Source organism: Thunnus albacares, chromosome 5 (genome assembly GCF_914725855.1).
Source record: "Thunnus albacares chromosome 5, fThuAlb1.1, whole genome shotgun sequence".
Classification (NCBI taxonomy): Eukaryota; Metazoa; Chordata; class Actinopteri; order Scombriformes; family Scombridae; genus Thunnus; species Thunnus albacares.
This window is the reverse complement of record NC_058110.1, coordinates 4,050,990-4,195,168: the sequence shown is the minus strand read 5'-3', so window position 1 is coordinate 4,195,168 and position 144,179 is coordinate 4,050,990. Positions and strand designations below refer to the sequence as shown.

At 40.0% G+C, this 144,179-nt stretch overlaps 4 protein-coding genes and 2 long non-coding RNA genes across 7 annotated transcripts in view; 2 read left to right on the top strand and 4 right to left on the bottom strand.

Annotated features, from left to right (window-relative positions):
* The first annotated feature begins 59,386 nt into the window (after positions 1 to 59,386).
* On the top strand, positions 59,387 to 97,766 carry snphb (syntaphilin b). Of its 2 annotated transcripts, XM_044351013.1 has the most exons (6): positions 59,387 to 59,496; positions 81,355 to 81,487; positions 89,407 to 89,586; positions 90,237 to 90,344; positions 91,203 to 91,352; positions 91,522 to 97,766. In XM_044351013.1, the coding sequence occupies exons 2-6, from the start codon at positions 81,438 to 81,440 to the stop codon at positions 93,542 to 93,544; spliced, it is 2,511 nt and encodes an 836-aa protein (XP_044206948.1). In that variant the 5' UTR covers positions 59,387 to 59,496; positions 81,355 to 81,437; the 3' UTR covers positions 93,545 to 97,766. The 2 variants fall into 2 exon arrangements, with proteins under 2 accessions (XP_044206948.1, XP_044206949.1); XM_044351014.1 differs by lacking the exon at positions 89,407 to 89,586.
* On the bottom strand, positions 75,373 to 89,519 carry LOC122982044. Its single transcript, XR_006403383.1, has 3 exons — positions 89,508 to 89,519; positions 88,413 to 88,419; positions 75,373 to 75,451 (listed from the first exon to the last, which is right to left on the bottom strand). It is a non-coding gene; the product is annotated as an uncharacterized LOC122982044 (long non-coding RNA).
* Positions 97,767 to 98,954: 1,188 nt separating the features above from the next.
* Positions 98,955 to 119,612, bottom strand: sdcbp2 (syndecan binding protein (syntenin) 2). Its single transcript, XM_044351016.1, has 9 exons — positions 119,441 to 119,612; positions 114,817 to 114,868; positions 112,607 to 112,703; positions 108,790 to 108,890; positions 107,898 to 108,062; positions 104,578 to 104,753; positions 103,797 to 103,968; positions 102,211 to 102,302; positions 98,955 to 100,679 (listed from the first exon to the last, which is right to left on the bottom strand). Exons 2-9 carry the CDS (start codon positions 114,865 to 114,867, stop codon positions 100,625 to 100,627), a joined length of 909 nt encoding a protein of 302 aa, XP_044206951.1. The 5' UTR covers position 114,868; positions 119,441 to 119,612; the 3' UTR covers positions 98,955 to 100,624.
* Positions 119,613 to 123,241: 3,629 nt separating this feature from the next.
* Positions 123,242 to 134,653, bottom strand: fkbp1ab (FKBP prolyl isomerase 1Ab). Its single transcript, XM_044352613.1, has 5 exons — positions 134,483 to 134,653; positions 134,297 to 134,344; positions 130,524 to 130,636; positions 129,607 to 129,763; positions 123,242 to 124,681 (listed from the first exon to the last, which is right to left on the bottom strand). Exons 1-4 carry the CDS (start codon positions 134,517 to 134,519, stop codon positions 129,635 to 129,637), a joined length of 327 nt encoding a protein of 108 aa, XP_044208548.1. The 5' UTR covers positions 134,520 to 134,653; the 3' UTR covers positions 123,242 to 124,681; positions 129,607 to 129,634.
* On the top strand, positions 124,689 to 126,487 carry LOC122982965. The gene is made up of 2 exons (XR_006403571.1): positions 124,689 to 125,893; positions 126,341 to 126,487. It is a non-coding gene; the product is annotated as an uncharacterized LOC122982965 (long non-coding RNA).
* Positions 134,654 to 141,026: 6,373 nt separating the features above from the next.
* The window catches only part of nsfl1c (NSFL1 (p97) cofactor (p47)), a 9,009-nt gene continuing 5,856 nt past the window's right edge, over positions 141,027 to 144,179 (bottom strand). Inside the window, exons 6-9 of the mRNA XM_044352840.1 lie at positions 143,528 to 143,637; positions 143,195 to 143,332; positions 142,504 to 142,674; positions 141,027 to 142,245 (exon numbers count right to left, since the gene is read on the bottom strand). Of these exons, the coding sequence (XP_044208775.1) occupies positions 142,083 to 142,245; positions 142,504 to 142,674; positions 143,195 to 143,332; positions 143,528 to 143,637 (582 nt within the window). The 3' untranslated portion in view covers positions 141,027 to 142,082. The remainder of the gene's footprint in view (positions 142,246 to 142,503; positions 142,675 to 143,194; positions 143,333 to 143,527; positions 143,638 to 144,179) is intronic.

Sequence of the window (144,179 nt, the reverse complement as noted above, 5' to 3'; positions counted from 1 at the left end):
GCCAAAAGTACTACTACTCCTGGCTCACGGACCCTCGCACACCTCTGACGTCTTCAGATGACTATTTTATCTCATGGATATGTTAATAATCGCTGTTCTAACTCTCTATTTCTCATCCACTCCGACCGCTGCTGTTTTACCCGCACTGCAACTCACTGACTTCTGCGTAAACAGAGGGTGGGACTTAACTCCCTCTAACCAATCATAAGTTTGCTCTACTTGATATGACAAATAAGGACTGTGTGTGTAAAATAAGTCATTGACAGATTGATTAACAAATGAAAATGAGAGAAATAAGGAAACTATAGAAAAATAAAGATAGAATTGGACCCAATTCTCTACTGGCTTACAAGTACTTTAACACCTACACTGTTTGCCTGTTACAACTTGTCCTGGATTTAGTCCTGTTCGGGACATGTCTGCAGGCAGTCATCTCAGTCAAATGCGCCCCGCGCAGCGCAGATGTACATAAACGTACATAAATATATATTCACGTATATAAATATACATGGACGTACATAAATATACATAAATGTACATTCACGTACATAAATATACATAAATGTAGATAAATGTATGCATGCAGTGAAGAAAGAAAGCAAGAGGATAGAAAAGAAAAGAAAAGAAAGAAAAAAAGAAGCAGCAATATATACAGGCTCTGAAGCAACCAGGCTGCCTGAGCCTCCCATACCAGCACGACAGACTAGGCCAGATCTATGCACTGGCAGGGCCCCCCGGTGTCATGCATCGCGAGCTTGAGCTCAGCTGTGCACCGCGAGCTCGAGCTAAGCGGTGGACCGCGAGCTCGAGCTCAGCCATGCATGACACCTGGCGGCTATCGAGGACTCCCCTCGGCTGCGGACCGAGGCGACGGCTGCCGCATGCTGCTTGCGGTGCATCAGAGCCTCCACGTCTCCTGTGAGGGAGTGTGGAATGGAGATTGATGGCAGGACGGGGTCCTATTTATAAACTCGGTTCCAAGCCTTGACGCTGTCATTGATGACGTCAAATAAGCACTGCTGTCAACTGACAACTGATGACACATCAATATGGACATCCTCTGTGATGTCACATAGCCGTCACGACGAACATAAGATGAAATGAAAGAGTAAAATAAACATCTCAAACTCAAATTCATTGATAAATAGAATATTTCTCACAACAACAGGTGGAGTTAAGGGAAGCTTGATTGATGCCAATCACAACAGCTCCTCTCATAAGCAGCAGGCAGTTTAATGAGCCAAGAGCTCCGGAGAAAACTCTTCTTCCCAAGATAAAAAAATATATACACTTCCCTAAATATGACTATACAGCCCGAGCACACCGAATATTAACAGACAGCACCCACATTTATACAGTATGCCAAATATGCTTTGGAGGTAAGATTTGAATTTCGGTCGCAGGAGACACTGAAATTCCTGTCACCACGTGCAGTGTGCACATTGTTAGCAGACAATTAGCATATAATGTACAAAATATTACATGAAACCAGCAGGTTCTTGTAAATATTCCTTTTACACAAGTAATCAACTTTAAATCATTCCCAAATTGTGTCAGTAATGTTACTAGGCTGTATGATCTGTAAACGGTGTGACTTGGGGAAAAAATTGTCATAGAGTTAATATTGGATCATGAGGATGTCTTGTCATACTATGGGAAAACTGATGTCCTCCTGAGTGATGTATATCTCAGCAAAGGAGCAATTATGTGTTCTGATGTCAATTGTGATGGACATTTCTCACCCCAAAGCCCTCTGTGTTATGTGTGATGGTATTGTGGGAGCTGTGTATGAGGCCGGAAGATAATACTTTGCTTACTTCTTCCACCAGCGTAAAAACTTGTCTTATAGTATACAACAAAATAGTTATAACACAATATAGGCTAGTTTTAGTGTTATAGTGATGTGTGTCTGTGGTGCTGCATTGATTAGTGCGATTGATAGTAAGTGCTCCTCTTCTCCAGATGGAGGCAGTGTGGGCCAGACTAAGCAGCATTGCTTTCTGAGGTTTCTTCCTGGAACATGAAGCTGTCACAGCTGTTTGTTGTAAAGTGTGCAGAGTGCAAAAAGACTGGGTCCCGCTGTATCGCTCAGGCTGCACTACGGCGTCTATTCACAGGCGCCACCCAACTACTGAGCGGCACGGGGGCTTTGACCTGCTCTGTTTCCCACCTGGGCCGGTGCACCCCTCCTCAGACCACCTGGTGGTCCCGAGCTCCCCCAGGAGCACCATATCCATACCCAACTTAGTGCCGACACCCGATCCACATAGTCCGCTGCAGTTCAGAGCTCCTGAGCTCAAGCCATCCTCCAGCCTCAGCCTCCTGGTAACTTGGATTACAGGCGCGCGCCACCGCACCCGGCCAGAGACACCTGATTCATCCCAGTTTTGGGATTTAACAAAAGTCATGTCGCCAACAAGCACCTTCCAGCGCCATCTAGCTTCCAAAATGCCAACTACAGTGTTGAAGGTTCATCAAACAGGTCAACACTTTCCCAAAGATCACTCACTGATAATGTCTCATGTTTTGAATAAAGATACATACTTGTATAACATATGGCCAATTGCTCTTTTAATCTATGCCCATTATCAATTTATTCATATCATCCTATATACATACAGACGCTTGACAATTTCAAGGAAAAGCTGGTCCAGGTCTGAATGCTTGACCCCTACAGTGAGGGGATCTGGTGGCTCTGTTATGCTGTGGGGGGCATTTTGCTGGCATGGTTTGGGTCCACCTGTCCACTCAGAGGGAAGAGTCACTGCAAATCAACACAAAGTTGTTCTGAGTCATCACCTTTATCCTATGATGAAACATTTCTATCCTGATGTGAGTGGTCTCTTTCAGGATGACAATGCCCCAATTTATATGTTCAAAAGGGTTCACTGAATGTTTTGATGAGTATGAAAATGATGTGAGTCATAGTCTATACTATGGCCCTCGCAGTGACCAGATCTCAACCCAAATTCAACACCTATGAGAACTTTTGGACTGACGTGTTAGACAGCGCTCTCCACCACCATCAAAACAACAAATGAGGGAGTATCGTTTTGAAGAATGGTATAACTGACTTTTATAAAAAATAAACAAATAAATAAAAGTTGCGATTTTTTTCTTTTCATTTGAATGTATGTGATGTACATTGTTTGTATTGTATATTTTTTCCAATGGACTGAGTTTGACAAGAAAGTTGACATAACATAATATAAACGTGGTCAGGACATGGATAACTGATGCAGATGAGAACAGAAGCCACCTTAATGCAGAAATGACAGAGGTTGTCAGTCCGACACAGACCATCAGAAACCTGGATAATGTAAGACTCATACGGGCATATCCTGAACAGGACTAAAAGCAGAACACGTTGTAAGAGGCAAACAGTGGACATGTAAAAGTACTTCATAGCAGTCTGTGTGTTGTTGACACGTTACAGACCAGTGATGTGAATCCAGTGATGTGGCGAAAATGTCAGTCAAGTGCGCCCCGCGCAGTGCCTCAAATGTACACAAACATACATAAACGTACATAAATATACATAAACGTACATAAATATACATTCTCGTATATAAATATACATAAACACACATTAATGTATATAAATATACATAAACATACATAAATGTATGCATGCAGTGAAGAAATAAAATTTAACAAAAAGAAGCGGCATATTCTCCCCGAAGTGACGTGCTGACGTGCTACGGTAAGCGTATTGTACCATTTCCGGTTGCCGACTGTGTCTACTGATAGCATTGTTGCTGCTCTCATCTCAGTTGATTTTCCTATATATATCACATTACTGTGGATTAATATCTGCTGTATATTTAAACTTTCGCTAGTTTTACACAAGCACTCTCAGCGCTTTTCTCGCTAATCGCACAAGTTGTTAGTCACTTTAGCTCTGCAGCTAGCACTAGCAGCTAACTTAAACTAAGCAGTTAGCGATGGCTTCTCTCTCTCTCTCTCGTTCTCCTGCTCTCTCTTGCTCGGTGTGTCAAATGTTTAGTTATTCCTCTGCCTCCTTTAGCGATAGTGGTAAGTGTAATAAATGTAGTTTATTTGCAGCACTGGAGGCAAGGCTTAGTGAATTGGAAGCGCGGTTCCGCACCATGGAAAAACAATCAGCTGCTAATATAGTTAGCCAGCCCCTAGTATCCGGTGCGGGCCGACCTAGCGTAGCTCCCACTCCCACGGTAGCTCCCGAGCAGCCGGGAAGCCAGGGCGGCTGGGTGACTGTCCGAAGAAAGCATAGCCCTAAGCAGAAGCCCACGGTTCACCACCAACCAGTTCATGTTTCTAACAGGTTCTCCCCACTCAGCAACACACCCGCTGAGAAACAAACTCTGATTATTGGCAGCTCCATAGTCAGAAACGTGAAGTTAGCGACACCAGCAGCCATAGTTAAATGTATTCCTGGGGCCAGAGCGGGCGACATTGAGTCAAATTTAAAACTGCTGGCTAAGAATAAACGTAAATATGGTACTATTGTCATCCATGTCGGCGGCAACGACTCCCGATTACGCCAATCGGAGATCACCAAAATTAATGTTGAGTCGGTGTGTACATTTGCAAAAACTATGTCGGACTTCGTAATTTTCTCTGGACCGCTCCCTAATCTGACCAGTGATGACATGTATAGCCGCATGTCACAATTCAACCGCTGGTTGTCGAGGTGGTGTCCAGCAAACGATGTGGGCTTCATAGATAATTGGCAGAATTTCTGGGGAAGAGCTGGTCTGATTAGGAGAGACAGCATACAACCATATGCTGAAAACGCATATCTAGAAATATGGCCAAGTTTATTAGTAGACCAAAACCATGACAACCCAGAGTTGAGACCAGGAAGCAAAGCTGCAGTCCTACACGCTTCTCTGCGCTTCCATTAGAGCAGTTACCCACCCAAAACCACATAGAGACTGTGTCTGTCCCCCGACCACATAAATCAATTAAATCCAAAGTAAACAAAAGAAGAGTCATTCATGAAAATCTAGTAAAAATTAAAACCACTACTGTAATAGTACAACAAAATAAGATAATTAAATGTGGACTCTTGAACATTAGATCTCTTTCATCTAAAGCTGTTTTAGTAAACGATTTAATTTCAGATCATCATATTGATTTATTTTGTCTCACTGAAACCTGGCTGTGTCATGAAGAATATGTCAGCCTTAATGAATCCACTCCCCCCAGTCATATTAATACTCATATTCCTTGAGACACTGGCCGAGGAGGAGGAGTTGCAGCCATTTTCAACTCAAGCCTAATCATCAACCCTAGACCTAAATTTAATTATAACTCATTCGAAAGCCTTGTTCTTAGTCTCTCTCAGCCAACCTGGAAAACTTTACAGCCAGTTCTATTTGTTATAGTGTACCGTCCTCCTGGCCCGTACTCTGAATTCCTATCTGAATTCTCAGAGTTTTTGTCATATTTAGTCCTTAGTACAGATAAAGTAATTATAGTAGGTGTTTTAATATTCATGTGGACGTTGATAGTGACAGTCTCAGCACTGCATTTATCTCATTATTAGACTCAATTGGCTTCTCTCAGTGTGTAAATAATCCCACTCACCGTCTTAACCACACCCTAGACCTTGTTCTGGTTTATGGGATTGAAATTGAACATTTAATAATTTTTCCACAAAATCTTATTGTATCAGATCATTTTTTAATAACTTTTGAATTCCTATTACTGGATTATACACCATTAGACAAAAATGTCCTCACTAGATGTCTCTCTGATAGTGTTGTAGATAAATTTAAGGAAGCAATGCCGTCAGTACTGAATTCACTGCCATGTCTCAATACTACAGAGGACTCTTATGTTAACTTTAGTCCCTCCCAAATTGATAATCTTATTGATAGTGCTGCAGGCTCACTAAGACAAACACTCGACTCCATCACCCCCTTAAAAAAGAAGATAATAAAACATAAGAGGTTAGCTCCATGGTATAACTCCCAAATCTGCAAATTAAAGCAAACTTCGCGAAAATTGGAAAGGATTTGGCATTCCACCAAAGTAGAAGAATCTCGCTTAGTCTGGCAAGATAGTCTTAAAACATATAGGAAGGCCCTCTGTAATGCCAGAGCCGCCTATTACTCAGCATTAATAGAAAAAATTAAAATCTGCCCTAGGTTCCTTTTCAACACTTTGGCCAGGCTGACAAAGAGTCATAACTCTACTGATCCATGTGTTCCTATAGCTCTCAGTAGTAACGACTTTATGAGCTTCTTTAATGATAAAATTCTAACTATTAGAGACAAAATTAACCACCTCCTGCCCTCAACAGGCACCGTTCTCTCCCCAAACACAGGAACCTTGGTAACGGCAGTAAATCCTGACATATATTTGGACTGTTTTTCTCCAGTAGACTTGTCTGAACTAACTTCAATGATTTGTTCAGCTAAACCATCAACCTGTCTCTTAGATCATCCCAACTAGGCTGCTTAAGGAAGCCTTACCCTTAGTGAGCACTTCTTTACTAGATATGATCAATCTGCCTTTAGTAACAGGCTTTGTACCACAGTCCTTTAAAGTAGCTGTAATTAAACCTCTTCTTAAGAAGCCTACTCTTGATTCAGGCATTTTAGCCAATTATAGACCTATATCTAACCTTCCATTTCTATCCAAGATCCTTGAGAAAGCAGTCTCTAATCAGTTATGTGACTTTCCACATAACAATAGTTTATTTGAGGATTTTCAGTCAGGATTTAGAGCGCATCATAGCACAGAGACAGCACTGGTGAAAGTCACAAATGACCTCCTAACTGCATCAGACAAAGGATTTGTCTCTATACTTGTCCTGTTAGATCTTAGTGCTGCATTCGACACAATTGACCATCAAATCCTTTTGCAGAGACTGGAACATTTAATTGGCATTAAAGGAACTGCATTAAGCTGGTTTAAGTCCTATTTATCAGACCGATTTCAGTTTGTACATGTTAATGATGAATCCTCCGTGAAGGCAAAAGTTAGACACGGAGTTCCACAAGGTTCTGTACTTGGACCAATTCTTTTCACCTTATATATGCTTCCTTTAGGTAATATTATTAGGAAACACTCTATAAATTTTCATTGTTACGCAGATGACACCCAATTATATTTATCAGTGAAGCAAGATGAACCCAATCAGTTAAACAAACTCCAAACATGCCTTAACGACATAAAGACCTGGATGACCTGCAATTTTCTACTACTAAATTCAGATAAAACTGAAGTTATTGTGCTTGGCCCTAAACACCTTAGAAACACATTATCTAATGATAAAGCTACTCTGGATGGCATTACCCTGGCCTCCAGCATCACCGTAAGGAATCTGGGAGTTATCTTTGATCAGGATATGTCCTTTAACTCCCACATAAATCAAATCTCAAGGACTGCCTTTTTTCACTTACGTAATATCACAAAAATCAGGCACATCCTGTCCCTAAAAGATGCAGAAAAACTAGTTCACGCATTTGTTACTTCTAGGCTGGATTATTGCAATTCCTTATTATCAGGCTGCCCTAACAAGTCTCTAAAGACTCTTCAGCTGGTCCAGAATGCAGCTGCACGTGTATTGACTAAAACTAGAAAAAGAGACCACATTTCTCCCATTTTAGCTTCGCTACATTGGCTTCCTGTAAAATCTAGAATAGAATTTAAAATCCTTCTCCTAACTTACAAAGCCCTTAATGGTCAGGCACCATCATATCTTGAAGAGCTCATAATACCGTATTATCCCACTAGAACACTGCGCTCCCAGTATGCAGGCTTACTGGTGGTCCCTACAGTCTTTAAAAGTAGAATGGGAGGCAGAGCCTTCAGCTATAAGGCTCCTCTTCTATGGAACCATCTTCCAGATTGGGTCCGGGGTGCAGACACCCTCTCTATGTTTAAGAGTAGGCTTAAAACTTTCCTTTTTGATAAAGCTTATAGTTAGGGTCGACCAGGCTCGCCTTGGATCAGCCCTTAGTTATGCTGCTATAGGCCTAGACTGCTGGGGGACTTCCCATGATGCACTGAGCTCCTCTCTCCTCCTCTCCATCTGTATGCATTCATGTAACATCAATGCATGTCACTAACTTTGCTTCTTCCCTGGAGTTTTTTTTTGTGCTTTCTCACCTAAGTCCCGGGCCGAACCTTTGCGGTCCTTCACAGTCCTGATGGCATCCTTCCCTGGCTGTTGCTGCTTGTGCTTGTTGTTGTTGTTGATGTTGTGATTGTTTTTCTTCTGTCCCCCCTCCCCCTTTCCCTCTATCTTTCTCTCTCTCAACCCAACCGGTCATAGCAGATGGCCGCCCACCAAGAGCCGGGGTCTGCTTGAGGTTTCTACCCGTTAAAGGGGAGTTTTTCCTTACCGCTGTCGCCAAGTGCTTGCTCATGGGGGAATTGTTGGGTCTCTGTAAATTAAAGAGTACAGTCTTGACCTGCTCTATGTGAAAAGTGCCTTGAGATGACTTCTGTTGTGATATGGCGCTATATAAATAAAGATTGATTGATTGATCGATGGTTTATATTATGTTATGTCAACTTCCTTGTCAAACTCAGTCCATTCGAAAAAATATACAATACAAACAATGTACATCACATACATTCAAATGAAAAGAAAAAAATCGCAACTTTTATTTATTTGTTTATTTTTTATAAAAGTCAGTTATACCATTCTTCAAAACGATACTCCCTCATTTGTTGTTTTGATGGTGGTGGAGAGCGCTGTCTAACACGTCAGTCCAAAAGTTCTCATAGGTGTTGAATTTGGGTTGAGATCTGGTCACTGCGAGGGCCATAGTATAGACTATGACTCACATCATTTTCATACTCATCAAAACATTCAGTGAACCCTTTTGAACATATAAATTGGGGCATTGTCATCCTGAAAGAGACCACTCACATCAGGATAGAAATGTTTCATCATAGGATAAAGGTGATGACTCAGAGCAACTTTGTGTTGATTTGCAGTGACTCTTCCCTCTGAGTGGACAAGTGGACCCAAACCATGCCAGCAAAATGCCCCCCACAGCATAACAGAGCCACCAGATCCCCTCACTGTAGAGGTCAAGCATTCAGACCTGGAGCAGCTTTTCCTTGAATTTGTCAAGCGTCTGTATGTATATAGGATGATATGAATAAATTGATAATGAGCATAGATTAAAAGAGCAATTGGCCATATGTTATACAACTATGTATCTTTATTGAAAACATGAGACATTATCAGTGAGTGATCTTTGGGAAAGTGTTGACCTGTTTGATGAACCTTCAACACTGTAGTTGGCATTTTGGAAGCTAGATGGCGCTGGAAGGTGCTTGTTGGCGATATGACTTTTGTTAAATCCCAAAACTGGGATGAATCAGGTGACTCTGGCCGGGTGCGGTGGCGCGCGCCTGTAATCCAAGTTACCGGGAGGCTGAGGCTGGAGGATGGCTTGAGCTCAGGAGCTCTGAACTGCAGCGGACTATGTGGATCGGGTGTCGGCACTAAGTTGGGTATGGATATGGTGCTCCTGGGGGAGCTCGGGATCACCAGGTGGTCTGAGGAGGGGTGCACCGGCCCAGGTGGGAAACGGAGCAGGTCAAAGCCCCCGTGCCGCTCAGTAGTTGGATGGCGCCTGTGAATAGACGCTGTAGTGCAGCCTGAGCGATACAGCGGGACCCAGTCTTTTTACACTCTGCACACTTTACAACAAACAGCTGTGACAGCTTCATGTTCCAGGAAGAAACCTCAGAAAGCAATGCTGCTTAGTCTGGCCCACACTGCCTCCATCTGGAGAAGAGGAGCACTTACTATCAATGGCACCAATCAATGCAGCACCACAGACACACATCACTATAACACTAAAACTAGCCTATATTGTGTTATAACTATTTTGTTGTATACTATAACACTAGTTTTTACGGTGGTGGAAGAAGTAAGCAAAGTATTATCTTCCGGCCTCATACACAGCTCCCACAATACCATCACACATAACACAGAGGGCTTTGGGGTGAGAAATGTCCATTACAATTTACATCAGAACACATAATTGCTCCTTTGCTGAGATATACATCACTCAGGAGGACATCAGTTTTCCCATAGTATGACAAGACATCCTCATGATCCAATATTAACTCTATGACAATTTTTTCCTAAGTTACACCGTTTACAGATCATACAGCCTAGTAACATTACTGACACAATTTGGGAATGATTTCAAGTTGATTACTTGTGTAAAAGGAATATTTACAAGAACCTGCTGGTTTCATGTAATATTTTGTACATTATATGCTAATTGTCTGCTAACAATGTGCACACTGCACATGGTGACAGGAATTTCAGTGTCTCCTGCAACCGAAATTCAAATCTTACCTCCAAAGCATATTTGGCATACTGTATAAATGTGGGTGCTGTCTGTTAATATTCGGTGTGCTCGGGCTGTATAGTCATATTTAGGGAAGTGTATATATTTTTTTATCTTGGGAAGAAGAGTTTTCTCCGGAGCTCTTGGCTCATTAAACTGCCTGCTGCTTATGAGAGGAGCTGTTGTGATTGGCATCAATCAAGCTTCCCTTAACTCCACCTGTTGTTGTGAGAAATATTCTATTTATCAATGAATTTGAGTTTGAGATGTTTATTTTACTCTTTCATTTCATCTTATGTTCGTCGTGACGGCTATGTGACATCACAGAGGATGTCCATATTGATGTGTCATCAGTTGACAGCAGTGCTTATTTGACGTCATCAATGACAGCGTCAAGGCTTGGAACCGAGTTTATAAATAGGACCCCGTCCTGCCATCAATCTCCATTCCACACTCCCTCACAGGAGACGTGGAGGCTCTGATGCACCGCAAGCAGCATGCGGCAGCCGTCGCCTCGGTCCGCAGCCGAGGGGAGTCCTCGATAGCCGCCAGGTGTCATGCATGGCTGAGCTCGAGCTCGCGGTCCACCGCTTAGCTCGAGCTCGCGGTGCACAGCTGAGCTCAAGCTCGCGATGCATGACACCGGGGGGCCCTGCCAGTGCATAGATCTGGCCTAGTCTGTCGTGCTGGTATGGGAGGCTCAGGCAGCCTGGTTGCTTCAGAGCCTGTATATATTGCTGCTTCTTTTTTTCTTTCTGTTCTTTTCTTTTCTTTTCTTTTCTATCCTCTTGCTTTCTTTCTTCACTGCATGCATACATTTATCTACATTTATGTATATTTATGTACGTGAATGTACATTTATGTATATTTATGTACTTTTATGTATATGTATATACGTGAATATATATTTATGTACGTTTATGTACATCTGCGCTGCGCGGGGCGCAATTGACTGAGATGACTGCCTGCACACATGTCCCGAACAGGACTAAATCCAGGACAAGTTGTAACAGGCAAACAGTGTAGGTGTTAAAGTACTTGTAAGCCAGTAGAGAATTGGGTCCAATTCTATCTTTATTTTTCTATAGTTTCCTTATTTATCTCATTTTCATTTGTTAATCAATCTGTCAATGACTTATTTTCCACACACAGTCCTTATTTGTCATATCAAGTAGAGCAAACTTATGATTGGTTAGAGGGAGTTAAGTCCCACCCTCTGTTTACGCAGAAGTCAGTGAGTTGCAGTGCGGGTAAAACAGCAGCGGTCGGAGTGGATGAGAAATAGAGAGTTAGAACAGCGATTATTAACATATCCATGAGATAAAATACTCTTGTGAAGACGTCAGAGGTGTGCGAGGGTCCGTGAGCCAGGAGTAGTAGTACTTTTGGCATTATCGTCTTGGTGAGTTGCCGAGCTAATTAGCGCCAGCGCATGCTAAGTGCATTAGCCACACTGTGAGTTGATGTGTGAGGTGGCAGAAAACGTGTCTGTGCTCCATAAACGCTTGAACTTGGCTTATCACTGCTGCTCACTGTTTCTGTTAACTATCTTAAGAGTTAAAAACTGAATATTATTGCTCTGATCATTTAGAAGAAGTAAGGTATGATGTTTATTTTGATAGTGTGTGTGTAGTTATATTGAGATACCTTGTATGATGAAACTGATGGATAAGTTCATTTATAACTAAAAGTTAAAACATCATAATTCATGGGTTAACAGCTAAAATTCATGTTGATTAAACTCATGTTTAAAAGGTTGATTAAAAATGTATAAAAAGGTTGAAAAAAATGTATAAAATGTGGGAAATACTTACATTGAGATAACAAAACAACAACAACTGTACAGTTAAAAGAGAGAATTCATTTAATCATTATTGTGCTACAGTAATGTGTGGAGAATTATTATATTACTATGGCCATTAGAGAAAAGTAGTGACGTCATGAAAATAACAGTCCTGTCTTCATGCAGGCTGGGTTTTTTGAGAACAAGAGAACTGGATCTGGATTCTCCCTGTGGATGGGAGATGGCGAGCCCCCAGTGAGATCTCTTCTTAACCTAAGGAGTGAGGAACCGAGACCTGAGAAGAGGACCTGGTATCTTTTTTTGCTTCCACTCAAGTATCAGTGTGGTAGGATCACCACACATGGGACTACTTGAATTTTTCCCCCTGACTTGACATAAAACATTGACTTGAGCGCGCTGACTGATATGGCAAAGACATTAAAGGGACATTACACTCTAAGTTGTGCTGAAAGACTGTGAAATCTTGAGATATTGATGATAATTGCACTGCATTTTATGTTCATGTTTTATAATTTGGTACAGTAAACTTACCTGAAACGTTCCTGGTGGTTCCATTTACCTGTTTTTTCTGCCATTCCCTTTTCAACCCTCCCATTACGAAGCTAGCCCCTGGTCCATATATTCTTTATTCTTTACCCTGTAGCACCTGTGAGGATCACAGAGGATGTCCATATTGATGTGTCATCAGTTCTCAGTTGACAGCAGTGGTCATTTGACATCATCCATAACGCCATCAAGGCTCAGACCTTAGGTTGTGAACAGGAACTCCTCCAGTCATCTGGCTGCTAACGAGGAGTCTCCTCCATGCTTCTCGTTACCTCCAGGTGAAACTGCTGAGTTTAATCTGTCGGTGACACCTGGGGGCCCTACCAGCGCGCAGACCTGCCAACTCTGTTTAATCGCTGCTGGTACGGGAGGCTCTGGCTCCATGGGAGTTTCAGAGCCTGAATATTTGCTATTTCCTTCTTTCATCCGCTTCTTTTTTCCTCCACAGGTTGTCCAGTTGTCCAGTTGTCCAGATTTCCATGAATCCACTAAAGTGCGCTGGGCACGTCCCGACGCACTGCGCAGGGCGCACTTTTTTAAAAAAAAATTATTTATTTTTTTTTATTGGTGATATTGTTGACAAGACATAGTGGGAAGGAAAAGTAAATAAATAAAAGACAAATCAAGCAAATAGACAAACAAACAAAAATAATGACAAACAACAGCAATGACAACATCATATTACAATGAAAAACATAGTAAAATGTAGAAAGCAACTAAGCAATATGGGTTGATTGTGGGAAAGGGGAAGGGGGGGTGAGCGAATGAAAGTGAGAGAAGAAGAGAGAGAGGAGGGGGAGAAAGAAAAAGTGAGAGCGTCAATAATTATTATAATAATAACGATAATAATAATAATACAGCAATATAATGTAATAATGATAATAGTCTTGTTTGATAGTGTACTGTGACGGCGGTAGCGGCAGAGGCAGCCACAATAACAGTGAAAAGGGTTAAATAATTAGCTATTTATATTAATTTATATCAATTTATTTCTATTTGAGTGTATATTAATTAAATTAATTTAATATGGCTATGGGGGGTGGAGCCAAACATGCAGAGCCCAAGGAGGGGAGGCCACCATCACCCTCCCACACGACAGCCAGCCCCCCCAGCAACACAGCCACAGCCCAGGGACCAGACCAGCTGAGACCAGCTAAGGGGTATTCCTCTTGTAGTATTTGTTTGTTTTGCTTCTTTCCCCTTTTCCCCTTCTCTGTCTCCTGTTGTTTGTTTGTTTGCCGTTCTGTTTTGGAGATGGTCCAAACCTAGTCCAGCTGGACCACTCTCAGACCCTTTGGGAGAGAGTTTGTCCAGTGGAAGGTGACCATAGATTTTTTTTTTTTGCTATAAGAGAGGTATGGGTAGAGGTCCCACAGCCAGTCACCTCCCGCCGTTCTCGCCAAGGACCGCGGCCATACCACCGGAGGCGAAGGAGTCGGGAGAGGTAGGCGCCCCCCCCGCCCTACGCCCTGCATGGCTCCACCCCCCACCGCCCTGCAAATAAGACTTTACCCGGACTTACGACTGCCTCTACCTCCACCGCCACCACACTCAAGGACTAGAACAACAGCAGTAATAATAATAATAATGATTATAAAATAATAATGAATATGATAATAATGATAACATCAACAGCAACAACCATAATAATAATAGTGTAGTTGATCATATCTGGAATAACAATAGTAGTGATAATAATAATTGTATAATTCATAGTATGTGGCATAAATGACTATATTAGTGATAGCAATATAGAGATAGAGCCAGGTCCTTTTCCCATTTTGAGGTTGGGAGTGTTATGGAGGTGTCTGTCAATGAAAGAAGTTTGTAAATTTTTGAAATTATTCTTTTGGGGTTTGTAATTTTGAGGATGTCTTCGCTTAATTTGGAAGGTTGTAATGTGTTATTGGATATGTTGATTTTGGATTTAATAATAGATTTTAGTTGTTGATATTGGAGGAATTGGTCTCTCCCAACCCCATACCTCTGGATAAGTGTATTGAATGATATGAACTGGTTATTTTCAAATAAGTGGTGGAGGTGAGTGATTCCTTTTTGGTGCCATGATGGAAAGTGAACAGAAGTGTTGTACAGTTGGAAATCCGGATTGTACCAAATCGGGGTGAACCTACATGGTGCCAGTGATGATTTGGTGATTTTGTGGGCTTTCCACCAGGCTGTCAGAGTTGAGGAGATTGTGATGTTCTTGTAGTAGTCTTGTTTCTTGATTGATTGTGGTAGGAATGGGATGTCTGTGAGTGAGGTGGTTTTACATTGATTTTGTTCTATCTGTAACCATGGTGTACTGTAATTATCTTTATGGATCCATTTGAATAAATATTGTAGTCGATTTGATAAGAAGTAATGAAGGAAGTTTGGTGCTTCTAGGCCGCCCTGTGATTTTGTGCTCTGTAAGGTTGAAAGTGAGATTCTTGGTTCCAGTAGAATTGAGTTGTTAAAGAATTTAAAGTTTGAAACCAGTTGTCAGTGGGGGTAATGGGAAGTAATGAAAATAGGTAGTTGATTTGTGGAAGGGTTTTCATTTTAACTGTTGCAATGCGTCCAATAAGAGTAAGTGGTAACTTGGTCCAGCGTTTAAAATCATCTTCTATGTTTTTCAGCAGAGGGGTGTAGTTGAGGTTAAACAACTCTGACAGCCTGGAGGAAATATTAATGCCTAAGTATTTGATATTACCAGTGTGGAGTGGGAGAGAGGGATCTTGGGCTGCAGAATCCCAGGCATTTGCGGTTAAAGGTAGAATAGTGGATTTGTTCCAGTTTATTTTATAGTGTGAGATTGAGGAGAAGTTGTTGATTATTTTGAATGTTTCTTGTAATGATGTGAAAGGATCTTGTAGGTGTAGTAATAAATCATCTGCATATAAGCTAAGCTTATGTTCTGAATTAGTATATTGTATTCCTTTGATTTTATTGTTTTGTCGTATGGCTGTGGCGAGTGGTTCAATGAAAACTGCAAATAGAGATGGAGAGAGTGGACATCCTTGTCTGGTTCCCTGGTGGAGTGTGAAGCTTGGTGAAGTGATCCCGTTTGTGGTAACTGTGGCCCTTGGTGAAGCATATAGTGTTTTAATCCAGTGGATGAATGACTCTCCGAAGCCAAACCTGTGGAGGGTGGAAAATAGAAAAGTCCAGTTTACTCTGTCGAATGCTTTTTCTGCGTCCAGTGATACAATTACGGTTTTGTTGTGTTTTTGCTGTGATGTATTGATCAAATTAAAAAGTCGACGGATATTGTCTGAAGCGTGTCTATTCTTGATGAAGCCTGGTTGGTCGGGATGGATTATAAGTGGAATGACCGTTTCTATTCTGGTTGCCAATGTTTTTGTAATGATTTTGAGGTCTGTGTTAATTAGTGATAGGGGGCGATAACTGGAGGGGTGGGTTGGGTCCTTATTGGGTTTTAAGAGTAATGTCATTACGGCGGTGTTCATGTGGGTGGGTATAATGGAGGTAGTTTTAATTTCTGTAGTTACTCTGAAGAATAGCGGTGATAATATATTCCAGAAATGTTTGTAGAATTCTGCAGGAAAACCGTCTGGTCCAGGTGATTTATTGTTTGGCATTTTGAGTAGAGCTTTATGTAATTCTTCGAGGCTGAGTGGTGAATCTAAAAGGTGGGCTAAATCTGATGGTATGGTTGGTAGGTCCAGATTACTTAAAAAAGTGTCTATTTCTGATTGACTGGGTTTGTGATTTGAGGAGTAGAGGTTGCTATAAAATTTATGAAATATGTCATTGATTTCTTGCGGATTATGTGTGACTGTATCTGTGGAATTGAGTATGGATGGGATTATTGCTTTTTCTTTTTTGAGTTGTAATAGATTAGCCAAATATTTACTTGATTCATTATTGTACTGAAAGTTTTCATATTTGAGCTGTTGGATAATGAATTGTGTTTTCTTGTATATTATGCTTTCCAATTGGGTTTTAAGTTGAGCTAATTCATTTTGTTTTTGTTCACAGGGATTGCTGGTTAGTTGGTGTGTTAGGTGTTTGATTTTTGTCTAGTTTAAGCTAGTTTCTTGTTCCTGTTGCTGTCGTTTCTTATGTGATGAATATGAAATGATTATTCCTCTGATGACTGTTTTTCCTGTTTCCCATAAGAGTGATGCTGAGATCTCTGGAGAGTCATTCATCTCCAGAAAGGATGCCCACTCTTTCTGAATTAATGTGATGAAATCTGGATCCTCCAAGAGTGATGTATTGAAACGCCATCTTGTGGGAGACTTGATATGTGTTTGAGTTTTTATTGATAAGGAAACTGGAGCGTGATCACTGATTATGATTGGATGGATTTTGTTTCCTTGGATGTGCTGGGAGAGTGAATTACTTACAAGAAAGAAGTCAATTCTGGAGGAAGACTGATGGAGAGAGGAAAAATATGAATATTGTCTGGATGATGGGTTTTTCATTCTCCAACTATCGCCAAGTCCAAGTTCCTTCATGTATTGTTTAATAACTTCAGTTGAATGCCAGGTTCTTGTGTTACCGGGTGTGCTAGAGCGGTCGGTTGTAGGATTGATAACAGTGTTGAAATCTCCGGCTATTATGATGTTTGCTGAGTTGTATAGTGAGGAGAAAAAATTATGGAAAAAGGATGGGTCATCATTGTTAGGGCCGTAAATGTTTGCGAATGTGTATGTTGTCTGATTAATAGATGCATTAACAATGATGAATCTTCCTTGTGGGTCAGTGATGGATGAGTTATGGATGAATGGGATGTTTTTATTGACTAAGATCGAAACTCCTCTTTGTTTTGTGTTGAGTGTGGATGAGAATATTTTATCATATTGTTTGAGTCTAATATATTGTAATTCAGAGTTTGTAAGGTGGGTTTCTTGCATAAAGCATATATCAGCCTTTAATTTTATGAGATGATTGATGATTTTGATTCTTTTAGTCCGTGTACGAAAGCCACGTACATTCCACGTTACCAGGTTGAGTGTCTGCATTGTTATGTGTTTGGTTTATCTTGTTTTGAGTGAAGCATAAAGAAGAAGCCAGTGAAAGGGGAGAGGAGGACGGTGGGGGGAGTCGAGTTTCGAGCTGGTTGCTATAACTGCTTTAGACTGTCTAGACATAACGGTGAATGGTGACAATAACATAACATGAGAACACACATGCAGGGCGCACTTGATTGAGATTTTCGCCACATCACTCTTTAACTTGTCAATGGCACACCACCTGTTATTGAGTATGTAACCCACTAGGTGCTACAGGGTAAAGAATTAAGAATATATGGACCAGGGGCTAGGTTTGTAATGGGAGGGTTGAAAAGGGAATGGCAGACAAAACAGGTAAATGGAGCCACCAGGAACGTTTCAGGTAAGTTTACTGTACCAAGTTATAAAACATGAACATAAAATGCAGTGCAATTATCATCAATATCCCAAGATTTCACAGTCTTTCAGCAGAACTTGAATTGAAAGTGTCCATGAGTGCAATGTCCCTTTAATGTCTTTGCCATATCAGTCAGCGCGCTCAAGTCAATGTTTTATGTCAAGTCAGGGGGAAAAATTCAAGTAGTCGGATGTGTGGTGGTCCTACCACACTGATACTTGAGTGGAAGCAAAAAAAGATACCAGGTCCTCTTCTCAGGTCTCGGTTCCTCACTCCTTAGGTTAAGAAGAGATCTCACTGGGGGCTCGCCATCTCCCATCCACAGGGAGAATCCAGATCCAGTTCTCTAGTTCTCAAAAAAACCCAGCCTGCATGAAGACAGGACTGTTATTTTCATGACATCACTACTTTTCTCTAATGGCCATAGTAATATAATAATTCTCCACACATTACTGTAGCACAATAATGATTAAATGAATTCTCTCTTTTAACTGTACAGTTGTTGTTGTTGTTGTTTTTTTAATCTAAATGTAAGTATTTCCCACATTTTATACATTTTTAATCAACCTTTTAAACATGAATTTAATCAACATGAATTTTAGCTGTTAACCCATGAATTATGATGTTTTAACTTTTAGTTATAAATGAACTTATCCATCAGTTTCATCATACAAGGTATCTCAATATAACTACACACACAGTATCAAAATAAACATCATACCTTACTTCTTCTAAATTATCAGAGCAATAATATTCAGTTTTTAACTCTTAAGATAGTTAACAGAAACAGTGAGCAGCAGTGATAAGCCAAGTTCAAGCGTTTATGGAGCACAGACACGTTTTCTGCCACCTCACACATCAACTCACACTGTGGCTAATACACTTAGCATGCGCTGGCGCTAATTAGCTCGGCAACTCACCAAGACGATAATGCCAAAAGTACTACTACTCCTGGCTCACGGACCCTCGCACACCTCTGACGTCTTCAGATGACTATTTTATCTCATGGGTATGTTAATAATCGCTGTTCTAACTCTCTATTTCTCATCTACTCCGACCGCTGCTGTTTTACCCGCACTGCAACTCACTGACTTCTGCGTAAAGAGAGGGTGGGACTTAACTCCCTCTAACCAATCATAAGTTTGCTCTACTTGATATGACAAATAAGGACTGTGTGTGTAAAATAAGTCATTGACAGATTGATTAACAAATGAAAATGAGCTAAATAAGGAAACTATAGAAAAATAAAGATAGAATTGGACCCAATTCTCTACTGGCTTACAAGTACTTTAACACCTACACTGTTTGCCTGTTACAACTTGTCCTGGATTTAGTCCTGTTCGGGACATGTGTGCAGGCAGTCATCTCAGTCAATTGCGCCCCGCGCAGCGCACATGTACATAAACGTACATAAATATATATTCACGTATATAAATATACATAAAAGTACATAAATATACATAAATGTACATTCACGTACATAAATATACATAAATGTAGATAAATGTATGCATGCAGTGAAGAAAGAAAGCAAGAGGATAGAAAAGAAAAGAAAAGAAAAGAAAAGAAAAGAAAAGAAAGAAAAAAAGAAGCAGCAATATATACAGGCTCTGAAGCAACCAGGCTGCCTGAGCCTCCCATACCAGCACGACAGACTAGGCCAGATCTATGCACTGGCAGGGCCCCCCGGTGTCATGCATCGCGAGCTTGAGCTCAGCTGTGCACCGCGAGCTCGAGCTAAGCGGTGGACCGCGAGCTCGAGCTCAGCCATGCATGACACCTGGCGGCTGTCGAGGACTCCCCTCGGCTGCGGACCGAGGCGACGGCTGCCGCATGCTGCTTGCGGTGCATCAGAGCCTCCACGTCTCCTGTGAGGGAGTGTGGAATGGAGATTGATGGCAGGACGGGGTCCTATTTATAAACTCGGTTCCAAGCCTTGACGCTGTCATTGATGACGTCAAATAAGCACTGCTGTCAACTGATGACACATCAATATGGACATCCTCTGTGATGTCACATAGCCGTCACGACGAACATAAGATGAAATGAAAGAGTAAAATAAACATCTCAAACTCAAATTCATTGATAAATAGAATATTTCTCACAACAACAGGTGGAGTTAAGGGAAGCTTGATTGATGCCAATCACAACAGCTCCTCTCATAAGCAGCAGGCAGTTTAATGAGCCAAGAGCTCCGGAGAAAACTCTTCTTCCCAAGATAAAAAAATATATACACTTCCCTAAATATGACTATACAGCCCGAGCACACCGAATATTAACAGACAGCACCCACATTTATACAGTATGCCAAATATGCTTTGGAGGTAAGATTTGAATTTCGGTCGCAGGAGACACTGAAATTCCTGTCACCACGTGCAGTGTGCACATTGTTAGCAGACAATTAGCATATAATGTACAAAATATTACATGAAACCAGCAGGTTCTTGTAAATATTCCTTTTACACAAGTAATCAACTTTAAATCATTCCCAAATTGTGTCAGTAATGTTACTAGGCTGTATGATCTGTAAACGGTGTAACTTAGGAAAAAATTGTCATAGAGTTAATATTGGATCATGAGGATGTCTTGTCATACTATGGGAAAACTGATGTCCTCCTGAGTGATGTATATCTCAGCAAAGGAGCAATTATGTGTTCTGATGTCAATTGTAATGGACATTTCTCACCCCAAAGCCCTCTGTGCTATGTGTGATGGTATTGTGGGAGCTGTGTATGAGGCCGGAAGATAATACTTTGCTTACTTCTTCCACCACCGTAAAAACTAGTGTTATAGTATACAACAAAATAGTTATAACACAATATAGGCTAGTTTTAGTGTTATAGTGATGTGTGTCTGTGGTGCTGCATTGATTGGTGCCATTGATAGTAAGTGCTCCTCTTCTCCAGATGGAGGCAGTGTGGGCCAGACTAAGCAGCATTGCTTTCTGAGGTTTCTTCCTGGAACATGAAGCTGTCACAGCTGTTTGTTGTAAAGTGTGCAGAGTGTAAAAAGACTGGGTCGCGCTGTATCGCTCAGGCTGCACTACAGCGTCTATTCACAGGCGCCATCCAACTACTGAGCGGCACGGGGGCTTTGACCTGCTCCGTTTCCCACCTGGGCCGGTGCACCCCTCCTCAGACCACCTGGTGGTCCCGAGCTCCCCCAGGAGCACCATATCCATACCCAACTTAGTGCCGACACCCCATCCACATAGTCCGCTGCAGTTCAGAGCTCCTGAGCTCAAGCCATCCTCCAGCCTCAGCCTCCCGGTAACTTGGATTACAGGCGCGCGCCACCGCACCCGGCCAGAGACACCTGATTCATCCCAGTTTTGGGATTTAACAAAAGTCATGTCGCCAACAAGCACCTTCCAGCGCCATCTAGCTTCCAAAATGCCAACTACAGTGTTGAAGCTTCATCAAACAGGTCAACACTTTCCCAAAGATCACTCACTGATAATGTCTCATGTTTTCAATAAAGATACATACTTGTATAACATATGGCCAATTGCTCTTTTAATCTATGCTCATTATCAATTTATTCATATCATCCTATATACATACAGACGCTTGACAAATTCAAGGAAAAGCTGCTCCAGGTCTGAATGCTTGACCCCTACAGTGAGGGGATCTGGTGGCTCTGTTATGCTGTGGGGGGCATTTTGCTGGCATGGTTTGGGTCCACTTGTCCCCTCAGAGGGAAGAGTCACTGCAAATCAACACAAAGTTGTTCTGAGTCATCACCTTTATCCTATGATGAAACATTTCGTAATGGGAGGGTTGAAAAGGGAATGGCAGACAAAACAGGTGAATGGAGCCACCAGGAACGTTTCAGGTAAGTTTACTGTACCAAGTTATAAAACATGAACATAAAATGCAGTGCAATTATCATCAATATCTCAAGATTTCACAGTCTTTCAGCACAACTTAGAGTGTAATGTCCCTTTAATGTCTTTGCCATATCAGTCAGCGCGCTCAAGTCAATGTTTTATGTCAAGTCAGGGGGAAAAATTCAAGTAGTCCCATGTGTGGTGGTCCTACCACACTGATACTTGAGTGGAAGCAAAAAAAGATACCAGGTCCTCTTCTCAGGTCTCGGTTCCTCACTCCTTAGGTTAAGAAGAGACCTCACTGGGGGCTCGCCATCTCCCATCCACAGGGAGAATCCAGATCCAGTCCTCTTGTTCTCAAAAAAACCCAGCCTGCATGAAGACAGGACTGTTATTTTCATGACGTCACTACTTTTCTCTAATGGCCATAGTAATATAATAATTCTCCACACATTACTGTAGCACAATAATGATTAAATGAATTCTCTCTTTTAACTGTACAGTTGTTGTTGTTTTTTTAATCTAAATGTAAGTATTTCCCACATTTTATACATTTTTAATCAACCTTTTAAACATGAATTTAATCAACATGAATTTTAGCTGTTAACCCATGAATTATGATGTTTTAACTTTTAGTTATAAATGAACTTATCCATCAGTTTCATCATACAAGTTATCTCAATATAACTACACACACACTATCAAAATAAACATCATACCTTACTTCTTCTAAATTATCAGAGCAATAATATTCAGTTTTTAACTCTTAAGATAGTTAACAGAAACAGTGAGCAGCAGTGATAAGCCAAGTTCGAGCGTTTATGGAGCACAGACACGTTTTCTGCCACCTCACACATCAACTCACACTGTGGCTAATACACTTAGCATGCGCTGGCGCTAATTAGCTCGGCAACTCACCAAGACGATAATGCCAAAAGTACTACTACTCCTGGCTCACGGACCCTCGCACACCTCTGACGTCTTCAGATGACTATTTTATCTCATGGATATGTTAATAATCGCTGTTCTAACTCTCTATTTCTCATCTACTCCGACCGCTGCTGTTTTACCTGCACTGCAACTCACTGACTTCTGCGTAAAGAGAGGGTGGGACTTAACTCCCTCTAACCAATCATAAGTTTGCTCTACTTGATATGACAAATAAGGACTGTGTGTGGAAAATAAGTCATTGACAGATTGATTAACAAATGAAAATGAGATAAATAAGGAAACTATAGAAAAATAAAGATAGAATTGGACCCAATTCTCTACTGGCTTACAAGTACTTTAACACCTACACTGTTTGCCTGTTACAACTTGTCCTGGATTTAGTCCTGTTCGGGACATGTGTGCAGGCAGTCATCTCAGTCAATTGCGCCCCGCGCAGCGCAGATGTACATAAACGTACATAAATATATATTCACGTATATACATATACATAAAAGTACATAAATATACATAAATGTACATTCACGTACATAAATATACATAAATGTAGATAAATGTATGCATGCAGTGAAGAAAGAAAGCAAGAGGATAGAAAAGAAAAGAAAAGAAAAGAAAAGAAAAGAAAAGAAAAGAAAGAAAAAAAGAAGCAGCAATATATACAGGCTCTGAAGCAACCAGGCTGCCTGAGCCTCCCATACCAGCACGACAGACTAGGCCAGATCTATGCACTGGCAGGGCCCCCCGGTGTCATGCATCGCGAGCTTGAGCTCAGCTGTGCACCGCGAGCTCGAGCTAAGCGGTGGACCGCGAGCTCGAGCTCAGCCATGCATGACACCTGGCGGCTATCGAGGACTCCCCTCGGCTGCGGACCGAGGCGACGGCTGCCGCATGCTGCTTGCGGTGCATCAGAGCCTCCACGTCTCCTGTGAGGGAGTGTGGAATGGAGATTGATGGCAGGACGGGGTCCTATTTATAAACTCGGTTCCAAGCCTTGACGCTGTCATTGATGACGTCAAATAAGCACTGCTGTCAACTGACAACTGATGACACATCAATATGGACATCCTCTGTGATGTCACATAGCCGAACATAAGATGAAATGAAAGAGTAAAATAAACATCTCAAACTCAAATTCATTGATAAATAGAATATTTCTCACAACAACAGGTGGAGTTAAGGGAAGCTTGATTGATGCCAATCACAACAGCTCCTCTCATAAGCAGCAGGCAGTTTAATGAGCCAAGAGCTCCGGAGAAAACTCTTCTTCCCAAGATAAAAAAATATATACACTTCCCTAAATATGACTATACAGCCCGAGCACACCGAATATTAACAGACAGCACCCACATTTATACAGTATGCCAAATATGCTTTGGAGGTAAGATTTGAATTTCGGTCGCAGGAGACACTGAAATTCCTGTCACCACGTGCAGTGTGCACATTGTTAGCAGACAATTAGCATATAATGTACAAAATATTACATGAAACCAGCAGGTTCTTGTAAATATTCCTTTTACACAAGTAATCAACTTGAAATCATTCCCAAATTGTGTCAGTAATGTTACTAGGCTGTATGATCTGTAAACGGTGTAACTTAGGAAAAAATTGTCATAGAGTTAATATTGGATCATGAGGATGTCTTGTCATACTATGGGAAAACTCATGTCCTCCTGAGTGATGTATATCTCAGCAAAGGAGCAATTATGTGTTCTGATGTCAATTGTGATGGACATTTCTCACCCCAAAGCCCTCTGTGCTATGTGTGATGGTATTGTGGGAGCTGTGTATGAGGCCGGAAGATAATACTTTGCTTACTTCTTCCACCACCGTAAAAACTAGTGTTATAGTATACAACAAAATAGTTATAACACAATATAGGCTAGTTTTAGTGTTATAGTGATGTGTGTCTGTGGTGCTGCATTGATTGGTGCCATTGATAGTAAGTGCTCCTCTTCTCCAGACGGAGGCAGTGTGGGCCAGACTAAGCAGCATTGCTTTCGGAGGTTTCTTCCTGGAACATGAAGCTGTCACAGCTGTTTGTTGTAAAGTGTGCAGAGTGTAAAAAGACTGGGTCCCGCTGTATCGCTCAGGCTGCACTACAGCGTCTATTGACAGGCGCCATCCAACTACTGAGCGGCACGGGGGCTTTGACCTGCTCCGTTTCCCACCTGGGCCGGTGCACCCCTCCTCAGACCACCTGGTGGTCCCGAGCTCCCCCAGGAGCACCATATCCATACCCAACTTAGTGCCGACACCCCATCCACATAGTCCGCTGCAGTTCAGAGCTCCTGAGCTCAAGCCATCCTCCAGCCTCAGCCTCCCGGTAACTTGGATTACAGGCGCGCGCCACCGCACCCGGCCAGAGACACCTGATTCATCCCAGTTTTGGGATTTAACAAAAGTCATGTCGCCAACAAGCACCTTCCAGCGCCATCTAGCTTCCAAAATGCCAACTACAGTGTTGAAGCTTCATCAAACAGGTCAACACTTTCCCAAAGATCACTCACTGATAATGTCTCATGTTTTCAATAAAGATACATAGTTGTATAACATATGGCCAATTGCTCTTTTAATCTATGCTCATTATCAATTTATTCATATCATCCTATATACATACAGGCGCTTGACAAATTCAAGGAAAAGCTGCTCCAGGTCTGAATGCTTGACCCCTACAGTGAGGGGATCTGGTGGCTCTGTTATGCTGTGGGGGGCATTTTGCTGGCATGGTTTGGGTCCACTTGTCCACTCAGAGGGAAGAGTCACTGCAAATCAACACAAAGTTGTTCTGAGTCATCACCTTTATCCTATGATGAAACATTTCTATCCTGATGTGAGTGGTCTCTTTCAGGATGACAATGCCCCAATTTATATGTTCAAAAGGGTTCACTGAATGTTTTGATGAGTATGAAAATGATGTGAGTCATAGTCTATACTATGGCCCTCGCAGTGACCAGATCTCAACCCAAATTCAACACCTATGAGAACTTTTGGACTGACGTGTTAGACAGCGCTGCAAATCAACACAAAGTTGTTCTGAGTCATCACCTTTATCCTATGATGAAACATTTCGTAATGGGAGGGTTGAAAAGGGAATGGCAGACAAAACAGGTAAATGGAGCCACCAGGAATGTTTCAGGTAAGTTTACTGTACCAAGTTATAAAACATGAACATAAAATGCAGTGCAATTATCATCAATATCTCAAGATTTCAGTCTTTCAGCACAACTTAGAGTGTAATGTCCCTTTAATGTCTTTGCCATATCAGTCAGCGCGCTCAAGTCAATGTTTTATGTCAAGTCAGGGGGAAAAATTCAAGTAGTCGGATGTGTGGTGGTCCTACCACACTGATACTTGAGTGGAAGCAAAAAAAGATACCAGGTCCTCTTCTCAGGTCTCGGTTCCTCACTCCTTAGGTTAAGAAGAGATCTCACTGGGGGCTCGCCATCTCCCATCCACAGGGAGAATCCAGATCCAGTCCTCTTGTTCTCAAAAAAACCCAGCCTGCATGAAGACAGGACTGTTATTTTCATGACGTCACTACTTTTCTCTAATGGCCATAGTAATATAATAATTCTCCACACATTACTGTAGCACAATAATGATTAAATGAATTCTCTCTTTTAACTGTACAGTTGTTGTTGTTGGTTTTTTTTTATCTAAATGTAAGTATTTCCCACATTTTATACATTTTTAATCAGCCTTTTAAACATGAATTTAATCAACATGAATTTTAGCTGTTAACCCATGAATTATGATGTTTTAACTTTTAGTTATAAATGAACTTATCCATCAGTTTCATCATACAAGGTATCTCAATATAACTACACACACACTATCAAAATAAACATCATACCTTACTTCTTCTAAATTATCAGAGCAATAATATTCAGTTTTTAACTCTTAAGATAGTTAACAGAAACAGTGAGCAGCAGTGATAAGCCAAGTTCAAGCGTTTATGGAGCACAGACACGTTTTCTGCCACCTCACACATCAACTCACACTGTGGCTAATACACTTAGCATGCGCTGGCGCTAATTAGCTCGGCAACTCACCAAGACGATAATGCCAAAAGTACTACTACTCCTGGCTCACGGACCCTCGCACACCTCTGACGTCTTCAGATGACTATTTTATCTCATGGATATGTTAATAATCGCTGTTCTAACTCTCTATTTCTCATCTACTCCGACCGCTGCTGTTTTACCCGCACTGCAACTCAGTGACTTCTGCGTAAAGAGAGGGTGGGACTTAACTCCCTCTAACCAATCATAAGTTTGCTCTACTTGATATGACAAATAAGGACTGTGTGTGGAAAATAAGTCATTGACAGATTGATTAACAAATGAAAATGAGATAAATAAGGAAACTATAGAAAAATAAAGATAGAATTGGACCCAATTCTCTACTGGCTTACAAGTACTTTAACACCTACACTGTTTGCCTGTTACAACTTGTCCTGGATTTAGTCCTGTTCGGGACATGTGTGCAGGCAGTCATCTCAGTCAATTGCGCCCCGCGCAGCGCTGATGTACATAAACGTACATAAATATATATTCACGTATATAAATATACATAAAAGTACATAAATATACATAAATGTACATTCACGTACATAAATATACATAAATGTAGATAAATGTATGCATGCAGTGAAGAAAGAAAGCAAGAGGATAGAAAAGAAAAGAAAAGAAAAGAAAAGAAAAGAAAAGAAAAGAAAAGAAAAGAAAAGAAAAGAAAAGAAAAGAAAGAAAAAAAGAAGCAGCAATATATACAGGCTCTGAAGCAACCAGGCTGCCTGAGCCTCCCATACCAGCACGACAGACTAGGCCAGATCTATGCACTGGCAGGGCCCCCCGGTGTCATGCATCGCGAGCTTGAGCTCAGCTGTGCACCGCGAGCTCGAGCTAAGCGGTGGACCGCGAGCTCGAGCTCAGCCATGCATGACACCTGGCGGCTATCGAGGACTCCCCTCGGCTGCGGACCGAGGCGACGGCTGCCGCATGCTGCTTGCGGTGCATCAGAGCCTCCACGTCTCCTGTGAGGGAGTGTGGAATGGAGATTGATGGCAGGACGGGGTCCTATTTATAAACTCGGTTCCAAGCCTTGACGCTGTCATTGATGACGTCAAATAAGCACTGCTGTCAACTGACAACTGATGACACATTAATATGGACATCCTCTGTGATGTCACATAGCCGTCACGACCAACATAAGATGAAATGAAAGAGTAAAATAAACATCTCAAACTCAAATTCATTGATAAATAGAATATTTCTCACAACAACAGGTGGAGTTAAGGGAAGTTTGATTGATGCCAATCACAACAGCTCCTCTCATAAGCAGCAGGCAGTTTAATGAGCCAAGAGCTCCGGAGAAAACTCTTCTTCCCAAGATAAAAAAATATATACACTTCCCTAAATATGACTATACAGCCCGAGCACACCGAAATTTAACAGACAGCACCCACATTTATACAGTATGCCAAATATGCTTTGGAGGTAAGATTTGAATTTCAGTTGCAGGAGACACTGAAATTCCTGTCATCACGTGCAGTGTGCACATTGTTAGCAGACAATTAGCATATAATGTACAAAATATTACATGAAACCAGCAGGTTCTTGTAAATATTCCTTTTACACAAGTAATCAACTTTAAATCATTCCCAAATTGTGTCAGTAATGTTACTAGGCTGTATGATCTGTAAACGGTGTGACTTGGGAAAAAATTGTCATAGAGTTAATATTGGATCATGAGGATGTCTTGTCATACTATGGGAAAACTCATGTCCTCCTGAGTGATGTATATCTCAGCAAAGGAGCAATTATGTGTTCTGATGTCAATTGTAATGGACATTTCTCACCCCAAAGCCCTCTGTGCTATGTGTGATGGTATTGTGGGAGCTGTGTATAAGGCCGGAAGATAATACTTTGCTTACTTCTTCCACCACCGTAAAAACTTGTCTTATAGTATACAACAAAATAGTTATAACACAATATAGGCTAGTTTTAGTGTTATAGTGATGTGTGTCTGTGGTGCTGCATTGATTGGTGCGATTGATAGTAAGTGCTCCTCTTCTCCAGATGGAGGCAGTGTGGGCCAGACTAAGCAGCATTGCTTTCTGAGGTTTCTTCCTGGAACATGAAGCTGTCACAGCTGTTTGTTGTAAAGTGTGCAGAGTGTAAAAAGACTGGGTCCCGCTGTATCGCTCAGGCTGCACTACAGCGTCTATTCACAGGTGCCATCCAACTACTGAGCGGCACGGGGGCTTTGACCTGCTCCGTTTCCCACCTGGGCCGGTGCACCCCTCCTCAGACCACCTGGTGGTCCCGAGCTCCCCCAGGAGCACCATATCCATACCCAACTTAGTGCCGACACCCCATCCACATAGTCCGCTGCAGTTCAGAGCTCCTGAGCTCAAGCCATCCTCCAGCCTCAGCCTCCCGGTAACTTGGATTACAGGCGCGCGCCACCGCACCCGGCCAGAGACACCTGATTCATCCCAGTTTTGGGATTTAACAAAAGTCATGTCGCCAACAAGCACCTTCCAGTGCCATCTAGCTTCCAAAATGCCAACTACAGTGTTGAAGGTTCATCAAACAGGTCAACACTTTCCCAAAGATCACTCACTGATAATGTCTCATGTTTTGAATAAAGTTACATAGTTGTATAACATATGGCCAATTGCTCTTTTAATCTATGCTCATTATCAATTTATTCATATCATCCTATATACATACAGACGCTTGACAAATTCAAGGAAAAGCTGGTCCAGGTCTGAATGCTTGACCCCTACAGTGAGGGGATCTGGTGGCTCTGTTATGCTGTGGGGGGCATTTTGCTGGCATGGTTTGGGTCCACTTGTCCACTCAGAGGGAAGAGTCACTGCAAATCAACACAAAGTTGTTCTGAGTCATCACCTTTATCCTATGATGAAACATTTCTATCCTGATGTGAGTGGTCTCTTTCAGGATTACAATGCACCAATTTATATGTTCAAAAGGGTTCACTGAATGTTTTGATGAGTATGAAAATGATGTGAGTCATAGTCTATACTATGGCCCTCGCAGTGACCAGATCTCAACCCAAATTGATTGAATTGAATCATTGATGACGTCAAATAAGCACTGCTGTCAACTGACAACTGATGACACATCAATATGGACATCCTCTGTGATGTCACATAGCACATGTTTTGTCTGCCATTCCCTTTTCAACCCTCCCATTACGAACCTAGCCCCTGGTCCATATATTCTTTATTCTTCACCCTGTAGCACCTAGTGGGTTACATATTCAATAACAGGTGGTGTGCCATTGACAAGTTAAAGAGTGATGTGGCGAAAATCTCAATCAAGTGCGCCCTGCGCAGTGCGTCGGGACGTGCCCAGCGCACTTTAGTGGATTGATGGAAATCTGGCCGGGCGCACCTGAACCACAACTGGACAACTGGACAACCTGTGGAGAAAAAAAGAAGCGGATGAAAGAAGGAAATAGCAAATATTCAGGCTCTGAAACTCCCATGGAGCCAGAGCCTCCTGTACCAGCAGCGATTAAACAGAGTTGGCCAGGTCTGCGCGCTGGTAGGGCCCCCAGGTGTCACCGACAGATTAAACTCAGCGGCTTCACCTGGAGGTAACGAGAAGCATGGAGGAGACTCCTCGTTAGCAGCCAGATGACTGGAGGAGTTCCTGTTCACAACCTAAGGTCTGAGCCTTGATGGCGTTATGGATGACGTCAAATGACCACTGCTGTCAACTGAGAACTGATGACACATCAATATGGACATCCTTTGTGTTTGTTTTATTGAATGTTTGTGGTGACGTCATCTATCATGCCAGGGCTATGTGACACCACAGAGGATGTCCATAATGATGTCCCATCAGTTCTCAGTTGACAGCAGTGCTTATTTGACGTCATCAAGGACAGCTTGAAGGCTTTGACCCGAGTTTGTAAATAGGACCCCCTCCTGCCATCAATCTCCATTCCACACACCCTGACAGGAGACGTGGAGGCTCTGATGCACTGCAACACCATGGCAGCCCACGCCTCGGCCCACGTCTGCAGCTGAGGGGAGTCCTGGATAGCCACCAGGTGTCATGCATGGCTGAGCTCAAGCTGGCGGTGCACCGCTGAACTCAAGCTGGCGGTGCATGACGCTTTGGGGCCCTGCCAGTGCATAGACCTGGCCCAGTCTGTAGTGCTGGTATGGGAGGCCCTGGGTGCTTCAGAGCCTGTATATCAATCAATCAATCAATCAATTTTTTTTATATAGCGCCATATCACAACAGAAGTCATTTCAAGGCACTTTTCACATAGAGCAGGTCAAGACCATACTCTTTAATATACAGAGACCCAACTATTCCCCCATGAGCAAGCACTTGGCGACAGCGGTAAGGAAAAACTCCCCTTTAACGGGTAGAAACCTCAAGCAGACTCCGGCTCTTGGTGGGCGGCCATCTGCTTTGACCGGTTGGGTTGAGAGAGAGAAAGAGAGAGGGAAAGGGGGAGGGGGGACAGAAGAAAAACAATCACAACAACTACAACAAGCACAAGCAGCAATAGCCAGGGAAGGATGCCATCAGGACTGTGAAGGACCGCAAAGGTTCGGCCCGGGACTCAGGTTTTCCTGTGAGATGAGAAAGCACAAAAAACTCCGGGGAAGAAGCAAAGTTAGTGACATGCATTGATGTTACATGAATGCATACAGATGGAGAGGAGGAGAGAGGAGCTCAGTGCATCATGGGAAGTCCCCCAGCAGCCTAGGCCTATAGCAGCATAACTAAGGGCTGATCCAAGGCGAGCCTGGCCGGCCCTAACTATAAGCTTTATCAAAAAGGAAAGTTTTAAGCCTACTCTTAAACATAGAGAGGGTGTCTGCACCCCAGACTGAATCCGGTAGATGGTTCCATAGAAGAGGAGCCTGATAGCTGAAGGCTCTGCCTCCCATTCTACTTTTAAAGACTGTAGGGACCACCAGTAAGCCTGCATACTGGGAGCGCAGTGTTCTAGTGGGATAATACGGTATTATGAGCTCTTCAAGATATGATGGTGCCTGACCATTAAGGGCTTTGTAAGTTAGGAGAAGGATTTTAAATTCTATTCTAGATTTTACAGGAAGCCAATGTAGCGAAGCTAAAATGGGAGAAATGTGATCTCTTTTTCTAGTTTTAGTCAGAACACGTGCAGCTGCATTCTGGACCAGCTGAAGAGTCTTTAGAGACTTGTTAGGGCAGCGTGATAATAAGGAATTGCAATAATCCAGCCTAGAAGTAACAAATGCGTGAACTAGTTTTTCTGCATCTTTTAGGGACAGGATGTGCCTGATTTTTGTGATATTATGTAAGTGAAAAAAGGCAGTCCTTGAGATTTGATTTATGTGGGAGTTAAAGGACATATCCTGATCAAAGATAACTCCCAGATTCCTTACGGTGATGCTGGAGGCCAGGGTAATGCCATCCAGAGTAGCTTTATCATTAGATAATGTGTTTCTAAGGTGTTTAGGGCCAAGCACAATAACTTCAGTTTTATCTGAGTTTAGTAGTAGAAAATTGCAGGTCATCCAGGTCTTTATGTCGTTAAGGCATGTTTGGAGTTTGTTTAACTGATTGGGTTCATCTTGCTTCACTGATAAATATAATTGGGTGTCATCTGCGTAACAATGAAAATTTATGGAGTGTTTCCTAATAATATTACCTAAAGGAAGCATATATAAGGTGAAAAGAATTGGTCCAAGTACAGAACCTTGTGGAACTCCGTGTCTAACTTTTGCCTTCACGGAGGATTCATCATTAACATGTACAAACTGAAATCGGTCTGATAAATAGGACTTAAACCAGCTTAATGCAGTTCCTTTAATGCCAATTAAATGTTCCAGTCTCTGCAAAAGGATTTGATGGTCAATTGTGTCGAATGTGGCACTAAGATCTAACAGGACAAGTATGGAGACAAATCCTTTGTCTGATGCAGTTAGGAGGTCATTTGTGACTTTCACCAGTGCTGTCTCTGTGCCATGATGCGCTCTAAATCCTGACTGAAAATCCTCAAATAAACTATTGTTATGTGGAAAGTCACATAACTGATTAGAGACTGCTTTCTCAAGGATCTTGGATAGAAATGGAAGGTTAGATATAGGTCTATAATTGGCTAAAATGCCTGAATCAAGAGTAGGCTTCTTAAGAAGAGGTTTAATTACAGCTACTTTAAAGGACTGTGGTACATAGCCTGTTACTAAAGGCAGATTGATCATATCTAGTAAAGAAGTGCTCACTAAGGGTAAGGCTTCCTTAAGCAGCCTAGTTGGGATGATCTAAGAGACAGGTTGATGGTTTAGCTGAACAAATCATTGAAGTTAGTTCAGACAAGTCTACTGGAGAAAAACAGTCCAAATATATTTCAGGATTTACTGCCGTTACCAAGGTTCCTGTGTTTGGGGAGAGAACGGTGCCTGTTGAGGGCAGGAGGTGGTTAATTTTGTCTCTAATAGTTAGAATTTTATCATTAAAGAAGCTCATAAAGTCGTTACTACTGAGAGCTATAGGAACACATGGATCAGTAGAGTTATGACTCTTTGTCAGCCTGGCCAAAGTGTTGAAAAGGAACCTAGGGCAGTTTTTATTCTCTTCTATTAATGCTGAGTAATAGGCGGCTCTGGCATTACAGAGGGCCTTCCTATATGTTTTAAGACTATCTTGCCAGACTAAGCGAGATTCTTCTACTTTGGTGGAACGCCAAATCCTTTCCAATTTTCGCGATGTTTGCTTTAATTTGCGGGTTTGGGAGTTATACCATGGAGCTAACCTCTTATGTTTTATTATCTTCTTTTTTAAGGGGGTGATGGAGTCGAGTGTTTGTCTTAGTGAGCCTGCAACACTATCAATAAGATTGTCAATTTGGGAGGGACTAAAGTTAACATAAGAGTCCTCTGTAGTATTGAGACATGGCAGTGAATTCAGTACTGACGGCATTGCTTCCTTAAATTTATCTACAACACTATCAGAGAGACATCTAGTGAGGACATTTTTGTCTAATGGTGTATAATCCAGTAATAGGAATTCAAAAGTTATTAAAAAATGATCTGATACAATAGGATTTTGTGGAAAAATTATTAAATGTTCAATTTCAATCCCATAAGCCAGAACAAGGTCTAGGGTGTGGTTAAGACGGTGAGTGGGATTATTTACACACTGAGAGAAGCCAATTGAGTCTAATAATGAGATAAATGCAGTGCTGAGACTGTCATTATCAACGTCCACATGAATATTAAAATCACCTACTATAATTACTTTATCTGTACTAAGGACTAAATATGACAAAAACTCTGAGAATTAAGATAGGAATTCAGAGTACGGGCCAGGAGGACGATACACTATAACAAATAGAACTGGCTGTAAAGTTTTCCAGGTTGGCTGAGAGAGACTAAGAACAAGGCTTTCGAATGAGTTATGATTAAATTTAGGTCTAGGGTTGATGATTAGGCTTGAGTTGAAAATGGCTGCAACTCCTCCTCCTCGGCCAGTGTCTCAAGGAATATGAGTATTAATATGACTGGGGGGAGTGGATTCATTAAGGCTGACATATTCTTCATGACACAGCCAGGTTTCAGTGAGACAAAATAAATCAATATGATGATCTGAAATTAAATCGTTTACTAAAACAGCTTTAGATGAAAGAGATCTAATGTTCAAGAGTCCACATTTAATTATCTTATTTTGTTGTACTATTGCAGTAGTGGTTTTAATTTTTACTAGATTTTCATGAATGACTCTTCTTTTGTTTACTTTGAATTTAATTGATTTATGTGGTCGGGGGACAGACACAGTCTCTATGTGGTTTTGGGTGGGTAACTGCTCTAATGGAAGCGCAGAGAAGCGTGTAGGACTGCAGCTTTGCTTCCTGGTCTCAACTCTGGGTTGTCATGGTTTTGGTCTACTAATAAACTTGGCCATATTTCTAGATATGCGTTTTCAGCATATGGTTGTATGCTGTCTCTCCTAATCAGACCAGCTCTTCCCCAGAAATTCTGCCAATTATCTATGAAGCCCACATCGTTTGCTGGACACCACCTCGACAACCAGCGGTTGAATTGTGACATGCGGCTATACATGTCATCACTGGTCAGATTAGGGAGCGGTCCAGAGAAAATTACGAAGTCCGACATAGTTTTTGCAAATGTACACACCGACTCAACATTAATTTTGGTGATCTCCGATTGGCGTAATCGGGAGTCGTTGCCGCCGACATGGATGACAATAGTACCATATTTACGTTTATTCTTAGCCAGCAGTTTTAAATTTGACTCAATGTCGCCCGCTCTGGCCCAGGAATACATTTAACTATGGCTGCTGGTGTCGCTAACTTCACGTTTCTGACTATGGAGCTGCCAATAATCAGAGTTTGTTTCTCAGCGGGTGTGTTGCTGAGTGGGGAGAACCTGTTAGAAACATGAACTGGTTGGTGGTGAACCGTGGGCTTCTGCTTAGGGCTATGCTTTCTTCGGACAGTCACCCAGCCGCCCTGGCTTCCCGGCTGCTCGGGAGCTACCGTGGGAGTGGGAGCTACGCTAGGTCGGCCCGCACCGGATACTAGGGGCTGGCTAACTATATTAGCAGCTGATTGTTTTTCCATGGTGCGGAACCGCGCTTCCAATTCACTAAGCCTTGCCTCCAGTGCTGCAAATAAACTACACTTATTACACTTACCACTATCGCTAAAGGAGGCAGAGGAATAACTAAACATTTGACACACCGAGCAAGAGAGAGCAGGAGAACGAGAGGGAGAGAGAGAAGCCATCGCTAACTGCTTAGTTTAAGTTAGCTGCTAGTGCTAGCTGCAGAGCTAAAGTGACTAACAACTTGTGCGATTAGCGAGAAAAGCGCTGAGAGTGCTTGTGTAAAACTAGCGAAAGTTTAAATATACAGCAGATATTAATCCACAGTAATATGATATATATAGGAAAATCAACTGAGATGAGAGCAGCAACAACGCTATCAGTAGACACAGTCGGCAACCGGAAATGGTACAATACGCTTACCGTAGCACGTCAGCACGTCACTTCGGGGAGAATATGCCGCTTCTTTTTGTTAAATTTTATTTCTTCACTGCATGCATACATTTATGTACGTTTATGTATATTTATATACATTAATGTATATTTATGTGTGTTTATGTATATTTATATACGAGAATGTATATTTATGTACGTTTATGTATATTTATGTACGTTTATGTATGTTTGTGTACATTTGAGGCACTGCGCGGGGCGCACTTGACTGACATTTTCGCCACATCACTGGGTTCACATCACTGGTCTGTAACGTGTCAACAACACACAGACTGCTATGAAGTACTTTTACATGTCCACTGTTTGCCTCTTACAACGTGTTCTGCTTTTAGTCCTGTTCAGGATATGCCCGTATGAGTCTTACATTATCCAGGTTTCTGATGGTCTGTGTCGGAGTGACAACCTCTGTCATTTCTGCATTAAGGTGGCTTCTGTTCTCATCTGCATCAGTTATCCATGTCCTGACCACGTTTATATTATGTTATGTCAACTTTCTTGTCAAACTCAGTCCATTGGAAAAAATATACAATACAAACAATGTACATCACATACATTCAAATGAAAAGAAAAAAATCGCAACTTTTATTTATTTGTTTATTTTTTATAAAAGTCAGTTATACCATTCTTCAAAACGATACTCCCTCATTTCTTGTTTTGATGGTGGTGGAGAGCGCTGTCTAACACGTCAGTCCAAAAGTTCTCATAGGTGTTGAATTTGGGTTGAGATCTGGTCACTGCGAGGGCCATAGTATAGACTATGACTCACATCATTTTCATACTCATCAAAACATTCAGTGAACCCTTTTGAACATATAAATTGGTGCATTGTAATCCTGAAAGAGACCACTCACATCAGGATAGAAATGTTTCATCATAGGATAAAGGTGATGACTCAGAACAACTTTGTGTTGATTTGCAGTGACTCTTCCCTCTGAGTGGACAAGTGGACCCAAACCATGCCAGCAAAATGCCCCCCACAGCATAACAGAGCCACCAGATCCCCTCACTGTAGGGGTCAAGCATTCAGACCTGGACCAGCTTTTCCTTGAATTTGTCAAGCGTCTGTATGTATATAGGATGATATGAATAAATTGATAATGAGCATAGATTAAAAGAGCAATTGGCCATATGTTATACAACTATGTATCTTTATTGAAAACATGAGACATTATCAGTGAGTGATCTTTGGGAAAGTGTTGACCTGTTTGATGAACCTTCAACACTGTAGTTGGCATTTTGGAAGCTAGATGGCGCTGGAAGGTGCTTGTTGGCGACATGACTTTTGTTAAATCCCAAAACTGGGATGAATCAGGTGTCTCTGGCCGGGTGCGGTGGCGCGCGCCTGTAATCCAAGTTACCGGGAGGCTGAGGCTGGAGGATGGCTTGAGCTCAGGAGCTCTGAACTGCAGCGGACTATGTGGATGGGGTGTCGGCACTAAGTTGGGTATGGATATGGTGCTCCTGGGGGAGCTCGGGACCACCAGGTGGTCTGAGGAGGGGTGCACCGGCCCAGGTGGGAAACGGAGCAGGTCAAAGCCCCCGTGCCGCTCAGTAGTTGGATGGCGCCTGTGAATAGACGCTGTAGTGCAGCCTGAGCGATACAGCGGGACCCAGTCTTTTTACACTCTGCACACTTTACAACAAACAGCTGTGACAGCTTCATGTTCCAGGAAGAAACCTCAGAAAGCAATGCTGCTTAGTCTGGCCCACACTGCCTCCATCTGGAGAAGAGGAGCACTTACTATCAATCGCACCAATCAATGCAGCACCACAGACACACATCACTATAACACTAAAACTAGCCTATATTGTGTTATAACTATTTTGTTGTATACTATAACACTAGTTTTTACGGTGGTGGAAGAAGTAAGCAAAGTATTATCTTCCGGCCTCATACACAGCTCCCACAATACCATCACACATAGCACAGAGGGCTTTGGGGTGAGAAATGTCCATCACAATTGACATCAGAACACATAATTGCTCCTTTGCTGAGATATACATCACTCAGGAGGACATGAGTTTTCCCATAGTATGACAAGACATCCTCATGATCCAATATTAACTCTATGACAATTTTTTCCTAAGTTAAACCGTTTACAGATCATACAGCCTAGTAACATTACTGACACAATTTGGGAATGATTTCAAGTTGATTACTTGTGTAAAAGGAATATTTACAAGAACCTGCTGGTTTCATGTAATATTTTGTACATTATATGCTAATTGTCTGCTAACAATGTGCACACTGCACGTGGTGACAGGAATTTCAGTGTCTCCTGCGACCGAAATTCAAATCTTACCTCCAAAGCATATTTGGCATACTGTATAAATGTGGGTGCTGTCTGTTAATATTCGGTGTGCTCGGGCTGTATAGTCATATTTAGGGAAGTGTATATATTTTTTTATCTTGGGAAGAAGAGTTTTCTCCGGAGCTCTTGGCTCATTAAACTGCCTGCTGCTTATGAGAGGAGCTGTTGTGATTGGCATCAATCAAGCTTCCCTTAACTCCACCTGTTGTTGTGAGAAATATTCTATTTATCAATGAATTTGAGTTTGAGATGTTTATTTTACTCTTTCATTTCATCTTATGTTCGTCGTCACGGCTATGTGACATCACAGAGGATGTCCATATTGATGTGTCATCAGTTGTCAGTTGACAGCAGTGCTTATTTGACGTCATCAATGACAGCGTCAAGGCTTGGAACCGAGTTTATAAATAGGACCCCGTCCTGCCATCAATCTCCAGTCCACACTCCCTCACAGGAGACGTGGAGGCTCTGATGCACCGCAAGCAGCATGCGGCAGCCGTCGCCTCGGTCCGCAGCCGAGGGGAGTCCTCGATAGCCGCCAGGTGTCATGCATGGCTGAGCTCGAGCTCGCGGTCCACCGCTTAGCTCGAGCTCGCGGTGCACAGCTGAGCTCAAGCTCGCGATGCATGACACCGGGGGGCCCTGCCAGTGCATAGATCTGGCCTAGTCTGTCGTGCTGGTATGGGAGGCTCAGGCAGCCTGGTTGCTTCAGAGCCTGTATATATTGCTGCTTCTTTTTTTCTTTCTTTTCTTTTCTTTTCTTTTCTATCCTCTTGCTTTCTTTCTTCACTGCATGCATACATTTATCTACATTTATGTATATTTATGTACGTGAATGTACATTTATGTATATTTATGTACTTTTATGTATATTTATATACGTGAATATATATTTATGTACGTTTATGTACATCTGCGCTGCGCGGGGCGCAATTGACTGAGATGACTGCCTGCAGACATGTCCCGAACAGGACTAAATCCAGGACAAGTTGTAACAGGCAAACAGTGTAGGTGTTAAAGTACTTGTAAGCCAGTAGAGAATTGGGTCCAATTCTATCTTTATTTTTCTATAGTTTCCTTATTTATCTCATTTTCATTTGTTAATCAATCTGTCAATGACTTCTTTTCCACACACAGTCCTTATTTGTCATATCAAGTAGAGCAAACTTATGATTGGTTAGAGGGAGTTAAGTCCCACCCTCTGTTTACGCAGAAGTCAGTGAGTTGCAGTGCGGGTAAAACAGCAGCGGTCGGAGTGGATGAGAAATAGAGAGTTAGAACAGCGATTATTAACATATCCATGAGATAAAATAGTCATCTGAAGACGTCAGAGGTGTGCGACGGTCCGTGAGCCAGGAGTAGTAGTACTTTTGGCATTATCGTCTTGGTGAGTTGCCGAGCTAATTAGCGCCAGCGCATGCTAAGTGTATTAGCCACAGTGTGAGTTGATGTGTGAGGTGGCAGAAAACGTGTCTGTGCTCCATAAACGCTTGAACTTGGCTTATCACTGCTGCTCACTGTTTCTGTTAACTATCTTAAGAGTTAAAAACTGAATATTATTGCTCTGATAATTTAGAAGAAGTAAGGTATGATGTTTATTTTGATAGTGTGTGTGTAGTTATATTGAGATACCTTGTATGATGAAACTGATGGATAAGTTCATTTATAACTAAAAGTTAAAACATCATAATTCCTGGGTTAACAGCTAAAATTCATGTTGATTAAATTCATGTTTAAAAGGTTGATTAAAAATGTATAAAATGTGGGAAATACTTACATTTAGATTAAAAAAACAACAACAACAACAACTGTACAGTTAAAAGAGAGAATTCATTTAATCATTATTGTGCTACAGTAATGTGTGGAGAATTATTATATTACTATGGCCATTAGAGAAAAGTAGTGACGTCATGAAAATAACAGTCCTGTCTTCATGCAGGCTGGGTTTTTTTGAGAACAAGAGGACTGGATCTGGATTCTCCCTGTGGATGGGAGATGGCGAGCCCCCAGTGAGGTCTCTTCTTAACCTAAGGAGTGAGGAACCGAGACCTGAGAAGAGGACCTGGTATCTTTTTTTGCTTCCACTCAAGTATCAGTGTGGTAGGACCACCACACATCCGACTACTTGAATTTTTCCCCCTGACTTGACATAAAACATTGACTTGAGCGCGCTGACTGATATGGCAAAGACATTAAAGGGACATTACACTCTAAGTTGTGCTGAAAGACTGTGAAATCTTGAGATATTGATGATAATTGCACTGCATTTTATGTTCATGTTTTATAACTTGGTACAGTAAACTTACCTGAAACGTTCCTGGTGGCTCCATTTACCTGTTTTGTCTGCCATTCCCTTTTCAACCCTCCCATTACGAAATGTTTCATCATAGGATAAAGGTGATGACTCAGAACAACTTTGTGTTGATTTGCAGTGACTCTTCCCTCTGAGTGGACAAGTGGACCCAAACCATGCCAGCAAAATGCCCCCCACAGCATAACAGAGCCACCAGATCCCCTCACTGTAGGGGTCAAGCATTCAGACCTGGACCAGCTTTTCCTTGAATTTGTCAAGCGTCTGTATGTATATAGGATGATATGAATAAATTGATAATGAGCATAGATTAAAAGAGCAATTGGCCATATGTTATACAACTATGTATCTTTATTGAAAACATGAGACATTATCAGTGAGTGATCTTTGGGAAAGTGTTGACCTGTTTGATGAACCTTCAACACTGTAGTTGGCATTTTGGAAGCTAGATGGCGCTGGAAGGTGCTTGTTGGCGACATGACTTTTGTTAAATCCCAAAACTGGGATGAATCAGGTGTCTCTGGCCGGGTGCGGTGGCGCGCGCCTGTAATCCAAGTTACCGGGAGGCTGAGGCTGGAGGATGGCTTGAGCTCAGGAGCTCTGAACTGCAGCGGACTATGTGGATGGGGTGTCGGCACTAAGTTGGGTATGGATATGGTGCTCCTGGGGGAGCTCGGGACCACCAGGTGGTCTGAGGAGGGGTGCACCGGCCCAGGTGGGAAACGGAGCAGGTCAAAGCCCCCGTGCCGCTCAGTAGTTGGATGGCGCCTGTGAATAGACGCTGTAGTGCAGCCTGAGCGATACAGCGGGACCCAGTCTTTTTACACTCTGCACACTTTACAACAAACAGCTGTGACAGCTTCATGTTCCAGGAAGAAACCTCAGAAAGCAATGCTGCTTAGTCTGGCCCACACTGCCTCCATCTGGAGAAGAGGAGCACTTACTATCAATCGCACCAATCAATGCAGCACCACAGACACACATCACTATAACACTAAAACTAGCCTATATTGTGTTATAACTATTTTGTTGTATACTATAACACTAGTTTTTACGGTGGTGGAAGAAGTAAGCAAAGTATTATCTTCCGGCCTCATACACAGCTCCCACAATACCGTCACACATAGCACAGAGGGCTTTGGGGTGAGAAATGTCCATCACAATTGACATCAGAACACATAATTGCTCCTTTGCTGAGATATACATCACTCAGGAGGACATGAGTTTTCCCATAGTATGACAAGACATCCTCATGATCCAATATTAACTCTATGACAATTTTTTCCTAAGTTAAACCGTTTACAGATCATACAGCCTAGTAACATTACTGACACAATTTGGGAATGATTTCAAGTTGATTACTTGTGTAAAAGGAATATTTACAAGAACCTGCTGGTTTCATGTAATATTTTGTACATTATATGCTAATTGTCTGCTAACAATGTGCACACTGCACGTGGTGACAGGAATTTCAGTGTCTCCTGCGACCGAAATTCAAATCTTACCTCCAAAGCATATTTGGCATACTGTATAAATGTGGGTGCTGTCTGTTAATATTCGGTGTGCTCGGGCTGTATAGTCATATTTAGGGAAGTGTATATATTTTTTTATCTTGGGAAGAAGAGTTTTCTCCGGAGCTCTTGGCTCATTAAACTGCCTGCTGCTTATGAGAGGAGCTGTTGTGATTGGCATCAATCAAGCTTCCCTTAACTCCACCTGTTGTTGTGAGAAATATTCTATTTATCAATGAATTTGAGTTTGAGATGTTTATTTTACTCTTTCATTTCATCTTATGTTCGTCGTGACGGCTATGTGACATCACAGAGGATGTCCATATTGATGTGTCATCAGTTGTCAGTTGACAGCAGTGCTTATTTGACGTCATCAATGACAGCGTCAAGGCTTGGAACCGAGTTTATAAATAGGACCCCGTCCTGCCATCAATCTCCATTCCACACTCCCTCACAGGAGACGTGGAGGCTCTGATGCACCGCAAGCAGCATGCGGCAGCCGTCGCCTCGGTCCGCAGCCGAGGGGAGTCCTCGATAGCCGCCAGGTGTCATGCATGGCTGAGCTCGAGCTCGCGGTCCACCGCTTAGCTCGAGCTCGCGGTGCACAGCTGAGCTCAAGCTCGCGATGCATGACACCGGGGGGCCCTGCCAGTGCATAGATCTGGCCTAGTCTGTCGTGCTGGTATGGGAGGCTCAGGCAGCCTGGTTGCTTCAGAGCCTGTATATATTGCTGCTTCTTTTTTTCTTTCTTTTCTTTTCTTTTCTTTTCTTTTCTTTTCTTTTCTTTTCTTTTCTTTTCTTTTCTTTTCTTTTCTATCCTCTTGCTTTCTTCACTGCATGCATACATTTATCTACATTTATGTACATTTATGTACGTGAATGTAGATTTATGTATATTTATGTACTTTTATGTACATCTGCGCTGCGCGGGGCGCAATTGACTGAGATGACTGCCTGCACACATGTCCCGAACAGGACTAAATCCAGGACAAGTTGTGACAGGCAAACAGTGTACGTGTTAAAGTACTTGTAAGCCAGTAGAGAATTGGGTCCAATTCTATCTTTATTTTTCTATAGTTTCCTTATTTATCTCATTTTCATTTGTTAATCAATCTGTCAATGACTTATTTTCCACACACAGTCCTTATTTGTCATATCAAGTAGAGCAAACTTATGATTGGTTAGAGGGAGTTAAGTCCCACCCTCTGTTTACGCAGAAGTCAGTGAGTTGCAGTGCGGGTAAAACAGCAGCGGTCGGAGTGGATGAGAAATAGAGAGTTAGAACAGCGATTATTAACATATCCATGAGATAAAATACTCTTGTGAAGACGTCAGAGGTGTGCGAGGGTCCGTGAGCCAGGAGTAGTAGTACTTTTGGCATTATCGTCTTGGTGAGTTGCCGAGCTAATTAGCGCCAGCGCATGCTAAGTGTATTAGCCACAGTGTGAGTTGATGTGTGAGGTGGCAGAAAACGTGTCTGTGCTCCATAAACGCTTGAACTTGGCTTATCACTGCTGCTCACTGTTTCTGTTAACTATCTTAAGAGTTAAAAACTGAATATTATTGCTCTGATAATTTAGAAGAAGTAAGGTATGATGTTTATTTTGATAGTGTGTGTGTAGTTATATTGAGATACCTTGTATGATGAAACTGATGGATAAGTTCATTTATAACTAAAAGTTAAAACATCATAATTCATGGGTTAACAGCTAAAATTCATGTTGATTAAATTCATGTTTAAAAGGTTGATTAAAAATGTATAAAAAGGTTGAAAAAAATGTATAAAATGTGGGAAATACTTACATTGAGATAAAAAAAACAACAACAACTGTACAGTTAAAAGAGAGAATTCGTTTAATCATTATTGTGCTACAGTAATGTGTGGAGAATTATTATATTACTATGGCCATTAGAGAAAAGTAGTGACATAATGAAAATAACAGTCCTGTCTTCATGCAGGCTGGGTTTTTTTGAGAACAAGAGAACTGGATCTGGATTCTCCCTGTGGATGGGAGATGGCGAGCCCCCAGTGAGATCTCTTCTTAACCTAAGGAGTGAGGAACCGAGACCTGAGAAGAGGACCTGGTATCTTTTTTTGCTTCCACTCAAGTATCAGTGTGGTAGGACCACCACACATCCGACTACTTGAATTTTTCCCCCTGACTTGACATAAAACATTGACTTGAGCGCGCTGACTGATATCGCAAAGACATTAAAGGGACATTACACTCATGGACACTTTCAATTCAAGTTCTGCTGAAAGACTGTGAAATCTTGGGATATTGATGATAATTGCACTGCATTTTATGTTCATGTTTTATAACTTGGTACAGTAAACTTACCTGAAACGTTCCTGGTGGCTCCATTTACCTGTTTTGTCTGCCATTCCCTTTTCAACCCTCCCATTACGAACCTAGCCCCTGGTCCATATATTCTTTATTCTTCACCCTGTAGCACCTAGTGGGTTACATATTCAATAACAGGTGGTGTGCCATTGACAAGTTAAAGAGTGATGTGGCGAAAATCTCAATCAAGTGCGCCCTGCGCAGTGCGTCGGGACGTGCCCAGCGCACTTTATTGGATTCATGGAAATCTCGCCGGGCGCACCTGAACCACAACTGGACAACCTGTGGAGAAAAAAAGAAGCGGGTGAAAGAAGGAAATAGCAAATATTCAGGCTCTGAAACTCCCATGGAGCCAGAGCCTCCCGTACCAGCAGCGATTAAACAGAGTTGGCCAGGTCTGCGCGCTGGTAGGGCCCCCAGGTGTCACCGACAGATTAAACTCAGCGGCTTCACCTGGAGGTAACGAGAAGCATGGAGGAGACTCCTCGTTAGCAGCCAGATGACTGGAGGAGTTCCTGTTCACAACCTAAGGTGCATTTATGGACATAAATACAAAAAAACTACTTAAAACCAAGTCAGCACTTTCTTTCAGTCATTATTTCATTTAAAATCAAATATGCCGGAGTCAAAACAACCTCAATGTGTCACTGTCTGAATGATGGACTTTACACTGCTGCTAGTTTTCCCCTGGCTGTTTCCAGGTTATCCTGGTGCAGTCATAGGGGGAGTTTATGCATCGGCCTACCAGTGGAGGTCTCACACCCATCAAATAGGACACATGACATTTATTATATTATTTACAATATTTCTTTAGTTTGTAGTCTGTATATATAAACACATTGCTGGTAATGTAAACATTTGTGAGCTTAAAATGCATGTCAAAACACCCCTTATCCTTACATATATGACTGAAGAGGGTCCAGTTAACTCACTTCTCCCATATATGTAGACATTCACACAGCAATAATCCAAATGATGTGCAAAACAGCTGATAATAATAATGGAGTAACATTAACATACAACAGCAGTTTGTTAGCTACAACAGGTAGCTAGTTTACTTACAAATCAATTAGCATTGCTAGCTTTGGTTATCACCTGAAGCTAACAGTTAGCGACAGTGGTGGGCAGGTAAATAATTTAAACTGTGTTTGGTTGGAGCATTGACTGTATATAAAGATGGATGTCATGACAGCTCTCCAAAAGTGAAGCCAAAACATCTTGAGTGCCCCTTGGTGGCTGGCTGCAGTATAGGTCATAAGTCCTGTCCTCTCCATGTTAGTGGATGGGACATGAGCCAAACTAAAAAATCAAAGTACATGTCAAACAAACTTTTCCCAAAGATGGGGGTCCGACATCATGACTGACAGCTGTGACAGCCGCTCTGAAACTTCAGTCAGGCAGTGGAATGACTGAGGGGGCATGTTCTGCGGGCCATCATCCTGTCTCCTGACTATACTGTGCAGACTCTGGCTCCAAATGACATAACACAAGCAAGATGGCCGCTCCCAGAAAGGACATATTTTGGCTCCACTTTTGCATAGCAGTAAGAAGTGGAGACGCATTGTCCATATTTATATACAGTCTATGGGTTGGAGAGGTTAACTCGATAAACTCATGCACACAACAAGACCACAAACATAAAGTTGGACTCACCTGTATGTAACGTTAATGTCTGCAGCAGCTCAGTGCGTCTCTGTAAAACACACTGCATTTACTTTGAAAATCCCCAGACTGGTTCCGCTGCCTCTGCTTCTTTTTTAGATAGTTTTATCCTCAAAGTGTTTAAAAGAAGTTATGAATTATGTTCATTATTTAGGCTATTTCTTTATTTACTTTAGCTCTCCTTAAATTGAGCTGCAGCCAACACACTTCAAAACGCGCAACTTTTACTTTGAAGGTGAACTGTCTCCGTTTCTAGCTCCCTATTTTCTTAAGAAAAAGAAAAAGTTACAAAAGAAAATTCTACATTAGTAAATAGTTAAATAGTCATTTCATATCTCTGATCTGTTATTCCCTAATCTGTTATGACAGCCAGTGGCGAGTGCACGCACGTAATTTAACGTACTTCAACTGTTCATTCTTCCCTGGCCTAGTGGGTGGCTGTTAGGTTTTCATATATGGGAAACTCAGTTTTGTTTCATCAATTACCACCTTGGGGGGGGGGGGGGGGGGGGGGGATCTTTAAGGACTTTAACAAGGTAACTGAACTTTTTCTCTTTTTTTGAGGGAAAAAACCATTCAACACAAATTATTATTCAAAGCGGGGTATTCTTATATATCCTAAAACATGCCTAGAAGTTATCTTTAAACAGCATCAATGTCAACAAGATATGAAATATCAGCATTTACCACACAAACACAGAGTCATATGTTTTAATTATTTTTAATCCCTGCTGTCTCACATTCCTTAGAATGAACAGATACCACTGACCTCAAAGCAACAGCAACAAATTTTGTGGGACACTCCCAGGATAATGTAGTGGGAGGACCCCCCCTTTGATTAAAACTTTTACATGATTTTTCATAAATGTACTGTAGATAACAAAGTAAATAAAAGACCCATGGAAATCCCAGTCCCAAAGTATGACCTTGTATGTCATCTTGCTCCCTTGAAAAGAGACACACAAGCCATGCCTACTATGCTAGCTTGTTCTGCATCATGAAGAGCATGCGGTGCTGACATGAAGTCAAATAAACGAACCAAATGGTTATTACAGTTATATGATTTAATCAGCTTAATTTAGATTAAATTAATGTTGCAGCTGGTTGACAGGTGGAGTTTATTTTAACTACTTGTTGTGTTGTTTATTCAAGAACATCACATCATTTAAACTGGTCACATGCTATGTAAGTGAAATCATAATCTATAAGTAAAGCAGGTTTAACTGTATGACTCACTGATTAAAACAGACAAGAGGGTGTAGGGGTTACTACACATGGAAATTAATATCTTGCACTTGTGAAATAAACAGGGGCGCCACCTCCATTAATTAATGAATTAATTCAAAATAAATAAATCAAATGAATCAGTCTTATGTCTGAAAGTCATGAATATAGGGATCTTCATCTCTGTTGTAAAGGAATACACAAATACAATGACTTGGCTTTAAATCAATTTATTTATTGAACTACCAAGGGATAGGGATGAATAGGCAATAACTAAGCATATACATATACAAATAGAATTAATGATGTAGAGTTATCTATTGTGTGATTGGTATGATAGACCTGATAAACAGACGAGATGACTGTTACCTGAGAAACAGCAAGTCAAATCAGCGGTACAACAGCATAGTTCTGAATTGCCAATTGAGGTCATCCAGTCCGGATTTCAAAAGCTCCCATTGGAAGGGAGCTCCTGGTTTCAGCTTTTCTAGTTTTGATTCTTAACTCACTACTCTAGATTTTGAGGTTTCACCTCCTATTGTTCCAAATCACATCTTCAGACTAGCAAAGAGAAAACTTCCAACCAGCATGGCAAAAGGGCTGGAAGACAAAGATAAAAGCAAGAAGGGAGCAAAAAGCAGAAGCCTGGTTTCTCAGATAAGAGATTATTTCAAAGTTTCGGTCTGCCCAACCAGAAGATGCATCTTTGCCAATCACACGGATTGCCGAGGTCTGGGGGGCAGCATCAGTCCCCTCCTGTCCATGGACAGGTTTGTTCAACTCCTGAATGCTGTTACTCTTTTAATCAAAATTGTGAGTCTTATAACAAATGCATGATTTCTAATTTTGCATTTTTGATAATAGCTTCATTATTTTGAGAGTGAAACAAGCAGAGCGGTAATAAATATGACATTAGTGTTATCAAAGGTAATGGAACTATGTTAGTGATAGACTTCCTAGCTTAAAGGCAGTCTAATAAAGTCTAACTAACTAACACACACATACTAATACATTTTATTAATTGTCCTTAGACAAAATGTTCATGGGTTGTCAGTCCTTTTTTCACTTAGGTCTGACTGTAAATGGCATCAGAGTTCACAGTAGGATTAAAGTTGGTGCCACCTAGTTTCTGTGGGTGACTGGCTCTTGGAGGTCTTGTAGGGTCAAAGGTGGTTGGGTCAGTAGTCTGGTTCAGTGGCCATGTAGGAGAAAAGGGGTCTCTTTATCTGATCATTGCTGTTTGCAGGATTTTAAATCTCACTGATGTCTTTTTGGCTACATTCCTAGGGGGCTGAAGAAAGAGCTGGTCCTTTTGTTGGTACCATCTGTATTCAAAGCAATGAGGGGACTTTTCTCCTACAAGGGTGATGCCATAGTTTTTTTCATTTGAGCTACATGGCAGTATTTTTCCTTTCATCCATAGTTTATTGCATAGAAAACTTAATTTCAGGGATGAAGGGACGATGTTGTGAATCATTTTATTTTGCAAAAGACATCCACTGGGTTACTTTTTCCTTTTTACAGTCATGAAGGGCTCCAAATTACTGATAAAGACAGAAAATCTTATCTGAACCCAGGTGTAAAGTACAATTCCTTTAAAACTCAAATCCAGAAATTAACATGTTTCCATTCGTCCCTCCTCAAATAAATGCAATTAATTTTTCATTCAAAAATTCTTTTCTTACAGTATGAAGACATTTTGTGGCCCATTGATACAAGATTTTGCTCAGTGCAGGACAGGGTACATCCTGATCTCTGGAAATAAATGTCTGTAAAGATGAAGAAGACTTGTCTTTTAAAAAAATAAATGGCCTCATGGCATTTTGAAGTAATTTCAGCAACAATAAAGTCAACGGGAAGTTGAAAAAGAAAGGAGTAAACAATAGAGAGAGGTGAAAGTAGTGCAGTTCCCTTATGTAGCCCCTTAAGGCCTCTTAGGATTACCTAAGGGGGTTGAATGAGAAAGTTAATAGACACTCGGTACAAGAGAGCCTGTGTCCACCTGTTGTAATGCTTTTGCTACTTCCATCACGCCTTTGATAGCCCCTCATACGCAGTTCACAGAAGTACTGTCACAGAACTGTTCCCTGGACTCTTATCCAACACACATCAGCCATGAAATTGAATCCAGACATCACATGGTGGGATGCATCCAAAAGGTGTGCAAAATGAAAAGGAACCTAGGGTGCTGTTGTCGGACATGCCGGCTTGAATGCACACCCACACAGTGATGCAACATCATATCAAACCCCTAAAAGATGAAACAGGAAGGGCAATTATGCTGCAACAAAGATATGACTGAAAAACAGATGCTCAGATGAAATTTAGGATTTTATTGCCCAATATTATTATCCAGCTGAATTTCCTTTTTATTTAATATCTCTCCCAACTACCTCACACAGACTACTACTAGACATACAATGAAAGTCTTCATGGTTGACCTTGTGTGGAAAAAAATCACTCTAAAATAAAGTACTGTAGCAGTTGCACATTTGAAAGTGTCATTTGCTTAGCTAGTGGACCGTGAGGAATGCTTAGCTATGTACCGGAATGATACATAATAAAGATTTCACCTCACTAATCCAGGGATTTTCATGCAAAATGTCCCAGTTAAAGATCTCTCTAGTGGCTTGCTGTTCAGGCATATTCACAAGTCTGTTCCATTGTCAAATCATCTCATTTACATTTACAGTAAGTCTGATGTTTGGAGCCTCCCATTCCATATCACCAATGATGGCCAAAACTAGTGTCAACTTATGTATTTTGTGAACGATCACAAAGCTTTCTTACCCAATGTTGCATTAAAGGATAAGTCTGTTGATTATTGTGAACAAATACAATGAAGAGACTGAAACCAACAATTAATTGATCTACTATCAAGTATTGTGTGCATACAACCTGATATATTCCTGTGTGTCATAGAGCTCCATTGTTGTCCAAAAACTATTAAAAGACATCAATGCTCTGGGTGACATGTTTCTTCACTACCATGAACACACACACTGTAGTTTGTTTTGACTCAATCCCAAACACACTGTCCTGCTGACTCACAAGCATACCAAACATGTATTAATCCCCTACTGAAAGTAGTCCCCAACAAAAGCACTTTTCACTCCTATATGAGTAGCAAGTATTGCTAAAAACTACAATGCCCAGCTGTTTTGGGAAATTATTTAGCCTTTTTAAAAAATGAAACTATATATTCACAATGTGTTTTTAAAGATTCAATAGGGATGAAAGTGCTTGGAACTGAATGCCACACACAGGGAAGTCTGAAAGTATTTAGATACGGACTAACACTGTTGTTGTCTTTTCATGGGATTCGTTAACAATAACAAAAACTTAGAATATCACCAGTCTTATCCTTTAACGTTTTCTCAGAAATATTATAATTTTGAGCTGTGCATGTATGATGGCAGCTAATGGTAAAATTATTATATTTTACATGTCTTAGTTCACTGCCACGCATAAACAAATGTGGTACTGTTCTACTGTCATCTTTTCTTACCTATTGGCAGATCTTATACAATATTTATTCCATCCCTTTTCTTTGTTTTAGTTTGTCACTGTAGCACAATTGTGTCTGTGCTGAATGAGATAAAAATAAATAAAACAACATCCACAAAAATCCTTTGAGAGGATAAATGGGTATGTATTTTTATTTGAGGGAATAGGCTGGGCTCCTCCGGGTCTTCCCCAGTAATCCAAGCAGCAGTGCATACGGTGTGTATGTGAGAATAGTATCCCCCACCACCCCCTCCTCCCAAAAGGCTGCAGAACAGAATCCAACAAAGACAAAGATGCACAACACAACACAACACAACACACAAAAACAAAGCATAACCAGGCAGCATAATGAGTGAGAGTGAAAGCTTGTTACATTACAAAGACCACCTCCTTGTCTTTATTGAACATGACTGGAGACTTGTTAGCTGAAATGTGACTGATCTGCCACAATGAACACAATGCCTCAGAGTTAATGAGTACATTCTTTTGTATTATTTCCAATTATAAGCTTTTGAATGCAGGAGTAAGAAATAAAAGCTTATTAGTACATTTTCATTTTAGTGACTGTTTACTGATTTGCCAGAGAGAAGACAGTCATCTATGAAAATACATTTTTTTTGTTAAATAACAATGTCACAGTTTAATCATGAAAACAATATATCTCAGCAGGAGATATTAGATATAGATCTCAAAGAATAGCTTGATCTCTTGGGACAGGCTATTTCAGAAGGACACTCAGTATAGTAGCTGCTTTTGTCCCCCAGTTTTAACTTAATCTTGAATGTAACCTTAAATAAGAATCATATCACTGTTTTGCTTAAAAAGCTGTCAATATTAGTTGCGTGGATCAACTATTGATGAATTAATTAATTCTTGGAAATCTAATTTGTTAATTTGTTTGTGTACAATTCAAGATCATCCTGTATTACAAGAGGTCATTTGAAGAAAGTAATCATTTAGTGACCTCTGCTGGTGAAGGTGTAGTATTACAGTCTGTGCAATTGAAGAAGTATTTATTGATATGATTGATTACATGAATAGTTTCTTGATGTATTGCACATGTTATCTCTATACTGTGAAGTAGATTATAACAAAGGTACCCCAAACCCACACAAGTTTCTGGATGCAGAATCCAGAGACACACAGACATCATTTCTTACTCATCACAACTACTATTATTATATACTAACATTACATTCACCCATTATTTATGTATTATGTTTTGCATATAGTTCATCACATACACTGTATATACATGACTCTTACTTTCCACTAGATAGCAGCATTGAGAAGAAAAAGAAGACATGTCACAGAGCAGACTTGTAACTGCACTTGTAAAATGCATCACTGGAAACGCCTCTTTAAAGTGTTTTACAGAAATGTTTCTTACGGTTTAATTTTCTGAATTACTGACCAGGCTTGTTCTACCATGGACAAGTGGAAAAGTGTTGCTGCCCAACAAAGCAAAATTACTTTGGGTTGAGAGCTCAAAGGATTCTAATAGACAAGAGCTACCCCAACCACAGTCTGTACACCCTATCTTATACCACACCAACAGACAACTGGCTTCATTCCTCTGGCTGTGAGGCTTCTGAACTCCACCACATCCTCTGCATCCCTTATATTTATTGCACAATGAAATTTACATTGAAATATTCTGTTGCACTATAACTTGTATATTACATTTATTTTGCACATATTGTAAAAACTGGGTATTTACAGTCTATAAATATTATTTTTCCTTTTTAATTTCTTCTTGAGTGCTACTTTTTTTTTAGTTTGTTCTATTTTGTGGCTAAATGTATTGTTTTTTTCTATTCTAATTTAAAATGTTTTAATATTTGTCAATACATGTGTAGTATGGAGGGGGCTACAACAGAATTTCATTGTGCAATTCTGCACTGTATAATGACAGTTAAAATGAACCTTGCACCTTTTTGACATCTGTTTTACCATTAAGTTAGTATGTCATAGCAAAGTATCATTTCTGTCAAAACAGCACATAAAATTTGCTTCAACTACAAAAAGGAGCTAAAAACCAGTAACCACCATCATACCTACTGCACTGTGCCACAGCCAACTACACAGCTAAAACAAGAGAACTATATAAATTCAAAACTAGCTGATGAGATAGCCAGAGGTTAGTCTTAAACTGAGGCAGCAGCATCAAAACATGATGAAGAAAAAGAACAGTTAACTAGTTCTGCTAAAATGTAACATTGGCTTAGCTCAGCAGAGTATCAGTAACTGTCCTCTCCACAGGACTTTGACTCCACAGGAATTCATGCATTTTGAATCCTTAAATTGCCTAATTAAATCACATATTAAAATATATAAAATTGTAGATTCATTTTTCTATTCATTTCAGTATAAATTTTAAAAGTAGAAATGTGAAAAACAACAATGGAAGAATCTTTATTTTACCGATGTGTTTCGATGCAGGGCCTTCATAAGGCTTAGTTACAGAATATGGCTAAATTTTGTTTTTATCCAATGAGAGCAACTTGAAAATAAAAGTACACAACAAAATGAAAGGTGAAAAGCAGAAAACAGCTAATACAGTTAAACACTACAAAATTACGAAAACTCTGATGCTAAAATTAGCTTTTTAAGATTGTAAAATCAGAAAGCTTTTTTACATTTCCTAAGGAAGTTCATGTCACTCCCTCTGGGCCCCATATTGACCTTATTAAGACTAATAAAGGAACACACCAATGAATGTTTGTCCTTTGAAAAATGTCTGGCTTCTGGGTGTTTTATGTTTCCCCTTTTCTGTGAGTGTGATAACATTTTTGCTCTACAGGTGATTCAGCCTTCTTGAAGAGTATATTATTTTTTACACATTCTGTATATCAGCCAGGTACATCAGTGTATAGTGTATATCAGTACACTAGTTGCTGTCCACCAGTGTTAGTATTTTTCTTGATATTTGGTCACATTATGCACCCAAACATTTTCCAAATAATGACACTTAGTCTTGTGACACATGATCTTTTCTTTTCATATCACACAATAAAATTGTATGTATTTTGTAAATTGTATGTAAATTTCCCCCGTGTCAGTCTTAGGCTAGTCTATGGCTGCCACTTAGATACTTCTGGGTCACTTCACTCAATTAGGAAACTTCCTAAGCAAAAAAGACTATGGACACGTCTCAAGTCTCTTATTTTATGTCTCCTCGCTCCTTGCTCCTCACTCCTCCTCTGAACCAGAAGTTCACATGGGCACTGTGATAAACTAATAAAGGTGCACAGTTATCACCGCTAGAGCAGCTGTTTCCTCTCTGCAGCCTGTTACCTGTTTAACAAACACCTAAATAAACCTGCATTCTGTATTTATACTGTGTCCTGCTCAGAGGCACAGGAACCATTTCTACTCGCAGAATTCGTTTATACTATTTATTTATTTATTTATATTGATTATTCGCATCTGTATTTTTTGATAATCCTGACCGTGAATTCATTATTCGGTAACTCAGAATATAATCAGGGTGTCTTCTGAACACTGGAAAATATGTATTTGGCTTAATGTTTCAGGGAAAATGGAAATTATGTAACTCATATCAAACCCGACGCTCAGGAATTTTCAGCCTCACATGTGACTGAATGGAAATGACAATAAAGGATGTAAAATATGAATGTGTTTAACTGTTATTATGGATAAAATTAAAGTCAGGAAGAGTCTGTCTGTCAGCAAGAAACAGTTTGATGGAGGAAATAACATCATGAAAAGAAAAATCTTTCTAATCAATGAAGAAAGTTGTTTATGGTTCTTTTGTTGATCAGACCGACAATTAACAGATTTTTAACTATATGATGAATCAGAAAACAAAACATAAATTTGGGAATGATACACTTAAATTTAATCTGTAATCTGTCTCCACTTGGGTATGAAACTGCAGTGATGTATCAGATCAGTCTGAGCAGCTGCAGCATCCAGTCAATAACTGATATCCAATAAAGGGGCATGTCGGCCGGTAAAAGACTTCCATGAAGGCTGCTCTCGTGTTTCCTCGCTCTTCAGAGATCCCTCAGAGATCCCTCCTCGCTCCTCGCTCCTCGGAGCAGAATAAGAGACTTGGGACGCCTGTCAAAATGGGGCATCAAGAACAACTTCTGGTTCAGGCGAGGAGCGAGGAGACATAAAATAAGAGACTTGAGATGTGCCCATAGTCTTTTTTGCTTAGGAAGTTTCCTTATTGAGTGAAGTGAACCGGAAGTATCTATGTGGTAGCCATGATAAGAGCTGGTCGAATTCTCTAACTGCTAAGGAAAGGTGCTTCAATGCTTCCTTTCTAATCTCCTTTAGCACATTGTACACTTGACTATCCTCTACGAAAGGAAAGGAGATAATTCCGTCCCACGATTCTTTGCGGCAGCAACACTTAAAGTGACCAAGCGATGCACCATTCATAAACTCAAACAATTAAACCCACATTACACATCCACAGCAGTCCGTGTACCCTCCGTCCAAAGCTGTGTTCAACTTATTTGATACACAAATATACAATGCATTATTTTGTTATTCTGTTTTTCGTGTAAATTAAATTAAATGGAAAGTCGGATTCTCTTAGCATCGCGATTGTCTTTCCTAAGTCCCTATGACTTCTCCTTCACATCTTTCTTGATCTTGTGACGTTTTCCATCAAGGTCAAGGGAAAGTGGTTAGGAAAAGACAATAGGAGGTACTTTTCGACCGCAGCCTATGTGTATATACCTCCTTGTGTGTCATTTTGTCTGGTCGGTATGAATGAAACTTGGGGCATGAATGGGAGGAAATAGTCACAACTGGCCTGAGGATAGGACACACAGGACAAACACTTTACAAATAGGCAAGCACCCAACCGGACTATTCACTCAATGTAATGAACCACAAACACTTAAACATGTACTACATGACTGTAACAGTTACAATGGGCAACAAAGGGATCTAATAGCAGCATTAAAGGGAGCAAAACTTGATTTGAGGGAATCTGTTAGGAAGAGCTCATATCAGACAACTAAATACACCCCTTCTGACGCATGTGCCAAGTTTTGTGAGTTTTCGAGCGCCCCTAGCCCCTGCCCATGGCAACAGCTTTTGATGAAAATTCAAAAGCTTCACCATTTAGCATCATTAACGTTTTACAACTTAGCTGACCAAATTTTAGGTGGATCTGTTTAGCCTGCTAGGAGTAGTTAGTAAAAGTATGGCGCCTATAGCTTCCTGTTGCCAGTAGGTGGCACTGTTACTATGATTCAATATGGGCCTGTACATGTCTTCAGACCGGGACTCTTTTCAAATATGTGAAATTTGGGAAAGATCTGACCATGTGGAGTCAAGTTACAACAGTTTGTTATGCAACAGCAAAACATTGGAATTCGCCACATTGCTACGGCAACAGCATTCAATGAAAACTCACAATCTTCACAATATAACATCATCAAGGTCTTAAGGCTTTTCTGACCAAATTTGAAGGCGATGTGTAAAACTTTCTAGGTTGAGGTCGTAAAAGTACAGCACCTGTAACTTCCTGTTGCCAGTAGGTGGCGCTATGACTGTGATTCAATATTGACACACAGATGTGTTCACAAGGGCACCCTCATGAAACATGAGAAATTTGGGGCAGATTGGATGATGTACGTTAAAGTTACAACTTCCTGTTTCATGGCGAAACATCGAAGTTTGCTGCGTCACCACGACAAGGTTGTTCAGTGAAAACTCAAGATTTTGATAACTGTTCATCAGAAAGGTCTTTAGATGACACTGAACAAATTTGAAGTTGGCGGAGTTAAAGCTCTAGGAGGAGTTTGTTGAAATACAACCTATGGAAATGGCAAAAACTGCATCAAAATTGCACATTAAAGTCAAAATGGCTGACTTCCTGCTCGACTTGGGGCATGGCTCTAAGAGGCTTTTTTGTGCATCTGGACATGATACATGTGCCCCATGCGCCCATGCCCATGACTCATAAAATATCAAATTTTTCACCACTTCTGACGAATGTGCAAAGTTTGATACGTTTTCGAGCATGTTTAGGCCCTCAAAAATGCATTTCTTTTGGAAGAAGAAGAAGAAGAAGAAGAAGAAGAAGAAGAAGAAGAAGAAGAAGAAGAAGGAGAAGAAGAAGAAGAAGAAGAAGAAGAGGAAGAGGAAGAAAAAGAAAAAAAAAAGAAGAAGAGGAATTCCTTCAGTTTCAATAGGGCCTCTGCACCACGAGGTGCTGGGGCCCTAATAATATATAATTACTTAATTAGTAAAGCACCTTTCAAAAAGAAAGTTACAGGTAAAACAAGGAATAAAAAGGTAAATAAAATCCAAAACCTAAACGATACAATGAGATAAAATTATAATTAAATTAATTAAAACCACTGGTTAAGAAAAAACTGGTAACCTTTAATGACAGGGTCAGATTTTGTGATCTGTGACTCAAATTATAAAGCTTTATGCCTTACAATAACTGTGGGTAAACTATCTGCAAGCAAGGAAAGGTAACAAAACTGTTTTGGTTGGTCCACCGCTTTGGTCCAAACTGAAATATCTGAACAACTATTGGATGGATTGCCATTAGATTATGTATATACATTCATGTCCCCCTCAGGATGAATTGTAACAACTCTGGTGATTCCTTAACTTTTCATCTAGCGCCATCATCAGGTCAAAATTACATGATGATGCTGATGACATTTCTATCAGCTGTAATTTATGTTTAGTGCTAATTTGAAAATATTAGCATGCTAACACGCTAAAATAAGATTATCATCCTGACATTAGCATTTAGTTCAAAGCACTGCTTTCTGGTTAGACAAAATAATAACCAGCCCATGGACTTTAACTCTGAAGTTCCACAATCACAGTTACAACCACTGATACATGTGGGTGGGTGGATCCCCCACATCAGTCAGAAAGGTAGATCCAAAATTTAAACAATCGTTATGCAAGATTGGCTCATTTCACAATATATTATTGGATTATAATTATTGATGATTCATGTGTAAGCATCACTTTGTTGTTTCCCCTCTGAAATGTAGTGAAGTAGAAGTATAAAGTAGCATACTCAAGTAAGGTACAAGTACCTCAAAACTGGATTTAAGTACAGTACTTGAGTAAATGTACTCAGTTTGTCACGATTCCTGCTAAGGCCTTGTGTGTGTTGCCCTTGCCCTTTCTTTCTCTGTCCCTGCCTTCAGCCCTTTAGCAGTGTCTGCTCCAGTCTTTGCCATTTCTCCACCTATCCATCACATGCCCCTGGATTTTGCCTCCTGTTTACCACACCCACCTGCTCACCTGTTCCCACTCAATAATTGTCTGCACCTACTGCCCATTCGTTCATCAGTTCCTCAGTACAAATACCAGTCTCTCTAATTCATTCCCTGCCAGTTTGTCATAGTTTCTTCCATAGACTCTTTCGTTTTCACCACCCTGACCCTGACACTAACTGTAACCCTGATTCTGATTCTGATTCTGCCTGTTCCCATCTGTTCCTGTTCCTTTTACTACCTGTTCCTGCACCTGTTCCTGCCTGATCCTGTGGTTTAGACCTTCAGCCTGTTTTTGACCTGCTTGCCTGCCTTTTCCCCTTTTGGACTTTGTTTGCCTGACTTTTGACTCATTCCCTGTTGACTAAATGTAAGCCTGTCTGTCTGTAGAGTCTGCATTTGGGTCCTCCACCTGTCTGCCCGTTCTCATTCGTAACAGTTACCTTCCGGCACTGGTTTTCAAAGCCACATAGAATATCTAATATAATTTAAACAGGCCAAATCACCTGTATGAGATACAGTTGCATTGATCAAAAACAAAATACTGCCAGCCAGTCATCAATCATGAAAACAAATGCAACACACAAACCACATCATGAAGGTGAAACAGTGATCAAAGACAACAGAGATATGATGTCCACTGTCAGTGTGAAATGTAACTAAGGATTTTACAGTACAGTACATTTAAGTACTGTACTTATATACAATTTTGAACTACTTGTTCTTAACAATCTATTTTATACTCCAGCTCCACAACATTTCAGAGCTAAACATTGGGTTTTTTTCTACATTTATCTGACAGCTGAAGGTCATTTTTCAGATTGATTTTAGATATAAATTACTGTATATGCTCTCAGTTTAATTTATAATGTAGTGCATTAAAGATTAAAGTCCAACAGTATATAAATTTGATTTTAAAAATAAGTTCCCTCTGGATGTATGCAGTATGATCCAATAATATAATAATATATATCACTAACAGGGACCATTCTGCATAATAAGTACTTTTACTTTTGATACATAAAGTACATTTTGTTGATAATGTTTATTTACTTTTACAAGTTTGAATTTGTAACTTGTAATGGCGTATTTTTATTTAGTGTTGCTACTTTTAATGAAGTGAATGAAAACTTCTTCCACCACTGGAGGATATTAACATTATAGAGGCTTGTAGTCTACGCTGATCTGTTTAGTTATCATTTGAAGGCCAAATGAGTCTTCTTCAACGCTTTTAGTGGTGTTTCCCTTTAAAATAAATCCGACGTAACGTGACGCAGATGCTTCCATCCATATACCCTTGTGTGCCTCTCCTCACGCGGCAGCCATCCAGCGCACCTCCTGCATCCCCCTGGCCCAGCCCCCGTCTCCTGTCCTCTCCTCCCCCCCACCCCCACCCCCCCTCCACCTCCCCGGCGTGTGAGCCAGGATCACCGCTGCGGAGCTCTTGGTGAAGAACCGCAGGGAAACAATGAAAATCGAGGCGATGGAGCCGTGAAACAGCGCTATACGGGAAACGGGGGCGCAGGTAAGCATTACCGGGTCTTGTCATTGAACTCTGAGTGCCATTGGCCGCGGCAGATCTGTCATTTTGTGGTGCACGCGCTTGTGGAGCGGAGAGAGTGGAGTGTGCATCAGGGACTAGAAATAATACATGGGTACGTGGATAATGGAGTAACCGTGCAGGAAGCTTAGCGTTTATGTGAAGGCGGTCATCCATACATCACAAGGCGCCGGCTATTTCCTGCTGTCTGTTTATTTTGGTGCAGCTGATGGAGGGATGCTGCGCAGTGCACTCCGACAGATGTTTGCGCGTCTTGTCATCCTGTGCGCCCATGTTTGAGCGTAAGTCCGCGGGGCCTTTGGGCGTCTGATACATGATGTCTACGAGTGTCAGCGTCGCACCAAGACAGATATATAATCTTACTTTTCTTGGTGAATAGAAACGTCCATTGGGAGCCCGCTGCTTCTGCATGGAGAAACAGTGTGTCTTGCATTCAATGTAAATGCCATCTGTGTTTGTAGGCAGCAAAGTCGTGACAGGTTGCCTGGCGCAGCAGTTTGACCTTGCAGTATTTCTGTTTTTCAGTAAAGCCCGTCCCATCTGACAGATAATAACAGAGCATAGTTCTCTCTTTTTGTGTGGCTTTCTAAATGTTGCAAGTGAATTACTATAATCATATCAAAGCTTCGTCCAGTTTCCAAGAGGCTGTATGGTGTTAGCTTAGTGTTATAATTGACTTCACTGCAATTTTTCTTCCACATCTTTGATATAAAAGCCTAGAAGACTATTTCTTAATGTAACAACACAAAGCACAGTCAGGAATGAGTGCATACAGTGTAGAAATTGAGATTCTGTTGCAAAGATTTTAAGGGGTTACCTTCGTACAAAAACACATGATGTATTTTGACAATTTATACTGACTAATAATTTAATAATCTATGTCTCCTGTACCCAAAAGATGCTTACTTGTTGTCAAATTAAGTGTTTAGACAGAGTGAACAGAACCAAAAACTAAGCAGGCACCCTTGCATGCATACATATCAACCTTTATTTGTTTATGAGCTCAAATACAGTCTTTATAGTGTCTGACTATTGCAGGAGCCAAATGCGACAGTGAGGGGAACAGAAACACAACATGCCCTGACTACAGAGACACATCTCTGTATTATTTACTGTCCTCTGATGCAGGTCACTTTTGTCCTTTGCAGCATGGCCATCTTGTCAGCAGCAGGCTTCGCCATCCTGTTCCTCAACATTCTCAGCCAATGGCAGCTCCCCTTCTGCTCACGTTCCACACAAGTGGCGGACTGACCATCACCATGGTGACTTGGCAGTCATTTTCACAGCGTGGTGTTTGCTCAGATGTGATGTCCCCCCAGATGTCCCCCTACCCCCACTCTGTGATAATTATAAGCAAAATCAGCAGTGCTTTCACAGCACTGGAGCAACAGCTCATTTCAATTCTTTATTTATGCAAAATCACTCCAAAGGCTCCTGATTGTTGTCTTTCATCCTTCTTGCCTGGAGAGAGCATGTAGCCATCATCTTCCTCTTGACTGTTGGTTGTAGCACTAATTACACCATTTAAAGGTGCAGTGTGTAGGATTTAGTGATCTCTAGCGGTGAGGTTGCAAATTGCAACAAACAGAATACCACCCCCCACCCCGCCACCCTCCAAGCATGAAGGAGAACCTACGGTGGCTGAGAAACTCGCAAAAAGCACCAAAGCTCTCTCTAGACCCAATGTTTGGTTTGTCCATTCTGGGCTACTGTAGAAACATGGCAGTGCAACATGGCAGGCTCTGTGAAAGGGGATCTGCTCTCTATGTAAGTATAAAGGGCTCATTCTAAGGTAACAAAAACACAATGCTGTGTATGGGTGCACCATATATTTGAAAATAGCAGTGAGCTTAATGAGATAGTATAGTTATCCCTGTGGTCTGAGACTGTTGTCAGAGGTTGTATAATGTCTATAAGTTGTGAGTCAAAGAGTGTTGCCCTTGTTCACTTCTCAGACTGTTTCTTTTTTTTTCAAGTTTTTAGAGGTCAAAATTTAGAATTTACAATAAAAAGCAAAGATTGGAGAAAGTTTTTTTTTTTAAATTACATAATTTGTGATTGTGACCGATATTTAATTTCAGGTAAACTCATTGTGCTTTACATTTAGTATAGTATAAAGCAACAAGTGGGATAGGATACCAATTCCAAAACTCAGGGTACCTGCTGCTACAAGTGATCTCCTATGATTTCTGATCTCCAATGATTTCTGAACTTAAACATGGTAATAAAAACAATTTTGTTAAGACTATGTTTCAGAACACCTCACCATCAAAAAATGCCAAAATTGACCAATGTCACTGTGAGCACTTCCAGGTTTACAGTAAATGTTTACCATTGCCTTCACATTAAAATGCATTTCTTGTGAAACACAGTGATATTAAATCACCAAGCAAAGAAACAGCACAGAAGAGAAAGCTGTGTTTAACATGGATCGGTCACTTATGGCCAATACTTGATCTGCTTGATAAGGTTAGTATCAGTGTACTTCAGATTGGTGCATCCCTCTTTGCTTGAGTGGGCCTGCCCCCATGGTTGGAACCACTGGGCTAGGACAAAACATTTTTATAGTGTTGTCTTTATTGGTGTAGATCTCATGATCAGCTGGTCGCCCCTTTCTGTGGTCAAAAATAATGGCATAGTGATTTTAAAATCTATTGTTAATAGTTGTTTATTATTCAAAGGGAGGAAAATGGTCTTTGGGGAAATTTCACAAATGCTCCTTTACCTGTCAGACTCTGGAGGGATGTGTCGGTATCTGTGTTTGATTGATAGCAGCTGGCAGGCTACAGCAAACTTGCACGGTAGCCTACATGTCATAGGCAGAAAATGTGTTATTAGCAGGGGTATTCAAGAGTAAGGACCACATCAGCATCTAAACATACTAAGGTGACATTTGCAGGTATGTTTATGCTGTTTAATGTGCAAGCTGAGCAACTAATTAGCTAACTAGCCTGCAAACTGATGTTAGCAGTGCATTTTTCTCGGGTGAATGTTTGTTTGGTGGCTTATTTATTCATGTTTACAAGTTCAGTAAGAAGGAAACTTTATCAGGAAAGCTACTGTGGGTTGTTGTTTGTTCTTGTGGGCTCTTGTGTAGCCAGCTGCTGTCTGGCTCAGTCTGGCTCAGTGTGACTTTCTGCTCTGCTCTATGATATGTAGAATGCTGACATTACTGCTTTATGCAAATATAGTTTAAACTGAGGCAGTTGAACAAGTTGAGAAACAAGTTGTCCATCCATATAGGCCAAGAACTAAGGTACTGACTAGTTACTGGTGAATGCAATCAATCTCCATTCAGACGATCCATCAATCCTTTACACTCAGCACTTAGTCCTCTTCCCCCCCCTTTTTATTCAAAGTATTTGGGTAATGGTGTTGTTCCCTCCTTTTCTTTTATTATTTTGGTATATTTCGTCATGAAATAAAGGGACAGGTTGACACATGCACTGTACTGCACTGAAAAGCCCACTGAGATAGTCTGTGTGCATACTAACTTCCATACCGAGTGCTCAAGCTGTAAATACTGATAATTACACCTTGACGTGGACAGGTAGTCCACGCCTTTACTTGAAGAGTTTACCAGCTTTTATGTAAACAGTGTCATGGGTCTTGTCAATCAGATGCATTTGTCATGAAAACAAAAAATATAGAATATAAATGTCTACCTTTTGGGTGCTGACTTTTTCTTAAAGTTGAACACAAGAAAAGCAATTTACAGAGTGAATTATTCACAAAAAACATGCACTTCAATTTCAGGTAAACTAAGTTGTACCACATCAGACACCCGAACAAGTCTGAGCTGTAATACCTGTAGGAGACTTCTTACATTTCAACTATAAGTCTACAATCACAGTAACTGCACTTGTTCTGCCAGGGTTTAATTGTGACTCTTTTGGACATGCTGTGGTACTATTTTCAAAATAATTATTCACCACATAGCTACAAGAACTTAAAAGGATAAAAAGGTTTTGCTGCTGTCTTAGCCTATCACGTCATTGCATCTTTACTCTGAATGGAGCCTGAAGGAGAGAGATTAATGTGTGTAGTCCTCATTCTCCACCCACATGTTGGTGAATTGGGAATATTGATTTCCTGTTTTTGTATGTTTTTTGCTCTTTTGCTTTGTGGCCACAGACTATTAGTGTGATCACTTAGGCTTCAGTGCTCTGGTGTACTTTTAAGCGCAGCCACTTGGCTCACAAATGATAAACCCATGGTGTAAGATATTTTGAGATTTTTACCTGATTTAGCACAGATATGAGGTTACCAGTCATCTGAGATAAGAGAGCTATGCCTCAGAAGTAGGACTAATACCATATGCTTTTCACTCAGAATTTGCAGCCACATGAGGACTAAATCTTGTCAGAATCCAGTGAGACTATGGTGTGAGAAACTCTGAAGGAAACCCTAATGTCAAACCAATAAAATGGAAAATCTAGACCAAAACCAAAGTATCCTGTACTTCTCTTACTCTGTCCTTGTTCAGTCTCCTCTCCTATCTTTCCCTTTCTCTCTCAGTGTTAAGTGCTGTGATGATTGATGGTCCAGTAAGAGCTGCGCTGTAGCTTTATTGCTGCGCTCTGCTGGATCTTAGCTAAGCTAGTCTGCATCCGCTGCAGCAGTAGGGTGACTCTGCAGGATTGGCCTGATCTGTGTACATAGTGAAAACCTAAAGTCACTGTTTGTGCTCCACTGTAAACAGTATTTTCAGCCTGGGTTTAGAGAGGACAGATCTGATGAATGTGTGAGTATATGCTTTATTCTTCTCCAGCAATATCTTGCTTCACATTAATGCACGTTCGTTGTTGGAACAGATGCATGTTCAGCTTAACTGGAGCAATAAGGGCTTGAGGGAGAGTTTAGCTGCTAATTATGTTGACGTCCAGTCTGCTCTTGTTTATGTTTTCAATTAAAAGTATAACCGCTTTGCTGGCTTTTACACATATTGGCAGATCAGTAACTGCCATTCCACAGCTCAGACAGCCTTCACCACAGCGTCTAAATGTACCAGCATGCATTGCATATGAGCTGCTCAACAGAAACACGTGGTTCAGCACTTCAGTGTGTGGATTGAGTGTGTTAACATGCTGTTGGCATGAGTTCTCTATCATGTCTGCCTTCTGAAAACCAGTGTTCTTGTTTGCTTGACAAATTTCACAAAAACTGAACTGTGGCTAGTTTTGGGTAGTTGGGAAGGGTCAACAAAATCTCTATATTAAAGGACAGGTTCACAATTTTTCAAGTCTGTCTTAATACAACAGTCAGGTGCCCAAATTTACACTGAGGTTTTCTTAGCCCCCATCACTTTGTCAATTCCATTGTAAGAGGATTATTAAGGGATCTTCTAAAAGCTAGTATGAAGAGGAGGAATGATTATGGCAAGAAAAAACTATTTCAATGTTCACTTGGGCACCTGACTATTGTTTTAAGACAGACTTGAAAAATTGTGAACCTGTCCTTTAACTCTGCTAACTAATATTAGCAGCAAGGTTATCTATGTCTCTCCTGTTCACAGAAAGGAGCCCATAGTTAAAATCAATCAATATAGTGACTTAGTTTCAGCTGGCACTTTGGACAATTGATGATTGATGTTATGTTTCACAATCATATCAGAGTTTCTTCTGGCACAAAGCTAATTTGAGTGAAAAAGAGGAGTAATAAAAAAATCCATGATCATATATACATCTGAATTGCAACAACAGAAACATTTGGCTAGAAATGTAAAACTGGCTGAATTCCATTTTCTCTCAACATAATGAGAAAGTGTTGTTAATTAACGTATTTGGCAAGTTGCAAAAATGTTGTTTCTGAATGTCTAAGTGAAATGTTCACAGACAACGTACATAGTTCTTTTTTTCCCAACAAAATATCTGATCTTGCAGTACAATATCCGCTAGAAGAAACTACAGCAATATTAAAGTTTTTATTGTTATGTTTAGGCACTGGCAGCACTCAGTTAAGGTTAAGAAAAGATCATGGTCTTGGTTAAATAGAGAGAAAAGTCTGCAGTGACTTGAAGCACAACATTTTTATTCACATTTAAGCCACATCACGGTCTTTCACTAACCTGAACCAAAGTGCTTTTGTTGCCTAAACCTGACACAAGTGCGGGACTCAGGACGTGAACCGGGTCTGTGGTATCAGAGTCCTGCATCTTGTACGCTCCCCATTCACCCAGACCTCCTCCCTGCAACTGCAGAGAGATATATACAGTTGTGCTCATAAGTTTACATACCCTGGTAGAATTTGTGAGATATTGTCCATTCTTTGGAAAATATGACTGATCATGCTGAAAACTTTTGTTTTATTTAGGGATAGTGGTCAGGTGAAGCCATTTATTTGCCAGAAAAAAGCTGTTACTGTGCCAATGCCACAAAACAGCCCGCTCACAATATGCCAAACAGCACCTAGTCAAGCCTCAAAACTTCTGGAACAAAGTTATTTGGAGTGATGAGACCAAAATTGAGTTTTATGGTCACAACTATAGACACTATGAATGGTAAACATCTTGCAGATTCTGCCAGGGTATGTAAACTTATGACAACAACTGCAATTGTAACTTCATTCATTCCACAAAACATTACCTGTGAATCAATGATGCGTGAATTCTACATAGCCCAGGAAGTCCTGAGAGATTTTCTTTTATCTTGTGTGCACTAGATATAAAAAAATACAATCTTTTAGGACCCTCTGTCACATTGTCATGGCTTACTGGGACATTTAAATGTAACAGAGCCATTGTTAATGTTATTAGTAACAACTGTACTTTTCCTAGACTGACAAGCCTGTTCAAAAGCCATATGATATGGTTGTTTAATGTTAAAATCAACAGGATAAATCCAGAAGAAACTTTGCTAAATTGTGCATTTTCCACATTTTGCATTGGCTTATCCACTCCATTCATTACTTCTCACCACCAAGAGAGAGGATATCTGCATTGCCTGTAGAAGACATTATCATTTAAATTAAAGCTGCAAGCAGCGATGAACGGGCCCTCGTGCCTCCGCACACGTCAGGCCACGGCGCAATCAAGGGGCTTCTGTCACGGGCATGTAGATGTCTTCTGACCCGGTCTGTTTTCAGACAGAGCAAGAAGGAGATAACCATCACTTCCTTTGTGCACTATTTTGCCCGCTGCTAGGGCTGAGATCAAAACATGTATCAAACATGTAAAGTTTGGTGCAGACTGGATAAAGTCATAGCAACTTCCTGTGTCATGGCGAAACATCAAATTGCAACGGTGTGAGGATGAGAATTTTCTGCAGGGTGAGACATGTCTGTCTTGCTCTCACCTGTGGCATCAAAATTATGTAAGTTTTGGGCCCATTCACTTGAATTTCAATTAGTAAACTGAAAACTCTTGATGAGTTTGTATGTAAAAGAAATTAATTTCCTAATTTTCATCAAGTCTATTTTTAGAAAGGTAAAGACTTTAAATCCACATGACCTAGTCAGAGTTTGATTGAAATGTGTACTGTCAGGTGTGTAGAGACAATAAGTAACTGCAGCTGGACACAGAAAAATACTCGTATATTTGAATGGAGAGTGTGAGCGAACCCATACTTTTTTGATCATTTACTGCTTCCACATAGTTTTGGATACAAACTTCATTTGAACTTTAAATGAGTCCTCTGAACCTCCTGAGTCCGCCAAACGTCCTGGTAATTAACAAAGAACCCAATGTCATGATAACCAATGTGCATGTCGTTGTATATGCTACATATGTGGTTCTTCAGTCTATCCACGTTTCATAGTTTTCTAAAACACTATGGTTAAATAGAAACGTTTTTCAACCACACAGTATCTCATAATCACAGTTGATGCAGCTTTTGTCTGTAACACTGGTGACCTCAGTGTTTAATATGACACAGAAGAGTCTGATGTGTCTGGCTTTCTTCCTGCAGAGTTGCTGTGGACTACAGGGACCAAACGTGGCTACATAACAATATGAATAACAAACAAACATGATCACCAACAAAATATTTTGTATTCTTACAAGAGGTTCCAAAAGCTTTTCCATTGTTTTAATGATCTCATTTCACTTAAACTATTCACACACAACGTATGATTTTATCAAAGTAAACAGGTACAATCTTTTTGAAAGAAAATGTCAGTTGGTGAGTTAGTGGAACCATCACAGTCACACACAATTAAAATGTTCACCTCATCTTGTGTCTGCACAGCTGTGAGTATTTATAGCACTTATAGTACCACATAAGGTGGGTTACACTGATGTGTTTCCCAAGCAGCATGCTAATTAGAAGCTGCTGACTGTGCAGTATATCCAGATAAGAGAATGAGTCATCGTCATCTTGTCAGAAAGAAAGACTGTGCCCTAGAGAGAGATGCACTGCTTCATTCAGCCCACAGATCTATTATTTAAATCAGATGAAAGTGTTTCAACTTATGGAGTTTGGAACACTGAGTACAGGAAATGTAGCTTGCTGGCAGGACCAGCTTTCTTAGCTAACTGTTGTCAGACGAGGAGAACACAAAATGGATCTCACTAATTAGAATTTTTGTGTGAGCAAATAAAGACATCATACAGTATAGAGTCCGAAATTTCCATCCCTGACATTACATTTGTTACCTTTACAAAATCATGCTGGTGAATGAAAATTTTGTTGGCGTATATATAGATTTATATATCTTGTTAGAGTCTCCACTGGTTGGCTAGCAACCTCATATTTAGACCACAGGAAGTCACTGCACCTGGCCAAGAAACATTTTTACATTGCTGTTTGTGTACAGATTAAACAAACATGTAACATGTTAATTAGTAAAATTTAGAGGTGCTGGTAGGCAGGTTTTGGACAGAGCCAGGCTAGCTGTTTGCCCTTGCTTCCTGTCTTTATGCTAAGCCAGGCTAATTAAAGCTGGCTAATCACCTGCTAAACAATCTTCTCTTCTAATGCTCAGTAAGAAAGCGAATAAGTGTATTTCTGAAAATGTCAAACTATTCCTTTAACACCTCCTATAAATATTTAAAGGTGGAATGTGTAGAATTTAGTGGCATCTACCAGAACAGACTTGGCAGAAATGGAATATAATATTAATAAGTATGAAAATAAAAATCATTGTGTTTTTGTTACCCTAGAATGAGCCCTTTATAGCTACATAGGGAGCAGGTCCTCTTCCACAGAGCCTGCCATGTTGCACCGCCATGTTTTTACATTAGTCCAGAGCGGACAAACCAGACACTGACTCAAGAGAGGGAGTATCGCATTTTTCACGTTTTTCGCGAGTTTCATGGCCACCATAGGTTCTCCTACACACTTGGAACAGGACGGTGGGGGGAGGGCTGATCAGTTGGTTGCAATCTGCAATCTCACCACTAGATGCCACTAAATCCTATACACTGGTCCTTTAAATACAGTTGAATTAAAAATGATATGTCCTTTAAAAATCAGACAAAAACTCTCCCTTGTCATCTGAAATATTGTCACTAAAATTTAAAGAGCAAATTGTTAGACAACCTATTACTAGAAAAACCAACAAGTAATGCATCGTCTTACCTAACAGCCCTGCTTATTAGGTTTATTAAAATGGAATAGTACAGTTTTACAGTTGACATTTCAGACTGGTCAACTAGGTACACGATGACAGGTCGCTGATGTACAACTCACCACAGCACCCTGACGCAGCATAATGTTCACCTCTGCATGACATAACAAGGTCACAGTGGGACAGACAATACACATAGTAGGTTAAAAAGTTAGCATTTATCCATGATCCAGTGTCCAAACACCAGACAGGGAAAGTGTTGCTAAGGACAGGAGGAACTTTGGTTACCAACACACACTCACTGTTGAATGGGTCTGCTGGATTAATAGCAGTGACTCAGTGTTGTGGATCCCGGGGCTGTCTAACAGTCTGTAAACCTCTGCTTGCCTGCAACTGCTTGTTCGTCAGACAGGATTGCACAGTTTATTCGAGGAGACTCGTGAGTGTAGCTGGCGTGAGTCACACTTTCCCAAACACACATACACACCCCCTCCTTTCCCCATTCTGCTCTCCATATGGGGTGCAAGTGGTGAGTTGCATTACCACTACAGTCTGTCCGGGAGAGGAGCTTTATTTTCCCTTTGTTTCTCTGCCTTTTCTTGTTTTCGTCTCATCTGAATACAAGCAGTATTTGGTTCAACTCTTTGCCACTGGTTATATGGAAGAATGTACATGTCCAATACACATGTACACACACACACTCTGCAGAACATTTGTTTTAGACATACAGAGATCAGTCAAGGTCGCAACATCCTGGGTATCAAGGACACAATGTCTTTCATAAGAGAAACTGCAGCATTTCCTCTGCTGCAGACACAGAGGGGGGTGAACAATGGCCGTTTGTGTGTGTGCACACTTCACAAAATGTTACTGTCCATCTACTTTCAAACTAACATCCCTTCTTCATCTAGTCCTCCTCTCTTTCTCACCTTTCCAATGTCCCTGACATGTGCAGCCTCCTCCTCTCATCTCATTGGCTTTCATCTCTCTTTCTCCCTTCTTCCACCCCTATCTCTTCCCTACCTGCTCTGTGTTTCCGTCTTGTCAGCACAGAAGCTGCTTGCGTGTCTACCTCACACAGGCTGTCTGTGGCCGGGGATGGTGTTACATAACAGGCCTAACTTAATAAATCCTGTATGATGTGCTGTGCTGTAGTTTGATCTGTTGTGACAGCGGCCAGAGCTGGAGAACATGCTGCCTTCCTGGGCCTATATGTCACACTGTGTGGTGTAAAATTGTAAAATTGCCTTTTATGATGTTTTAAAAAATTAAATGATATGATTACTATATTATAAAGTATACTATAGATACTCTGTGTTCTAAGGCCTGGTATTGTGATTTGTACATTTAAAGGACTGGAATTGTGGAAAATAAGAAAAATGAGCTTTGGGATGGATTAGGGTGATGGTGGGCCCTCATGTGCTTTAAAATGAATCAATCCTATCTCCTCTGTCTGTTTAAGTTATTTAAATTTTAAATTCACAGCTCAAGAGCAAGCAGTGTTGAGACAGAATCTGTTACTACGTCACATCAGAAAGTCAGAGTTTACATTTCAGCCGGATGACGAGCAAAACAGGACACTGGAAGTGTTGCTAGTGGTTCAACAGCTAAAAAATCTTTACAGCCTCCTAGACGATGGAAGTTTGCGTCAGGAATGGCTGAAATACAGCTTTGGAAACAATTTTCCCTTCATTATCAGCGAGTGGTTGTGGTTAGCCGACTGTCTGCATAATAAGACTTAGTATGCCGCAGGATTTTCTACTTTTTCATCTTCAATATTTGGATGGAGTTTTAAAACAAGCGCACTCAGCTAAAGGAATATATCTGTGCTAAAGTTAAGCTAACAACCTCTGGCTATGTTTGAAAAAATGATTTTTACTTTGTGAGGAAACTTAGACAGGATCTTACCGTTCTGAAACATCCTTTTTAAATCTCAACTGTACAACATCAGGTTCTTCCCCTTCATTCAGGATCAGATTCTGGTTCATAGACCACTACATACTGTCTTATGTCTCCAGCTGCAGCCATTACTCCAGGTAAAAATGTGGTGTAAGGGAACTTGCGTTATTCATTAGGTCTTTTTCCGATTGGCTGGGGGTAAAGGTGGGGGCCAGACCTCCAGCCAATCGGAGTAGGTGTTCATTAAAGAGGTACTGCACACTAAAACTTGTTTTTTGAGCTGTAAACTAAATTATATGACTGTACTGTGATGAAACACATCAATTCTGGTGTTTAATATTGACATTGACACCAAATTTATAAAAAATTGGCATCTCATGGGTTGAAAATGACTCAACCTGTCATCTGCTGTTTAAACTGAGCCCTGAAAAGGTGGGACCAATGCTGACGTAGAGTCGACCGTTTGGGAGAAATTTATATAAATGGTAGAATGACAACATCCACCTCCCCCAGCCCGCCTACACTAATTTTCAAATATATGCTGATTGAGAGAGACAGTTTTAGCTTCAGGCGCTAATGGCAGCGCTGGCCTGCTGGAAGAAATCTCTCTGTATGCAATTGTCCACAGGAGGAAGAGCTGCTGGCAGCCACAAAAAAACAGAAATCCTCCTCGCATCTCACCCTGCAGTTCTTCAACTCTCTGACTGTCTGTTTTTGCAGTTATCAGCTGGCAAAAGCAGAGCAGAGCTGCAGAGCTGCAGGCGGACAGGTTCAGTAATGGCTCCAGTTACACCACGATTTAACGTTTAAAAAAAAGATGTTACCAACTGATAATGGTAGAACCAGACAGCTGGAGAGTTGTAGAGCTACAGGACGAAATGCGAAATGATTTCTGGCTCGTTTCAATGTCGTTGCACTGTTTGTCTTCCTCTCATTATTATTGTGTCACTGAACCTCACAGCCACGTTACTCCCCCCCCTTCCCCTCAGCCCCTCCCTGCCTCCCTCTCAGCCCCTTGCTCACTTTTTTTAGCATTTTTTATGCAGTGGATGGAGTTAGGCTCAGACCTGGGGATGCAGTTACTCTTTAATAATATTAATTAATATTAATATTGTGCGTTAAAGACATGACTGTGATTTTATTGTCCTTTGATGCATGCATTTCATACATATGTGTGCCCATGTCAAAGGTATTCATTTGTTTTCTTGTTGATTTATTCTTTAATCATTTTCATGAACATGTCATATTCCCTGTAGCTCAGATCTAGACAGCTCCACTGACACTGAGGATGCAGAGTTTCAGTGCAGCAGCAAATCACATTACATCAACTTATTTCTTAGCTGATTAAGCAGATTGATAATTGATTGTTTTCTTTGCCAAGACACAAATGAAATAGGATTTGGAGGCATCAGGCTGTTAATTCTGGATATAATTACGTAGTAAATACAGAAGCTAAACAAGGTGTGTCCGTGTGTGTGTGTGTGTGTGTGCATCTTGATATATGAGGTTTGTACTATATATTTTCTTAAAATGTCAAAATGGAGTCATTGTAACAATGTCAGCAGAGTGTGACTGGGTGACACTGTCTGCACAGATCTGCACCCAATAATAACAATGGATGAGGGTGCAGAAAGTTGATCATCTGTCCTGATAGTAACACTGATCTGAGGTTAATTCTGTCTGAGCTATAACTACCCCAAGATTATTTGGATTGTTCATAGTGACTAAAGTGTGTATGTTATTCAATAATAATGATAGAGCTGCAACCTTTAATCAATTAATTGATTAGTCAAAAAAAGTAAAATTTCTCTGATTCCAGCCTCTTAAATGTGAATACTTTGTAGTTTCATTAGTCCTGAATGACAGTAAACTGAACATCTTTGAGTTGTGGACTGTTGGTCAGGACAAAACAAGACATTTTAGTTGCATTTTGGCCTTTGGGAAACAGTGGTCGACATTTGACACTATTTTCTGACATTTTATAGCCCAAACAATAAATTGATTAATTGAAAACATAATCAACAGATTAATGGATAATGAAAATAATCATGAGTCACAGCCCAAAATAATAATAATACACTTTATTTATATAGCACAATTCATTCAGAAAATGTAACACAAATATATCATATCAAAGCAACTATGATAAAACAATAAAAACAAGGATAAATAAAATAGGATAAAATTAAATTAAAAGAGGATAAGACCAGATAAAATGACCTTTAGGTAAAAACAAAGCAATGGTAAAAACACCTAGGACCCTGGAAAACCTCAGAACCAAATTTCTGAGGCGTTTCAAAAATTAAGCAAATTATTTTCTTTTTATGTATATTATTTGCATGTTGAAAAATTGCTGAGGAGCAGCACAGAAAATGTGTGAACAGCTTTATCTACAGGCTCTTTTTTTCAGTATTCCATCTTACACGCGACTGATGGAACAGACACGCTTCTATTTTAATCAGTACAGCTGTCCACACATGCTGTGTAGAGACTCACCATTCACATGTGTTTAATGTGCACAGCTGCAATCCAAAGCATATGTTTGCCCTTCAAGTCTATTTTCTTCCATTTTATGCCTCCTGTGTAAGCACACATGGAGGACTGAAGCTGCTATTGCTGCCCTGCTAATGTGCTGCTTTTGCTACGCAGTCTGTGTAGACTTAATGGTGCATTACAAAGAACAGGCAGCTCAAACACACACTACTGCTAAGATTTTGTTCTACTACATAGCTACCCTTGAACGAATGGTCAAATGTGATTTAACATGATATTTGACAGCTTTAGTTACTTTTCAGATGAAGATTTGACACACTGGATAATATAAGCTTTTAAAATACAACACACTATTAAAGATGAAACTAGCTCCACTTCCAGCAGCTACAACAGTAAATTGCTGCTTCTACACTGATGCCTCAGTATTAATAATTTAATGATGTCATATATAATAATATATCAGTCAAAGGGACCAAACCACCACTTTTACTGCAATATTTTAAGCACATCAAGCTGATAACCGAGAGAAAAATCTTTTGCTCATGATGGTCTTTTCTTTGACTCTTGAGAAAGTAGTAAGATCTCCATTTTATATCTTTTTGAGATCACTTCAATCTGATTTGGTTTCATTTGGTTCATGTTTTTTTTTTTTTTTTTTTTTATCATAAAACACTGTTGATATTTATTACCTGACAAAACGGACTTTTTACATATTACTGAGGTCCTTCACTCAGGAGAACTCTGATGTAATAAATCAACAGTTATAAAAATTATCTAGGAAACAACATGTTTATTCACTTTACATGGAGCTGAAATTAATTTCGAGTTATGTTAAATATTTGCAGAATGAGTTAGTGTCTGTTCATGAGAAATCATAAATGATCTTTTGGAAGTGGTAGAAGTTTACCGGTAAGCTTGGCTCCATTAACGTTACAATTAACAATGTGTTAACAGAGGTTTTCCCTCAACAGCAGGAAACAGTTGAAGACTTTATCTGATAACTTTCACCTACATTTAACCGATAAACCGATAAAAATGTTTACAGTTACATACATTTTGAATGCAGAAATTTTACTTGAATAAAACAATATGACACTTAACGTCACAAACTGAACTGGCTGACAGGACAATAATCTTCACTTAGCATAGTGCTAACAACATATTAATACAATGGGATATCCCATAGAAAAATGGCAAAGCTAACAGAGTTAGCGTTGCACTATTTAACTTAAAACAATTAAGAAGTGTACACAAAACGGTCTTTGAGAACCCCTAACAACTTTTAAGATGTAACAGGAGCGTTACCAAATAAAAAAAATAACAAAGGAGCCTTGCATTAAGACATTACGAGCATAACGTGCAGTGCTAAGCTAAAAGAAAGATAGCTCACTGCAGTTTCTTTTGCAGTTGCTTCACTTCCGGTGGAGTTATTGAGCAGAAATACGGACAGCGCCACTCTGCCATTGCAACTATATTGTGGTTGGAGGGGGTATTATCCTAAAATCCTGTTAGCAGGACTCAAGTACTGTGATGCTACCCATGGCATCTAGCGCAGCCCCCTCTTTTGCTGAGTAAAACACAGATGAGTTATATGTGGTTGTCTCTGCTGAGGTCACTATGAGAAAACTGAGATATATTTGAGAAGAATCATGAGATCCTAGGAGTCATAGCTGAGTTTTCTTTGAGCTCTCTCTCTGATCTCATGGTCCCATGTTCAGGAGACTTAAATTAGACTTATTTAAGATCATTTAGAGATCTCTTGTTTTGATCAGAGTAAGACATAAATGAGATTTTATGTGGTTGTTTCTCCTGAGTTGAATTTGAGAAGTAGGAGAAAAAGCATTTGGTCTGCTTAGTCTTAAAAATAGCTCATTTGTGTCTAGGATAAATGAAAGAAACAGCTATGAGATCTCTTCTTGGATTTTGCTTCCCTATGGGAATACTTATGTACCTTTACTTTAGTAGGATTCTTCATGCAGAACTTTTACTTGTAATGGAGTACTTTTACATTGCTGTATTGGTACTGAATACTTCTTCTACCACTGTATGTTTTACAGGAAAAGAGACATTTTGATTTAAAAAAAAACAACTCAAAAATTAATTTTGGACACATATTTAGCATGTAATGAGATAAATTAATTACTACAGGGACTGAGGATTCAATCTTCTTGTTTTGTGTGTGTGTTGTTGTTGTTGTTCCAATCAAAGCAGTAATGCTAAAAACTAAACATTGCAATGACAGAGAGCACAGAAACACTGCTAGATGAATTAAAGTAGAGCTCAGGTTATACAGTAGGTAGATTTATGGTGTTAGCAGGATTTAAATGAATAACCTGTAATTTGATATTGAAGTGATGCAGCAGATAGATAAGAATACAGTGCTTTATTTCCAGTAATGACGTATGTCCTCATTCACTGACTGGCTGAGTTTTAGCATTGGCCTGTAGTGAAAGAGAGATGAGGTTGGCAGGGAAACAACACAGCGTGTAGAGCTATCACAGCACGAAGGTGACTTACAGCAGGTGCCTTGCATTTACACACACACACACACAGATACACACACAAACCATACAAATATGGCACCCAAGAGCCCACTAAGTTGTGTGTGTGATGTATTATTGATTAAGCACTATCCCCTTCTTTTACCCCTCCATGTGCATCTCTTTCTCTAAGCCTGATACAATAGATACTTGCAGATGTTGTTGTTGTTGTTTATTAGCATACTCCATGAATGCCATACATGGCACAAATCCCTTGACATTTTTGCATTTGCCTTTTCCAGCAATATAATGCCAGTTTGAGCTTTGCCAGGTGACAGTCACTGACAGGGGTAATGATTAAATGTTTATGGGATTGCAGGCAGGCTGTGCTCCATCCTCTTCTTTCCACATCCACACAGCCACATGTATGTTTGAATACCATGAATCCTTGTGTAGAAGCCAGTATTAAAATAAAAGATGGTTATTAATAAAGGCTATGTAAAAAAAAAGCATTGGCGGGTGTGGAATTACCTGTAGCCTACTACAACAACATGGTAAATTTAATATAATGGCCATTTCCATCAGAACAGACTCATGTTATACTCACCACTCTGGTGCTCCTAGTGGATGTTGTGATACTCTAATTCCAATCTTTTTTTTTTCATTTCTGGGAATCTGCTGGGAACAGAGGAATTTAGAAATTAAAGCTGCAAGCAGCATTGAACGGGCCCTTGCGCCTCCGTGCATGTCATGCCGCGGTGCAATCGAAGGGCTTCTGTCACAGGCATGTAGATGTCTTCAGACCCAAGCTGTTTTCAGACAGTGCAAGAAGGAGATAAACATCACTTCTTTTGTCCACTATTTTGCCCTTTGCTGCAATTTCGTAGGGGGTTAGGGTTATTCAGCCAGTTTGCATCACTGATAGAATATTGTCATGTAGACGTGTTCAGGCCGGGACTTTTGTCAAACATGTAAAGTTTGGTGCAGACTGGAGCATTTATGATAAAGTTATAGCAACTTCCTCTGTCATGGTGAAACATCAAATCTCAACAGTGCAAGGAAGAGAATTTTCTGCAGGGTGAGACATGTCTGTCTTGCTCACACCTGTGTCATCAAAATAATGCAAGTTTTGGGCCCATTCACTTGAATTTCAATTAGTAAATTGAAAACTCTTGATGAGTTTGTGTATAAAAGAAATTAATTTCCTAATTTTCATCAAGTCTATTTTTAGAAAAGTACAGACTTTTAACCCACAATGACCTGGTCAAAGTTTGATTGACATGTGTACTGTCAGGTGTGTAGAGACAATAAGTAACTGCAGCTGGACACAGAAAAATACTCATATATTTGAATGGAGAGTGTGAGCAAACCCACACCTTTTTGATCATCTACTGCTTCCACATAGTTTTGGATACAAACTTCATTTGAACTTTAAATGAGTCACAAGATTCTGCCCTACAAATCTTGAATTTACATGTGTTTTCTATCTTTAGTAATCAAGCAAGCAGTAGCACCAATCACGTAAATAAAATGGTGTTTTCTGGGACTTTCTGGAAGTTGACTCACATTTGTACCTAAAAATAGATGTGTGCAAATTGGGGAAAAAATTTACTCGCACACTGTGCAACTACAAATTACAACCATAAAAGTATATGAAAAGCTAGAGGGATTTAAAGTTGAAACGACGGATACAAGAAGTGGCGACGCTCTTAAGGCTAGCGGAGCGTTAGCTGCAGCATGACCGGAAAGAAGCACAACCAGTTAGCCTACACTAGCCTCTCAGCTAGCCCTGGCTGTCTGTTTGGATCCAAGGTTAAAGTGGGGAGAACCAGTGGGTCTGTCGGTCAATTAAGTGAAGTGAAGCCTGCGGAAGAAGCACCGGGACCATCAGGGAGAAATAGTCCGTGGAAGAGCTGCTGTGTTTGGCTGCACAGATAGGAAGCACCTCGGCTGACAGGATGTACCACTCTGTTTGATAAAACCGTTTATTCTCCTTTTTTTGGGTTATTACAGCAGTTGGCAACCAGCGTATTAGGTGCATTACCACCACCCCCCGCTTCGGACTATGGACCAAATATTAATCCTGTCTGTATAATAAACTAAAAAAAACAACCTGCTGCTCAACCTATTTGGCAGGTTCATTAAAGTTTTAATGCTGAGCTCCGGAACTGTAGTCTTCCTGAGTTCTTCCCTTCATATATTGTCTTTTTTGATCATACTTATTACAATCTATGCTTACATGTGTAATAGTCTCCTCAGCCAAGTGGGAAAAATTATGTACATATATCGGCAATCGCCAAAATTGATGATTTTTGCCATGATAGAGCACCCCTAAAGAGAACATACATTTTGATATACATACACACACACACAGACACAAAGCATTTAAATATGTATGTAAATATTTTTTTCCTTTAATAAACTGTTACTTGAACATTTTTCAGTGTGCTCCTAAAGTTCTATGTGTGTGCATAAATAATTTAATTTAGGAGCACAAGTACTCCTTGAGAAGAAAGTAAACATTGAACACTACTGTCAAATATGTAGAAACAAAAAGTAACTGCCTTTGGATAATACAGAAAAATACTCATGTATTTGAATAGAGAATGTAAGACTCCTAGCTGCTGAGGCCCTAATAAAGGAAAAACTGCTGTACAGAGCTTATAATTTTGCTTTCTTTTTTGTACAACACGTTATCACTAAATTGTTACCCTCCCACCATTTTTTCCCTTGCCATCATAAGTCATCCTCACTACTGAATTATACATATCGGACCTTGATTACTGTAAAATACAAAAATATATGATAATCACAGCAAAATGCATACAAGGTATGTATTGATGTACTGTATGTAAAAAGACATTGCTGCTGTAGCCTACAAAAATGAGCTGCATTGAAACATCATTGAACACTGCTGTCAGATGTGTACAAACAATGAAGTAACTGCAGCTGGACACAGAAAAACATTCATATATTTGAATGGAGAGTGTAAGAGTGCTAGGTACTTAGGCCCTAAGAAAGGAAAAACTGCAGTACAGAGCAACAAAATTTAGTTATGATTTTATTTTTCTACAGCACTTTATCACTAAACTGTCACCCTCACTCCAATTTTTCCCTTCCCCTCATAGGACATCCCCATTACTAAATTATACATATAAGACCTATAATTATTGTAAAATAAATGATAATAATAACACCAAATTTCATACAAAGTTTGTAAATAATGCACTGTATTTATATAGACCTTTCTGCTGTATCCATTCAACCGTCAACCCCCCCCCCCCCCCCTTGTGAAATATCCCATGGCCAAATCTTACATTAAAAATAATATTTTTGTAGGAAAATTTGTCGCGAATCCATTGATACAAGTTACAAAGTGGTCAGACTTATAGTTTAGACATCAGAACCATTTGTTTTTCTTTTTTTTTTCATTCTTTCATGTGTTCAGACTTTCTGTTGGATTTAGGTCAGGGGTGTCAGCATGATTTGTAGGTCTTGATTAGTCAAATAATTGAGTTTTGTTTCAATCTCTCTACGACATTCCTACAAGCCGTGGCAGACATTTTAGATACATAGGTGGCGCTATAGAGCACATTTTGGCACTTTGGGGGATAATTTTTACATTTTATCAAATTTTTTACCAGACCTGATGTGCGTGCCAAATTTGGTGAGTTTTTGAACATGTTTAGGGGGTCAAATGTAGGTCTGAAGTGGCGAGATACTAAAGAAAGAAGAAAGAAACAAACAAACAAATAAAGGCCTGTCTCTATTACAGGCCTGTCCCAAATAAAGGCCCTGGCCACCATATGCTTACAGATGCAAATGACAGTTCCCTTTATTCACTTCTGCTGTTCTCACCGGTATTTGGCCTGAGACGAATCAGATGAATGACGATTGGTAAGTGTTCCCACATGGTGGGGAGGTGATTGGCCATTGAACCCTCATGTCCTGTCTTTGCCAGCAAAGTGTCAGCTTGAATCAGCAGCATCACACAGCATGCTGAGGCAAGTGCAGAGGCAGTCAGCAAAACTCATCCCTTATTGTGTGTGTGTGTGTGTGTGTGTGTGTGTGTGTGTGTGTGTGTGTGTGTGTGTGTGTGTGTGTGGTCTGTGATAGGCTACCTTTGGGGACAAATTTCAGACTTAAAACCAGCTAATTGGGGAAGCTTGTTCAATTGGGGATATAAGTCTTATACCCAATTAGGAAAAAGGATCAGTGGTTAAAGTATAAAGTGGTATTATGCTTCTCCTTATTTTCAGACATACATATATATATATATATATATATATATATATATATATATATATATATATATATATATATATAATGTCACAATGTTGGATTTACATGTTAAAAGTGGCTGATGTTTAAAATAATGAGGTAAATGTATGTAAAAGTAATCCCTGTGCACAAAATAGGATTTTTATACTTTCAGCCCAAGCTGATGTCAGATAGTGACGGATTTCTTTATATGCACAGCACCCAAGTTCACTACTCCGTTCCGCTAACGTTATGACATTTTTCCATTGTTTTGGGGGTAGTCACGCTGAGTCATAACTCCATCACACAGCAAAGTAAAATAAGTAGTTTACTTGTTGGAGGTGTGCTGGTTGTCTGCAGCTCTTCATAAAACATCATCACTGTAGCTGTTTCTGCTTGTACTATTCCTCCCTGCGTTATTTCTAACTGATCTGCTGAACAAATAACTTCAAATATCTCCTTATCTTGTTGTTTCGACTGTTTTTTAGCGCCGCTAACGAAGCTCTGCTACTTTAGTGAAGAACAGTGTCACCTCCTGTAAATTCTTCACAATAAAAGTCTCCTGTAATTTAGTCATCTAAAGGCTTTTAATTTGAAGCAGTAAAGCAGGAAATTTTTGGTTTGCATTGGCAGTAAAGTTCCACAACTCTGATACCTAAAGCTGGCCAATCAGAACAGAGTGGGCTCATAAGGAGGAGGGCCTTAAAGAGACAGGATCCAAAATAGAGTGTAAAGAGAAACTGTGTATAGTGAGGGGCTGCATAAAGGACCAGTATAAGATAAATAAGGAGTTTTTTGAACTGTGAATCATGCAAAGCTACTCTAATGGAGTCCAAAAATAAAAAAATAGAGCTAAAATGAGTATAATAGGTTCTCATTAAGGTTAGGGTTAGGTTAAGGTTAGGGTAAGGGTTGGAGTTTGGCAAGTTGTGGTTATGGTTAGGGTTAGAGTAAGTCCCCAAGAAATTAATGTAAGTCTATGGAATTTCCCCAAAAATAACCATGATCTGATATGTGTGTGTGTGTGTGTGTGTGTGTGTGTGTGTGTGTGTGTGTGTGTGTGTGTATGTGTACCACCATAATGACTAGTTTTTGTTATTTTCCCAGACCGTCACTGCTCTTAACCACTCTCGCTCTGTCTGAGTGCATGTGGTCACTCACTGCTTTTGTCTCTGTTTGGCTCCAGGCTCCAGGCTCCAGGCTCTTACAACTGAAAGAGAAAGTGAGGACAGAAGAAACTGAAGCTTACACAAGAGGCTGTCTGACCCCATGTCTGCTCCTGCTCCAGCCAATCGGAGGTCTGTGTCGGGCTCTCGCCGGTAGGTAGCCAATGAGAAGCCATGGTATTTTTTTCCTCTTTTAGCCATGTCCCCCTAATCTGTCACATTTGCCTCTTGAGTTTCTTCAGATAAATAATTTTTATCACGATTCCTAGGAGCAACTCAGAGACACTTGATAAATATGGGCCTATGTGTAGCTGTACGGATGCTGCTAGTGTATTAATGCATTCTGCTTATTCACGTTTTCTACATTTACCCTCACCGTGTCCTTTCATCAGCCTTTGTTCAGTGCCTGGTCTTTGTTTGATTTTTCTGTAGCACAGTTATGTTGCTCCTTGTCAGATTAACAAACTGTGACATATGACATGACCTTTTTAACACCAGTAGAAATGTGTATGTAACATTATTTTTTTTCAAAATTTAACATTTTCCTTTAATTCACCAGATGTTGTACTGTGAAATATTTCTGGCTGGTTTTCATCTGCCTCCAACAGGACACTTACTTTGTCTTTTTAGCTTTTTACTTCATCTGGTAGACTGCTTCAATGGATCATACAACCTCTGACCTTCTGGAAAAGGATGAAAAATCAATTTAGTAACAGCGCATTAACATTCATAATTACACAGGACTTAATCATTTTTTCTGTTGGCTTAAAAAATAGTAAGAAACTTGGGACTTTTTGTTAATGCCTTCAAAGAACATCAACAGTGTTGAGTTAGCGTTAGTAATGTGGGTACAGTGACGTGATTATTTTTTTCAATAGTGAGTAGTGTACGGGATTACGAGTTTAAATTCAGTAATTACATAACAGTTACCAATCCCAGTAACACCCCATTCCTTTGAAAATCTTGGGGTCGGCTTGTTTGCCATCTTACCAGTATTTTGATGAAGAGCCTAAAAGTTATTCTAATTAATGGCTTACAACTAAAGCATTAGTAAATTATTTAGTAACATTAATTAAATACTAAGTTACAACCTAAAAAAAAACCCTTATAAAGGGTGCCTAATTAGAATGTGGTACCCTGAACTCTTAGCACACTCTCTGTATTCCTTTGCAGTCGTGGTTGCGTCAGCATTTTACTATTTTTAATTAGCTTTATTGATCCTGATGGAGGGGCCGTGGTATTATTGACAAGAATATGTGTTCAAAATAAACTGGATGCAGTCAGCCACCTCCCACATGCTGACCAGTGAACAGCAAGTTTACTGCAACTGGAACACAGTTTAGTTTTTTGAGTATACTGATGTGTTTTTTCCAACAGGTACTGTGTAATGGATGGACTTTCTTGGCCTGTTTACGGGACACAAGTAAAGACACATGATAAGACTGTGTTATTGAGGTTTATTGAGGTTTAGTGATGACCTCAACCTTAAACCCTTTTTCCACATCCATAGAGCCATTTAGGCTCAGACCTTAATGTTCTCACTTTGCAATGCAAATGCTGCAGTAATGTTGTATCACAATGTATGTTGTACACTTAATGTATAAAGAATAATCGTTGAACATTAATTTACTTCTGTGGACCAGTTTTAAAATATTTTAATCAATATTCTCATCCAGACATTGCAAGCGATCTGGGTATGTGGCTCACAGATCGTATGTCTAGTCATGGTGGGTGTAGCAGTTTTATTGCTACAGTAACATGTAGCTACAGATGGTTCAACCTGTAGCTGTGGTGTCCTCCTCTTTCTCGTCTCTTTCCCTCAGATTCAACCCACTGAAGGTGCTGCAGCCCAAACGCCGCTTGCAGCAAATACTGGCGTCCTCGCCCGTCCCGGTGCCCAAGCCGGCGTCAGGGTCGGGGACGGCTGCACCAGCGGCCACAGCACCAGTGGCCATTCCTGTGCCTGCGCCCCCTGCGTGAGACACACTTCAGTTACAGTCTCAGAGAGCATGCTCCGTAGCTGTAGCTGTAGCTCTGGAATGCACTGTAGCCACTAAAACAAGACTAACAGCGCACAGGCAACATTTATGCTACATGTGAAACTTCAGACCAGGGTTTCCCCTTCAGTTTTTAGTCACTACACTGATTCTAGGGGTGGGAGAAAAATTGAGTCACATAAGAATCAGGATTCTCATCTTCTATGATTCTGATTCCATTCACAGATTCCAAAAATCATTTTTTGTATGTTTTACACAAAAAAGCAACTAGATGGTGTACAGCACAAACACACTCATCTTTGAAGAGTTCATCTTCAAAGAAGGCAAACATTTGAACTAATTTTGGACTTATTAACTTAAAAATTAGCTTAGTATTAGCAGGAGCAATGAATGGGCCAGCCAACAAATGCACTCTCCACTGCTGAGCGATCATCTCCAGAACTCCAGAACATGCCGGCAAATTTCCCATTCACGGAACATTTAAGACATTTGGCCAGTGATGGTGGTCAGTAAATTACACTTTCATGTCATTATTATCATTATCAGGTAGAGGACTGTAACATGCTTCCTAATTCTAGCCTTTTTATTTATCTAATCTGATTATGACACCAAGAATCAGAATCAGAATCAAAATCAGAATCGACTTGAATTGTGTGATTCCCAAAGATTCCCACCCTTGCTGATTTCCTGCCTCTCCTTGATCTATTGGAGGAAATTTGTGGGTGAAATAATTTAAAATGTAACAAAGACTCTTCAGAGCTTGCAGTTAGGTCACAGTCCCACTATTTAATATATGAAAACAACACTGATATACCAAATGGAGTTCTCTGTATTGATATTGGAGTTTGTTGAGCCCTGTAGCAGCCAATAATGTAATAACTATTGTTAATGTAATAACTGCCAGTAATATAATATTTTTTCCATTCTTAATGTAATAAAAGTCAATAATGTAATAACTTACCTATAATGTAATCAAATTTCTAAACCAATAACATAATAACTTTTTGTGCATAATGTAATAAGTTATTACATGATTAGCTGGGTTTTAAAAAACCCCCACAAAAAATGTAATAACTGAAGCAGATAATGTAATAACATACTTTATTTATTTGTTATAAAGTGTCACACTTCTATAACACTCATCCTTACTGTTACCGATTTCAAATAGCTGCTCAAAAACCTGACCACACACACACCTACTATCTCTCTAGGAATTGTGACCATACATTTGTTTGTGTCATGTTACCTTGCCTGGTGCCACTTTCCAGTTTTTGAGTAAAAGTGAATCAACACACATCAATTCCATACAAACTTGTATGTCTCCTAAATAAGCTAAATAAACTGTATTTACTGAATTAAATTAAATCACTAATTACCTTTCAACATGTGTGATAAGGAAGACAGAAGTTTGCAAAGGAAGAAAGCCTAATATCAGAGTAACATGACAGGATAACTTGTCAATCAACAGCCATCTAGTGGTCAGTCATGGGGACTGCCAAAGAAAATACATGTCTTCAACAATGGACTATCGATATCATTTGTTTCAGTTTTAGACTGCTTGTTGAGCCTCATGACTGTATTCAAATAGCCAGGGATGTAAATAGGGCAAGGACTCTGATTTGGTCATAAATTTCCATGTAACTTTTCAGGAGTCAGGTTTTTTTATATATGCATATGGAGAGAGAGAGTGCTGAATAGCTATAATAGTGTGATTGAAACACTTTGCTTGTAATTTAAATACGTTTAATTAAAGATGACATTTTTCATGGAGAGAAATGGTGATCTTTGTATTCCAGGACAAAGCATCTTCAAAGCAGGTATAGATTTCATATTAGAAATTGTCTGTGTTTGCAAATATGTGCTCACACTTCATTTGGTAGTCAAATGGTTAAGGAGTAGAAGGCAGGGCTGGAGTCTAACCATCAAGTACCACAAACAAATATATAGTCATAATTCCCAGAGAGATTTAGGTGAGATTCATGCACATAGATTAACATTTCTTATATATTTGGTGCAAGGGGATATACAAATCTGTGAGATCATTCTAATTAATCCACAGGGGCGTCTGCTCCCTCCGCCAACATCTTTCAGAGGCTGTAGCAGGCTCAATTTTAAAGCTAGTGAAGATACTGATATCATATGAAACTAGAAGACCTAAGGCATCCATTGGTACAATGTCGTGTTGGCTTGACAGGAAGGGGGCTAAATAAAGCTCCAAATTTAAGCTTAATTTTGGCAAGGGAAAAACTGGCATGGCCATTTTCAAAGGGGTCCCTTGACTTCTCACCTCAAGATATCTGAATGAAAATGGGTTCTATGGGTACCCACGAGTCTTCCCTTTACAGACACGCCAATTTTATACTAATCCCATGCAGTTTTTTTGCAAAAACTATGCAGTTTACTATGGGCTTTAGGAGACATTCAAGTTTGTATGGAATTGATGTGTGTTGATTCAGTTTTACTCAAAAACTTGAAAGTGGCAACAGACAAGCTAACATGATACAAAGATAGATAGAGAGATAGTAGGTGTGTGTGTGTGGGTGTGTGTGTGTGTGTGTGTGTGTGTATGTGGTCAGGTTTTTGAGCAGCTATTTGAAAGAGGTAACAGTAAGGGTGAGTGTCATGGAAGTATGACACTTTATAGCAAATAAATTAAACTTAAATAAAGTGATATAAGTATGTTATTACATTATCAGCTCCAGTTATTGCATTTTTTGTGATTTTCTTTTAACTCAGCTAATAATGTAATAACCAGCCAATAATGTAATAACTTCTTACATCATGCACAAAAAGTTATTATGTTATTGGTTTACAAATTTACATTACGGGTAAGTTATTACATTATTGACTTTTATTACATTAAGAATGGAAACATTATTATGTTATTGGCAATTATTACATTAACAGTAGTTATTACATTGTTGGCTGCTACAAGCCCCATCATCTCAGAATCTCCTGATGTCCTAGTAGAAAGAAAATGAGGGAAACCCTGACGTACCTAGATCTGTAGCTTCACTAGGTAAATTTACACACAAGAATCTGAGATTTTGTTAATACCATTTGGTCCCTTTATGTCATCTGTGATTAGTATGACGTGTTTAGCGGCTACATGCTCAGTAGAAATAATGCTATCGTCATACTGTAGAAGCAAACTGTGATCACTGGTGATCACTGGTTCATGAGAACCATCACTGCTCAGTGAACACTAACATATTTGTTAGAGACACTAACAAGCTCCACAGCAGAGTTGGCGAGACACTGACATATCAAAAATTATTTCATCTTCTTGAGCAAAGTCTCTGTCTCCACCAGAAACAAAACCACAGTGTAAAGGAATATTTATGCACTCCACCCACTCACACCTGACTCCTGGGAAACAGCCTACCTATCACTCCCTCCACCAGACAGCCACTCACCACCCACAGTCCAGACACAGGTTTCATCCCAGCAGATGAACAGGATAGACTGTCAAACCTTTTACACTGTTGTACTGTGTATTCTGTCCCTATCCAGGCTCACTGCTTTAGCTGCTTCCCCTTGTGTGTTTCTGTTCTGTCAGTGTCTTGGCTTTCGTCATATATTGATCTTGGAAGGACTGCTGAGTAGTCAATATCTGGCTCATTGTATCACACTGGACATGTTTACTCAGCACTTGCCACTTGGTATGGGACAACTCTTTACTAAAACTTGGGGCAGTTGCAGCAGAAGAAGAAGAAAGAATCACACATCATTATTTTAGTGTCTCAAATATAACAACCATTGGGTAATATTAAACGTGAATTATTAAACATACCTCAATGGTTTTCCCATTTGATTGGAATTATGCTTCCAGGCGGCTGGTGTTGCTCTAACATCGATACACAAAGTAAGATTTAAAGTGGTTCCATGTAACTTTCTGAACAGCAGCTATCATAGCCATGATTAGCAATTACAGGATAATGATAAATGCTAAAATGCACTGTAAAAGTGGATGAAGTCATCAAAATTGACTCAGTAATCACCTCATCTAGCTTTAATGTGCTAACATTAGCCACATAACATAAGCTACCCGTATTGGTCATACCAGACCACGTGAGGCTGTAGTAGCAAAACCCCTGAGTGTATTCGAATGATCTCATGATCTCTCTCTTTACATTGTACAATTTGGAAAATGTTTGAATAATTCTCTTTTTTCTGGACATCTTGTGTGGTGAAAAAGCTTGAGTAAGTTAACCTTAAGGTAAAAGACATTGAGTTGGGTGCAGCACTGTGTCCATATTTGGGATTTTAGTGTGGTGTTGTGGAGTTATCATGTCCTGTGTGAAAATCCCTCATGGCTGCTCTGATTGGCCCTGCTTGTCCTCCCCTCCCTATGCGGGGGCCAGTGATCGGATAATAGTCATGTCTCTTTTAAAGTTTTCATTCCAATGTTTGCTATGTGTCATACATTACTGATTATACAACATTAAAATATCAATTTTATCAGCAAGGAATGTCTTGATAGAAGTTGCCCATCACAGATCACCCTTTGTTTTCCTAGTTAGCCCTGATATAACTGTACTGTGACACTCAACTTTATTTTCTTTAACAGAATAGTAGCAATGGTTTACGGTGAAAATGTTTATTTGACCTCTTGCTAACATTAGTGTTTAGATTATATATATGTTTAAGGTGATTTTTAGGAATGAGTCCATTGTCTGACATGGATTAGTTTAAGTGAAGTTGTAATCTGCCCTCGTGGTGCAGGATGATGTGAATGATGTGATGTGAAGATGAACACAATTTTCTTGGTGATCTGTGGAGAGAAACACTAGTAGGGGGTAGCGCAGGGGTTGGATTTGATTCATCACTTTTTACCACAGCAGGCTAAATCTGTCCTTAATCCATGTCAGCAAATATATAGTCCAGTTTTAGTCCTGATGAGAGAGATATTTGGCTGTACTGTTATGTTCATGTCAGTGTTTTGGGTTGTATCAGATTTGGAGGTTGAATTTATGTTAGATTATAATTTTGATGTAATTTTAGCTTTGCTAGGAGTGCTGTCAAGTTCAGTTATGTGCTACTGACTGGACGCATGTTGACATAATAATCGTTGAATAAACCTTTTCCCTTTTTCAACAAGTCCACATCGCGTTGGATATCTACCATTAATGATTTAAGATGTCTGTCCTTTTACAACATTCAACATTTGGGTGAATCCATCATACTGTTAAAGGATGGGTTCATAATTTTTCATTTCTGTCTTAAATCAACAGTCAGGTGCCCAAATGAACACTGAATAGGAGGAATGATTACAGCGAGGAGAACTTCTTTCAGTTTTCATATGGACACATGACTCTTGTTTTAAGACACTCGAAAAATTGTGAATGTATCCTCTAAGTTTGAACTCCACTCAGACAGTGGAAGCTAGTCTAGCTAGTATTAGTTGTCTCTCTTAAATTGGTTCAGAGACCCATAAAATCAAAACGTATTCTTTTTGGTTAAAAATAATTTTGACCACATGTACAAAAGTCAAAACAAACAGGACAAATATACTTTTAATATTTCTTAGCATGAATTAATTATAATTTCAGTTCGACTTTAAAAGCAGTTTTGCTGTGTGTAGAAACATCTGTAAGCTGCTCTGTATGATGAGGTTCTAATGAATAAAACTAATGCTGTTGCTGGCCCTCCCCTGCTTCTCTCATCATTAGAGTCTCAGAACATTTTTATTTCTTGTGAGTTGTGTTTCAGGATATGCAGCGTTAGTGTGTGTTCTGGGTCAGTAAAGGCATCGTAGCTGCAAATTAACTCACATAGATGTCTTGTATGGGAACTCAAAGACTGTAACCTCCACTATTAGGATGGCTCTCCATCTCTCGTAAAGCTTTTAGAGAGCCACCTCTATCGGGCCCCTTCCGTGTTTGAGTGCTTGTTGATATTTGGCATCTGCCTGCCTGCAGCTCAGGCTCCAAATGAATTAGGTGAATCCTAAAATGTGCTATATGCCACACAGCTTGGTACAGTGTGCATATGTTTGTAGCATGTATGGGTCAGGTGTGGTCCTCTCCTGTCCTCTGTGATTTAACACCTTGTTGTCTCTGCCCGGTCTGTCAGATTTGACTACTGCAGGTTCATAGAGCTAGACTACGTTCCCATGGAGGCAGGCTATATGGTTTCAATGCGCCCAACTAAAGGCTATGCATCAACCAAGTCACCAAGTAAAGGATACCCTTCCACCAAGTCTCCGGACCGCCACAGCCGTTCAACAAACTCTCCCTCCACCCCTCGTTCTCGGTCTGTTCTGAGTCCCTCTTCTTTCCTCTTGATCAGTGTTGACTCTCTGAAGCATGGGAATGATGACAGACATTGCACTGTTGTGAATGTTTCATGATGTTACTTTGTTTAAAACATCTGAGAGAGTTGTTGACCTGAAGATGTTCCAGCATCATGCCCAGTCTGACCTGTTACTCCCCTCTTCTTTTCTCTTCATTTGTTCTCTTTTCATTTTATTTTCAGACTCTAGTTACACCTATCCTCACCTAATTTATTTTGAAGAAAGCTTTTTACAGTTATGTCACTGAGTGATTTTTTTTTATTTGGGTTTCGGTTTTCATCTTCACAGAGTAGATTCCCTTTTTAAAAAAACAGTAACATCACTGTCAGTGCCTAAAGGACAAAGTCTTCTTGCAGAACTGTTGTCTGCTAGCTGTGACTTTGGCCTCTGTATTTGTAATGTGTCTGTGTATATTGTGCATTTCTGTGTTGTATTGGCATGTTAGTGGACCTGGATTGAAGTTTGCTCCATTCACATCTGTGATTTTGAACAGTGTCATGATGGTTTTGCTCAACAGCTGACTGAATCCACTTTCACCTTGTTGTCTGGAGTGTGGTTTCATACTAGTTACCAGGGACAGTTTAACATGTCTCCCCTTACTTTGGACCAGGCGGACTCCAGCTGCGCCCAGTAATAGAGATCCCTATGGCAATGCCTCCTTCAGCAGCAGCAGCAACTCAGGCTCTTGTAAAGGCAGCGACTGCAGCCCCACCAAAGGGTGAGACATCAGACACTGCAGGGTCTGTTCAGTGGAGATGAAAAGTTTCTTTTGCTGACTGCTAAAATACTCCTTGGAATGACTGATTGTATTAATGTCAAACCAAATATAAAACCTTGTATTCTCATGTCAGTCAAAATCAGAACTTGATATGCCTACCACATATAATTTTATCCCCTGATCTGTTTTATTAAACAAATGAACAGACTGAACTGCCATTTCATTTTCACTTTATCATCTGAATCACTGAAAAAGAGATGGTATGAAAACAGGCTCACCTTTTGTTTGATGATATCACACAAACACAAACGGTACCACTGATACCTTCCTGAGTTTGCAGACTCAATGATTGTCACAATCGCAACTCTTTTAAACACGTAAGTAGTGCCAGGTGCACATACCTAGAACAAATCAAGCACCTGTCATAGACATGAAATAGTTGGAACTGAATAAAAGGAAAGGGTGTGGTATCACATTAACTTATTAAAAAAGTAATGTGCATCTGGCATTACTTAATAAAAGAATTTGGATTGTGACAGTCATTGAGCCAGCAAACAAAGAAGGCATTAGCCAAAATGTTTGTGCATGTTACTATTACTGTAAAGATACAGCAAATTCAAATGACTGGAGTGCGATCTAATGTACCTTCAGTTGGAAATTTGATTCATATCAGAAACTGTCTAAAACAAATCATTATTAAACAAGATTACCAATCTGACCAGATGTTTAATGTTACCTCCTGGTACCGTTTTCAATACTCAGTGCTACTTAAAAATTTAGATCAGTACCAAAAAAGTGCTGAGGCTCACTACCCAGCCTTAGGAAAACACCTCTATGTTTGTGTCCTGTGTGTCTTAGACGTCACCAGAAGTACACATCATGTACGGACAACCATGGTATCCGGCCCCCTCCACCAGAGCAGTACCTCACACCCCTGCAGCAGAAGGAGGTGTGTATCAGACACCTGCGGGCCAAGCTAAAAGAAACCATCAACACTCTTCAAGACAGGTGAGATATTGAGATCGAAATAGAAATGATTTAGTCAAAAAGACAGTGTTTTTGTTGAGTCGAGGTTCTCCCTTTGCTACTTTTCTCAATATCTTTATCCCCCTAATTCTCTTGTTCTGTCTCATTATCCTCTGTTCTTTCTTTTTGTTTTCCATTTTGACACTCTTAGGGACACAGAGATAGATGAGCTGAGAGGGCAGCTTTACAGAATGCAGGAGGACTGGGTTGAGGAGGAATGTCACCGTGTGGAGGCTCAGCTGGCCCTAAAGGAGGCTCGTCAGGAGATCCACCAGCTCAAACAGGCCGTGGACACTGTCCGTGCCAGGCTCAGTGACGCCGGGGGACTCAGTGGGGACATAGGGGTTCAGAAGTACTTCCAGGACATCAACATTCAGAACCACAAGCTCGAGAACCTTTTGCTCAGCATGGAATTAGCCCAGGCTGGGTTAGCCAAGGAGGGGGAAGCCATACCAGGCTGTCGGATCCGTGTCGGGGGTTCAGCACCAGCGTCTGTATCAGGTGAAAGTCCAGGGGGAATACCCAAACCTGCAGTAGGTGGGAGGGGGTCTTGCTCCTGTGATGGTTCCCCAGCCCGTTCTCTGACCCGGAGCTCCACCTACACCAAGCTGAGTGATCAGGCACTGGCAGACAGGAACGGCAATGGGCCAGACTTTCCTTGTCTGTCAGGTGATGGCACCCAGGACAGCGGCTTTGTATGCTGTGGGGAGAGCAGCATCCCCAGTCGGGCTGACCTGCTGCTGGAGGCCGCCTTCCTCTCTGAGGAAACAGCATCTTTACTCAACTCCTATGCGCAGACCTTTTCCCACTCTCTGCCCAGCTCCATGCCCAGCTCTCTGCCCAGCTCCATGCCCAGCTCTCTGCCCAGCTCTCTGCCCAGCTCTCTGCCTCACACCTTCTCCCATACTTTACCTCATTCTTTCCCTCGCAACTTGTCACACTCTATGCCCCACACTATGCCACACTCCTCCACCTATGAGAAGCTTTGCACAGGTGAGCGGCTGGCACCCGTTCGTTGCGGCCTGGGTGGAGTGAGCTGTATGAGCCACCCCTGCCTGTCCCACCATCACCTGTACCTGCATCCTCTGCGGGAGACGGGCATTCAGACCGAAAGCTGCCCCATCCCAGCAACAGCAGGTTACCCTTCTGACCTAGACACTATCGCGGAGCAACGCACTTTTCGCTCCCAGGCCTGCAGCCCCACCTCCACCTGGATGTCTGATGAGGGGGAGGAGGAGCTGGACTCCATCACCACCACCACTTCAGTAACCACAGCAACAGTCATGAGCACAGCCACAGAGCCAATCCCGGTCTCCAAAACGCCGCAGGTCCCTCCCCTACCACGGTCTGCCACTGTGGCGTGTTCCATGGAGAGTCCTCTGTGTGAAGGGAAGGAGGGATGGGAGGAGGAGGAAAAGCAGGAGAAGGAAAAGAGAGAGAAAGAAGCTGCTGAAACAGAGAAGCAGGAGGAAACAACAGTGATCCGACTGGCAGAAGAAGGACAGCGGACCTCAGTGGCCTCAGTGGAAGGGAATGTGGTGGAAAGTCCGGGTGCAGTGGAGGAAGTAGCACTGTGCGATTTAGAAGAAACAACAGCAAAGATGGAGGATGAGCTTAAGTTTGGGGGATGCATTGGAGAAGGCAAGCAGGGTGGAAGAACACTGGAAAACCTCAGCCTGGAAGAGAGGCACCAAGAGGTTGATCAATTAGCAGCATCAACCCAGGCAGAGACAGCAGAGCTGAGTCCACCTTGCCCAGGACCATCACCAGGCGTAGAACAGCCTCACACCTCCCAGCCAAGGAGATCTACTTCCCATGAGGAGATAGCTGGTGTCATTGTCGTGGAGGTGCAAGATAACGATGATGAAGATGATACTAAAGAGCAAGGTGCCACAGGGGATGACGCAGCGGAGGAGGAAGACTCCACCTCTGGGCAAATTCAGAAGAGCTACTGGAGTCGTCACTTCCTGGTGGATCTGCTAGCAGTGGCCATCCCTGTGGTGCCAACCGTGGCATGGCTCTGCCGCGGTCCAATCCGTGGTGGACAACCCATATATCATATAGGGTCATTGCTGCGGGGCTGTTGCACTGTGGCGCTGCACTCGCTGCGCAGGGGAGGTGGGTTGAGGCATTACCCCGCAGGCGGGGGAGACCTGGGTGGATCACAGATTTAAGAGAAGAGTCTGTTGAGCCCTACAACCTCTCCTGTATGGGTCTGGGTCCTTACCTACTTGGAAGATAGCTGTTGTGTGAGAAGACAAAGAGAAGGAACTTTCTGTCCTGCATTTGTCATCAAAGTTAATAGCTGAGGGAGTATCAAGAACAGGAAATGTGCACTCATGACTAAGATCTGTCACTGGTAAAGTCTGTTCTCTTTGGTCCTTCTTGTTGTTGTCTCTCACCCACTGGTCTCTGTTGTTGCTACCAAGATGTCTGCCAACACTACTGACTTGTGCAAATCTGAATGAACTGATTGAAATGAATGATCGATGCTTGGATGTTTGATGCTGATTGTTTTGTGTTTAAATGCAGGGAAAATGTTAAAGGTTCATTGATATGTCATCATACCAGTCTGACTCAGTTCTGACATGTTCAAAAGATCACGTGTTGGTGAGTGTGTACATGTACAGTGTGTACACAGGTGTATGCATAACGTGAGTCTGTAACCAAATGGTCTTGTCTGTAGACGAGCAACACTCTACTCAATGAATTTACAATTCTTATGACTGCAGACAGTTTGGGCTTTTCTTTGAGTCTAAACGACTGAAACAATGGAGCTCCTTTACTTTCAGGAAACGACAATGTAGACACAGAACTCAGGTAGATTCTAAAGGTAGAAACACATCAAACATGGAAAGGCTGCCATGAACCTTAGACACCTCCCACACTCAGCTGCTGAATAAATCATGCTGCAACACAGTTTGATGCTGCTTCCTCTGCTTTTTCTGTTTTTGCTAGGCAGACACTGTACAGATTAAACCCAATTTAATGTCAAATTAGTTGCCTCCTTAACAATCAGGCCAAATTGCAGAGCAATTGGTTGTCATTTGACTTCAGTTTGAGAGGGTCGCAATGTTTGATTAATTGCTTGAACAATCAGTGATCTGGCTTTTTGACAATTGGATGGATTTCTTGCATGTCAGAAATGGTTGGCTGTCTTAAGCTGACTGAAATGTGTCTGAAATCCGATTTGCCGCATGACTGTTGTCAAAAGATCTGTCATAATTTGTTGTGAACTTGTTTTAAAGATATTGAAACTCTTGCTGAAAGTTACATGAGAAGATCAAGAAGAAGTAGCAGGTAATTAGCTTAGCATAGCATACAGACTGAATTCCATCTTCCCAAGGGATACATTACCATCTATTTCCCCTTTCTTCAAAATTGACTTACAATATAAATATGCAACATAATCTGCTCTTTACTTTCCCTCAACCCCAACATGCCCAGGGGCTTCATAGCCCATCCTCCCAATTCTACGCAAAACAGTCAAATTTTAATTAGTAAGCTCAGGTCTCATGCAGGATTTGTCACCTCTCATAGAAAATGAAACTGGCTCCACCCAGCTTACCGTGTTCGATGTGTTTCTACCCGCAGAGTATAATTACATTTCCAGATATCAAACAAGGCTGATTCGGATGCTAAAACATAAACTCATGTTTAATACTCCACAAAGTTGGTTCATAGTTAATTAGTTAACAGATTTATTCAACTGAGCAAAAAATGCTACATATTTTGTGACTGTAACCAAACCTCATTATGTTTTCCTCCATCTTCTCCACACACAGCATCTCTCTGGGCTTTGACTGTGAAGTTACAGCCCCAATCAACTGCACCTTAATTTTTGACATTTTGGGAAATACTTTAATTTGCTTTCTTGACAAAAGTTACATGAGAAGATTGTTACCAATCTCATTTTTATGCTAAATATGAAGTTAGAGCCAGCAGGCGATTAGTTTACCTTAGCTTAGCATAAAGACTAGAAGTGGGGGGGTTGGCTATGTCCAAAGTTTAAAAAATTTGCCCACCATCACCTCTTCATTTTACCAAAAAGTAATAGCTCCAGTATCTAACTCCCTGTTAAACCACAACTTGTTTTTACATTTCTGTTTGTGTGTAGACTAAACAGACAAGGAGATGTAACAAGTTAATTTTTTAATATTTTGAGGTGCTGGTTGCTTAACAGTTGTGTCTGTTTCAAGTCTTTATGCTACACTAAGCTAATCGTGGCTCTGTCCAAAGCTCTTAAGTAGTGTTTTTTTCTGTAAATCTATTTTGTTCTTGGGTTTCAGGCTCCATGAACAACATGGACATTATGTTTTAGGGTGAAATTTTGCCTATCCTCAGCCATATAGTTGGCCCTTGTACCCTGAAGCTTATATTCAAAGCTAACTCAGTTGAACTATCGAATTATTGAAAATAACTAAGTCATATTATAATCAGACACTTAGTTTGTAGATACTCACTTGCTCAGTTTGACACATTGATGTAGATCTGAATGAAGTGAGAAGTGCTCAGTCTATGCTCCGTGCTGTATATTTCTGCTAACTTAAATGCTCTTTTGGTGTAGTTTAACTGTCACTCTGGTAGCGTGTATTTCAAGTCCACTGTACAAGTCCGTCATTGCAAATAAATCAACTTTATTTGTTTAACATATCATTCTGCAAAGCATTTCTAGACATGAAGCATTACATTGGCACATTACTCTCAAAATGTAAATCAGTATCTGAGGTCTGGGGTGTGATCGCAGTTCAGGATCGGGGTGTTTTGCTTTGTGTGAATGTATGTATTATGAAAGGACTCTATGAAAGTGGCATCTGATGGTGACTGTAAAATGATCAAACAATTTGTCTCACTGTCAAGAGATTCATGAGCCAAACGTGTATCAAGAAATGCCCCGACACAACCAGCAAGAGTAGTCTGACGCCAACTGAAATGTTTAGTTCTTCGGTGAAGAAATAAGCAGCATGAATCAATTTTTTTAACCATTTGGTTGACATATTTTGCACTATTGTTCACTTTATGAATTTTAAGCAATTACTTGAAGATTGTATGTGTATCCAATGTGTTGTATGTCCCCTGAGATATGATTGATAGTTCTGTTGGGTCTGCAGTGTCACTTAAGATTTATATAATACAAATAATGCTCTAAAGCAAAAATTAAATTGCTGGTCCCAGTTCAAGTGTAACTAAGAAAGTGCAGACATTTTCAGGAAGACCCTAAAAAATACTACTACGATATGTCACTATTTCTCTGAATACTGTTGCCTTTCATGCATGAAAAGAGCTAATGATCTCGGCTCTTCACATCTGGCCACAATGTATATCTACAGGCCACAAAATAAAGAACACTGTATGCTGTTGTAAAAACACACAGGTAGAAAATGAGCAGTTGTGCTAAACTGTCAAAATGTGTAAGACATCAGTGACAATCATGACAATCCCTCGTTTGATTTTCACTTCCTACCAGTTCATCAATCTGAAGGAGCCACGAAAGCAGTGGCTGTCAATAATGCATCGAGATCCCTGAAAAGATCGAATGAATGCCTTTAGAGACACACAGGACTGTCTCTTCTGTACTAACACTTTCGTACATTTGCTCACCCACAACCTTCACTTAACATCACTCTCGCCATCAGTCGAGCACTGGCTGTGTTCCCATCTACTGACTGACTGTGTGAACCGCTTGGCTAAAGTGGATTAGGAGGCTAAAATAATTTCATGTTTTACAAAAAGCCATATAATCCTGTGAGGGAACATGTGTGAGAATGTGGGAGGTGGCCTCCTCCTCTCTATATTAATGTATTATGTAACAAAAACTGTATTGATGAAAGTCATGTGAATGATGTATCAGCAGTGTGCTGTGATTTGAGTCAAACTCTCCTGCTGTCATTAAACTTAAGCTGTCATGACAAACAGGGTGATAGATAGAGGTGATATGTGATAGAGAACTTGTGATGCTGCATTAAACTTGTGTTGATCTGAGGTTCAGTTCAGGCTTATTGTGGGTAGCAGTCATCATCACACCCCCTTAATTTACCACTACGCACAACAGTCTACACTTGTGACTGCATTGTAGTGCATTGTTATTGGTGTATTACTGAGCCCCCAAAGTCCTGAAAAATTATAGTGTTTTCGTCTTGTGCACACAAATTATCTTGTTAGCACAAGTTATTATCTTTTGTGCACAAGTCATCTTGTCTTGTGCACACAAATTATTACATTGTTCTTGCATGTTGTCAGTTAATATTTTGTGCATGCAAGTTATTATTTTGAATGCACCTGAGATTATCTTGTGTTTAGCAATTTGATAATTGATTAATTGTTTAAAGCTAAAAAGCCAAATATTCTTTGATTTCAGCTTTTCAAATGAGAGGATTTGCTGTTTTTATTATTATTATTATTATTTTTTTTTTTACATTTTAAAGACGACATGATTAATCAGTGAATCCAGAAAATAATCAGTAGATTAATTGAAACTGAAAAAATGAGTGGCAGCCTTACAAAAGTTATTATCTTGTGCCTGCAAGATAAGAAGGAAGACAATAACACGTTGTTTACAACAAGTTGTTTAAAAAAAAATTTCAGGACTTAGGGGATTCACTAGTCTTAATAGAGTCTGGTAAACATAATCACATCATTAATCTTTCAAGGCATTTTGTCCCCTACATTTTCCTGTTAAATTGGTAACACCCATACCTTGTTTTGGATTCTGACAGTCCACATTTCCATTGTTAAATGTTTCAGATTTATTCATTAAAAGTTGAATCTGATATTCCTTCAAACAGTCTTTACAGTGCAGCACTTTATCAAGATCCATTGTAATGTTATCACAATGACAACAAGGCCATTATCGTGAGAGCACACTGTCTCTGCCATTGTCCTGAAAGAACATATGTCATTGTATGTCAAAGTGACCCCATTTTCTATTTCTGTCCCATAATACACCTGAACTAGTGTAGTGTGGTTTGCCAGGGTATGTGGGTGAGTGAGTAATTATATACTACGTACATCCTTAGACACACAAGATGCTTAATATTTGTTGAAGAAGGCAGGAAGAGGTGGTGGGCGGGAGGGGGGTGGTTGGTGTTTGGCTTTTTTTGGTCAACATTTGATGTGTATTGTCATTTTATGCTTTAATCCTTGTCTGATTGTGTGATTATGTGTTTCATAGCCATTGTAATGATAGTGTATACAAAGATTATAGTCCTTTAACATCCTTCCAATGAGGACATTCAAATGCCTTGTATAGGAATTCATCTGACATCATTAATATCTACAGATAGCGTAATGTAAATGAACTATTTTAATGGCAATAGTAGTGTGTGCAGCAAAAGACATCAGTAGGCTACTTCTCCATTCACACTCCCACCATACTGTATAAAGAAAGACCAAAAGCCCCTATATTAAACAGCATGGAGGAAACCTTTCTGTTGTCTCCATCTGTGTGTTTGTCTGAATCTTGTATCTGGATGTTTTTTTGCATGTGACAGCGTTTTTGGAATTTCTTGTTGCACCCCCTCCCCCAAACCACACTGACCCTAAAGAACAAAATATGTTATAGTATGAAGACAAATACTGCCGAGCTAATGTGAACAGAAAGACTGTTTATTTGTTTTACAATATTATCTTGGTTACATTCGTATATAAACCTTTAGATTTTTCTAGCATTTTTTTTTTTACAGAATGAGAATGATGTTTATCAGTTTGCATACCTAGAAATTTAAAGGAATACATGCATTCAAACATGAACAGCATTAAAAGGAGGAACTTTATATAACAAGTAGAAATTCACAACTGTGAGCGCAGCTCAGTCTTACTGTGCTCATCAGTCAAGGAAGGAATATTACAGAGGGAGGTCCTCCGACACGCTTAGCAGAGGAGAGCAAGGTCATTGGCTAAACCCATGATGTGGAATTAAATGGCTTCAATTTGAGCAGATGATTTTCAGCATCAAATTTAAGCAGCTTTCCTGTATTTAATGTACAACATATAGAAGAGTTCTCTCATTAACATGAGGCACCACAAACACAATAATAAAAGAAAGCACAACTGTTGAAATGGATGCAGGATAGACAACCTCTTTAAAAAGGTAGTGGAAAGTGCACTTAGTGGGTCCGCCCAGCACAGACCCTGTCCAAACAGATACCAACAATTCCCTCCAAAATTACAACTGACCTCCTCATGTTGAATCACATAACACACTATGATATTGCTTACTTGTGCCTTTCACTGTCTCATAGCTCTTATAGTGTTTGTGAACAGGGTCGAGTCCCAGCTGCATAGGACAACAAACATCCACTGCTGCCCCCTTCCCTACACTCTCCCCTGTAATGTGCACACATTGCTCCCAGTACCTTCAAACACAACACATCAGAGTCCTATCACGACTTTTGCCTGCACACACAGGGAATGTGGTACAATGAGACATTGCCATCTCTCGGAGAAGGTGGAAGCTGCTACGTTTCTAACTCTCACAATGTTTAGGAGCATTGAATTATGTTCTGGGGACCATGAATGTTTATGTGTATTCACAAAAAAACTAATCTCGATGTCAAAATCTGTTCACCAATAAACTAAAAACAACTCACTGCTAAAACCTTTTAGTTTTACTGGCCATGTAAAAGTAGAATCTAGAGTAAAATCAGCCAACAATTTCACGTATGGTGTTAATTCAACTGAGATTATTTACGTATGCATATTAGAGGCCAAGTGCAGGGATTGAGAGTGCAGCCGTAATCTACATGGTAGGGCTCCAATGGCTGAACGTTGGCTTTTACAGCATTTTGACAAGGTGAAACGTCACTTGCCAATGATTCATCTCCACGATGAGGAGGAAGCTCTGGACTCATGATAGTGTGCATGGCTTAAAAAAAACATTTTGTACTGTCCTTGATCTCAAATACAAAACAAGAAAAAAACCCCCAAAAAAACAAACAAAAAAAAAAACATGTAATACATAGACTACAAGGTTAGCATAAAAAGTATTAGACATGTCAACAGAGATGAGGAAAATGTAGAAAAGGAAATATACTGAACAACATAATTGAAAAATTGAAAAAAAAGGCATCTCAAGGTTATGATGAGTAATGACTACGATGATGATTGTGATGCAGGAGGTGGTTTGATATGAAGACAGAAAGAAAAAGGGAAAGAGAGACAGAAACAGACAGATAGACAAAGAAAAAGAGAGAAAGAGAGATATCTCTGTATATTGTAGACATCCTGACAGTTTACACTCTTCTTTCTTCTGGTCTTCACACCTCTGGGACAGAGTGATCCATGGCTGACCGCAGAAGACCGGTGGACATCCTGGAGGGAAGAAAAAAAAAAAAAAAGTCATACCCAGCTTGTCAGTGAACGGGACGATGCTCTTCAGACAAGGTTGATTAAAGGTTGCTTGAGTCTAGTAACCCAATTTACATTTGCTGCATACAGTATTTAATTGAAAAGGGCCATTTAAAAGTGGTGTGATGTCCCTTCCTCATCAGACAGTCGGGCCCAGACATTTTGTCTTGTTAAACAGGTGAAATTAATGTTATTAATGTAATTTAGATGTTTCAGTTCATGGACCCTGCTATTGTGTAGAACCAGAGATATCATATCTATTCCACACATTCATCCTGGCACCTACGTTTCCCACAAGCAGCTCAACTGCCAACAAATCGGTTGGAGATTCAAGTGTGTTATGCTAGTAGTGGCTCATGTAGCTTGGAACTGCTAGCCTCCAGCAGAGATGAGGAGCGAGCTACAGAGGTCTGGTAACCTCACTGCCCTCTTACTCCACACCCCCCCAGATTTGTTTCATTTTCAAACTTGTAGTCTTCTGACACTGACACAAGTGTCATCCCTTTTTTTTTTTTAAACCAGATTTCACAGAGCTCCCTCTGGAGACACAAAAGACTTTATGGTACTTTTTTCCACATATGCAGTAGAACTCTCCAACGCCTGTAAATAGGTCTGGTCAATATAGACCAAAAACAAAATCAGGATTTTTTTCAAGCCTGGGGGTCGACTCACGATTTTCTCAAGATTGAAACATCATATTTTTAGACAGTTAAGCAAGAATAATAAAAGAGCTGCACCACCTGCAAGTCTGTCATCATTCTGCATAAAATACTTGTTATCTCACACAGCTACTGACTGTCAAAACCAGGTGCTTCAACTAAGAAGATCATGGGCATCCAGTTTAATAATCACTTTCAGCACAGACAGAGCAGAATATCCGCTCATTAATTGACCTGCTGCTGTTTGTGTTGCTTCAAAGACATCAGTCTGATATCTACAGACTGCTGCTAGCAGCTGCCCAGCAGGTAGAGATGTAGAATGTGGAAACTGTTTAGTTGGCTCCCAGACCTTCAACTCTCATAATCAGAGATGGTGCCTTGTCAACAAACACAAACTGAGAGCACAGATCAGTGTGCAGAGTCATTTTCAGTTTGTCCCTCTTGTACATACTCAGCAACATGACTGTTCAATTCAATACGAGATAGCCAGAGCCAGCTAGCCACCTGGAGTCACCACAGTCCTGTTGTCCTACATACACACCTGCAGCAGGTGTGTATGTAGTGTGATCAGTGTGATTAGTGTAACTAATGTTATGTTTGCAGTGGAAAAGGTCCATTAATCTGTTGTTGAATAAAGGCTCTATTCCATTCATTATCTATTCATGAAAGAGATAGATTTAGACTTTCTGATTCTGTATCAGTTTTTCAGTGTATGGATCTAAATGAAGGTGAGGCTCTGAGCTGACTGAAGGCTGAATTGAATTGTAACTGGATCACTGATGTCGAGGGACAAAATGAGTCCTTAAAGTTCATGGCCGAGATAATGGCAGTCTTACCGTTTAATCATGTGTTCATAGATGAACTTGGGCATGATGGTGATGGTCATGGCGGTCGGGGACGTGGACAGAATATCCTTGATCTGAGAATCCTGAAATTTTCACACAGGCACAGTGACATGTAAGGATCTCAGGTAATTATTAAAAAAAGATCACATTAGATTCTTGTTTTGTGAAGCACATTCACTTGTACACATACACACAGTTTTTCTCCAGTGTTTGGATGCATCATTGGAAACAAAAGCTAGGTATGGGGCATCTGTGACACAAATATCAAAAATGTTTCCATTTTCCAAACGGCAAATCCATAAAATGGTGTCACAGACTGGTGTCTAAAGAGACAATACTATAACAAATAACTCCTCAGTCAAGACAGTAAAATGAAAAACAACCTTCACTGCATCAAATCCTTCAGACTTGTAGTCGTTTACTGGTGATACACAAAACTGGGGGTCCACCAATTATCGCCCTGGCCAGTTATAGTACTCGTTTTGCAGAAAATCAGGCTGTGACTGATATATTAAATACATTTAACAAAGTACATTATTGATACTGATAAGTTGATGCATATGCAGCTTTTTTTTGCGATAGCTGCTAAAGGTGGAGCTAGTTTGAACAGCTTAGTGAGGGTTATAAAATACATCTTGGGGTGTTGGGATTATATATTGGGTAGGAAGGAAGAAAAAACATAGTTCTGCTACATTAAATTTAATTTGGATTCATTTTTCCAGAACTTTTCTTTAATTTTGTGTTTTTGAGAAATATTGGAGAGTTTTACCTCTTTGGACCATAAACAGTTATATATTTGAAACCATGTGAGGGGAAATGTCTCTTTGGTGGAACTGCAAACAACTCAAAGAGTAATGAAATGTAGTGGAGTCCAAGTATAAATTAACATCAAATGGAAATACTCAAGTAAAGTACAAGTACCTTAAAATTGTATTTCAATACGGTACTTGAGTAAATGTACTTAGTAGTTACTGTTCCACCTGTCACAGCAACAACTGCATTTAAATAATTACAACCAACTGAAGGCTTTCCAAAGCTCTTTCGCTGTAATAAACAAAGCATAATCGTGCATTAAGGCCCAAATACACTGAAAGCATCTGACACGCGCGTTTTGAAGTACACCTATTGTTTTTAAAGCCAAACACGCGCTAAAAGCGTTACGAGGCGCGTCAAAATGTCTTGATGGCCCAACTCTGACCTTGTTTCCAAGAGAACAAAGCTGTTTTTTCTGCAGCCAAAAAAGAGAGAGAGAGCGCCAGCCAGCTGTGCGCCGGCGACAGAGAGAGAGAGAGAGTGAGTGGCGGTGGTTGAGCAAGGAGAGCGAGCGGTAGTGAGAACAAAGCGGCTGAGAACGACGAGAGAAATAAAACGTTATATTCTGATTGTTTCACGGCAGTCACGTTTTACAGCACAAATAAATAACCATCAAACAGTCAACAGATGATTCTTTAGTTCATGTTTGACTGACACAATGAAGATTATCTTACACACATTACCTCCACAAAACCACTTAAAGAATTGATATCCATCACAAACCATTTGATGAAAATACTCATATACAGAAACAAGTGCCTGACCTTGAGTCCAATAACATTTTGTCCGTTGATTTCACAGATGTAATGGTCAGTCAGCACACCATTGCGGGCAGCAGAGCCATCCTTGACCAGCGAGGTGATTTTACCAGATTTGTAGATAAAGCCCACATGACCTGAGCTGTCTTTGTGCATGGTGACGGTGCGCTGGAATGGCCTAGAGACCGACACAGGCAGAGAGAAAAGTTTTGTTAGAGACAGCCTGATCCTGAGATTCTTTCTTCAAATGACAACATACCAACATGCCTGTAAACTAATTATGATAAATGATTGTTATAACTGTGATCAGGAAAACAAAAGGGGAAAAAGTCAGGAACAGATGGGAGAAGGCGAGACAAAAAGAAACTCCCTTAATGATAATCAAAACAAAACTACAAGGACAGCAATGAAATACAACTGACAGATCAGCCAGCAGAGGGAGCCAAACATTAAAAAAACAACAACTTGGTTGTTCTCCTGTGTTCATTCCAGTTCCTAATGAGATGCTATGAAACTGTTTAGAAACAGGAGAAAATCTCAGTTGTTTAAAGGTTACAGAGATCTATAAATACATTTAAACACAAAGCTTTTATGCAAATGAAATACAATAAAACTTCAAGCACATTGAACAAATGAATGCTGCATAGTTTCTGAGGTAAAGTTGCTCCATGTCATGTAAAACAGAGATGTGGAACAGTACCAGACCTCAGAATATCAACAAGTCTTGAGAAAATATAAGGACACCCTGCTGCAACCCTATGTCCTCTGTATATGAAATGCTCCTCACCTGTCCCTGACCACCAGCTCAATGCGGGTCTCAGCCGCAGTCTTCAGGGCCTTGTGGGCCTTGTCTATGCTCCAGCCGGCACAGTTCTGCCCGTTGATCTGAAGGACCTGGTCCCCAAAGCGCAGCCCGGCCAGGGCCGCAGGGGAGTTAGCCTGCACCAGCTGGACAAACACTCCCTGAGAGAGGAAAGAGAGAAGACACTCAAAAGATGATACTGGAGAGAAAACAAAGGAGCAACTCAAGGGAGATAAAGTGAGGATACAGCAAGGAAAGAAGAGATAAAACATCTTTAAAAGGATGAAAGACATTGCTAGATGATTTGAAAAAATGAAATCATGAAAGGAAAGACACAACAGAAGGCTCATGTCTGAACAATTCTTTAAAAAGAATTACAGGGTTTTACTTGTTGTCAGTGTAATGTAATGAATTGTTTGATTGGAATGATGTCTGTAATTCAAATCGTTATGGTCTATTTTGAGGATTCAACACCCTAGAAATGAATACTTACAAATCAAAATGGAGCATGTTTACTGGATGTTATGTTAGCCGGTAGCAGCACATCCATCACCAACACACTAAAATCTTCTATGTTCAGGAGCCTATTAGCACTCTTGAGCTGGCCAAGTATCAAAAGAGATCATTCACTCACTTTTTTTTGTTTGTATTCTTGCTTTTCTTATGGCGTTAATGCATATGCAATGCATATGTATCCTACAAATTAGGGATGCACCAATCTGATATTCCCCCTATACTACCAAATAACAGAACTGCGTATCTGCTGGGAGTGACTGATCCACATTAAATACTATTCTCTAACTATAATTAAGTTATTACTGTTACTCATCACTTCATGCTTGTGCTTACATGCCTTTTAATGCGACATTCACAGTTCACTAACAATACCAAAAACTGACTGTCTATTGTTTTTCTAAAGTACATTTTCTGCACTTTGTGTCAGGTATTCGTTTTGAAACACTGCATGGACTAAGCAATGTTAAGATTTCATTTCATGTTTAACAAAGAGAACAACTTCCATCTTATCAATGAGGAACTTTTAGCTGCTGGAGTAGCATCAGCATCAACTTTGATCACCGTTGTTGATCAGTGTTACTCAGCTCAGTGCATGGAATAAAAAAGATGATTTTGATCTGTTTTTTCATTGTCCATGTCCATTATGAGTCCTACAATGTCATACAGTAGGAGTGCAATGCTTAATCGGTGGAGTACTCTTAAGAAATTATGTGTCAATAACACATAGTGGCACATTTTAACTTGCATGTTAAAAATTCTTAAATTATATCTATTAATTCCCTCATTGACAAATCCAGAATCTATGAATATGCATTTTTTTTTTATGTCTCCTACTCCTCTATTCCAGTGTGAAGTCTATCCTCGGTGTGTGTGCACTGGAGGCTTCAAGTTTCCACATCACACTTGTCAGTTCCGTACTGGACCACGATTGGCTTCAAACTAGTTGTGATATCACAAATCATGCTTGTAAGTCCAGACCTTAAACTCAGATTTTCTGTGATTTTCTCAGTGAGAAACTTTGTTCCTTCACCAGATGAATGTGACGTGAACGTTTTCACCACCGTCCCAGAACCGTCCTGAAAACAATTTTAACCACCCCAAAAATCAAAATGTTGTTTCTTTATTTTGTTATTATCATCTATAGTTGTTAGTTGGCGTAATAAAAACACCATTAAAATGTTGAGGAAATAAATCATTATATTTATTTTGCTCCATTCAAATAAATAGGTTTAAAACAAAACTGAAAGGCTGTAAAAATAAAAAAAATAAAAAAAATAAAGAAAAGAAAAAGAAAAAGAAAAAGAAAAAGAAAAAGAAAAAGAAAAAGAAAAGAAAAAAATAAATAGGAGAACACTGAATTTGGGAAAAATTCTGTGCCTCAGTCTCAGTCGTTTCGGTCTCTGTACTGAGGTCTTCCTAAAGCCACTACGTTATTGTGTGTGTGTTGTATTGATGTACAGGGGCAGACTTTACCATTAGGCAAGGTAGGCAACTGCCTGGGGCCCCAACTAAAAGGGCCCCTAACAACTATAGATTTATTACTATATTTAGATATGAAAAATATTGAATTATGTTGCTTTTCTAACACATTATACGCCGAAATGACTTACAAAAACCCCCAAAGCACTTCAAAAATATGCACCAACTTCTACTTCAGAGGAAAACATTGTACCACTGCATTTACCTGACAGATGAATGTCAAACAAAAAATGATTCACTATTATTTATTTAACTAGTCAGCATTATATAAAATGGTTAGAATTAAAAGCAAGTACATTAAGTACATTGTGCTGACAATACCTCTCTTCACTTTTAAGTAAAACTTTGAATGCAGGATTTTACAGTATTTTCACTGTGTGATATGAATAGTTTTACTAAAGAAAACAGATTTGAGACATTCCCAGTTAGAAAAAGGGTGAAAATAAAGCAGAGTGTTTTTTTCAACAATTTACTTTAAAGATTAGAGATTAGAGATAATTGTAAATGTTTCCGTGGTGAACTGTGCCTTCATATTTATGTACTATGTATAGTGTCTGCTGTGGTCCCATTTCTGCTCCTGATAACCCATGCTGTCTGAAAAGATTGTAGCATGCTGAGTGCACCAATTTCTCCAACAATCTCTCTTATATAATTGTAGAAATAAGTGTAATTAGTGCCTGTTGTTAGTTTGCTTAGTTGTGGGTCAGTAATTTGTGGCTGATGAAAAACGAAGCGGTCTGCTACAGCAGCTGACTGCAGCTCTGCTCTGCTATGTTCATATTTTTGAGAATGTAATTAATATTTTCCTCTTTAATGATGCATTATTTAAACACCTGCGACCTATTACACTATTAATCAGAATGTTAATCTTTATGACACCCAACCCGCCCAATCCGAGGATGCCTGTGGATATAAATGCAATCCGGGCATCACTAGTAACCATAGTAACAGCATGAGAAAACGTGCTCCGTTGTAGTTAGCGTTCAGTTTAGTTTGTTATTTGCTAAGTGAAAGTTTTGCTAAGTGTCCCGGATGTTAATCTGTTCATCCCAAACACATTTTTTACCATCCCTGGGACGCCAGGACACCAGAGTCTAGAGTGGAAACACTGAGCAAAACAGGTTAAACACTGAATGTTTACAACAAGCGAAGCAGAGTTTGACCCAGATCTCAATATCAAGTGGAGGCAGGGGGTGTATATTTCCTCAGTCATCAGTATAGTGTCAAAAGGGTGTTAGTGACAGTCAGTCTGGCCTAAATAATTAATGCAAGAACAGGTGCCTGTCAATGACTTTGTGATGCTGACTCACGTTGTCGATGGACCTGAGCCGGAGTCCGACCTTCCCGTCCTGGTCCTTGCAGAGAATAATCTCCCGCAGCCCTGGTCGGATCTCTGCCCTCCTGATGCCAACATCTGCCCCTGTCACCGGCCGCACCATCCCCCCGACACCTGAGAGGGAGGGCACTGCCACTTGCTGAGGAGGGGAAGAGGAATCCGGAAAAGTGGAAGAGGTGGGTTGAGAAAGAACGAGGTGAGAGGAAGAAAAGGATTAAAGAGGAATGTTACATTAAAATTCAGCTAGCGATAAAAAGGAACGCTGCATCAAATCGAGGGACAGTATGTGGGAGGGTTTCATCTTCTCCACCAGTGAATGAAATCAGGGATGCCATTAAAAACATCATTATTAATATGCTTTGCAGTAAATACAAAGAAATTAATACATCTAAAGAATAATGGTAGAGGTGACGATATTAGCAAATGGCAGAGAACACAGATGGTTAAAAGTCAGCTGACGAGCTAGGGCACTGTTAGAGCCTTGACATCTGCAGGAGCCGCATGTACACTCACTCACTCTCACACTCTCTCTCACACACACACACACACACACACACACACACACACACACAGAGGGGAGTGATGAGATCGCACCCTCCCACACACTGCTCCAGGCCTGCGGTGAGTCATTCAGTAATGTGGATCTCCAGGAACAGCGCACTGTTGTGCTCTGATATATCTACAGCGAATGGCTGCTTTCATTTACTAAAAACAGGTTGTATTTAAAGGAGGCTGGCGCTTTTAATTGAGGTCATAGCATTTCTTAATCATTATTTTTTCAACCAAAGCAAAAACAAATTCACACATAAAACAATGATGGAATAAGATGTTAATGATACATCCAAACAACAAACACAAACACTTACATTGTCAGCCACAGGCAACAGGGCCAGGTTCCTCTGAACTTCATCGCTGTTGAGGCTCAGGCCCATGTACTCTCCCAGTTCCTCCAGATTTGGGTACAGGCCTGGGAGAATGGAGAGATGGGTGGAGGGAGAAAGGAGGAGGGTGGGTGGAAAAAGGAAAACCAAAGAAAGAATTGAGGTTGAGAATTGAGGGGAGCAGATGGAGGGTGGGTGAGCAGGTGGGAGAGGTCGGGTGTGAGAGACAGGTGGTTGGTAGGAGAGAGAGAGAACATGGAAGAAAAGGGAAAAACAGTTACGGCTAAAGGTTACATAAGGGATTAATGAATATGGTAATACTACGTTTGCAACACAGACTTATAAAATGTTCTCACAGGTGTACAAACTTCAAAACACTGTAATGTCAGCTGCACCTTAGTAGCTCATCTCACTCTTTCCTTCACTTTCATGCTGTCCATCACAACAGGGTCATGCTTGAGCTACATGGAGCCCTCCACTGGAAGAATGCTGATAATGAGCAGTCTGTGTTGCAATGCGGTAAAACTTTCCTGGCATCAGTATTCAGGCCACTATATTCAAATGGTTTGTGTGTCCAATCCTTCTCTTCCTCTTTGACCTGATCTATACAAATATACACACAAAGTTTTATGCAAATCGGTGATATCTGTGATTGTATCTGAGATCTGCTTGTAGGTTATGAGTCACGAGGCCTCTCTCATCTTTTCCTAAACTCAAAAGCTGGGGAAGTAATACTTAAGTCCCAGGCTATTAACCAAACTTTTCCTTTGAATTTTAACACACCATTACAGACGTAAGATAGGGTTTAGGGTTAGGCTTGGACTTCTTGTTTTAGCATCTCCTGTCTACTTCACTCTTTGGACAGTTTCTACCTGTCTGTCCCTCTTCCTGCCTGTCAGCATGACTGCATCACTTTTCTGGCAACAAGAGGCGGCCATTGCCCTTGCAGCAGAGCACTGATTACTAAATTTATCCTGGCGAGGGTAAAAGAAAGTCAGACAGAGGTAGGGAAATAAGTATAGTCACTCAGTGGCACACATAAATATGCATCCTAGCCAGTTATTTAGAACTTACTGCCCGCTTACATTGTTCTCATGTGCTTGGAAAGCACTTGGGAGCCTCCATGTGTAGTGCCAAAGGGGATGACAGTATTCTGTATGGTTTAGCTGGGGCAAAGCTTCAACATGTGGGAAAGGCACTTCCTGTCTACACAGGATCACCTTGCATCTGCATGTACCGGCAGGTTGATGATACCAAATCATACTGTTAGTCAGTGGTGGAAGAAGTATTCAGATCCTTTGTTTAAGTAAAAGTATAAATACAGCAATGTAAAAATACCTCCTGACCATCCTGAAAGAAACAAATGTACAAACCAACAAAGACTGGCACCTGACAGGCTTGCACCAAAACTTAACGTTAATATTTGTTTACCTAATTTATGTGCAATCATTTAATTTAAGCTCAGTGTAGAGAAATACACCAATATGAACAACTGCCTTACTGCACGCAGCTATGACGACACTGTTGACACCACTTATATATAACATGGCCCCTCAGAGACTAGGGAATTTCCAAAAGTTTAAATTTATATTATCAGGCTGCCCTAACAAGTATTAAAAGACTCTCCAGCTGGTCCAGAATGCAGCTGCACTTGTACTAACAAAAACTAGAAAAAGAGATCATATTTCTCCCATTTTAGCTTTGCTACATTGGCTTCCTGTAAAATTTTAAAACTTCCTGTAGAATTTAAAATCCTTCTCCTAACTTATAAAGCCCTTAATGGTCAGGCACCATCATATCTTGAAGAGCCTAGGGCCAGCCAGGCTCGCAATGGATCAGCCCTTAGTTATGCTGTAGTAGTAGTTATGCTATATAAATAAAAATTGATTGATTGATTGATAGATAATGGGCTATGTGAATCAGTCAAGAAACAAGACTATTGACTTATGTTGACCATAGTTGGTGATGGAACACACAACATACAAAACTTATATCAACCAGCAATTTCTACATGTAGTGGCAGAGAGAAGCTCAGTGATTTGAATCTAAGTCAATACTTCTATCAATATACTGCTAATGTTCAGTGATTGTCTTTGTTTCAACAACAGTGATTGTGCCACCACAGTGCTCTGGTGGTACCAGGTGGAGTCAAGTCTAAGGTCAACATTGTTTCAGTCAGCCACTTCAACTATGTACTCCACCCAAAACACCGACTACACAGCTACAGGGGACAGCTCTAGTCATGGCACAGAAAAGAAAGAGAGATGAACACATCCACAAATTGATGGCCAAACATAAAAAGTGGAAATGAAGGAACAATGCAGACCATGATTCATCCCAGACTCCTACACCCATTAAAATGCGTTTCATAATTTCAGAAAACTGAATTTGCCTAGTCATAATAGCTGGCCTGCCCTCTCTTCTTCCTCATTTTGTGCTCTCCTGCTTCCTCATTTATGTTTTTGTGCTCTCCTGCTTTATCACAGTCTCCTTCTTTCTCCTCTCCCACACACTCCACAACTGCCCACATAAGCTAATCCAAAAAAAAGAAAGAAAAACAAACTGGTGTTGACTTGGTTTTTGTGGTTTATCCTGACCTTCTTATCAGAACTCTTTGATGAGTAACAGTATCTGGGAGATGGCCATTGAAGTCGGTCACCAAACAAGGACCTGGCTAATAATGCATCTGTTTTTTACCAGGTAAATTTGTTGTATTGATGCTTTAAGGTAATGCAGAATCTAATGCATCTTTGAAAACAAAACACACATGCAGGCTGTCAAGTTCTATTATCTCCTTCTCATTCTTGGTGTTTTTCCTTTACAGAAAGAAGAAAGGTCATGTTGTTGAGGCAATCTGAAGGCAGCAGAATAAGTGAAGTTTACAGCGTTAGCGTGTCTGCCTAGGCTGTAGTTCAGTGCTGGTGTCAATCAGGCCGTCCCCTTTCACGTCCCTCTCCGTTTCCCTTCTCCACACCAGGACAAGAAACTCCTCCCGTCTCTCCTGTAGTTCAATCACCCACTACACCCCTGGGTCTCTCCTTCCTCCCTCCTTTTCAAACCAACTCCTCCTCCTCTCTCTTTCTCCTATCACGCCTCGTCCCAGCACAACTGCCAGAGCCAGTCTCCATGGTGACTCACAGCTAGCTCTGCTGAGGTAAAAACAAAAGACCGAAAGCCCACAGGACTTTGCATCCAAATAAAGAAAAGAGAAACTGAATGAGTGAGAGAATGGTAAAAGGGGGAGAAGTGAGTGAAAATAAGCAGAAAAGTTGTGTTCTCTAAACTCTAAACGGCCCCCTGTCCATCTTCTGCCTGCTTTTAATCTTTTATGGGTGCCTCCTTTTCTTTATCTTTTCCATCTGAGTCTTACAGCAGAGCTTAAGCCTACTTTCACAGAAACTCAGAAAAACATAAACCCTTGAGCAGAAATAAAATTATAGAGAAAGCCATAGAGAGTCACAAACAAAGAGAGAAATCATAGTCGGTGTGGGGGGCCCAGTTACTCTCCTTATTGTACAAAGACCGCATAACCCCTCCTCCCATCATAGTCCTCTCACTCTACTCCTCTTTATCCATCTCCAATACTACAGAACTGTTCCTCTTCCACAAATAACTGCAGTGAAACCAACAGGTAAAGAGAATGAGAGCAGACACAGGAGTTAGCTTGAAGCTAACTTGCATCTGTAGTCCCCCACAATCAAAACATACAACAGCACAACAACAAACAGTAGAAAGCAAAAAAAAAAAAAACACACACAGAACACACCATACAAAATATAACACATATATATATGAGACTCACTTGATCCTGGCATCCCAGCAGTGGCAAGCTGAGGCTGGTAGGTTCCCTCAGTGATGGCTGGCATGGGGGTGGTAGTCTGGGCGAACTGGGCCTGGGCCTGAGAAGCAATCAGACGCACACAGTCAACTGGAAGAGTAGCCACTTGAACAACTAACTTAAAATAGCAAATACTGGATGGATATTGTCATCAGTACAATATAGAAAGAAAGGAAAAACAATGACAGTAAGGCTGTTACAATCCTCCTCCACTCAAAAATACAGTGCTTGAAAGTTTGTGAACCCTTTAGAATTTTCTGCATTTCTGCATAAATGACCTAAAATGTAATCAGATGTTTACACAAGTCCTAAAACTAGATAAAGTGGACCCAATTAAACAAATGAGACAAAAAAATAAACCTTTTCATTTATTTATTGAGGAAAATTATCCAATCTTATTTATTTGTATGAGGCAAAAGTATGTGAACCCTTGCGTAACTGGTGTGACCCCCTTTTGCGATAACTTCAACCAAACATTTCCGGTAACTGTTTATCAGTCCTGCATATCAGCTTGGAGAACAGTCTCAACTCAGGGATGTTGGTGGGCTTCTTTGCATGAACTGCCTGCTTCAGGTCCTTCCACAGCATTTCTATAAGATTAAGGTCAGGACTTTGACTTGGCCATTCCAAAACATTATCTTTCTTCTGTTCTAACCATTCTTTGGTAGAATGACTTGTGTGTTTAGGGTTGTTGTCCTTCTGCATGACCCACTTCCTGTTGAGCTACAGTTCACAGATGGATACCTTGACATTTTCCTATAGAATGTGCTGGTACAACTCAAAACTCATAGCTCCTTCAATGACTGCAAGCTGCCCTGGTTCAGAGGCAGCAAAGCAGCCCAAACCATGATACTACCACCACCATGTTTCACAGATGGGTTAAGTTTCTTATGCTGGAATGCAGTATTTGCTCATCACCAAACACTTCTCATTCAAGCCAAAAAGTTTGATTTTGGTCTCAGCCATCCACAACATTGTTCCAATCGCCTTCTGGCTAATCCATGTGGTCTTCAGCAACCCGTGGACGGCAGCAATTTTCTTTTTGGAGAGAAGTGGCTTTTTTCCTTGCAACTCTGCCATGCACACCATTGATGTTCAATGTTCTCCTGGTGGTGCACTCATGAACATCAACTGTAGCCACTGCACAAGAGGTCTTTAGTTACCTAGACAATACCCTGGGGTTTCTTGAGATGCCCCGGAGTATTACACACCTGCTCTTGGTGTGATTTCTGTTGTTCGACCACTCCTGGGGAGGGTAACAATGGTGTTGGATGTCTTCAATTTATATGAAAGTCATATGAAAGTCAACTGGTGGAGTCCAAACTCTTTAGAAACGGTTTTGTGACCCTTTCCAGCTTGGTGAGCATCAACAACTCTTCTTCTAAGGTCCTCAGAGATATCCTTTGTTTAAGCCATGACAAACTTTGACAAACCTGTGTAGTGAAGCTCAGAGTTTGATAGTGAAGACCCAGATTTCTCTTCTTTAAATAAGGCAGGGCCTCTCAGACTCGCACTTGATTGTCATCCCATTGATTGAAACACCTGACTCTAATTTCCCCTTCAAATAAATTGATAAACCTAGAGGTTCACATACTTTTGCCATGCAAAAATATGTAACATTGGATCATTTTCCTCAATAAATAAACAAACAAGTGTAAGGTTTTTGTCTCATTTGTGTAACTGATGTCTCTATCTAGGTTTAGGACTTGCATTAAAATCTGATCACGTTTTAGGTCATATCTATGTAGAAATAGAGCAAATCCTGAAGGGTTCAAAAACTTTCAAGCAGCACTGTATGTAAATATATAAATATGTTTTTCTTCTTGTTCCTACAGCTGAATGTTTGAGCTTCACTGTACAGAATGGTTTATGTGCAGAGTTTCACACTAGAAGACTGTTTTCACATTCATCTGCTGAAAGTGTTAAATTTCTCTGTGCTCATTGAAAATCCAATTCTAAGAGATGTGTTACAAGAAGTATTTGTAACATCACAAATAGTTATAATTATATAATAGGAAACCAATCCTGGTCCTCTATTCAACTTACACGAGTGTGATGTGGAAATTTGAAGCCTACTGCACATAAAGCATACGGGTAAAAGAGAATGGCATAAAATGCTACTACAGAGGTTATTATGTCCAGATAGATGGCTGACTTAAACACACTCATCTTACCTTGATGACCTTGTCGACCTTGAGGTCCTCGAGGGATGGATACAGAGACATCCTAAGGAGAAAACAAACAGCTATGAGCGAAGGACTTTGAGTAAGGGAGGATGACATAGCTGTAAGAGATAACAATGCAGCCAGACAAGCTCCTGGTTGGCTGGGTTATCCTCATATTACCTTAATGTCATCCATTACCATCCATTAAGCTATACTTTATATTCATATTGAGTCAAATGGCTCCCTGTGATGTGGAAAGGATGCTAGTGCTCACGATTCCACTGACCAATCACAACCATCTTTGTTGTTGAGTGCAGCTTTCAGCTACGTCCAGTTCGTTGTCTTGGTTCTGTCAGTCTCAAGAACCAAAACAACTTACCTGCCCAGCCTGAAATGGCAGAAGGATGAAATAAAAGAGTGACTGGTGAAGAAAATTGAACATTCAGCAAGCCAAAGCTGGGCACAAAGCTGGGCTACAATACTTGAGATTAGACGGGTTTGTGAGTGATGTTATCTTAAGATGTGCATGGATGCAGGGGGTAGAACACAAAACCAGAATGACGGAGAGCTTATGAGACAGCAACATGAGTTGTCTCTGTGCAACAGAATGCAGAACTTTCAAAAGTAATGGATGGAAAACCTCCCTGTGAGCTCCCTGTTAGTAATGTACTAGATAGGTTTGCACAGAAGATGGTGAGGAAGAAACTCGCTTTTATTTTTAGCATGTTTGTGGTGATTACTTACTAAGTTTGCCAGGCTCTACAATCATTGTCTTACATTTACTGAGTTTCAGTGTCAGAAGAAAGTTTTGGAAATGTGAGGACCATATACAAATTCTCATCTTAATAGTAATTTGTCAAAATCATGATGAACTCAATTGAGAAATAGATATAATAATAGAGTATGGTAAACAGATGGGAAATGTTTTTTTGCTAATCCAGGAAATCATAATACTTCACCACACCGATACAAAACTCCTGTTATTTCAGTATTAACACAAAGCAATGGATGATGGCCTATCACTTCTGGAAACATTAAAGGGACAGCCATCATGGTATAATCTGTATGACAAAATCTCTGACGCTAGACAGATTTCTGTTGTCTCTCAGAATACTGTATGTCATCATATTACCCAATACTAAAGTTGCATTTATAAATAGCAACTGAGTGAGTGACGAATAAATCTAAGATAAGTATGTAGTACACTTCTCCATAGAAAACACTACTAAGCATCGGCAACAAAGCTCAAACAAACTACCACATCATGTCAACTGGATGAAATGGATGACTGCAAGTATAGACGCTGTTAGTATGTGTTGAACACAATAACAATAATAGGTGCACTTATTCTGATGTGTGTCATGAGTTCACTTCAACCTTGCACTACATTATCATCTTATCTTATCTTATTTCCATGCTGGGTGAACTCAAGGTGTGTGTTGTGTGTGTTTACTTTGAACTTGTTTTGACGTAAATGATGACAAGAGTGGACCAAGTGTGGGTGAGAGGAGGACAGAGGGTATGCAGAAATAACATCTTTATAACTTCATATCTTATTCATTTTCACTAACACTCGACTACATAATATAGCTGCATTTCCACACACTGATTTTATTATAAATTCAAATAATGACATGATAAACACTTGGGCCTATACGTACAGCATGCCACAACATAATAACATGATAACATACATGAGTAACATGGGCAGACGGAGACACGCTAAAGCACAAAAAATGTCTACTGTCTCTCAGGTTCCAATAATGTTGTAAACCATAATGACAATGTATGACTCAACCCAACCCCCTTGTGGTCTGTCTCTAACCATAACTAGACTCAGACATGCTCAGAAGAACTCATAAACAACCAAGTGACTGAAGAAGGAAGAGGAAATGAAAGATCACAGTCAGCTGACTGAGATTATAATGCACACAGGATAGGCAGAGGCATGCAGTGGAGTGATGACAAGTAATCAACACAAGTATGTTTGGTTCTGTGTATTTCAATTCATTCATTCATTTGCCTTGATATAAACAAAAGCTTACATTTCTGCCTATGCCTTGATGTCCATAGTATTTTTTAAAAAATAAGGTAGTGGCCACTTTTCATGCACACAGATCACATGTAGTGTTACTGTTAAAAATGCTACTGGCATGCAAAGTAAATTGCAACATCCCTGGTTCAATTCAAACTGGGGACCTTTGTTGCATGTCCTCCCCCTCGCTCTTCATGCTTTCTCTCCGTCTCAACTGTCAGCTGTCAAACAACAAAGTGATGCACTTAGAGCTGCCTATTGATTAATCTGCTGTTTATTTTCCCAATTAACTGATTATTTGTTTGGTCTATGACATGTTTAAAAATAGTGAAAAAATGGCATTCATAATTTTTCACAGGCCACTGAGACATCTTCAATTTGCTTGTTTTGACTGATCAACAGTCCAAAACCTTAAAAGATATTTAATTTATGGTCAAATATGACGAATATTAACAATTGTTTAAATTGTTTGCTTTAAAAATGACTGAAATGGTTAATTGATTATCATAATAGCTGCAGGTTCATTTTCTGTCAACCGATGAATTGATTAATCGACTAATCATTGCAGCTCGAGATGCACTGATCAAGACTCCGATATCTCAGCTCAGGGTGCTGATCCATTCCAAGTGCACTCAATTTCACAATTTTTTAAAGTTCTTTTTACTAAATGTGTGACCCAGACGTTCTCTGTGTTTCTCCTTCTTTTTCAACACAATATTCCTTTCTCACTGCCTTTTAGAACTCATTTTTAAGTATGGTAACATGAGGTTGGCACTAAAAACTGAGTTTGCGGCCCATTGACACTGAATGAAGGAAAAACTGAATTTAACGACGACCTTAACAAAGAAACTGTTTAAAATGTGGCTAAATACAGGCTAAAAAAGACCAAAAACTTATCTTAAAAAGAAAACTGATGGCATTTAAGTTCATCCAGTGCTACTTTTATGTAAAAGTGACGACTGATTTCTCACCCATTTTCTTTCACAATTACAAGTCATATGATAAACACATCACTTACTGAATAAGGAACAGGAAAACAAAGAACAGGAAAATGACAGAATAACAATAATAATAATTCAAGTCAAAAACTTCAACTCACTTTCTTCCATATTGAGATCCATAATGAGCCAAAACAAGCCATCACAAAATAACCCTTTTAAAATGTTTTACAGTACAAAACATCACAGTTATGAGAGTCCACACTGATATGTCATGTACACATACTGGTCAGATACGTGGTGGTCACAAATTCATTTTGACACCAGTAAGTGAAAAATGCCTTGAATCCCTAAAATAAGCGCATCATTCTGACCACAATCACATTACTGCCAGATCTCACTCTCCCAGCTACTCCAGCCACTACTCTATTCTGTTATCCTCAGTCCTCACAGACAAGTACATCATTGTGTTGGTGGACACAGAGAGGCATTTTAATACTTTATAGTGTTTACTTTTCAGCTGTGTTTGTTTGCTCGCTTTATATTCCTCCCTCACTCAAACAGGCTGGAGGTGTAAGTGAATAAGCTTGGAAAAAATGAGTGTTTGGGCACTTTTTGCAATGACATAACCAAATCCTTGAGTCACTTCTGCAACTGCAGTTCAAATGAAGAAATGACTTTATTTGTTAATGTACACGGAAATATCCTACATTTGAATATGCAAAGACAAACAGGAAACAGATACAGTGGGGTAAAAAGCTTGGCAAACATCCCATAAAAGCATTCCTTTACTGAAAACAGCACGGAGAGGCTTTGGCATGACTCTTGTGCTCGGCCAGAAACTATGTAACTAGTTGGCAAAGCAAACACTTAAGTGGAAAGGAAAGAGGGCTAACTCCAGTCAGCCTGAGCGAATTGGTTAGATTCAAGACTGTGGCCTTCTTGGCAGCTTTTTCCTGGTTATTTTAACATGGCTGGGAAAGAGACAGAGGGAAGAGGGAGGAGGAGGAGGGAGGAAGGAGGAGGAGGAGAGGGACGACGGACAACTGTAACAGGGAAGTCTGCACTGCTTTGAACTGACCCACACCCTTTCTACTGTACCGCATACAGGGGTCACTATATATTACATACGTTTACACGTTGCAGACAGATAAAACACTTGCACGTTACCAAATAAATAAGCACTGTGAGCTGCTGTCTTTTGGCTCAAAGAAAATTATGGGGCTTAATTGACGTTACTTTAAATTATATGACGTGAAGCATTTCCCTTAATCTGACACTGTGGCAAACGTTTGTGTATATTCTTTAGCGAGGAACTGTGTGTCTCTATCATTAAGTTACGACGTCGTGAAGTGTTACCATCATGTTAGCTAACGTTACGTTGCCTCACTAGGCTACAGTCATTAAAATTAACCAACAGCTGTTAGTTGGTTTAAGCAGGCAGACTTATCTCGTACAGTGATGAAATAGCAAATAGTTTACGACAAAGTATAATATGTATGAAGGAAAACTGTTCCGAGTCGCTTAACTGTCCCTCGTCTTTGTTCAGGAATCGTAGCAGCTAGCTGTAACGTTAGCTTATAACGACACCAGAATGTGTGTTAACGCTGGTGAAGGTACAGCGGTTTGTTGGATTAGCTGACATTAAAGACAGTCTCACCTTTTATGCCTTGTTTGGAAAATCTGTTACAACAGCTGGTAAGATTTTCGGAGCGTCAGATATGCGCAGACCTCTTCAGCTTATTTGTTTTCCTCTCTTCGTCGCTTGCTCGTCGTTGATACGGCGATGAGCTGGTTGAGGGGGAATTCTGGTAAGTGATGATGTCACTGCTGGCTTCCTGGTCGTGCAAGTCAGCGTTGACGTTTCAAGTCACGCCTCGTATCGGTCACATGAACTTCACTCACCAGGACAATTTTTTTCCCATGAAACAGACCTATACATAACATTGTGATAATCAATATGACACAACCAACCTAGTTGGCTTATTGTGCCTCAACAAAATGCTATTCTGTGTCGTATGCTTTGTTTTGATTCTGTGTTTTGCTGTCTTTGCTGCTTTAATATGTATTTAGTGATTTACTGTATTTTTCTAACTGCCTGGGCAAAACCTGGGATTCTTTCACAAAAATGTATGGCCCATAATCAAATCCAAATGGTTGTTTTTTTCTTCATTTGTTGATTGATAGATATAAAAGACGGGTTCACAATTTTTAAGGCTGTCTTAAAACAATAGTCAGGAGTCCAAATGAACATTGCAATGTGTTTTGTTGTTGTTGTTTTTGTTTGTTTGTTTGCTTTTTATTTTGTTTTGGGTTTTTTTTGCTGTAATCATTCCTCCTGTTCATACTGACCTGATCCCTTCATAATGCACTTACAATGTAAGTGATGGGGGACAAAATCCACAGTCCTCCTTCTGTGCAAAAATGTATTTAAAAGTGAATCTGAACCTAATATGAAGCTTCAGCCATTCAAATGAGTCAAATCAAGTAGATATTTTTCAACGTTACAGTCTTTTTAGTGCCAAAGTTCCTCTTTTTATTACTATTCTTCCACCACTCAACAGGGAAACACGAAGAGGGAATATGATATTAAAAAGACTGTAAATGTGTCAGATATCCACTTGATATGACTACTCAGACTGTTTAAGCCTCATATAAGCTTCAGATAAACTTTTAAATGCATTTTTGCACAAAATGCGTGGACACACTGGATTTTGGCCTCCATCACTTACACTGAAAGGACATTTGAAGGGGATCTTTTAATCGCCAGTATGAACAGGAGGAATGATTACAGTGAGGAAAACCTCTTTCATTGTTCATATGGACACGTGACTGTTGTTTTAAGACACACTTGAAAAATTGTGAACGTGTCCTTTAACGTCTACACTTGCTATATGAAGACCAAGACTCTTAATAATATCCAAACATAGACATTCTGCTGAACACCACATGGTGCACAGGACGCTAGACAGCAACAACAACTTGAACGACTCCAAAAGGACCCCCGTGGGATTTGAGCCAGTGACTTGTGGTTAAATGGTGTGTATTTTAAACTGCCACACAACCAGGAAAGTTATCCTCACCAGTCTTCAACAACACCAAGATCACAAAAAACACCTAAAAGCTGCTCTTCAGGAATGCCTTTATATCTACCTACCTCAGTTGCCAGATATCAGTGCTCAGTTAAGAACTATATGTGGGTCTGTGCAATCTTTAATTTAAATGTCATTTCTAAACTTTGATTTATTTCTTATATCCTCTCTTGTAAGTAGTTCTTTATAATCCTTAAAACCCCATACTCCTTCACCATAAAAATAATATGGAATCATAAAGTTTTGAAAAAGCTGAAAAAACAATATCAGGGCCCCATACTTACAGAACAGAAGGGTACTGACTCACAGCTACCAAATTTAAAGCTGATGACACCAGGGCCCCTATTTATAAAACTTCTGAGAATGACAGTTAAGAATGCTCTAAAGAACCAACTTAATGATAAAAAAGTTATTCGCTGAATGTGAGCGATAACACGCATTTATCAAGACTCCAACTTCCAGCGAAGTGTGGGAGTAACTTTCAAGAGCAACTCTCAAGTGATCACATGATAAAGCACATGCATGCTCTGAGCAGGAATAGCCAATCATAGACATGGATTTACCCTACTGATATACCCATTTGATATGAAAGAAATCTAATATTTATTTTTAAAAACATTGTTATGTGTGTAGAATCCTTAATATCTCAAGCAACATGTGAAATTAACAACAATCTCATGCACTCATAGTGTATATATAATATAATATAATATGAAATAATTAGAAGCTGGCTTAAATGGAAACAAAAAGAAGAGCAGGAAATATATTCTGTTGCTGGTAGAGGAGGTATATTTATGTTAAAAGGGTAACGGTGATGACAGTGATACTGTCTGTTAACCTCCCAACCCTTTTTTATTAGACTTTGAAGAAAATCCTTGCCAAGGACATACAGTTGTACTGTTGTAGTGCAAATGCAAGGAGCGTAACTGCAAATCCAGCCTAGTGGGCAGTCAGCAGCAGATTTTGTCAAATCAAATGGCTTTAATTAGCAGTGGTGGAAGAGGTACTCTGATGCTTTACTTAAGTAAAAGTAGCAATACCTTGGTGTAAAAATACTACATTGCAAGTAATAATACTTCACTAAAAATTAAGTAAAAGTACATATGTATTGTCAGCAAAATATAGAAGAGCTAACTTTTACTATACTTAATGTAGTGTTGGTAAGGCTGGATTACCAACTGTGCAAAGTAGGCAATGGCCCTGTTGCCCCAGAGGCCCCAGAGGCCCAATAAGCCCCCGGTTCAATGTTTGTTCATTGGTTGTAGGTAATCTGATTAAATGCTTATTTTGGAATTTGCTCCACTAAGTACAATACCAACTAAGGCGAGTCCTGGGTTATTGTCTAATCTTTGTGGTCCTGTCGTACAGTATATCGATGTCCTGTGTGTTTTAAGACTTAATTTCAATGCTTATTGCTAACATGGCGTATATTCAGAATCAGAATCAGAATAATCTTTATTGGCCAAGTGTGTTCACACATAATAGGAATTTGAGTTTGGTTTAGTGGCTCTGAATGTACTAACACAAAATAACAACACAACAATCTTAAGAAATATACACAAGGAATGACTATACAGGTGAAACTGTTTCTGTGAGGTACAAACAGAATACAAATAGAATACAAATTTTGCATTGTGAACTGAATAAATATGTATAATTTGTAGGTACAGCGGGTATTATAGTGTTACTGACTACTATGTTCCTACTAAGTTGTGTTTAATCAAAGTGCCTCAGAAACTAATGGCTAACCTAAAGACTAATACACACTGAAAACCTAGGGTCATTTCTTGTCCCATGAATAATGACAGAGGGGCTGCAATAGGGTCCCAACAACAAATTTTTGCCCTGGGGCCCCCAAACAAGTAAATACAGCTATGGTGTTGGGTATTTTAATCTTACATTTTATGTATAAGATTATGTTTTGTGTGTAAAATCTACAATAAGTAACTTAATCAGATAAGTGTAGTGAATTAAAAAGTACAATATTTCCCTTTGAAATGTGTATTAAAGTGTAAAGTTGAATCAATTGGAATTATACACGTAAAGAACATGTAGGCCTACTTCAAAATTGTCTGCAACACTTGATTGAATGTACTTACTGTTACTTTCCACCACTGTTAATTAGCAAGTTGCAAAACTGGTTTTGCTGTGTATGGTACATGACAATGCAAAATATTCAAACTATTGATCAATCAATCCTCATGTAGTCAAAATTATTTTTAGTAACATGAGTAATATTTCACAAGTCAGCATTGTTTAAAAAAACACACCACCACCATTTCATTAATGGAAAAGATTAAAAGCATAAACACACATTTTTAATTAATCAAATATGGTCTATCAGTAGTGAGAAAATATTAAAAAAAGCCTTCAGGTGGAGAGCACTTCTTTTATTTTAAATATGTCATCATTGGTTTAGCCTGCATACAGTAACGTATCAGCACATAACTACACAGTACAGAGGTGGACTGCTGCCACACCAGTTGCAGCTTGGCCAATATGTAACATTGACAGCCATAATCAATATCTGACAGCCAGGCCAGCATATTCCTTCATTTAAACTCCATTTAAAACTATTTATTTGAGATACAAAACCACTAGGATGCCTGTGTGTCAGAATTTTCTACCTCAACAGCCTTCAGTTAGGCAGTGTGGTACTATACTGACACCTGACAGAAAAAAAAACACTATTATCCTAGGTATCCTATTATCATAGGTTAAACACTAGCTTTGTTGATTCTCAGAGATAGAAAGTTGGCATCTGAAAAATACATGATTGAAGTTGTTACACAAAATAAGGTTGGGGGAGGTCACAATTTGATTGATTCCTCAACCCCTTTTTTGTAAATTTCAAGCATTTCCCCTTTTTCTAAGAAAAGAATAACAAACTCCAATTTATGTGTGTCACTGCAAATCCTGTCTTTGCACTGTTCAACTGGTGTATGGCTTTAAATGGGGTTTAAAGACTTGGCGAGATGAAAAGGCAATGGTAACGCGAATTGGACGCAAAGCTTTCCACACATACATACTAGGGTTTCCGCCGGGCCTACAACATGCAGACAGGGTAAGGTAGTTGTCATGTGTCTGGTGAAAATATTTAGGCACACGTTAGAACTATCTATGACTGTGATTGGTTCTCCTTTGCGCCAATTACCCCTCTTTAGTTCACACTTTCATTAATTTCAATGAAAAAGAAAACACAGTAGTACTATATACAAATGGGAATATTTTCCCAACTCAGTTCTTGTGTTGCACCATTAAGGCCTAACATAACAATGATATACCACTGAATTCAACGCTGAGCCCTCTCTCTCTAACAGAAGCTCATTTCATTTGTTCTAATTTTTAGCTGAAAAGGGTTTAGATACAAATGTGTGCTTTTCAATTTTTGTGTACACTTTTTGTTTCTTTAATATAACAAGCACCAGCTCTCAAACATTCTAATACTACTACTCATTGATTCATAGGAGATGAATGTCACTGCTAGTGGTTCATTGGTATTTTGTACTTTTCAGCATAACCATGCACAACTAATAGTTAAAACACACACACAAAGAAAAAAGAAACTCAATTCACAAAAATTCAAGATTAAGAAAATGGAGGTTTGTAAGGTTATGGCCCATAGTTTTAGAAGGAAGAATATGATGGAAAAATAGAATTAACTTAGTCACAGAGACAAAATAATACAAACTGTCATAGTTTGATGAAATAATAACCATAAATATGGTGGAACTATAGACTCAAGCCTCTTATAGAATCAAGTGCAGACTCTCCTAGCTTCTCTCCAAGTCACCCAGGTAGGAAGTCACCTGTAAAGACAATTAAGAAGAAAAATTCAGGATGAAGCAAAATAACAGCATGCCTCCAGTGTACCTCGGTGTGCAGGGTTCAATCACACAGCTACTCAATCTCCCCTTAATGTTTTACATTCTTAGAAGTAAGGGTTCCAAAAGGATTCTTCTTGAAGGGCTGAGGTTCTACCCAGAACCATTTGCTTCTGAAAAATGTTTTTTGAAGAAAGGGTTCTTCAAGGTTCTTTGTTAGACTAAGGGTTCCAATAAGAACCCTTTACATCCAAAGAACCCTTTTTGGAAGAAAGAGTTCCTCAAGGATTGTTGAAAGCATAGGTATTAAAAGAGCCTCACCCTCAAATATTCAAATGTTTCAAATACTATTTTAAATGTAGATGTATCTGGAATCCCCTTAATCAATTCATTTTACTTATGTTCTGCCATAGTCTTTCTTTACCATCATTTCATACCATACAATAGTTAATTGCATACCTGTATTGAACAGACACTATGTCAATTTGGTAGTCCCTCTAATGTGAGACTGTATATAGGTGTTGTAGGCTGTGGAGAGATCATAGAGACAAGGGTTGACTTGAGGGGCATATGTCTGTTGAAGATCTTTTTTGATATTGTTTTGTTTGGATAATTTCTAATTCATGATGTACAACACTTAATGGGTGCTTTTATGAAGAGTGGCTAAGAACACAGTGCATATATATTATGTAGCTACATGATGTGCTCTCTGGTGGGAAGATCATGTCTTGAACACTCAATCTTCAAAATAGCACTCTTACCTACTGAGCTACCATGTTAGTTTTGTTTTGACGATTGTAAGTACAACCTCTTTCCCCGAATTTATTTTCTTTTTGGAGAGTGGGCAGTAGACCCTCCTTATCTATTTTCCTTTAGTATGGATGGTGGGAGGGCTGGGGGGATGGAGGACTACAGTGTGGAGGGATCTTGGAGCCAGGAGTTGAACCCCAGTCTCCCAGGAGAAAGGCTGGGGTTTGATATATGGGGCCTGGGATGTGGCTACCCTGTTGGGATTAGTATGTGGGACTTGTGAGCTGGTTTCCCTACAGATTGCACCACATGGTCTGCCCTTCTCTACAAAACAGGTGTGACATATCAATAGTGATTACCATTCACACAATGTGTGATCACCTGTGTATGAATTGATACTAGACACTGGATTGAAGTGACAGATATCAGAAACTTCAGAGTATCAAGGTAAACTAACTCTAGTATCTTATTTCAGCAATATTCTTTTTTGTAGAACATGAGTTTTACAACCTGAACAAAAAATGACGTGTGCCAGTGACTTGAACAAGGGGGTTTGGGTGATGACTCAAATGCCTTTTCTGGTGAGATGTTACAATGAATTATCAATGTTCCCTCACTTTCACCTGATTGTGTGCCAGTGGAAGCTCTTAGCATAGGAGTTGGAAAACAGGCTTATTCAATCTGTTCCACTGTCACCATTATTATGTGCCCATACTCTGATTACTCTCATTGGACCATGCATTACTTTGTTGTTTGTAGATGGCTTACTGCTTCATCTGGTGTAATAAGTGTACCTTGGATTGATGCTAAAAACTGTCTTTTTTCTCTTTCCTCTCTGCTATGTCACCATTGTTGGAGATCACATTTATTCACTTTTGACCTGTTCCCCCCCAGGACCTACACAGCCTCTCCATTTCTGTTGGCTTATCCTCAGAGAGTCTCCCCTCCTTATCCATCATTGTTCCAAGATTTTTTAAATAATTTTTTTTCTCATTAAAAATTGTTTGAATTTTTTCTCAGTGTCAACATAGGTAATTGTAACATAGATTGTTAAAATGATGGATGACCACAATATACAATAAATAGTATTCAATTATTTGTTGCCTAATCTGTAGAATACAAAATGGTTCTTCATAGAACCCTAAGCGGACAAGAGGGTTCTAGGTGAAACCTTTGAAATATGAAAGGGTTCTCGGTGGATCTCTCTGGGTTCTAGATGAAACTCTTGAAATATGAAAGGGTTCTCGGTGGATCTCTCTGGGTTCTAGATGAAACTCTTGAAATATTAAAGGGTTCTTGGTGGAACCCCCTGGGTGGGTTCTAGATGAAGGTGAAAAGGTTCTGGATAGAACCCCCAGTGAGGGCTCTGGGTGAAACCATTACACCATATCTCATAGGGGATTCTGGGTGGAACTTTTCAGAGAAAGTTTGAAGTATAAGCCTTTATGTTAGGTTCTAGGTAGAACCATCTAAAAAGGTTCCAGGTGTAACCTTTATAAAAGGTTGCTAAAGCATACAATTAATTTGTCATTGTTTTCCCTCATATAAAAAAGTAATAATGTGTAGCATGTGTTGCAATCTCAAGTGCTGCCACCATTAATGTGGTGGCAGAGTGAAACTGAACACATTTACACTGACAGTAAAAGCAGATATGTTTGGGTTAAACATGAAAAGCAGTCGACCCCTCCGAAAACCAAAACAATGAGCTGAAAGAAGCTAAATAGCTCCGCAGAGCTGAGGGGGATGCAGAGTTGGGCTATAATTCTCTGAATAACCCACTTCACATACAAGGAGTCATGTGATGCATTGTTAATATAAAAATATAGATTTTAGCTATGTTGAGGATTAATTTATCTGAAACTGGTAGGTAAGAAATGTGTCTGCTCCATCAAACATATCCTACATCAGCACCACCACTCTCGGGGAGCAGGCTGGACTATGACTTATGGTTTGGGACATAACCTTTAATTATCATTCAGACCTGCATGCACTGAATGCCTGCTGTTTTCATTCCACAACCAAATAAATCAAAAGATTTTTCACAGTTACAGTTTCAAACACACAATTAAATAAACTTGTTAAATAAGACTTGTGAAAACAAAATGAGGTGATTTCAAATAGCTTGAAAACTGTGTTATTTTCAAGATATCAGCCGACATATCTCCATTGTATTTTTATTTTCCACCATATGTTGCAGTTGTGATCTTATCTGTCTGGAGGCTTCTGGATCACAAGGCTACAGTGAACTGAACTTTACTGATGTTAAATAATGTCCAGTTGTGATAAAGGTTGACTATTATCAATAGATAATTTTCAGTTGGATCTAACATTCTGCACCAAGTGTGTCCGCTGTCCCCAGTGCTGATCTTGGAACCCTGCATATGCAGTAGATGTCTTGGCACTGTTCAGTCATGGCAGGATTCCCTACTCAGAGGGCAATACAATCTTTACAGCTGATGGGATTTGTCATTTTAAACATCTTTGTTATTATATTATATATTATTATAAGACTTAGCTCTAAATTGCTCAGATATCACACCACTTCTGAGCGCCATTCTGGTGTTTTCTTTTTATCATCTCTTGCTGATATTAGTCTGTGTCACAAACAAGTCGCGGTCAGACTTTTTTTGTAAATATATGATGGTGGGGAACACAAGAAAAGGTGTAGCCTTGGGACCCATAAGAACCTTAATTCACCACAGTTTGTTGACATCAAATGAGTGCAATCAATCACAGAACAACTTCACTGATAATGAGGATTGTGATTTTCTTCACGGGACATATTAATATGAATATCAATACTAATTTAAAGTTTATAAAATTAAAAAAACAATATAAACGTTTGTCCTGTGCCTACATCCATCCGGGGTTTGTACATGCATACCATCCACCTTCTTTGCTTAAAAATTATTTTGGTGCTATACACTTCTCTGTAAACAGACAGTTATGAGACAGGAGTCAATGGTCTCAATGTCTCGTGAATAAACTGCGTGAACTTATTGTCCAGTTAACAATTAAGCTAGCTAGCTTCCCAGCTTTTTCAGAGACTTTTTCCCCCTTTCAGCTTTATTGAATGAAATGATGTACAATCCAGGGGGGAGTCAACAGGACAGCATAGAGAGATCGTGTTAACTGTTAGCTCTCCAGCTACAACAGTTCACCAATTAACCCCATTTGTGACCTCAGCACTTGTTGATTCAGTCACATAGCGTTCCCCTGTTAATTTTTTTTTTTCTCTCCAGTTATCCAGCAGTGGGTTGTGGTTTCAAGGTATTTTTGTGATCTCACACGTGTCTTCTGTCTTCCCAGACTGAACTTTGTTTAAATCTGATATTTTACAGACTCTGACACTCTGCTCCACCTCTATGCTGGAACATTCATTCAAGCCACTGTTAAGTGGCCAGCACAATCTGTGGAAATACTGTATTATAAGTTTCTCCCAAGGGAAATATTTTATCAATCTGGGCAGACAGCAGACATCTGTGAGATCACAAATATACCTTTGAGGATACAACCTGCAGCTGGATAGCAGGTAAGCAAAATAACATTTAGATTCTAACCCTGTGAGTAGAAACTACGTCCTCAAGCCACTAGCACCACAAATTGGACCTTATGGTGGCATCCACACCAACATTAGCTCTGCATGACAAAACGCAGCCCTCTCATTCATTTGAATGGGGGCAGTGCATTGAGTGGGGGTGCCAATGCAAAGGGCACGGCAAAACAATGCTGGGACGTCCGACAAAAAAGTTGAACTGGGTTCAACTTTTTCTGTGACGCAACGTGTCGACATCCACTGCAGTGGCCAATTACATACATGCAAGCACATATTCCTGGTGATTACTTGTGTAACGTGAATGCTGTGTTTCTGCTGCTCACCTCCAAGTGTTGCAACAAAAGATAAAATAGTTGCCGCCATGTAAAGTCCATGTAAAGTGTTTTGGCATCTGATAAGTCTTTAATTGCATTAATCTGTAGCTCCAACTGGACTTCGTGGATTATATTTCATTGTCTCACTCCCACCAACGCAGCCCCTTGCATTGTTTTAACACAGGGCTGATTTCAGTCTTAATGCAGCCACAGAAGGATGTGATATTGTGGCTAAAACATGCAAAACCCAACTGTAACCAGCAGATTGTAACTTCTTGCATATTACTTACACACACAAAAATATGTGGTGGATTTGTTTCATTCCAAACCCAGCAGCTCAACGTCAAAGATGAGGGTGGCGTTAGGAGGAATGATGCCTGGGTGGCCTTTGTTTCCATAAGCATAGTCAGGTGAACAGGTCAGCTTGGCTCTTTGGCCAACACTCATCTGGAGGAGCAAAGAGGCAGATGACACAAACAGAGGAGAAAGAAGGAGACAACAGGAGTCATGTGGACCAGCTGGAAGATACCGTTAATTGGATCATAATGCAGTCTCTGCAGTCTAAGTTGGATAATAAACAACAGGGGACAGTGAAAGTGAAAAATCTCTCATAATAATGACACTCCATTATTTCTAAATCTAATTCTTAGTGCATACACTATTTATTGCACAATATTTGATGTTTCAATCATTAAGATGCCTTATTCAGATATCAAAAGGACCTTCAGACAGGCAGCACCATTCACCAGCCCCTTCATCTAAATGCTGTGGGCGAGTGTGTGAGTCTGTGACATATAGAGCTGCATCCATGCTGTATTGGCCCACTGTTTGCAGCGTTAATGGAGATCTTGGTGAGGGAAAAACTCGATAATGGAACCATGTCAATAAATGAATGTATTTCAGCAAAACAAAATTATAAGCCACAAAATGCATTTCCTTTCTTGCACTCTGAATTATTTCTGCCTCTGAATCATGATTGTTAAAGCTCTTTAGTTGCATGACTTTTTTCCCGGAATCTGTCTGTACCAATGGCACTAATAAATACACTGTAGCATGTAAAGTATACTCTTCTCTGAGAGGCTGAATGAGTGCAGCTTGCAGAAATCAATTCATAAAGCTAACAATTAGATTCAGAGTTCATCAAAAGTCTGTATTAAATGAACATGCATATTTTTATGTGCAATACACTTCCAATTCTTCAGCCTACCTGCACTACACCCTCTTCCCAGCCTCGGATCACCTCCTGCTTGCCGATCTTGAACCTGAAAGGCTTGTCCCTATCACGGGACGAATCAAACTTGCGTCCATCTGTCAAGGAGCCTACGAACACAGGGATTGAGAGAGAGTCAGAAAGAGAAAAACAATGGAGAAGCTGCCAATGCACAACCTTATTCTGTGGATGAAAAATCCAGCCATTACTTCTGAACATGCGCAACATGACAGGATTCATCACTGTGAGAATTTCTGTATAGATCAGATAATAAAATGATGGATAAATTCTGACTCTCTGTGCAGCAACATTCAGCCACAATAAACTGTATTTATAACATTTTATAAAAATATTAGAAACAAATACATCTTCTAAGCTTGTCTGACATCCATCATCCCTGCTGTGTGTATATTGAGAGTGCAAATGAAGGGATTCCAAGGATCTCAGAAATAGACGCTGCAGCTGTCTGCTGGGTGGGTTTCAGTGTGACAGTCAGGAAAACACAAGCATCAAACCGCAGAATAGCACCCCTCCAAGACTATTTACACCAGTGCTATTACTGTTATTAGCACCAGTAAGGCAGCATGTGTGTGTTGTGATGGTATGATATGTATGTGTGTGTGAGTATGTGTGCATGTTGTTGGGCACATCAGGGACTGTGTAATCCAGGCAGTGGAGTGGGTGTCCTGTCCTCCTCTGAACATCAAGATAGCAGCCTAATGGAATCATTTATAAGAGCTGAAAGGTCCTGCTCAAGTATCAAAGCCAATACACTGCATGTCCCGCTTCATCACCAAACAGTGTAGCGTTGACATTTTCACACGCCAAACATTTCCTCCTAACAGGACCTTTCCAAAATCCCAGCAAATCTGAGTTTTGATCTGCATTTGGACGTCTACATTTACAAAGGCTTGTGTAATGGAATATCCTGTTTCATGCTGCATTTCAAGGCTGCTTTGTAAGTTGACAGGAAGGGAGGCCGCCCAGAGAGGAAATCCTGTAGCTTGGGTGATATAAAAAAAAACAAAAAAAACAAAAAGGAAGCAGGCTGATCTTCTTCATACCTAAAAAAAAAAAAAAACTTCAGTGGGCAAAGGCCCAAATGAGGCCAAGTTACATAATCTTGAACCAAAGAGGTTTGTATTACAGGGTGAGTTATGTCTGTCTCACCAGGCAAGAAGACTCAGACCAGCTTTGCAAAACTAAGAACAGGTGCAGACAAATATACAGTCCAGCACACTGGGAAGCAAAAGCCACCTGGACTCCCATATTTGCTGCTGATGTTTTTATTGTTTGTACTGAATTTAAATTGGAGTGTCTTGTAATACATTTTAGCAGCATGGTGCTATGGATGGAAATGTCAGTCTGTCTGTCCACCACTTTGGTCCAGACTAAAATATCTCAACAACTGTTGGATGGATTGCCTTGAAATTTGGTACAGATATTCATGGTGCCCAGCGGATGAATCCCAATGACTTTGGTGGACATGGTAAGAATGACATCTGCTTAACATCTTTATGTCAGTGTTGTCATAGCACCACTGTATAAGTTCAGCCTCACAGAGCTGCTAGCATGGCGGTAAACACTTAGTCTCGTCAAGATATAATTAAACCTGAAACAATAAGTCGACTTAGTAATTTTTAAGCAAAAATTCACCGTTTCTGGTATGATAGTAGTCTGAATATGTCAAACTCTTTGCATATTAATCTCTAAAGTATGGGTATAACTTGCCTGCCAAACACACATGCATAAATAATGATTGTCATATCTGCCATGAGCAAAGGGCAAAAACATTTGATTTTATTGCACATAGGCCTATAAATATGTACTGATTCCAACAAGGAAGTTCAATGTTTTCCCTATAATTGTACAAGCCTGGTGGGCCGCCAGCTTCTCAAGACCAAGAAAAGTCATGTCTGCTGTTCCCCCAACAGCTGGAAAAGTGAATGGGGTTATAGGTTATATAGCTAGGTATAGCTGGATGTCCCCTCCACTTCAAAACTCGTTCCGGCACCGCTGCATAGCACCACTGTATAAGTTCAGCCTCACAGAGCTGCTAGCATGGCGGAAAACACTTAGTCTTGTTAAGATATAGTTGAAGCTGAAACGATCAGTCGATTTAGTAATTTTTAGGCAAAAGTTCACTGTTTCTTGTATGATAGTAGTCTGAACATGTCAAACTGTTGGCATATAAATCTCTGGAGTATGGGTGAAACTTGCCTGCCAAACACATGCATAAATAATGATTGTCATAACTGCCATGAGCAAAGGGCAAAAACATTTGATTTTATTGCACATAGGCCTATAAATATGTACTGATTCGTACAAGGAAGTTCAATGTTTCCCCTTTAATTGTACAAGCCTAGCGGGCCGCCAGCTTCTCAAGACCAAGAAAAGTCATGTCTGCTGTTCCCCCAACAGCTGGAAAAGTGAATGGGGTTATAGGTTATATAGCTAGGTATAGCTGGATGTCCCCTCCACTTCAAAACTCATTCCGGCACCGCTGCATAGCACCACTATACAAGTTCAGCCTCACAGAGCTGCTAGCATGGCGGTAAACACTTGTCAAGATATAGTTATAGCTGAAACGATTAGTCAATTTAGTAATTTTTAAGCAAAAGTTCACTGTTTCTTGTATGATAGTAGTGTGAACATGTCAAACTGTTGGTCAGGCAAAACAAGACAGATGAGGACTAAACTTGGACTCAGAGAACTGGTGATGGGCTTTTTTATTTACTAATATGCTGTAGAGACCAGATGATTTATCAAAAAAACAATCAGTGCACAATAAGCACTGCTAGATATAATATTGTATTTTGATTGATAGATACAACTGACTGCCTTGAGCGCATTATAGCCCCTATATTGACACAATAGCCGGTATAGTAGGAATACTTTAAATATTAAGTGTGACTCAAACATTTTCTGTCTCTGGAGGAATATTACAGCAATATTATAGTTAGTCAGCCATTATTGCAGTCGCCCAGACGGTTATAATCCGCTCAACTGAACGCCACCAACCCCCCCAGAAACTCCAACAAAGACAGAAAAGCGTTGGAAATCAGACAGGATTTAAACCCCCGCTGTCTGGCCCGGGCTGTCTGTCTGTCTGTCTGTCTGTCTGGCCCTCTGAGTGAACCCTGCGGCGGAATCCGTCTGCGTCTCCTGTTGTTTTGTAATTCTCCAGACAAGACAAATTACCACATTATCTACTGATCTTAGTGAGACTGTAATGGACCGCTCGGCCAAAATACTGGAGCGCGCATGATTTTACGCAGTGATGAAGCCATGCAGTGCGCTGTCCCCGGACACGCCGCCACCACTGCTGCTGTCAACATCATTATCACATCCGAATATCTTCAATACAAATGTGTTTCTGGGGAGAGAAATTGTGGTGAAGGGGTTAAATTTTCATGCTGCCTCGTCGGTGACTGACAATCATGCCTCTCTGCCCTACTGAAAAATCACTGCCTGCAAGCATTTAGGCTAAAACATGTCTGCTGTGGCATAGTTTATCGCACTTCACAGCTTTATGTATTCTAGTATCACAAACACCTCTAACGTTCCTACTTTTTGCAGTGATACTTACAGGATTGCATGCTTGGCTATTTGTCATACGGGTGCAGGAGACAGTTGCCCACAGCCGTCACTCCACTTGTATGGCCTTCATGAGTAGAAATAACCAACTAGAGTAGCTAAATGTGCAGAATCTCTCCATGCATGCAGAGGGGTAGAAGGGTTTTATAATAAGTTTCTTATTTAAAACTCACCGACATAATGCACCACACACGTCTGTCCCTTTTTTGGGAAAGTCCTTCCTGTGGAAAAACCAAAGAGGCGCTTAATATAACGGCCATACGACGCAATTAAGGCGGCATATCGGCGGGTGAGTTAGATATATGCAAATAGATGAGTGCATATTTTGCACTAATTTCCTTTTCTTGCAATCGCTTTACCGTCGCCCGGGGTTATTGTCTCGATTTCGACTCCCATTTTGCGGTGTGTTATGGAGCTGTCCCTGCACCCGGCAACACACTCTTCCCGTAATGTGTCTGTCTGCTCCTCCGGCGGATGTTCTCAGCTGTCTGTCTCTCTCTCTCTGCAGGGAGACCATGAGGGAGACCAGCATCGCTTACTCCTACTCTGCAACAACACTTCCGCCCACTACCTCCAAAGTAAAATCAGCAGGCTACAGAAGGATGCCATACTGGAGGGCCACATAGCAATAGCATAATCTGATTCCATTAAAATACATTTACGAGATCACGATGAAACTGGTGCTGTACTTCTTCTATAAAACCTTTTTTCAAGTCTGTCTTAAAACTATGTAAGCCCATTTCCGCCACTGTGAAAAAAAAGATCCTGTAAGTCATTATAATGAGAAACTATTTCAAAATAATGACTTAGTATCTCATAATAATGACTTAGTATCTCATAATAATGACTTAGTATCTCATAATAATTACTTACTATCTCATAATAATGACTTAGTATCTCAAAATAATGACTTAGTATCTCATAATAATGACTTAATATCTCAAAATAATGACTTAGTATCTCATAATAATGACTTAATATCTCAAAATAATGACTTAGTATCTCATAACAATGACTTAGTATCTCATAATAACTACTTACTATCTTAAAATAATGACTTAGTATCTCAAAATAATGACTTAGTATCTCATAATAATGACTTAATATCTCAAAATAATGACTTAGTATCTCATAATAATGACATAGTATCTCAAAATAATGACTTACTATCTCATAATAATGACTTGATATCTCATAATAATGACTTAGTATCTCATAATAATGACTTAGTATCTCATAATAATGACTTAATATCTCAAAATAATGACTTAATATCTCAAAATAATGACTTAGTATCTCATAATAATGACTTAGTATCTCAAAATAATGACTTAGTATCTCATAATAATGACTTAGTATCTCATAATAATGACTTGATATATCATAATAATGACTTACTATCTCATAATAATGACTTACTATCTCATAATAATGACTTAGTATCTCATAATAATGACTTGATATCTCATAATAATGACTTAGTACCTCAAAATAATGACTTACTATCTCATAATAATGACTTGATATCTCATAATGACTTAGTATCTCATAATAATGACTTGATATCTCATAATAATGACTTACTATCTCATAATAATGACTTACTATCTCATAATAATGACTTGATATCTCATAATAATGAATTAGTATCTCAAAATAATGACTTAGTATCTCATAATAATGACTTGATATCTCATAATAATGACTTACTATCTCATAATAATGACTTTCTATCTCATAATAATGACTTGATATCTCATAATAATGACTTACTATCTCATAATAATGACTTAGTATCTCATAATAATGACTTACTATCTCCTAATAATGACTTAGTATTTCATAATAATGAGAAACTATCTCATAATAATGACTTAGTATCTCATAATAATGACTTAGTATCTCATAATAATGACTTAGTATCTCATAATAATGACTTGATATCTCATAATAATGACTTACTATCTCATAATAATGACTTTCTATCTCATAATAATGACTTGATATCTCATAATAATGACTTACTATCTCATAATAATGACTTAGTATCTCATAATAATGACTTACTATCTCCTAATAATGACTTAGTATCTCATAATAATGAGAAACTATCTCATAATAATGACTTAGTATCTCATAATAATGACTTAGTATCTCAAAATAATGACTTACTATCTCATAATAATGACTTGATATCTCATAATAATGACTTAGTATCTCATAATAATGACTTAATATCTCAAAATAATGACTTAGTATCTCATAATGACTTAGTATCTCATAATACTGACTTACTATCTCATAATAATGACTTACTATCTCATAATAATATCAGTTTACCAGTGTCCATATGAACACTGAAAGAGGTTTTCCTCACTGTGATCATTCCTCCTGTTTATACTGGCTATTAAAAGATCCTCTTCAAATGTGATTTCAGTGTTTGTCCACATCACTTTGTGCAAAAATGCATTTAAAAGATTCCCTGAAGCTTATATGAGCCTTCAGCAGTCTCAGTTAGTCATTTCAAGTGGATATCTGTAAATATATCACATTTACAGTCTTTTTTGCATCAAATTCCCTCTTTGTGTTTCCTCAGACAGTGTTTCCCTGTTGCACTGCGGTGGAAGTATAGTAACAAAAAGAGGAACTTTAGCACTAAAAAGACTGTAATGTTGAAAGATATCTACTTGATTTAATTATTTGGACGCTGAAGCTTCAGATTAGCTTCAGATAAACTGTTAAATACATTTTTCACAGACGGAGGACTGTGGATTTTTTCCTCCATCATTTACATTGCAAAGGTATTATGAAAGGATCTTCTAATGGTCAGTATGAACAGGAGGAATGACTATGACAAGAAAAACCTATTTCAGCATTCATTTGGGCACCTGACTGTTGTTTTAAGACAGACTTGAAAAGTTGTGAACCCTTGCTTTAATTGTAAGGACACTTGTACATTTTCTTTTGCAATCTTTTACAAAGAAAGTGTTTCATTCCCCTCCTCAAGCCATACAGCTCTAGAGCTTATCTTCCTATTTTTATATGTATGTATTTTTATATATTTTTTATATATTTCTTTAAATCATAAGTTACCTTAATTTTACAAAATGTGAAATTTATATTTAATGTCATCACCCTGCCATTAGTGTTAATTAATCAGACATTAATATAGTTCTGAACTTTAATAAAAGGATAAAAAAACACCTGCTGTAACATTGATTGGGATGTGGCCAGACAATCTATATGTTTTAAGTTTGAACCCATAATTTGAGTATGAGTTAAATAATATTATATAATCATAATCAGATTTGCTGGCCAAGTATGCATACAATGGATTTGAGCTCTCTGTGTACTTACACCAAGAACAATGTGAAGGAAGAGACATGCACATACAGCTAAAAGAACCCTAACCCCAAGGACAAGGGCAACAAATAAGAAAACATAAACCTAAAACTGTTACTATATATTATTATATTTTTTCTATCACTGTTACTGCTACTATGCAGGCAAGTAGGTGAAAAAAATACATACATACATCTAGATATAATATAATACACACACACAGGTTGATTGCTATGGATGGCCATTACTGCTTTTTGGATTCACAGATCACAATCATCCCATCTACTGTGAAAATGTAGTAACTAACCCTAACCCTAACCCTACCAGTGAGTGTCATATCCGCAGCACCCGCTTATCACAAGTCCAGTATAATAACAAAACCAGATCAATGGAGAAAAAGGCTCCTCCCAGTTGCTGATAAGTGCTTTTTCTTGTATCTCAGTGTACCTATAGACAGCAGATGTTTTCAGTGAGACTAAATAAAAACAAACTCCATTTCTATTCAATTACAAATATCTGTCTGTCTTCCTCCTTGCAAACCATGCAAAAAAATTGCAATGATCAGAATCTGCACCTCTGGTGGAGGTGGCCCCTGGAATGGGACACAGCTCGGGGTCATGGCAGGGTCACCAGGCTACCTCTGGCACAATGGTGGGGGCATCAAGTGAGAAAAATGCTTTTATTTCAAAGGCACATGATGTATGGTGTTTTCTAGAACCTGTGACTACCTTGACATCTTGTAGGCAGTGTGTAATATGTCATGCATGCTTTTTTTTTCTTCCTCTGGTGTTTGGGGGTCTATTCCACTGAATGAGATTTATATTCACACCTCAGAAGCATTTTCATAAAACATTTTAAATAATACAAAAACAAGCCTTCATAAAGGAAGACATTACAGTGGACTAGGCCATTGTAGAAAGCAGGATGAAGCCCCACACTGCAGTGTGAAACTAATGAAAAGAGAGCGAGCGAGACGAGCAGGCAGAGAGAAGTCACAGTGAGAGCTCAGATTCAAAGCACCCTACTGTCTTAATGTCCCAGCAGACATTTCTCTGCTCACATCTCCAGAGCAAATTTGCATCTATAGCAACACCTGTGTCTTCCTTCCTGTAGAAATCAATAACAACAGCAAGTGCTTATAATATCCCCGATTATAAAGTATCTACAAATGTAATATTGGTAGATCATTAAAGAAAATACGTAATAACTGTGACACCATTTCTAAGTCATATTCCATTATGTTTATCTACAGAGGATAGAGTAACATGCAGCGAGCAGGCATTAGTTTGTCTTTTCTAACTGAAAGAGTGGTGGAATATATTCACTTTTTAGCTTTTGATTTTCTAACTTTCTCCATGACTCAGTATTGTGTAGAATTGCAGCTCAATAGTGTTCGGGGGTGTTATGCTGAGGTCACCATACAAGAGCAGATAATTGGCTCCAAGTGCATGTCATGGAGTGTCCATGTGGGTGTGCATGGCCACAGAGATAAATGCTGGTGCAGAATACAGTGAATATAAATAGGGACTGCAGATTATTTTCATTTCATATTTTGCTTGCATGTCTCTAAAGACACGGTAATATCACAGAGTAGAACAACCTAAACATCTGCCAAAAAACCTTCTAAGATTATACACCCCTTCCCACGTAAATGGGCCTTTTTCCGCACAAGACATTCAAACATGTCACAGGAGGAAAGTGAATGATGGCTGAATTCCATTCAGCTGCATCAGTTTTAGTGTCCCGCTGTTATGTATGCTGGTGCACTGTCATGGCTTATTTAAATATAACAGAGCCATTGTTTATGTTATTAGTGACACCTGTGCTTTCCCAACTATCACAAGTTAAAATGTCTGCTGTGGCTTATTGCATGTTTATTAACTTGTAACTACTGAGGAAAGCTTTGGTAGCCTGCTTGCTAAATGAACATCACCAGTGTTTCCATTGACAAAAAATGTCCACATACTTATATATTCTAACTCACAAGTTTTGCTCTCTAGTGGTGGAAAAAGTACTCAGATCCTTTACTTAAGTAAAAGTACCGATGTAAAAATATAAAAAGCAATGTAATACTACATAACAAGTAAAAGTCCTGCATGAAAAATCCTACTTAAGAAAAAGCATGTGACTGTTACCAGCAAAATGTAAAGTATTAAAGTAATTGTTCTGCAGCGACTGATATACTTTATATATGACATGATTATATTATTAATAGTGAAGCATCAGTGTTAGAGCAGCATGTTACTGTTGTAGCTGCTGGAGGTGGAGCTAGTTTACACTACTTTATATACAGTTAGCTAGTTTAGTCCAGTGGTTCCCAACCTAGGGGTCGGGTCCCTCCAAAGGGTCAGCAGATAAATCTGAGGGGTTGTGAGATGATTAATGGGAGAGGAAAGAAGAAAAAACAAAAAATACACAAATCTTTTCAGTTTTGGGACTTTTTCTCTAATCATTGATTTTTGGTGAAATATTGGATCATTTGAACATTTATTGAAATGAAAGCATGTGAGAAGTTTAGAGGAAAAAATCACTATTTGGTGGAGCAGTTAACAACTCATAGACATGTGAAATGTGACCCCGACTACACACTGCTTTTTGTAAGACGTCAAAAGCCAAAAAGGTTGGAAACCACTGGTTTCATCTTTAACAATGTGTTGTATTTTAAAATCTTCATCTGAAAAGTAACTAAAGCTGTCAAATAAATGTAGTGGAGTAGAAAGTACAATATTTCCCTCTGAAACGTAGTAGAGTGGAAGTAAAGGACAAGTACCTCAAAATGTACTTAAGTGCAGTACTTGAGTAAATGTGTTTAGTTACTTTGCACCACTGTCGCTGTGACTAAATCTTGCTTCTCCTTGTAGCACTCGTTTCTTGATCCTTCACAAATGAATTACTTCATGTTCAGACTTCGTCTCATATCATTCACTTGAGTACAACCTCGATACTGAAATACCAGCGAAGTCAGAACTCAGCAGAAACTCTTGTTATTTCCCTCCAGTCTCTCTCCTCTTCCTCTCGTCTTCATCTTGGGATATTTTTCACTCAAATGTTTCAATGTGTCTCAATTGATGCGACGCGTCTTCGCTGCAGTCAGCACTGAAGAATCACACTTTGATGAGTTACTTTACTTTTTTGTAGCTTTAAAGGTTCTCCCTCATTGAACTTAAACATCTCTGGCTTATAAGTCAAAGTTCCATTCTGAGGACAATTTCTTAGTAATTGTATACATACCTGTCCTGGTTTCCATGAAAATATTCTATTTTTGTTGTTGGTATGTAAGGGATGCTCTTCATCGTATGCAGTAAACACCACTCAGATGATGCCTTTCGACTGTTCACAGTGAAAAATGTTTTTTGAAATCCAGTTTTCTGAAATCTGGTCTTTGCCCAAACAGATGGATAATTAACAGTAAAGCTCATGCAAATGCACTGAATAATGATACAGGTGTACTCCCTGCAATACTAACACACATTTGGATACCACCACATATTCCATTTAGAAAAGTCACTGGAAGTCTTACATATCTGTTTCCCAGCTATAAGAAAAACACAAGACCATCAATTCTTTATACATCAACCATAAAATGGATTTATTTTACCAGAGGTCCAAACATATTTCCGTGTTGCCCCAGGATGCATAGAAGATGTCAGTGTGTCATAGGAATTCAACTTTCACTACTACAAACCAGTGTTTACAATCTATGTTCTTTTGTTCAACCATTGGTTTGGTAATAAAGCCGTGTGTAACTACTTTTAATGTTACACAATATCAAAATCCTGCAGTCTAACTAGGACGATCCTACAATCTGTAAAGGAAAAAGAAGAGAGAGAAAAAAAAAGGCAGTTTAAAAAAATAATTCCATCTTCATTTGAACAAAGGGACTGTTGTGGTTCCGGAGGTGAATAGAGGAGCATAAGGCTACTGGTATAGGTTGCTTTGTTATTATCATTACACTTCTCACTCCAAATGGAATATGTGGAGAGAAATGGAAACTTGTACAAAACCACAGTATCACCGTGAACTTTTACCTTAATAAGACTATTATTCCTTATGTGGTTCTGCTTTGTGCTGTTGAGACAGAAACAAACTAGGAATCTGTCGCTGCATTGATCTGGTGAGGCCCCAGCACCTGACAGTAAACATGGCTAAAGGGCCGAATCAAGGTTAATAGAAGAGGAAAAGTGGGGGAGCAAGTTAATGGCGAATAAAGCCAGGTTTAGTGAGCAAAACTGCAACCAAACTTCAGAAAGCTGGCCTGATGCTGCGTTTTCTGGTTCAACCATCTTGTGCTGTCAGGTAAACACATCCCCATCACAACCACCATTCACCAGCATCTACAGGCTTTCCGACAGCTCTTAAATGAACTCTGTTCCATTCTGGAAGATTCTGTTGTTTTTCCCTCCACGTTACTGCCCGTCACAGAGCACAGAGGAGGGAGGGGGAGAGTGGAGGAGGGGTGGGGGGGAGGGGTCTGGGGGAGCAGAATGTTATGTTTCACTTTAGAAAAACAAAAATCAGAAATTAGAAGTCCATACACAAGTCCATGGTTTCTCTTCCCTCAGAAGGGGCAGCAGGTTTCACAGGGCTGCAGTTGCTCAGCCACACCACCAGGGCCCTTCACTGTAGCCGCTGGACAATAACAGCGTTGAGGAGGTTGGCCTGCTGCAGCGTCTGGCTCTCATCCGACAGCTCCTTGTTGGGGAAGGTCGTCATGAGAACGAACTCTCTGGCAGCCATGCTGGGCCGGGCCGTGACCACGAATTGCCGCAGGTCAGACACCCTGAGGGACACGAAGCAAAGGGAAACGTGAACTTAAAAGCTCATACATTGGGCTAAGAAACATTTCAATATGTTTTCATGTCAAACATAGGTGGTGGCAGGGCAGGGCTAGATGTACCAGATGTACCAGGCAAGAACCAGATGTTACCACATGTAAACTCCTGTCTGATTTGCTTCATTTATTTTGATCTATTTCCATATATCTGCAAACACAAGTGTGGCTGTCACATCTTTTGTGTGAGAAGAGCTAATGGATCACCTGTGGGTATGGTTGAACTTTTGGACCAGCCTGCCGCCGTCTGCCAGACGGATCTGGATGTTAGTGACAGGCTGGGAGGGGTCGAGGTTCACAGAGGCAGTGGCTTGGGCCTCGTTGGCTGCCTGGTCCTGCTGGGAGGTGGCTGGAGCTGAAACCAGCTCTGGGGTGGCACTTAGAGAGAGAGAGAGGAAGCAGAGGAAAACTTCAAATTTACTGTGATTTGATAATGTGTTGAACTGTGATAGATATAAGGACAAAGTGATGTTTATAAAAGGAATGAAGGAGGATTGAATATGAAAGTTTTACAAATTAGCCATCAAATTTGTATTTATTGCACAGAGCCCAGGAGGTATCATGGTGTTAAAAAAACAAATTCATGCTCGCAATTTAAAAAGTCCACCAGACAAACAAGACAAGGACCCACTCCACAGAAACTCCACAGGGTACCTTTAATAATTCTTGCTCTCAAACGAAGGAATTCATACGCATTCATTTCTTAATTTATGGTTTCAATTTAATAAAAGGTGTCACATGATGAAAAAGAAACCTGTCATTTAACTGGAATGAGCCCGTGCAGGAAGTAAAGATGATTCGTTCCCATGTAGAACAAGTAAGACCTGTTTACCAGCCCTTTATTTGGACCATGCACTGAATTCAGCTTCTGCTTTCTGGATTTGCTGATCAATCTCACCTTCCCAACTTCTGTCCTTCACCTCCAAAGGCCTTGAAGGCCACCTTGGGTTTGCTGAATTCCTCATCCCTGTGGTCCTCCATGTCCAGGTTGACCTGGCCCCCTCGAGAGCGCTGCCTCAACTCCAGGGGAATCTCCCTGCAGGTTGACAATCAACTGGTGAACACAGGCTTATTTCACATGTTATCAGGGCTCTTCATGTGTGCTGTTCTAGCAGACATGAACAATATCTCAGAGTCAAAAAGGCCTGTATATACAGTATATTTACATCTAAACATAGAGGACATAGTTTGTCTTCATGGACTTATAATAAAGCTATATGACTATTCTTACCCCCTTCGGATTGCTTCCAGGAAGTTGGCATTTCCAGGGTCGTTGTAATTTCTGAGTTCACCGTTATCCAGACTGAAACCTGTCTTCCAAAGCTTCAGCACCACATGTACCTATCACCCCCACACACACACAGTATATACGTTAGTCATGAAAAATATGAAAGTTATTCCACTACTCTCTGGTATAAATGTCCGGAGTGTTCACTGAAAGTATTGGATTAATAATCAGCAGGCCTCCTGGAACATGATTCGTTAGACTACATTCACTTTTCTGTGGGCTTCGAAGCTTCGGAGTGAAGAGAGAGAGGAAGAGACGATGGAGGCAGCGGGGCAGAGCGAGTCACCGTGCAGGTGCCTTCTCCTCCTCTCCGCCCTGCTGGCTGCCTCAGCGTTGCTCATGCTGCTGGTATTTTGTCAGCTTATGTTGAAGCTCATGCTTATGCAGTTGATGAGAACAGGGAAGCAGGCATGCGGCACGGGGACCCGCCGGAAGAAGCAGCAACAGCAGCAGCTTCAGCACGAGCTGACGCAGACTGACATAAAAACCGGCAGCATGAGCGACACACAGGCAGCCAGGAGGAAAATGCACCTGCACTATGACTCGCTCTCCCCCCGCTGCCTCTCTCTTCACTCTCCTCACTCCTTTTCCTATC

What these genes read in the sequence shown, in the direction of transcription:
- snphb (XM_044351013.1), top strand. Translation starts at nt 81,438, where the DNA reads ATGTCTGCTCCTGCTCCAGCCAATCGGAGGTCTGTGTCGGGCTCTCGC. An exon ending in TCTGTGTCGGGCTCTCGCCG is followed by an intron (nt 81,488 to 89,406) that starts GTAGGTAGCCAA and finishes CCGGTCTGTCAG; the next exon opens with ATTTGACTACTGCAGGTTCA. An exon ending in ATCAACACTCTTCAAGACAG is followed by an intron (nt 91,353 to 91,521) that starts GTGAGATATTGA and finishes TGACACTCTTAG; the next exon opens with GGACACAGAGATAGATGAGC.
- sdcbp2 (XM_044351016.1), bottom strand. Translation starts at nt 114,867, where the DNA reads ATGTCTCTGTATCCATCCCTCGAGGACCTCAAGGTCGACAAGGTCATC. An exon ending in AGGTCGACAAGGTCATCAAG is followed by an intron (nt 112,704 to 114,816) that starts GTAAGATGAGTG and finishes ATTGCTTCTCAG; the next exon opens with GCCCAGGCCCAGTTCGCCCA. An exon ending in TGCTGGGATGCCAGGATCAA is followed by an intron (nt 108,891 to 112,606) that starts GTGAGTCTCATA and finishes CCATTCTCCCAG; the next exon opens with GCCTGTACCCAAATCTGGAG.
- fkbp1ab (XM_044352613.1), bottom strand. Translation starts at nt 134,519, where the DNA reads ATGGGAGTCGAAATCGAGACAATAACCCCGGGCGACG. An exon ending in GACAATAACCCCGGGCGACG is followed by an intron (nt 134,345 to 134,482) that starts GTAAAGCGATTG and finishes GTTTTTCCACAG; the next exon opens with GAAGGACTTTCCCAAAAAAG. An exon ending in GGGAAGAGGGTGTAGTGCAG is followed by an intron (nt 129,764 to 130,523) that starts GTAGGCTGAAGA and finishes TTGCTCCTCCAG; the next exon opens with ATGAGTGTTGGCCAAAGAGC.